Source organism: Rhododendron vialii, chromosome 2a (genome assembly GCF_030253575.1).
Source record: "Rhododendron vialii isolate Sample 1 chromosome 2a, ASM3025357v1".
Taxonomy (NCBI): Eukaryota; Viridiplantae; Streptophyta; class Magnoliopsida; order Ericales; family Ericaceae; genus Rhododendron; species Rhododendron vialii.
Window position 1 is genome coordinate 40,689,230 of NC_080558.1, and position 125,381 is coordinate 40,814,610.

Below are 125,381 nucleotides of genomic sequence, written 5' to 3' on the forward strand. Positions count from 1 at the left end.
AATTTTGTTTGATAGTTCTCGATTAGATCTGTAATACAAAATTTTCAAAATTATGAAAAGCATTATAGATTGGGAGATGTAAGCGTTAAAAAAATGACACGAAAAATGAAAATGGACAATCAAAATGCGACGAAGGGAGTACTAAGTACACAATCATACTTTTGAATTGCATAATTGCATTACGATGATACCTACGATCTAGGTATATGTGATCGTCATTATCAGTGGCGGGGCGGAGCCAGAACTTCGACTCTAAGGGATCGGAATAAAGAGACATATTTTTATTCGGAAAAATCATCTTTATATTACTAGTACTAGTATATCTTTTGTGTTTTCGTACCGTATAGTATAATATACTAGTCGATCATTTTGAGTCCCATGCAGAGATAAATATGCAAATTTATTTATTTTTATTGAATAACTAAAGCATACATGTACTTACTATTCCTTATTTATGAGACTACTTTCAAAATATTTTAGGGGCTGACGTAAAATTAACCTCGATTAACACATAAATTGAGATACATTATTAATTATACTACTGCCAATTATACTAAAAATAATACTATTTTATACTTGTTTATAAACATAGCTCCGCATGGTTGTTTCTTTTTCTTTTGAACAACAAAGAAAATTTATTAACCAGAAGTTAAAAAGTACAAAGCATCATAACGAATAAAATGCATCACACTAGACATCCAATCTGTCCGCTAATCCAATGTTCAATAAACTAATACGGCACAATCAAATGTTAGATTATATGAATCCAATGATTAACTAATCCAATTTCCCCACGTTCTCAAACAAAAGGTGTCCTTAATTAATTTGGAGTTTAGGCTAGGAAACATCCTACAAAACACCAAAAGCAATGTGGGGCACATTTATATTAGCTTTTCTACCGACCTTTAATGTCAAATGTTGGGCGTGTGTTACAAAAGATGCAATTGATTAATGACAAGTCAAAAACCATCATAATATTTGAACAACCTAAGAGCATTAATTGTATTTTAATTAAAATCACCTATCATTTAATCTGTGAATCATCATTCCTCTTTGTATTTGTGACATATATATCTATATCCATCTTTATAAATGATGAAAAATCTACTACCGATTTTTTTGTTTTTTTTAGTAATGCAGGGTGTCACAGGTCAGTTTGCGCAGAACTAAGGTCTCAGGTTTGATTCTCCTTGCCAACAACCCTTGAGACAACCTCGCTCTCACGCGTAAGCGTGTGAAACGGCTATAGAATGAACTATAGGGATTAGACCTACCGACTTTCTCCCTATTTTCCTCAATCAACCAAAACATTATTTTGTACTTTGTTTTCTTTTAATCGGGTAATTTCAAGGCTAGTTTGATTTATCATTGTTGACTTATGTCTTGTCTTATTCGCTTACCAGATTCACTGTTTATCACTTTATTGTGTATTCGAGTCTCTAGCTACATTCACTTCATCGAACAAAATTGGGCCATTAGGTTCGATAATATGCCAGCAGGCCCTCGAGTTCTCGACAAGAACAATCGGAAATTCTTTCTCGTTTAGACCGCTCATGAAGAACTGAATCTGAAGCAAGCATAATGGCAGACTTATTGTCACAAAACAGCTGAAATGATACAAATTTGTCAGAGATTACGCTCGATCCTTCTCTTTTTGTTCGATTCTATACACTACTCCCTTCAAAATCAATACAATCGAATTTCGGTTATGGCGATATTTTCTGTCTTTATCTCTAGAAAAGAAACTTGTGTATAATCCCTCTCAGAGGGAAATTTTTTCAGTGCCACGCAGATATCACGCGGTGCCCGCTCGCACATCCGAGCCGTTCATTTTATTTTTGAACGACTTAGATTTGGAGAGAGAAAAGAAGAGAGAAAGTGTTTGGGTGAGAGGAGAGGAAGAGTTTCAATCCAAGCCGTCCAAAAGTGTATCGGATAGCTCAGATGTTCCGAGCGGATACCACGTGGGACATACCCGCTCGGCACTGAAAAATCTCTCCAGAGCACCTTCCAAAATTGTCGTCCATTTGTAGTGCCGAACCAAATTTTCAAACTCTTTTGGCACATGCCCAAAACCTAATTCCATATTTCCATCCCCTTTGGCTCTCCAAACCAACCTAGGGAAAGCTTGGCCCTTTCCCCACCTTTAGAAATAGTGCAGAAAATGGTCCAACAGTTGCAATCACAAGCTGTTGCATTGCCATTTCCGTTGTACCTTGCTAGACTGAGGGTGGTTAATTTCTCATAAAAAGTTTTAACCTAGCTGGTCTCTCATGAAAAGTCTGTCTATAGCTTAAGGACTTAGAAAAATTGTTTCGGCGAAATGGACTTTTAATTGATGCAATTGAGGAGAATGGAACGACTTGTCTCAAAATCCATATTTTTGTGGGAGTTAGCCTCGTTTATTGTGTTTAGACAACAGGGAAACCCTTCTTGAATTGCTCAATGAACTAAAGTTTCAAATGTGTCTACATTGAACTGTCTAATTTCCGCTACACGTGACGTGATTAAGGGACTGTCCCACAAGCGACATGATCACCTTATTTTCTTCACGTCAACTCTTATTTTTCTTTTTGCACTAACATGACGAACATATAGTTGTGCGCTTACCACGAGCACTATCGTATGATTTGTATCGATATCTAAAAGAAAAATTATTTCATTTCGAAATAATTATAAGGAGAGTCAAAGTCATGAGTTTAAGACTTTAAGTCACGCGAATAAATCGCTTCACATAAAGTGGAGTTAGGTTGTCTACCCACGTCTATCTCTCTATTAGGGCATTTCTTATTGTTGGGAAAGATACTCAAGGGCATTGTATCACACTTTTAGGTTACCAATGATCAAAACACAAAAGATTTTCGAAAATGCAAATTTTTCTTAAGATTTAATTCTGTGCAATTTACGTTTAAATTTTTTTTAAAGGGAAAGGTTTTTTCGGTATTTAATTTTTTATATTTTTGTAATTGATAGGAAAAGGGTTTTTTTTATTTTATTATTATTATTATTTTTTTTTTTACGACTTCGTTGAATTTGTCCCGTGAATAGCACTTAGAGCCCCCACTCCCAATTTTTATCCAATGTGTTCCTTATCTCCATGTCCCCTTGAAATTGGCCCTTTCTCAGGGCCTGGACCACAAAAGCACTTTTGAATAATATCTTTCATGGACCACAAGAACACAACAGTAATATGCCCTCCCATGAGCGTGTCTGTGTGCAGGGACGGAGCCTTTACGAGGCCTCGGCAGCACAGCCCCTCTCTAGTAGGGCTACAAACGAATTGAGTAGTTCGTGAGCTCAATTCATTAACGCTTGGCTCGGCTTATTTAGTAAACGAGCCGAGCTCGAGCTTGAGTAAAAACTCGGCTACTAAACGAGCCGGGCTTGAGTAAAAACTCGGCAGGTTAAGAGAGGCTCGGCTCGATTAAAGAGGCTCGTTTAGTAAGTGACTAAACTCGACTCATTAAGGCTCGAGCCAAGCTCGAGATCAAGTTTCTGGATTGTTTAATGAACGAGCCGAGTTCAAGCTCGACAAGGTTAGGCTCGACTCGTTTGCAGCCCTATAGTCCCTGGGTCCTAACGTTCCACCAAAAACAACGCTGCAATTTGTTTTCCCAACCCTCGCCAATTTTAATCTCTATTTTTCGGCCACCGTTGATGGATGATTAACCTATGAAAACACGCAAATTTTTTTATTTTTTTTATTTTAGTACAACCCTCCACACAACCTAATGTAGGTGACATGATAGATCGGGAAAAGGCAGATCCGGAAGACAGAGAGAGGGATTGAGGGATGGCTTGACGTTCATTGATGATGATGATGTCGCGTTTCATTGCCCCTTCTGCTCCATGAGAAGTCACAACAATTTATTACTTTGGTGTATATCACAGAGACAAAAACAGAGCACATTCCCTGTTGCATGATGTCGATTTTACATGCAATATCCACAATACCGCTTCGAGTGATTATAGGTTCACCGTGCGTTTATTATTTTAATTTAAATAAACTATTGATCTTGTAGAACTCGCCAAGAAGTATATTCACGTTAAAAATCAGTTTGATTCAACATCGATAATTATATCAAAAATTGGAGTTTGGTTATATGAAATGAAAAGCCCGATTCTGTCCAAAATTTGAGTTGTCCATCAAGCAGTCCATTTTATAAAACAAAAATTAAACTTTTGATATCGATCAATTTGTTTTTTCTTGTAGAGTTACTATTCAGCGAGTCCTACATAACGAACAGTTCAGATGACAATAATAAACGCACGGTGGAATCTACAATGGCGGTGGAGGACATTTGTGGAGGACAACACTGCCCGGAATGTCTCTAACGATACCTTTTGTCTTGCAGTCAACGAAGTCTCACATCTTATAAGCAGCCAAGAGCTCAGAGGGTAAATCCCATTTCAAAGATATACATGGAGAACCACAGAGTGAAAACAATAATGCTACGGATATGCCTACCGGTCACTTTCCGACAACTCCTCTCTCTTATATTTATGGGGTCCATTTCACAATTCAATGTATGAGACCGACACATATGTGAGAGATGAGTGGCCGAGGAGTGGTCGGTAGGAATGTACACAGGCTGTAGCATTGTTGGAGTGAAAAATATGAGACAATTACATGTGGACATTCTTTTCTTTTGGAAAATTATGGAGGAACGGGAGCAGTTGGCCGACAATTTAAAAGATACAAAAGAGTGAATGAGCAGTGGAGAATAATTTAAAGTGGGTATGAATCCCAACAAAACTGGTGATATATCCCAATGGTAACACCAAAATAGCAACCGTAGAATAGAATCCTTACAGGCTTTACAAGACAACCTGCATTTCATTATAGTACTTCTTTAGAGCAACCACGCCGGTTGTTAAATTTGGCACAATTTGTTGCATGGATCCGCAAAAGTGTTCGTGTTAAAAGTGGGTATAGCCCCTTTTTATGTTGGAATAGATAAACAAGGTGAAAAAACACCACTTGATCGAGCGGTTTCGAACTCGTTTTTAGATTTGTTCGCCTTATATCTCACGGGGTCTTCGAGTTGGCAAGTTTTGATAGATTTGGCTTTGCTATGTTGTTTAGAGCAAGTTTACCAGGTTCATAGCTAAACATGCCATTGAACAGTGCACAATTCTAGTTTAGCTATTAACTTTTTTTTTCACAACTACACCAATATTATCTACTAGGGGCCGGGCACACGCGATGCGTGTGCAAGTTGGATTTTGAAAATGAATGTTTTTTTTTTTTTTAAGTTGGGAATTCATGCCTTCGTAAAAATATAGGTGTTTCAACTTTCAATGCTTTTTTTTTGGTTTGTGAACAAAAATTGAATTCGGGAATCTGTAATTCTCTACAAAAATAAAACTAAAAGCAGAAGCCAATACAAAATTTGACCTGACCTCACCGCTGCCTTTCCCCTGTACCATTTTATGTGTAGCATAATTGTTCAAACAATTAGGAAAAAAGAAGGTTGAATTAGGTAATGCAAAAAGGAAGAAAGTACTAACAGGTGAGATAAAAGTGACAGGTGAGTCCATTGGTGAGGTAATAGAAACTGATATAGTGTAAATATGGAAACCAACAAAAATTAAAAAAGGAAAGGCCATTATGGTACCTGAGTAGAAGACAAATTCACATAAGTTGCAGGTATGGAAGCCGCGTAAAAGAAAATTTTCTGGCAGAAATCGGGGAGAAGAACAGAGAAAGGTGTGGAGTTGGTGGAGTAAGAGGACATGTAATGGGGTAGCAATTGTTTTCGGCATTTTTTTTGGATTTAAAAAAAGGGAGAAGGAGACACCAAAATGGTACTATTCGATTATATATTAGAATAGATAAAATAGAAGCAGTAAAAAATAAAAAAACACACCCTGGTTAGATTTTTTTTCTTTTGTTTTGCCAATTTTAATCTGTTAATTAAATCCTTCTGTGGCAAAGCTACTCATCCTAGTTATTCAAAGAAACCTACTCATCATCATTGAATTACGATTGTTTTTGTTAAAATCAAGTTACTGGGTATTTTTTTTTTCCCTTCCAACATAAAAGCAATGAATGTACAAATGAAAAAAGGAAAAAAATGAGAAAGGGGACTACCTAGCAGAAGCCAACCGTGTGAAAGCAATGTGTTCTTTTGTCTTCTTGTAAGCAAAAGAGGAAGAATTCATTGTTTAGCACTGTGTTTTTTCTTCTTTTGATTGTGGAAACGAGACAGAGGACGATGACAGAGTTAATAGTGACGGTTGTATTTGTAATCTGACAATTTTAAGGGGAACGTGGGTAGGCAGTTCAGGGAAGGGTAAAATTGTTTAGGGTGGGTTTTTTTTTTTTAAATGTTCAAAATATCATCACAATTAACTGTTTTGTTTTGTGTGTTTTTTTTGCTTAAGAGGGTATTTTTGAAATTGAAAAAGCATGACAAAAAAAAGAGACACCAAAGAGTGCTCTCCCTTTATATATTAAAAAAGATTTTACCTATCATCTATTAAAATATATATATATTTTTTCATTTTTCATTTCTTCTTCCCCATTCCATTTTAGGGTTTGAAGCTAGAAAATCAGAATACACACATATATGTACACATCCGTAATAGCTGTGGATATATACATATACTCCTATACACACACTGTATCTGCCGCCGCCGTCGCAGTGGAGGTAGCCGGGTCGAGCCAGGCAAGATTGAGGTCACCGGACCGGGAGAGATCGAGGTCGTCAGACCTCGCCGTTGATTGACCGTCGTCGTCGATGGTCAGACCTAGCCCTGTTTGAACCCATATCCCAAACCTCCTTCTTCGCCGTTGATCACCGGACCTAGCCCTGTTTGAAGATCCCGTTCAAGATCTCGTTGCAGAGAGAAGAACGAGAAAAGTTGTTTGGTAGGGAAGAAAGAGAAGGAAATAGTATTTTAATTCATACCTCGTGAATAGTCATTCGGCACAAGTAGCGATCTACTGTTCTTAAACGGTAAATAACTTCTTGTTTGCCTAATCTGCTGTAGCCCCATTTTGGAGACTTAAATAGGTAAAATAGCTATATAGGTGGTTTACCAATGCTGGTAAACTTGCTTTTCGTTGAAAAGAAAGGTTTAAAAGATTGCCACGTTAGGCTAAATTAGAAAGTTTTAAAAATAATATTTTAGCCTCGTTAGGTTAATAATAATATAATTAAATGCTGTATCATTTTAAGTTGATCCAGCAGACAGATATCATGACTTTGGTCTCCTGTCGGTTAGGGTTTGTTTGGAAGTTGAATAAAGAAAGAGAAAATGTTTAAGAAGGAAATGTTGGAGAACAGAGCCGCCTCATAACTTTCGGGGCCGGAAGGAAATCTCTTGAATGAGACCCACTCTATATTTTCATACAAAGGTTGGTCAACAATGATTTTCAAAACAAAAAAACTATTACAAAAAATTTGCCATTACAAAAATCGAATTAGGCATATTTTGTGTAGAGAAGACTTAGAGTAAATATTTTTGGGCCTAATATATATATAGGGGTTCTAAGGATTTAGAAGTCTCATTTTTAGCTTTTTTTGGGAGGTCGAAAATTTAGGCTTTATTGGCTTCTCCCATAAGCCGGCCCCGTGACTATGGGAGACAGTTAAAGCGAAAAATCACCTTTTTTGTGTTTCTTCTCTCTTCCCACGACAAACCAAACCATAGAAGGGGAATTCTTTTAATTTTCTCTTCTTTTCTCTTTCTTTCTTCAACTTCCAAACAGATCTTATGCAAAAAAAAAAAGAAAAACTGGACAAAGCGGCCCTTGCAGCCTAATTTGTTACCCCTTTCGAATCCACTTTGAATTCATTTGAAGAGCAGAGCTGCAGAACCGTTTAATTTGTAAAAGAAGTCGAGAATGCCAAACAAGTAAAAAATCGGGGAAAGTCTACAATACACATCCCTTAAAAGGGTGTATCATATGCCCCTATTTTATAGTTCATTCATAACATTTTAGTGTGTTTCGTAACTTTTGTTCTAGAATTCATAATCTTTCAGCAGTATGATTCGTAACATTTTCATTATGATTCATAACATATTGGTGTATCTCGTAACCTTTATACGATTTGTAACTTTTTAGCAATACAATTCGTAACATTTTCTCTACAATTCATAACATTTTGAGGGGTGCATATGATACATACCCAAATAAAAGATGTATATTGTAGTCTTTCCCAAAAAATCGTATTGGAAAATTATCGTTTGTTTTGTTTTCTGAACACATCTATATTGGAAAAAAATATATTCTGATCCAATGTTGGGATATTTTCTTTCAACACAAATGTATTTCGAAATCGTATTATAATCAAACGATATCCATCAACATAATATTTGACGTGGTTGATATTCAAGATAATATCTAAAGTGTGAATATTTGGTTCCGATCATCAAAGTGAACAGGAAAGTAGCCAGCAATTAGGCACTTACAAACGGCAATTTACAACTATACGCTACTTTTCCAGGGTGATCATGCATTAAGTCTACGCCCACCGCTCACTTTTTACCGTTCCCTCCACTGCTCTCATCTCACTGTTCAAAAGTGTATTGGACGGTCCGGAATATAAAAAACTCTTCCGGATCTGAAAGAATTTTTTTAAAATCTAAATTATTGATTACCGAGATGAACGGTGAAATTGAGATAGTGGTGAAACCGTGCGGTGGAATCTCTTCCTCCTAGCCTGCATTTGTGGCTACACCTTCTTGGTTCCTTTTGTTTTGTGAACCGTCTTGGTCTCGTCACGTACGGTGTGGGTCAAATCTTTGAACTGAAAATTACAGGCCGGTCTCCCTTGCCCAGATCAACCCAAGGCCTAACAAAGATTTTACAAATACAAAAAAATCAATTGGGCCCATTAAAAAACCATATCCGTAAGCCCAAAATAATGAGCGTTGATTGTATTTTAATAACCAAGCTCAGTTTTTGAACTTTATATATATAAATCCAACGGCCCAAAATTGCCCTCCATTAATCCTACGGTTGAATTGCACCTTTCAATTTTTTTAGGCATTCGGGACAGTTGGAATTGTATATTGCATTCATGGTGTTTTTTAAAAATGCTTAATCCTTTTAGCTTTTTTAAAGCTTTTTTAGGCATTTAGGAATCGGAATTGTAGGAGTTGTATATTGCATTCAAGATACTTGAAAGAATGCTTAATCCAATATGGACATTGAAATTACTCTCCTTTCTTTGTATTGCTTTTAAATTATTCTGTCTTCGACATAATCTACTGGGTTTGATAAATTGAAAGGCTTTGTAATTGAGAGGCATTGGAACGTGGGTTGGTCTTGCTGGTAATTGAGAGCCTTCGTGGCGTGAGTTGATTTTATTAGATTTATAAACTCTAGGATGGTTCCATGGGATATTGTTCCTCGAGCTCGTCAATTTTCGAAGCTATAGGGGCCTGCTATTTCACAGAGTGGGGGTTACCAGTGCATCAGCTTGGGTTCGATTTTCGATTTAACAATTGAAACATTAACACTTTATGTATTATGTTTCTCCCGTCAGCACCCATGCCAACAACCACTCCAATCTGAGACTTGGACACCCATTATTTGTTGACGCGCGATAATCACGAACAAGTTCGTCTAAAGTTTAGCTCAATCGAATTCGGAGGTGCTACTTTTCAACAAAATTTGTTTTCGGACCAAAGATAAAATTGCGATTCTCTCGCACTGGCAACACTTTTCCGCAATTTTTTTCCCTGCTTATTCTAATACCCAAGGTAGTCTTTCATTTTTTTTTTCCCTTCTGCCTCTTACATCTATCAAAAAGTCTAGCCTTACCGCATGGTTTTATTGTGCATCTGTACATTTGTACCGCACGACTGGTGGGGCCCACTCCGGATCTGATAAAAATATAAAAAATATCCATAAATTTTAAAATAATATTTTATGGGGTTCTGTAAAAAATCAACTTCAACAGATATTGATAAGTTCTTTTTAAATTTGTAAAAAAGAAACTGGTTAACTGGAATGACAAGCGTGTCTTGATATTGGATTTGACTACTGCAGATCTTGGAAATGCTACTTTCGGGAATTTCTTAATGGAGGTAGTAATCTATCAACTTCTATTTTGTGAGCTAGGAATTTTAAATTGATGAAGTCCATTAATAGCTTGAATTTGCCTCGGTCACGAGAGCCAATTGCAATTGATGGAAAAGCAATGAACACATTGAATGATATAGAGTATTGCACATAACCTTGCACTAGGGATACTTTCCAGTAAATATTACCAAGAGAATGAAGAAACTACACTGATGGAATTGTTGAGCTAGAAGAAATATGATTCACGAAATAGAAATCACTTCTTCCCTGTAGCGAGAGTTTGAATGATATAGAGTCAATAAGAACGAGCTAATGAGGTCGCACCATTGATGCTAGAATAGACATCATAAAACACACATCCTCCAAGGCTCTAGCAACTTTCAAATCCACCCAAATATGATTCAGCCCGACATGCAAAAAAGGAAGTGTCCACTCGGGGATGCCAGAAGGTGTATCCCATGTAGGGAGCAGTCATGTTTGTGGATACCAAAATAAAAATAGTAGCAAAACTCAATAATTAGTAACAACGTACGACTTGTCTCACTTGCCACTGTCGTTCCCTCCATTTACTTCACCGTAACTCTCACCATTTACTTCACTGTCACTTCCACCATTTACTTCGCTGACGGCTTCTCCATTCTTTTTAGGGGATAGGGGAGGCGGGGGCGCTAGAGGCAATGTTGGACGCACAGGACGGGTTGGCCCTGCAAGCAAGAGGTCTACCTTTCTATTTATTGCCTTCACCATTGCATGCATTGTAGCCATCTCAATCCTCATTGCTCTAACCGCTTCCATATTCTCTTTGTTGTCAAGTCCCACGAGGGTCCTTGACAACTCTTTTGCACCTTCTTTGAATTTCTTCTTCCATGCCCATATCAAATTCGCTACACCATTGAGAAGAAGATCTCCGAGCAACGTATATCATGATGCTTGAGATGCTTGGACCTGTTAAGTAAAGAGAGGACGAATGCGAAATCAATAAGCAAAAACCAAAACCATACAAAAGAAGTAAATGCAGGTTACGTAAAGTTTGGCTACATGCTATATATTCGGGAAAAAATAGTGCAAATACAAGTTGAATATCTCAAGGATCCCAGGAGATACAAAAAAAGGATGAGGACCATCCTAGACTGAAACCTAACCAGCATAAGTAGTAACCAAAAACACTTCTTGAACCTGACTATATACTAACTAGCCGAGAAGAACCTTAGCCACCAACGTTTCTCATCATTCATATTACGAGTCTTGGGTACCATGCACAAGACTAGACTCTTAATCAAGATTTGTAGAAAAGGGAAGGACAGCTAAGAATGCCAAAAGTAGTAGATCATAGCATACCCATGTATTGCAAGCCTTCCCTGCGTAGCACTAAATGATATTAGTATCTTTTTAAATGAAAGGAAGTAGGTTAAATTCCTATTGACACTATCTGTTGGATTATTGTTAGGGGCCTTCACAAACTCCACCTACAATGTCCTTCATTGTGGGTTAATGCTCCTATATGAAATTTGGAAGTTCTTGGAGTTCCCATGTTTTCAAGAAGGTGTTTATGCAGGTAACAACAGCAATGTTTCCATGTTTTTGTTCTTACTTTATATTATTGTAGACCTATCAAGTATCACCTGAATGGCTAAAGCAAACACGTAACTAGGGATTAGTTAGGCCCTGATAAGCATTGAACATCACGTGCCTCTGGATTATCTCCAACGGTACTTGAAAGCACTTCCTTGCACGACCTTCTTTCCAATTCCCAAAAGGATGACAATGACAAATACATACAGAGACATACAGCCACTGTCTCATTCTCTAGTGCCGTTGAAAAGAGTGAAAGAAGGATGACAATGACAAATACGTACAGAGACATACAACCACTGTCTCATTCTCTAGTGCCGTTGGAATACCCTTGTAGTTCATCTCTTTAAGAGTGAAAGCTCTTTAAGATTGAGAGAACTTAGGGGTGTAAATACAGGCCTTGGTCCAAGACAACTAGAGATGTAATGAACCTTAAACAGTAGGATGAATACCCAACCATATGCCGTCCCGATGTCCATATATGGCTATCTCAGATAATATCTGATAAATTCCAATGATGACAAATAGATGCAGGTGAGTCTTCTGCCCTCAATCAAAGAGTATGTATTATATCTATTGTTTTCAAATCGGGATACGTATCGTGTATCGTTTTACTTGTGTAGTTCGTATTGAGATACGTATCGTGTATCTTGAGATACGTTTGCTGAAAGAGTAGGAGTTTCTATTGTGTGGTTGGACAATATTTTTGGAAGAGGGAGAATACTAAAGACAAGAGTGGGGAACGAGATTATTTTTATTGCACTTGAACTCAAACTTTTTTTTGGCTTGGTACAAAATGGTTAGAACCCATCCCTATTTGTATTACTCTATGGAAGACTCTAGTACAAAGATATTTTCATAGGAGTATAAAATAAATTTTGAGGTAATTCTAGAATTACACATGAGACTAATTCTCACAAAAAAAAAACTCTAGATATTTCACAAGGATATTTTAGAGCTTTTAGAGCTAGATATTTTAGAGTTTCTAAAAACTAGATATTTATATCTTTTTAGATAATATCTATCATATTTGGGTATTGTTAATCGGAGCTTTGTCAAATACTAAATTTAGTTTATGTTTCAATAACGTTAATCATAATTAAAATATAATTAAGGGGATACACCAAATATCACCAACAAACTATGCTATTTTAAAAAAATTAAGATGCAAAATTTCAAGTCTCTTGACTGGGGCCTATTACATTAAGACTTTATGTTCCATTTGTTAAGAAAAGAAAAGTAAGACAAAATACAATCGAAATATGGTTCTTTCTTTTATACAAGACATACATTGAGGTTGAATTTCTATCAAAGGGTTTTGCCATAATTAGATCAAACAGCTTAAATTAATGCATTTGGGATTCTGCTTTTTGAAATAAGGTCCGATTTTTTTGAATAAGTAATCATAGAATATGTACAGAATTAGGATACGCGTATAAATCATAGGATACGCAGTTGTATCGTAGGATTTTTATTCAAAAAGGATACATGATGGGATATGTATCGTTCCCCAAAGGAAACGATACAAATCGTAAAATATGTATTGTGTATACAAATCGTAAGATATGTATCGTGTATCATAGGTTTTTAATAATTATGATTCTATCAACTACGCTGAGCACTGAGCTGAACAAACATCGTTTGGCATACAGCTGTACGAAATAGGGAGTAGGGACCATAGTCGTCAAGTTCAATTGGTTTGGGTATTTTGGAATCAAAGTAACACTTTAGCATCTTGCTGGCATAAGTTATAACAAAGAGTCTGGTCTGAGAAAGGAAGAAACATTAGTAACTCCGGAATTTTTTCAGGAAGCTTTCTGACCTTTGTGAGAGTACTAGGAAGGCTTTTTCTATATAGTAAATGCAGGTTACTGTACCTCAAAAGTCCATCTTCAAAATCTTTGTACGAGCAGCTAAACATGTCCTCCGCTTTTGTTCATATTTTTCACCATAAGCCACTCTCCAAGCTCGCTCCCTCCAAGAGTCCCGAGCTTTCAGAAATAAAAAAATATCAGACAGTAGATATTAGAAAAAGCACAGACCCCTTGGGAAAGCATTCAATTATCTATGGCCTGAAGAGCTACTTTGTCTCTGGTCCTATCTGTAGAAGTTACCATATACAAGCCTTCTATTGACTTTCCTGATTTATAGGGATTAATTGTATTTGTGCTGGTGATGTGAAATTATTCTTAGTCCGGGAGCACTGTCACGTGATGCTACGGACCACTCGACGACCACACATTTTCATGGAGTCCACGACCAAGTGTAACCCCACATAAATACGTGGTTCAAAATGGTTCGGAGCATCACGTGGCAGTTCTTCTGAATTATTGAATAATTAATTACTCGTTGGGTACAGGGCACAAGCAAGTCAAAATATACAACTTTGGATTGCAATGTGTTGTTTAGATCTCACTGTCTGATCTCATTGGCTTCATCTCACTGTATATTTCAACATATATCCAGTAAAGAGTCATCTCTAGTACTGCACTTTTTCTGTTCTTATGGATCTGGTAATGGGTTTCGAATCCAGATTTCGGTTTGAAAACATGTAACAATATTATTCAGATGTTTTTTAACTGCTAAAAACATTTGATAAATAAAATAACTACGCATTGATCATTAGTCGTTTACGGTCCCTACCCGCGCTCTATGATTTTGCAGTCTTCTCCATTAGACATGGCAACATAAAGGCAAGAGAAGAGAGCAGAAGGCCTCCACCAGACCGTGGTTCTATCTCTAAACTCTTCTCACCATCATCATAGACTCGTGTATCCGATTAAGTTACGATTAACGACATGCTTCTAATTGCTTATGAAACAAAGAATCTTCTGCGCAAATGTAAACGTATTACCTTTATAACCCCATTCCAACCAAAAACGCCGGATATTGATGAACACAAAATCAGAACAAACAGCATCGAAAACATAAAATGCACAACAAACAGAACCGTAGCGGAAATAATCGCAGAAAAGCCGACGAAAAATAGATAATCAAGAAACATTTAGACTGTACCTCCATACATGCACCACCTTCAAATATTTTTCACGAGAAGCTGAACATTTCTTTTGCATCTCTGCGGAGCTCTCACCGTACGCAAACTTCCAAGCTTTCTCCCTGGACGACCCCAGGGCTTTTAGAAATATAATTAAAAAAGACAAATATCAGAAAATAGATACTCCATTAAATTAAATTGAAACTAGTCATCTTCACTATCCTCCAAGAACTAATATAGGTCCTAATTAGATCAGTCAAAATCGTTTCGTAACGGTCAGTTTTCGATTCACAGCCTATACTCGTCCGCTACGGCCGCTACTCGTCCGCTAGCGGATGATTTCGGCAGTTTATTTTTCTTTTTCTCAAAAATGATTTCCAAAACTTCACAATCGTGACAACGGATTTCCGTTACGTATCATTCGATGCTCCTGATACCGTTAGACATTGACCGTTGCTCATGTATATATTCTCATAGGCAAGGGCATAAGTACTTGAGGGCTAAGGTGGGCTATAGCCCAGATCACTTTGAGGGGAAAAAAAAAAAAATTATATGTACAAGTTTTGCTCAATTCTTTTTTTTTTTTTTTAAGCCCAACCTATTCCACCAACCTATTTTCTCTCCCTCTTTCCTACGTTCTTTCTTTCTACTTTTTCTCTTGTACTCTCCCTCTCTACTATTGTTAAGGGCTGAGGTTTTTGTTGATTGTTCAGAGCTAAAAACCTAGTTAAATTGACTCAAGGAATTTCATGAAACCTCATGGTGCTCAATCTTTTGATATGGATGCCATAGGAAAAGCCCTAAAAAGTGACTTCAAGCTACCCGTTGGTCAAGATGTCGATCAAAATGGGTTCATTATGCTACCATCTTCCAAATCGGGCGAAGGACTGACATCTAAGATTTATGCTAAACCAAAAAATTGGGCGATCATTCTTCAATCTTAGAGTCCATCACTCTTAATGAAGCTAGAACATTATCCTGGTCTCCAGCAAGGTAAATATGCTACTATTAAAATCCTTGAATCTCTCATTGATGAGGAAAACTAGAATTTCTTTAATCTCTCATCTAGTTTATTTATTTTTACATTTAAGCAGAAATACTATTCAAGTATGTCGAATTGCGAGGCTTTAGATCCGTAAGTATTCCCTTATTATGCAAAGCATTGACTGGTGTGCTTAAATTTACTCTTATATTGTTAAATGCAGAGCACTGGCCGATGTGTTTAGATTTTTACTAATTTAATTGATGCAGTCATGAAAAATACTAGTTTGTGTGCTTAAATTTTAATTTTTGGTTCTTACAATCTTATTTTTTAGGTTTAAATTATAATGTAATAATAACAAAAAAATCTGAAGCATTTTTTGAGATTTGTTGATGTCCAAGAATTTTTATGGAAGTGACTTTTTCATATTGTGCATTTAAAGACACCACTATATTAACTCCTAAGAAATAGATATTCAATGTTCACACTGGTTACAATCTGAACATTCAAAATATGCGAGGTCAATGGTATGATGATACTAGCCATACGCATGGTGCATGGATTGGATTACAAACCTTATTTATAAGAGATTGCATATTATATACACTATTTTGCCTATAGTTGTTAAATACCTACAATACATGATACGTACCTACGATTTGTATTGTCTCATTCGGAGAACGATACGTATCCACCCTGTATCGTTTTTGTATAGAAATTACACTATATGACCGCGTATCCTAATTCGCTACGTATCGTCTGATTTTTTATTTGGAAAAAGTCGGACCTTATTTCAAGAAGCGGAACGTTACCCCGTATACATTAATCTAAGTCATTTGATCTAATTATGGAATCATTCAAACCATTTGATCAACATTTAACTTCAATGTATGGCTTGTATAGAAGAAAGAACCATACTTTGATTGTATTTTGCTAGACTTTTCTTTCCCTAACAAAGGGTACAAAAAACCTTAATGTAATAGATCCCAATTGAGAGACTTGATATTTTGCATCTTAATTTTTTTTAAATGTAAGCATAATTTGCTGGTGGTATTAGGTGTATCTACTTTTTAATTGTCTATTAATTATGATTAACGTTGTTGAAGAATAAACTAAATTTAGTATTTGACACAAGAAAGTTAAGTCCAAACAAGTCCAATCGACAAAACCCAAAGATAGAAGATATTATTGAAGAAGATATAAATGGTATCTAATTTTTAGAAACTCTAAAATATCTAGCTTTAGAAACTCGAGAATATCCTTGTGAAATATCTAGAATTTTTTGTGAGAATTAGTCACATGTGAAATTCTAGAATTACCTCAAAATTTATCGTGTATGAAAATATCTTTGTACTAGAGTTTTTGTAACGCCCCGATTTCTCAAGGGATTTTGGAAGCATTAACCCTAAAATACACTGAATTTTACAAACTATTAGGCCCCTATTTACCCTTATATAAAAATTACAATTTCAAAATAATACAAAAATCTATGTAACAAAAGCAACTCCAGAGCGACTCTAGTTTTGACACGAAATTCCAAGCAATGTTGGCCCAGACTCCGTTTCAGGGGTCCCACCTGTATCAACTGCTCCACTGTGGAATCCTGCACACTCTGGCAAATTGAACGCCGAAGCAAACGATTTGCCAGGATACAAACGTATCCTGAGTGATAATTCACTAAGTAGAAATCCTAAAACCCAATACCACAATATGCAGATCAACAATATAATAATTCATAACACACCGAAGGTACAAAATAATAACACATCGTCTTTTTCTTTACTATCCATCATCTTACATGTAATCTAAGGATTCTCTCCGCGAGATCCTTTCCTCCCACATCCACTAACTACAATCGTCTCATGGGTCCACCCTTCCTCTTGCTTATCCTGCACCAGGGTCCTAGGTGAGCGCATCTAAGTTATGTACCGAGTATGTTCTCACTTAAGACCATAACAGGAGGATTGAGTCATCCCATGACGTATCGTACATTAGGGTCGGACATCCACTACCCCACGCTAACTATAACCGTCTCATGGAACCCATTCTCTTCCTCAAAGAGAAACTTTCCATGACGTATCATACATTAACGTCTCACTAACTATAATCGTCTCATGGGACCCATTCTCTTCCTCGAAGAGAAACTTCCCATGACGTATCATACATTAGCGTCACAACACCGGGCCCCTCAGGTAACCCATTTCAACACAGGGCCCCATAGGTTACCCTTGCCATCACCATGGCTCAAATCACAATCCACACAATCACACTTCCAACACTTTATCAATTTCCATTTACTTAACATCGTCTATATGAGTCACTACTCGTAACCACCCAGGGAACCTATTTGTCCAATCTACAGCCACAACAAAATATCACACGGTTCAACATTTCAACTAAAAGTACTAACAACACATAACCATGCGATAAAATTAATCATGTCATAGAATTTATCATGCGAGTAACAAAATAATATTCAGTCAAACAATTAATTACTACACTTAAAATTAAGTCTATTTCTCTCATTTAGAAATTTTATAAAACATTTCTACTATTTAAACATTTTCTTTAACTTTCATATTATTCATAGATTTTACAAACTAATTATTTTTATTGGAAAATACTTGTTGCTAAATTTAGTATTTACTAACTATATTACATATTTATATGAGATTTTCCTAACAAAAAAATTATGCGAGGCTATTTTAGTCAATATTTATTAGAGTTAAAGATTAACTAATATATAATCTAAAATATTTCTTGTTTACAATCTAAATAAAGTTTTACTTATAAAATATTCTTGTTAATGTTTCATAAATATTTATCTACTCCAATAATTTATTAACCACGTAAACGTCCATTCAAATACAAATTAACAATGCAACATCAATAATAATTTCACAATCAAACATTTGTTAAACGATCATAAATTTTCACAGGGTATAACACTAATCATTCCAGCACAACCAGACTAAATTTTAATATAAACAGGACTAAAAATAAATTAACAATTTAACAGCAGATCATCGTCTTCAATAAACTTTAAATCTAAGTAACTCCATTAAAATGCAGATAAAGGTTTTGGGTTTCCGGAAAACTACCTCAAACGCGATTCTAAGTTCGGATAAGTGTTGTACGGTGTCCGTAGATCGCCATGGTGGTTTTGAAATCTCGGGGCAGCGTCCGGCGGCATTCCAACAGGGCCCGCAGCAGCGGTGTGCACACACCTACGGCCACAACTCTCTCTCTCTCTCTCTCTATTCTAGACTCAACAATATAATTGAGAGTAAAATAATATACTGGTGTTCAATATTCGGATTTATGTGGGTATGTATAATGAGAGAGAATAAGGTAGTGAGAAGGTGAGAGGATAAGTGTAGAAGTGGTGGAATGAGGAAAGAGAGTGATACTGATAATGATAAAAAGATGGGGGACAAGTGCCTCATTTGGGGGGAGTTTTCAATTCTAATGTATGTGGACGCATGTATGTACATGGTGAGAATGTATCTGGACGCTTTTATGTATAGGATGAGAGATAGAGAAGTGAAGAGTTAGTTTGAATAGAGTTCTACTTAGGGTTTAGATAGGAAAGATAGGAGATGAATATGAATCACTGATTTCTTGTATATCTAAAGTTTAAATACATATCTTATACAATAATGCAAATAATATCAATTGCACACATAATAATATATTTTAATTATTCAATCTAATTAATTATTGAATTAGGAATTTAAAAATATAAATTTGTATTAAAAAAAATTTGGGTCAAAAATCCGGGTCGTTACAATCTATCCTCCTTAAAATAATTTCGTCCTCGAAATTGTGTGTTTAGGAATTTCAAACTAAAACAATAAAAAAAAAAATTTATAACTCATTTACGTTGGTAAAAGATATTTTCAAATTTTTTTTTTTTTAAGTTTTTGAAAAAGAATCCATTTTAAGAATCCCTGAAAGATATATTTAGATTCCAAAAAGATATTTGTTCAAAGAGATTAAGAATGATGAGTAACTGTATGTTAAATAAAAAATTTTAATGAAAATTAATTTTGATAACAACCATGAAATTATAATTTTCAAATTATTATTTTTTGATCTTAAAACCATTAAAGTCAAACGACAACACTACACTCAACAAAAAAAAAAAAAAAATTTTAACGTATCACGTAAAAGTCAAGCAAGTAAGACCTATGTTTTCTCACAGTACGCTCTCGAAGTCTAAGTTGAACAACGGCTAAATAATACTTATAGTTTAGATTTAAAATAAGTAATAACCACAACTAGTAACTCAGGTTTACGCTCTCGGAAAGTGATCTACCCAATCTACCCAAGGCCGAGAGTTGAACCTATGCTCTGATACCATTCTGTAACGCCCCGATTTCTCAAGGGATTTTGGAAGCATTAACCCTAAAATACACTGAATTTTACAAACTATTAGGCCCCTATTTACCTTTATATAAAAATTACAATTTCAAAATAATACAAAAATCTATGTAACAAAAGCAACTCCAGAGCGACTCTAGTTTTGACACGAAATTCCAAGCAATGTTGGCCCAGACTCCGTTTCAGGGGTCCCACCTGTATCAACTGCTCCACTGTGGAATCCTGCACACTCTGGCAAATTGAACGCCGAAGCAAACGATTTGCCAGGATACAAACGTATCCTGAGTGATAATTCACTAAGTAGAAATCCTAAAACCCAATACCACAATATGCAGATCAACAATATAATAATTCATAACACACCGAAGGTACAAAATAATAACACATCGTCTTTTTCTTTACTATCCATCATCTTACATGTAATCTAAGGATTCTCTCCGCGAGATCCTTTCCTCCCACATCCACTAACTACAATCGTCTCATGGGTCCACCCTTCCTCTTGCTTATCCTGCACCAGGGTCCTAGGTGAGCGCATCTAAGTTATGTACCGAGTATGTTCTCACTTAAGACCATAACAGGAGGATTGAGTCATCCCATGACGTATCGTACATTAGGGTCGGACATCCACTACCCCACGCTAACTATAACCGTCTCATGGAACCCATTCTCTTCCTCAAAGAGAAACTTTCCATGACGTATCATACATTAACGTCTCACTAACTATAATCGTCTCATGGGACCCATTCTCTTCCTCGAAGAGAAACTTCCCATGACGTATCATACATTAGCGTCACAACACCGGGCCCCTCAGGTAACCCATTTCAACACAGGGCCCCATAGGTTACCCTTGCCATCACCATGGCTCAAATCACAATCCACACAATCACACTTCCAACACTTTATCAATTTCCATTTACTTAACATCGTCTACATGAGTCACTACTCGTAACCACCCAGGGAACCTATTTGTCCAATCTACAGCCACAACAAAATATCACACGGTTCAACATTTCAACTAAAAGTACTAACAACACATAACCATGCGATAAAATTAATCATGTCATAGAATTTATCATGCGAGTAACAAAATAATATTCAGTCAAACAATTAATTACTACACTTAAAATTAAGTCTATTTCTCTCATTTAGAAATTTTATAAAACATTTCTACTATTTAAACATTTTCTTTAACTTTCATATTATTCATAGATTTTACAAACTAATTATTTTTATTGGAAAATACTTGTTGCTAAATTTAGTATTTACTAACTATATTACATATTTATATGAGATTTTCCTAACAAAAAAATTATGCGAGGCTATTTTAGTCAATATTTATTAGAGTTAAAGATTAACTAATATATAATCTAAAATATTTCTTGTTTACAATCTAAATAAAGTTTTACTTATAAAATATTCTTGTTAATGTTTCATAAATATTTATCTACTCCAATAATTTATTAACCACGTAAACGTCCATTCAAATACAAATTAACAATGCAACATCAATAATAATTTCACAATCAAACATTTGTTAAACGATCATAAATTTTCACAGGGTATAACACTAATCATTCCAGCACAACCAGACTAAATTTTAATATAAACAGGACTAAAAATAAATTAACAATTTAACAGCAGATCATCGTCTTCAATAAACTTTAAATCTAAGTAACTCCATTAAAATGCAGATAAAGGTTTTGGGTTTCCGGAAAACTACCTCAAACGCGATTCTAAGTTCGGATAAGTGTTGTACGGTGTCCGTAGATCGCCATGGTGGTTTTGAAATCTCGGGGCAGCGTCCGGCGGCATTCCAACAGGGCCCGCAGCAGCGGTGTGCACACACCTACGGCCACAACTCTCTCTCTCTCTCTCTCTCTATTCTAGACTCAACAATATAATTGAGAGTAAAATAATATACTGGTGTTCAATATTCGGATTTATGTGGGTATGTATAATGAGAGAGAATAAGGTAGTGAGAAGGTGAGAGGATAAGTGTAGAAGTGGTGGAATGAGGAAAGAGAGTGATACTGATAATGATAAAAAGATGGGGGACAAGTGCCTCATTTGGGGGGAGTTTTCAATTCTAATGTATGTGGACGCATGTATGTACATGGTGAGAATGTATCTGGACGCTTTTATGTATAGGATGAGAGATAGAGAAGTGAAGAGTTAGTTTGAATAGAGTTCTACTTAGGGTTTAGATAGGAAAGATAGGAGATGAATATGAATCACTGATTTCTTGTATATCTAAAGTTTAAATACATATCTTATACAATAATGCAAATAATATCAATTGCACACATAATAATATATTTTAATTATTCAATCTAATTAATTATTGAATTAGGAATTTAAAAATATAAATTTGTATTAAAAAAAATTTGGGTCAAAAATCCGGGTCGTTACAGTTTTACATAGAGTAGTATAAATAGGGATGAGTTTTAGCTATTTTGTATCAACCAAAAAAAAAAAAGTTGAGTTCAAGTGTCTAATTCCCCACTCATGTCTTTAGTATTCTCTCTTTTCCAAAAATTTGAAATTTCTACTTTTCCAACAAACATATATCTTAAGATATGTGATGTGTATCCCGATACGATCTATATAATTGAAAACACTGATTTTGGGTCAACCCGGGTTAGAATCAATTCTTGATTCCGCCCTTGCTCACAAGTCTTCTTGATCAGCATAATCTTCTGAGCTGTTGCCTAGTGGGCCTGGTACATGTCAAAGACCAGTAAAAGTAGTAGGCGGCCAGACCCCTCTTGGACGCCCAAAACTTTATCCATGCTTTTATTTCTGAATCCAAATAATCATTGAGTCCAATGCACTAAACACACGCTACCAGTCAACACTCCCCTTATCATCCCCCTATATATCTCTATTGTATAAAACAACAGAATGGTGTGGGGACAAGTTGTTGAAATGACTACGACTTGTTTGATCCAAGGGCTGAGAGACATTCTTCCAATTCTATTGAATTGCCCATCATTTCCGCCTAAATTACAAAGCTGCCATTAAATTTCTTTCGCCCTAGCCGGCCACCACATCCCAAAACATATTCTGCTTTCAAATTTTGAAACCCCCTACGCCAAAATTTCTCTCTCTGCCTCTCTCCCCATATTCCACCACCACAACGTTGCTCTCTACCTGGGGAATGAGAGAGAAAGAGGTTTTGTGTCAGTGGTTTTATATAGGGAGGCGGAGAGGTGGGGTCGGAACTGGGGATGGATGGCTTGGGGCAGAAGGGACGGGTGGATTTTGGTGGCAATTAGAGGATGGAAGCAGTGACGATTGGAGAAGGGAAATTCGACACGTAAACCAACACATCCTCCACCTTACCAAGCAATGCAACCAGATAAAATACTATTCCGAACATTTACTCTTTACGAAAGAGGCAGGTGGGGGCAAGGGAAAAACGTAAGGGTTGGACTCCGGCGGCATGGTGGTGGCTGATAGGTGTGGTTGTTGATGGTGGTCACAAACATTTATTTGCCAGTAACGTGTTTTACAAAATGCCAACAAGGGATAGAGAGTTATATGTGTCAATTTTTAGTGAAATATTTGTGTCCAACATTGCTTATATCATGTTCGAGTCATGTTGTTTGACGGAATCCAAAAGACTACAGTGAGCAATATATTTCTCGCCTATTAAGTCAGTTTGGTTGGCATGGTATTACCAGTGGTGCACCTCTGCTGTGTCGTCTTGTCTAACTATTGCCACAAATGTATGGGGAGTGTTAAGAGTTAGATTGGATCTTGCAATTAAATTAGGTACGTAGCTATAAGCAAAAATAAGAGACATTAAAGGCATGACAGTTTCAAATACGGAGCTACATGAGTGCTACAAAAGATTTTTTTTTTTTTGGTCAACTGTTCTGATAGTATTTTTGTGAGAGTTATCCATGGTGGTTTGATTTGGTGGTGAACAAATGCTAGGAATGACTTGCTATTATTATTACGCTTTGTTCGGTTTGGTTGATCAGTGTGGTAGTATTACAGAAAAATAACATGACTTGATTGCTTTTTTTGCTCCAATACAGAAACTCTGGGTTTGCCATAGGTATTTGATTTGATCAATCAAATGAACTCTCAAAAATAATTTAGAAAAAAAATATTTGGGGAGTGCTGTGGGCACGAGTAATTCACTAGATATGAAGATAGATAGATACAATAACACGAGGCTTATATATTGTCAAGCCCTCAAAATGAAATTGTGGAGTCATCCAAGTGGATGAATTGTTCTATTTCAATGTCGTTTCTTCAATTTTTTTTTCAAGCCCTCAAAATGAAATTGTAAACTTACACACTGATGCTTCATGAAGATCACATGAATCATTTTGTAATGCCACAAAGAGATGTTAAGCTAGCTTAAAAGGGTAGTCTGGTAGGGTGATGCCTTTTTGCAATATGTCAGGTCTTCATGTTTGTTGGAGATAAGATGCATTCAAGTGAAGAGTAAGCCAAACTATTTCTTTTACTTTGTCAGTTTGTGGTTGAGCGATTGGCATTTTACTATAAGAGTTGGGCATCAAAATTTGAAAAACTTTCTTTTTTTCTTTTGTTTTCCAGGTTGTGACCTCTATGGTTCTGCGTATTTGGACACCGTAATGAAAACTATACAGTAATGAATCGATTTTCCACAATCGGGGTGGGTTATCATATGCTCTTTTTCTTTTGTATGTAGATTTTTTTCCTGATTTCACTGTACTTCCTTTTCATTTGTTGGGTGTTGGGAGAACCATAATAGTATAATCTGAACATGTGCGGTGATAAGCAAGTGACTTTATGATGCTGTGATATTGAAGAAGGGCATTTTTTATTAAGAGCATTCTGTTATTACATTTGTAATATTCATTTGTACAAGTTTTTCATCAAAATGGGTGACCTTTTATTCATAGAATGTTCTCGGTTTTTTCCTCCATTCCTTTAAAAAGTTTCTCTAACATGTGTCTTTGGCTCTTTGCCCTTATTTTTTTGTAACAGGGAAAACTTTGCACTTTCTATGGTAGATTGTTAGCTTCAAGAATACAAGTGGTGTCGGATTGTTAACTTGGTCTCATTTTCTGTTTTTAACCTGGAGATGAGTAAATTCTTTGTTGGAGTTTGATTATGTAGTTGTGTTTAGTGCCAGGTTAGCTTTGTAGCAATTAGTGTAGTAGTATGTAGGGGAAAGTGATGAATTGGGAAGGTTTTGTACTTTGTTATTACCTTTTTTACGGAAATTGAAAACAATGGTTTTGATGGCTCCGAGTTTTTTGTACCGGGTTAACTTATTACTTGGTATTTACTTGGGTTCCACAAGAAATTCATACTCCATAAGTAATAGGAGTATGTAGGTACCTAAAAATTATCGTTGGGGTAGTTCTCTCAAGTAATTTTTTTTCATGCCACCAAGAAGTGGATCACATACGCACACTAATTCTCTTTCGTGTCACCAAGAAAAAATAATTCCAATCGGGGTGGGTAGTGCCGTAGGCAAAAGCAAACTCTAGTATATATACGCAGCACCACACAACACAACACAAAAACAACATCCACAGGTGAAGTGAAAATCTACATAGTCATAGATTAACCAATATCCTCATCTCATCGAGCCGCGCTCAGTCATTTCACTAAATGAGCCTCTTTAATCGAGTTGAGCCTCCTTTAACGAGTCAAACTTTTGTCGAACGAGCCGAGTGGATACTAAACGAGCAAAAAACTCGAGCTCGGGTCAATTACTAAATGAGTCAAGCCGAGTCGAGCGTTAACGAGCCGAGCCGAGTTTGCGAGCTGCTCGGCTTATTTACAACCCTAGCGCTTAGTCTCACAATTCTTTCTCTTGTGCATTTTATTTGGTTGTGATGCGTTTCAAAGACTATCACGCTTGTGCTTACACATTCGCTCGTGCACTTGAGTGGAACCTTCCCCATGGAATTTCTTGCGCATATATATGTGCCATCAAACGGCTATACATATCTATAATGACAAACATTTTTTTCTAAATAGTTAATTTCATTGTCTAATTATTTATTCTAATATGTAGTGCTATTGAGTTAAAGAAAAATGATTTCTATACTCCCTTTTTTATTAATAGCACTCCTTTTTTGTTTTTGTTTTTTGAAATTTTTGTGTATGTTTATTCACTAAAAGACAAAAAAAGAAAAGAAAAAGTGTCATCCAAAAGAATTATTCATCCAAAACACTCCTTAATGTCACCATTAGAGGTTTCTATTAGATGATATTTCGACCTTAGATACACGAGCCCCATATGTAATTTGGGGACGCAAATCCCATTTAATTTTATGATTGTCATTTGGATTTATTAATAAATAATAGAGATTTTTTCAAAAATTAGAACTTCCATCCTCTAGATCCATCAACGATTGGGGCAGGTTTAAATTATTATTATTATTATTATTTTATGAATATGGGCGTGTTATCTATTTTTTTTCAACACAAGCACTAATTATTATATATATTTACAAAAATCAAATATAAGAGCCTCTCTAGACCCAAGTCTCTGAAATATGTTTTAGTGAGATACAATTACATATTTTTTTTTAACAGAGATACAATTACATAGTTATGAAATAAAAAATTGTTCACTAGAATTGCAAACAGAAGTTCAGTTATCAATTCAAAATTTTCATTGGTTGATCTCTTGTCTTTCTTATAGCCTCTTGGGGCCCGAATGGTATATTTGCCGTGCTCTTGCAATCTATGCATCCTTAACATTTAATTAATAAAATCTTTTTTGCTTTTTTAAAAAAAAAGAAAGAATCATTGTCAATTCGTTCACTAGCTTCCAAATAAAAAATAAGTCCTGGCTCCACGTGGGTGATAATTAAACTAAATATCCTTGCATGAAAGTGGGTCCCAGGTTATATATAGCTGCATGGTGTGTGAGGAAAGCCTTTTTTTTAACGTCACTCTCCTGCAAGTGTATTTTTGCATAAAAAATACACTTGTAGGGGAGTGATACAAAAATACACTTACAGAAGAGTGGCGTTAACAAAAAATAAAGTGACAAAATTAATAGCCTTTAAATTCTACTCCATAAAGAAAAGGGAAATGCAAAAAGAGGTCCACCAAATCAATCTAGGGACCCCTCACAGCAGTTGACAATTGAAGTGCTTCACATCACAAGATTCATTTACCTTTTGAACTTACCGGTAAAATTAGACATTTGGTGGTAGGCGTAATTATTCATAAGCCGGTGGCGGTGGTGGCGGTGGCGGTGCCGGTGCCGGTGCCGGTGCCCCATGATCATTCTCCAACATATATTGTGGTAAAGTTTATGTACTTTGTTACGGGCACAGCTACAATGCATGTGTGTTGGAGAACGAGGGATATGTAATAATTTAATTTTTGGTTTCTAGCTAGGGAGTATATAGCTAGATTTTGACTTTTATGAAAAATTACTTTGTTTTTATCTTTGTTGTGCAAATTAATTATGAAACGCCAATGGAGGTTAATTATAAAGAGTTCATCATGGAATATTACGTCTTAAGCCTCTATGAATTTCTTGACATGACGAAGATGAAGAATGATTTTCTTTTTTCAACTTATTAAAGTGGATCAGGGTGTAAAAACACTTAGGCCCAAATCAAAGGTGATGTTTTGTGTGAGAGTATGATCTGTCTCGTAAAACGAAAAATAAATATAAAAAAATATGAATCTTAACTGGATAGGATGGAACCTTATTGTGCTTCTCGCAAATAGTTTCTATTTGAGTTTCTCCCTTTTCTTAGTACTCCAGTCCAAATGCACAATAATTTTTGTAATCTTTCTTTTCCAGCAGAACACATTGCCCATCATTTTGAAGGAAACCATGAGTACTGCATCAGACAATTATAATTTTTTTATTTTTTCAATTCATCTTGACGAGACGAATTAATAATTTACAAAAATTATGCAAAGAACAAACAAACACGAAAAAAATTTGAATAAAAACAACAAAAAAAACTCAAAAATCTTGGCGGAACTCAGTTATATATATATATTTGTACAAAGCTGGATCGTTTTTAAGTCCCAATCTAGAATCCAACTCCATTGCCATGGGGCTATTTAGAACTCGCCAATTAATAAGTATTCTCTGATGTAACATCTTGTCATTGATTGGAACATATAAATGTTGACTAATCAGGCTAGCGTAGAACTTGGGAAAAAGGAGATGGTTGAATAATTTGAAAAATGTAGTACTAAATTATTCACGAATTCCCATTGAAAGCTGAGCCTACACATTGTATTTGCGATAAGGACTCGACGATACAAGAAAATCCGCGATGAGAATGAGAATAGAAAATCCGTGATGAGAATGAGAATAAGGATAAGAATAGTATACGATATCCAGAATTAGGGGTGTGCACGAGTCGGACGGGTCGGGTTTGATTCCGACCCGACCCGACATGTCGGGTAACAAATATTTTAGGCCCGCAAATCGAACCGAACAGGTGCAAGAACCGTCCGCGAGCCCAATTCTTTACGTTGGGAAAACCGAATTAATCTTCATGAATTGGTCGGGTCGGATAAGAAACGTACCAATCCGAATCCCGAACCAAAATCTGATTTTTAACAGAAATTGAACCCACACCTGTCCGAACCACATGTTCAACCCCGCCCGAGACCCTTTGGGTCGGGTCGGGTCCGTGGGTGTACGGGTTTTTTTGCACATGCCTGTCCAGATTCATAAAGATCTACAAAATGTTTTTGGATTGTTTGTGACGAAATGAAAGAAAAGATACGGTAGAAGCAGGGACAGCTATCGTATGAGGTCTACCGTCTACTCAATAATCAAACCAAGCCTTACGTCCTAATCACTTGAGATCGGTTACATGAATCCGTTTACTCTATTGAGCTCTGTCAAGGGTCACTTAGACAGGAAGAATCGAAGCCAGCTTGACTAACCAGTTGAAGTTCTGTTGAAGACTACTTCAGGATAAAACATGTTTGCTAACTTTGCTCTGCTCTGGTAGCCAGGAAACTGCACTTCCTGCACTTGGATATCTCTAATCAATCCAACAATGTAGTCTCATATACCTCATGTCATGCAACCTGTTTGCTTTGCTCTGAGTTTCGCTCTACGATCCCGACAATGGTTCGATTTCCGTAAACAAAAACCAGCTACATCATAAGCAGCATTCATTTGAAAAGATTGCTGACAGTTGGTTCCATGCTCAGTGAACTTTGTATGTAACCCCTCTCAGAACTCTGCAACTCAAGCATATCAGCGGTAGACTGTCACGAAAATACTAGAACTTCATTTATCTTCCGCTAAGGATTCTTAAAAAATAAATATTTGTTTGCAATTTTCAAGCTTAAAAATAATGAACTTGTTGAAATAATTTTTTTGTACAATACGAATCTTGTTTGATAGATTTTGATGAGATCTTTTGAACGATTCAAAAAAATGAAAAATAATTTTCATAAATATATTAATTTTAAATTTAAAAATTACAAATAAGTACTTATTTTTTTAAAATTCTTAGTGGAATAGAGCAGTGTAACCAAAGACTTTTTATAAATCGTGACAAAGCATTTCCATATCTTTATTTTGCATAATCAAACCTCAATTTGAGGAAATTAAGTATGTCCAATCCAATTACATCTGGAGTCTCTGTTTTGGAGACTCGATTCTCATTCTTCATGTACATTGACTCTCCCACCAAATGAGAAGACCCATTTCCATTTCTCCTAATTTCAAAATTACCGAATTACACATTTTACCTTGTTATTTCAAATTATACTTCGTACGTTTTGTTAAATATTTGTAAAATTCATCCAACTCTAATTTTGTAGATCCAATTCTTATAAAATTGGTACCATTGAGAAGATATCGACAATACCTTTAAAATGAGTCTAATATTGAATAAATACAGCTAAACTATAATACTTAAAGAGTTGGAAGAAAATTTTGGATAGAAGTTTTAGAGATGAAAATAGAGAATGCGAAAAGGAGTTGGTATTAATAATTGTGCATTTTCTAAACTTACTTTTTTCAATATAATATATTATTATGAGTATCCAAAATAGAGATTTTGAGTCTCAAATTTTAATCCGAACAATTAACGATTTAGATTTGTAGGAGCTCAGATTAAAATCTGAGATGTTCGTGTTGAAATAGACAACGAGATCGGCCGCCTACAAGCCAGACTTGGTCGTGGAATTGTTCAAGAACCATGGGTTCACCCAAACCCAGATCTCAAGCCTTATTAGAAAGTTCCCTCGGGTACTTGTAAGGGATGCCCGGAAAAAACCTCTTGCCCAAACTCGAATTTCTCAAATCTAATGGCGTTTCAAGCACGGATGTTGCCAGAATAGTATCTACCTGCCCCTTCTTTTTGAATAGCGGAAAATAACCCCATCATTGCATTTCTTTACTAATTTGTTTCATTCCAAAGAGAAAGCTTTAGCTGTTATCCAACGCAACAGAAATCTTTCGTTGGATCAGCTAACTCTGGTGAACCCCAATATTCAAACCCTGCGAGAAATCGATCGGTGTGTCGGAATCGAATATCAAGTTTTTCTCGGCACATGAAGCTGGAGCATTCATGATGAGCTACGGCAGGTTTAGACGGGTTGTTGAGGAGGTACAGAAAATGGGTTTTAGTCCTTCAAAAGCGAATTTTGTCATGGCAATAAAAGTGTTGTGGTCGTTGAGTAAATCTACATGGAACAAGAAGGTTGATGTTTATCGGAAATGGGGTTTGACAGAGGATGAGATTTTTGTAGCTTTTAAGATGAGAAACAACCATCGTTTATGACGACATCCGAGGATAAGATCAATCGGGTGATGGATTTTTTCGTCAACAAAATGGGTTGGGAGCCTTTGTTTATTACTACTAGAAATCCTGAAATTGTGTTAATGAGCTTGGAGAAGAGGATTGTTCCAAGGAGTGCAGTTTATGAAGCTTTGGTGTTGCAAGGTTTAATCAAGGCTAGTGATCTTAGCTTGACCACATGGGTGAGATATTCTGAAAAGCGGTTCCTAGAGAAGGTTTGGAGCTGTATAAGAAGGAAAGAAGCTCTCGAGCTATTGAAGTTGTACAAGGAAAAGCCGGATCACGGAAACTAAATTAGGATGTGGTACAACAAGATTGGACTGGCTAAAGAGGTAGCCTTTACTACCAGTACTTGACATAAATTGCAATATCTTTTTGGTTCTCTTAATTTAATTCTTGGGTGTTTTCAAAAAAATTTAATTCTTGGGAAACAATTGCACTTATTTTTTGAAGACTTTTGAAAATTGAGTTTGAAACTTGACATTGTGGTCCACTGAATTCCCATCCTGTCTTTTTTTGGCCACACGATAGGATGTTAGTACGTTAGTAGAGTTAGATTACTACGGCGGGCCAACGTCGTTGCAGCGACTTGAACCTGAAACCTCACGCACTAGCGCTAAAGTGCCCTGTCACGACTTCTTGAGCTAAAACTCAGGGTCAACCCCCATCCTATCTTGGTGGTTGCCTTCCTGCAATGTTCCATCTCCTGTTCATATGATAATTTTCTCACCCTGTTGTCTCACTTTTTCATTGTTAAAGATTTCTATTTGTTTTTTGTTTTTTGTTTTTGGGTTGATCTTCATTGTCTAAAAAGAATTCCAATTAGTCCTGTTGCTAATACTGCATTTTTTTTTATTTTACCGTGGTGTTTACACTCGTTTTTGGCACCAAATCTTGGACTAGCACTAGAGGGCCATTTAATTAACATTTAATTAAATTGGGCCATTTTTTATGAGTTGCTCGAGCTAAAAGATGAGAGAGAAGTGCTAGCCGTACCGACCAATTTCAAACCGAAATCGTACCGACGGCCGCTCCGGGCTGTCTCCGGCCACCGGACGGCCGATCCGAGCCGTTCAAAAATTCTAAAAAAAAAAACCGAGGGGCCCTACGCGAGAATAAACGGCATCCGATATGTGTAGGGTGGTTAGATCGAGTACCCTAGTTTTCGCGTATACATATATACACGAGTATACACGAAAAATAGGGTACTCAATCTAACCACTCTACATACATCGGATGCCGTTTATTCCCGCGGAAGGCCACTCGGTTTTTTTTTTTAGAATTTTTGAACGGCTCGGATCGGCCGTCCGGTGGCCGGAGACAGCCCGAAGCGGCCGTCGGTACGGTTTCGGTTTGAAATTGGTCGGTACGGCTAGGATTTCTGCTAAAAGATTAATGGGCCACATTAATTTTGTGATTTAGAGTAAGAGCAAATTAACTTTTGTCCAAATGAAGCAAGATGAACCGAATAATTTTCCTACTTGGATTATTATCAAGCCAAAAACACATGGAAGTCAGATTCCTATGAAAATGGAGCACGCCTAGATTAATTTGTGGGAAGCAGTTGAGTATAGGAAATGGATAATGTGGACACTTGGCATATTGATGTTGCTTTGGAAGTTTTTCTCAACTGCCCATGATCTACCAAGTGCCAGGAAATAGGAAGTAGAGGGAAAGCCCACTGTTTTCTATTATTTCCTCCAAGTTGCCCAAGATTAAGGAAAAACATGTGGGTAATTCTGATAACCTCCCATTAGCCCATGGTGTGCGTGGATGAAGAAGTTACATGGGACACTTGGCATCACCAGGTGAAGCTGAAATTCCTCTTGCATGCAAAGCCGTCGCGTATAAATAGAAGAACTCAAGAAGGAAAACGGGTTTCCACACCAATCAAGCCCAACGCTTAAACCAAAGTCTTCACAGCGAAGCAATTATCTCATCTCTCTCTCATTTCTCTCTCTCTTGTACCCCCAACTTTATTATTACGACATAATAAAGTTATTCCGTCTCTCTTGTACCCCTAACTTTATTATTACGACATAATAAAGTTATTCTACGTTTGTTCTTCTTTTTCTCACACGGTTGTGAAATTTTAAATCCACTATCGTTGTGGCAAACCACGAATCTCATTGTGGCCTCACCCTTTGGGTCACACGCAATCGCACTACATACGAAGTCAGATCGAGGCGCCCACGCCTTTCATACGTTGGACGACGACAAGTCCTGACACGCCCGCGCTCACACCGCACACGCCATTGGATTTTCCGCTCACGCCTACCCGGCGGAAAAGTGGGAAACACATGGTGACAAGGCTCTAGTTGAATAGTGAATGTAAATGTCAAACACACTCCATACTACAACTGTTTCTACGCCTATTTAATCTTCATTGATACAACAGAATCAAATATCAACCATTCTACCACCACATCCATTCACACACTCAATCACGCACCCACACTCACAATAAGGGTGGCGTCCGCACACACTACACACCCAATATGTGTGGGCCCTACCCTTATTGTGAATGTGGGTGTATGAATGAATGTGTAAATGGGTGTGGTGTTAGAATTTTCCATCAAATATATCCATTCCATCATAAGGGCTCGTTTTGATTCGTCATTTTTGTTTGCTTTTTTGGTTTAAAATAAAATCATTTGACAAGTTCCCCATTGTAAATGTTTAGGAAGCGGCTTATCTGCATTTGGACTGCGGAGAACCCCTGCAGTTGCGTCGTAGCCGTTCATCTTTCTATTCAATGGTCCAGATTTTACAAATTGAACAAAATCAGATGAATAAGTAAGGTAATAATAAGGGCAAAGTCCACTTACACCCTCTATGGTTTGAGCCATGTGCAGATATATCCCCTATAGTTCAAAAGTGTGCACATAACCTCCTATGGTTTTAAAAATGTGAGGATAGACCCCTTGTCATCATGTTTTTCATCCAAATTAACGGAAGTGTATATTACACACCTCTAGAATCTAATCTGAACCATTCATAATATATTAAATAAATAATATAGTATCGCTGTAAAAAAAAATCATCTAGATCAGGTTTCAATAACCCAGTAATCTAATTTTTGGTAAATTCAAATTTGAAGTTTTAATTTCATAATAAATTCGATTCGACCATGAGATTTTCATTTTTTGATCGACTTGAATTTTGGCATGGATGTAGTACTAGTCAAACTCTACAATATCAACGGTTCGGATTCAAATTTTGGTATAAAGGATGGATTGGTTAGATTTAAGGAAGAAGAAGAATCAAGAGAGAAGATGAGGGCATATCGGTCTTTTAATGTCTTGTCCGTTAATATGGATAAAAAAATATGACGGCAGGGGGTCTATCTGCACATTTTTAAAATCATAAGGAGTTATGTGCACATTTTTGAACCATAGAGGGTGTATTTGCACATAATGCAAACCATAGGGGGTCAAAGTGGACTTTGCCCTAATAATAACATAGTCAAGTTATTTGCATTTCAACTACAAATCTGAAAAGTAAATATAAATAAGTTAGCTAAAGTAGTCATGAATCCCACAACTCTCCATTCTAATTCTCACGAAGCCTTATTTATGGGGTAGTGGTGCAAATTAGCACCCGGGTCGAGTTTCAAGGTGTTTGAGCTCGATACATTCAAATACAGTGAGCTTGAGCTCTGAATCAATCCCCAGTATTAAAACTCAAACTTGATTAATATTTCAGAGCTCGAGCTTGGTTTAAGTACTAAACAAGTGTCTATAAACCAACTGCACTTATTTATACAAGCCAAGTGACAACTAACTCGAGCTTGGCTCGTTTCTAAATAAGCCAAATTTCTGTTCAAACTTGGCTCCTTTACAAACACGAAACATGCTGAGTTAAGCCTCGAGCTGCTGGATTCCTATTTACATGCACTTGGTTAAATTTATCACAAACGACCCTCTTCTTGTGATCCGGAGTCATCTCACTTTGAAAACCCTTTTTCTTTTCCTGGATGCAGAAAACCTTCGTATCCGAGTCATCTTTCAGATGGTCACACCATAGTGGGTTTATAGGGTTCTTGAAAGAAGATGATTTTGGGGAAAATATTCCAATTACTTGTGAAGATCTCCTTCGGCTAACAGGTAACTTCCTGTACTTTGATCTGCTGAAAAATTTCCTCCAGAAATTTCTTTTGTTCGCGTGAAAAATTCTCCATAGAATTCTTCCACTATATTCAACTCTCTATCCAACCTGCCCCAGATGCCTTAAGGGTGAGTTGAATTTCATTCACTTCGCTTTTGAGTGCTCTTTCTCGTAGGCAGTGTGGAGGGAAATCTCATATTTACCTCAACCCACTGCTGCGTTTGATCAGTCGTAGATGCAGTCCTGGATTGGTTTTTTTGGAATGGATGTTGGCAGCGCCGGATGATTCCCATATCTCCGCGGGTATTGCTATGTTATGGGGCCTTTGGATTGAAGGCACAATTTGAAGGAGAAGCCTGCTCAGTAAATGCAACCATGGTGATTATTCAGCAAAGCAATACCATCCAACTCAGATAGCCTCTCAAAGAATGGGAACAGAAGAAGTGGATGGGACTGTCGGTCCCCAAGGCCGTACGTCTCCAGCTTGTGTATCAATGATGGGTAAGGCCGTCAAGCTACCTGTGCCTATCTGGTCGGCGTAACAATAATGACATTTGTCGATATGCCACCGCCTGTTTACCTTTATTCGATGATGTTTTATTTATGTATTGATGATAGGATGTGTAATGTTATTTATTAGTAAGGTTCATTGCTCAGGTGTGCTGGCTCATTTTATTGCTTCTAGGTATCGGGATGACCCTGATACAATTTTGTAATCTTATAATCTCGGCTATTATTAATTTATTATTGAGATGATATATTTGCAGTGTTTGCGTCTCAAAATAATAGTAATAATATTGCATTCATAAACCAAGTACAACTGTTGGTAAAAATAAAACACAATTAAAGCCCAAAAAAAACCCAGCACCTGTTATGTAGTTAAAAAATCAACGAGTCCACTCAAGACTGGATTCTGTGTAGGTGGAATTACAAGAAGTTAAAATACCAGTTCCATCGTTGTCCATGACGCCGCTACCGTTGTCTCTGCGCCACTACCGAACTTGACTACCTTCGCCTTCTACAGAAACGGATTGAGGCCATCCACCACAGATTGGTGGTGAGCTATCAAACAAATCTCGAACAAACTACTATTTGGCTTGATCTCGACTTATAATGTTATTAAAAAATTCAAGTTATTCCTGATCGGCTCGTTTAAATCTGTTCATCCCATATATAAATCAAGCTTGAACACATTTTGAAAGCTCGTTTCCGCTAAGACTTTTGGGCAACAACTTATGCCAGTTTACCATCTTGTTCATACTAATCAACAAGTTTTGAAATTTTAACATCTTTTTTTTGGGTAAATTGAAAATTTTGTAAGCACAAACAAATTATAGATCAAAGGATCTAGTCCTTACAAGCCAGGAGAAAAAAGCAAACACATAGCAACTAACAGCTGCAACTATTACCCCAAAACACTTCGGGGAAAAAAACATTTTTGGGAATTCTCCAAGATGTCAGAATTGACAAATTCTGGGCAGAAGCACGAATCCCTCTCCAGGAGCTGAGACAAGCACGAACATCCTCAATTATAGATAGTTGCAAAAGAGAGAAATCCACATCTTTTCGCTGAAACACCCGCAAATTACGTTCTCTCCACAACCACTAAACTGTGGCTGCTAAAGACAATTTGCATATAGGAAGAGCCATAGAACTATCACTGCTATGTTGCTGCATCCAAGACAAAGCCCCAGGCAAATCTATTGGACCATTACTAACTCCATTTTGTGCCAAGATGTAGGACCAAACCTACTGAGCATAATGACATGAAAAAAAAAGATGGGAGTGGGATTCAGGTTCACAAAGACAAAGGCTGCATGTAGGATCAACTTGCATACCCCACAAGATAAGGCGATCTTTGGTAGATAATCGTCCCAACACCGATAACCACAGAATAAAGGCCCATCTTGGAGTGTGACGTTTAAACCAAATCACGTTATGCCAAGGAAAAGGTGGATTAGACTCCCTAAAGGCTTGCCAAGCCGAACGAGCTGTATGTACACCCCCAGGAGAGAGGTTCCAAAAGACAGAATCAGCAGAGTTGGGGTTAGGAACAAAATGAGCAGGTGTAGCACTCGTTATTTCCATAATGATAGGATTTCGCTGCCTAGGCCAACACTAGCTATCCCTTTGAATAATAGAACAAACTTTTAAAGAGAGAAATCTCCCAAAATTACGCACTAACAACTTATTCCTACTAATCAATAACTTTGTTATTGGATAGTGGAAAACAACTAACAACTAACAACTTGTCAACAACATCTTCTCCTTAACTTATTCCTTATCAGAAACACCCCTAAGTTTCAACAATATATGTTCAGCTTATTTGATTCATGTACAAGTCTAGGGATGGCAATTTGCCTTGCCCTTATCAAATTTTCGGGTATCGGAGTGGGTTGGGGGTGAAATTAAAAAAACCCGAACGGGTTCGAGTTGATATTATCCCGCTCTGAACCCACCCTAAAATATATTTATATATAAAATTATACTTTCACCCAAATCTATCGTTATACTTTAGATTTTATACTTTTACCCTAATATTACTGTACTTTTAAATGTCTTACGGGGTGGGAACGGGTACCCAAAAAATTTCCAGTAGGGGTCGGGTCAGTGTGATAATTTTTGGGTCGGGTCGGGTCGGGTTTTCGTGGATGTAGAAAACTTTCGTTCAAGTTCTCTTTCAGATGGTCACACCAAAGAAGTGTTTATAGGGTTCTTGAAAGAAGAGGTTTGGGAAAAGAGAATAAATTATCTCCACCTGAGGAGGAGAAGTGCCATTTTCCTCCAAACCAATCCCCCGGCGACACATCATCCACAGTGCCAAACCAAATGAAAATCACGTGTGGTGTCTACATGGGTTAACTTTTCTACTCATTTGGTAAATATTTAACCCTTGAAGGTCTCAAAAATTACCCATATGCCACAAGGCCCACAACACCCCATTAGAGCATCCGCAATGGGAATAATCAAAATCGATAACCAAAATGTGCCACGTCAGCATTTGATTATCCATTTAGTTCATAATCAAACCTAACAAACTTGATCTCCACATTGGTTATTTTTGTATCCCTATAAAAAAAAAACCCCACAATACGCAATGCATCTATGTCCAATTGCAAACGAGTTCCAATCACGCACCCGACCACACCAAATTATTCGTCTCGATGAGACGATTCTAATGTGAGGTGTTTTTTAATTTTTTAGTTTTGAATTTAGTTATTGGGTTTGGTTATTGGTAAAAGTTGTTAAGTTTGGTTATTCAAAGGTCAAAATTTAATGAGTTGCTAAGAGGTTGCTAAGTTTGGTTATTACAATGTGAGCACTTTTTTGAGCAAACATTGCTAACTTTAGCAACCTTTTAGTTTTGATTATTACATTGTGGATGCTCTTATCTGTTTATTTTACAGTGGGATGGAAAGTGGAAAATTGGTTCTCGCGCGCAAAAGGGGAAAGTGCTGCAGTAGGGACCTGGAGACCTTGCCAAGTAGGGGTGTTTGGCAGAGGGTGCCGAGCACATCTCGGGCGTCCAAAAGTATTTTTGGACGACCTAGATGTAAATGTACCAAACGGATTTTAAAAAAAAAAAAAGGAAAAGGAAAAGATATTTTGATCTGGGCCGTGGATTCCAAGATGAACGGCTGGATTGGCTGCTCGGCACCCACTTGGTAGGGGTGCCGCTCAGCAGGGTCCCCGGGTCCCTGCAGTAGACCAGAATCCGTAAATTTTTGCATACAATTTAAGTTTTAAATTGACTTTATTTGTTGCCTATCTCGTATTGCTGATTAACCGGCAGTGAAATTTTGTCTAATGGCCTTAACCATTTCATTTCAATTTTTGGAGTTTTGGGTTGGTCTAAGAGTGGAACATGTTAACCTAAAGTTATTGAATCAACTCTAATACCAAAAAAAAAAATCATTAGTTTTACGAGCTACTAACATACCACTGAAAAATAGTGGGGCTCACTTCGGGGTTCTACACAAATGATTTGAGTTGAAGACCAAAAAAAAAGTATGAATTGTAAAAAAGAGTGTGAAAATCAATTTCCAATCTCTTAATAGTTATCCAATCAAAAAGTTATCTTAACATTAATAAACAGAATACTCAATTTTTAAAGATAACACTGCCAAATTTGTATAGTATTAAAATTAAATCATTTATATGGGATTCAAAAGTGGGCCCCACAAAAATCTGTGCACAAATATGTGCGGTATTGTACTTTCTTCGCTCCCAAATAAATTTCTTTACCGCAAACCTAGGCATTTAAAAAGATGCATTTGTTTCTCTAAATAATTCAATTTTTTTCATAAATCAATAGATATTAATGAATTCTTTCAAATTGTAAAAAAAAAATTTAATTTTAAAAAAATCGCATGTTTTAAAAGGTTTAATTTTGTGGGCCGGATATTTATTTATAAATGAAGGAAGTATTTGTTTAGTAGCATGTTCCACTTTTTAATCAGTGAGATATAATGGGGTGTTGTGGCATGTGGGTTTTTTGAAACCTTCAAGGGTTAAATTTTTTCCGGAGGAGTTGAAGAGTTAACCCATGTTTGGACAGCACACCTGATTTTCATTTGGTCTGGCACTGTTGATGACGTGGCGCCCGAGGATTGGTTTGGAGGAAAATGGCACTTCTCCTCCTCAGGCGGAGATAATTTATTCTCTTGGGAAAAATCTTCAAACTTGTCATCATCTCCACCGGATAACAGGTAAATTCCTGCACCTTCGCTGAAAGTTTCTTCAAATGTTCAACTTCATAAGCAAATCTACTGTTAAAGCTTCGCCATGCCGCATTCTCTATTTCCACCAGGCCCACCCCTTTTCATCATCTCTTAAATCCGTCCAAAATTCACCAAATCAACGCTCGTTCACTGTCAATTACCTCATAAACTCATTTGGGTTCTCTCCAGAAAAAGCTCTCTCCGCATCGAAGAATGTGAAATTTGAAAATCCCCACAAGCCAGACTTGGTCGTGGAATTCTTCAAGAACCATGGTTTCACCCAAACCCAGATCTCAAGCGTTGTTAGAAAGTTCCCTCCCGTACTTATGCGTGATACACAGAAAATCCTCTTGCCCAAGCTCGAATTTCTCAAATCTAGAGGCGTTTCAAGCGCAGATGTTGCCAGGATAGTATCTACAAATCCCTTTTTTTTGAAGAGCAGCTTGGATAATACAATCATCCCAGCATTTGATTTCCTTAGTAATCTGTGTCAATCCCAAGCGAAAGCTATAGCTGTTATCCAACGGTACCGCCGTCTTTCGTTGGATCAGCTAACTCGGATGAGCCCCAATATTGAAACCCTGCGCGAAACTGGTGTGTCGGATTCCAGTATTACGTATTTGTTGATATATGAACCTGGAGCATTCATGGTGAGCTACGATAGGTTTAGACGGGTTGTTGAGAAGGTAGAGAAAATAGGTTTTAGTCCTTCAAAAGTGCACTTTGTCGTAGCGATTAAAGTATTATGTATGATGACTAAATCTACATGGAACAAGAAGGTTGAGGTTTATCGGAAATGGGGTTTGACCGAGGATGAGATTTTTGTAACTTTTAAGAGACAACCATGGTTTATGACAAAATCCGAGGATAAAGATCAATGGCGTGATGGATTTTCTTGTTAATAAAATGGGTTGGGAGTCTTCATTGGTTGCAAGAACTCCAATAATTATTTCACTGAGCTTGGAGAAGAGGATTGTTCCAAGGTGTGCAGTTTATCAAGCCTTATTGTTGAAAGGTTTAATTAAGACCAACAAAATTAGCTTGTCAACATTTCTAGGTATGAGCGAAACGAAGTTGGTAAAAAAGATTTTGAGCTATGACAAGCAAGAAGGTCCTGAGCTATTGAATTTGTACAAGGAAAAGATGGATCTTGCAAAGTAATTTGGATATGGGAATGATGATAAGGGTGGACAGGTTAATGATGTTCCCCTTGGATACAAATGTGACATTCGGCAACGCAATTGACTTTTTGTTTTTCTTTTTTTTTCCTGTTCGGGAAAAATTTATGAATTTAGTGAAGTTTGTTAACACAGGGTGCCCACACGGTTCCAAATGAAGTTTGTTAATTGTTATGAGGAAGAAGCTCCTGATCTATTCAAGTCGTTTACAGAGAAGCTAGAACTTGCAAAGTAGTTAAGAGTCTTAAGGCATGGGTATGAGGATATTGATTAGTTAAGGATGTCTCTCTTTGATACAAACTTTACACACAATTCACCTTTTGTTTTGCATCTCCTCATTTAACTCTTGGTTATATGTATCTCCTATTTCAAACTGGAGCGAAATGGATACAAATGTTATCTTTAGGTAGCATACTCGAGTCCTTCTTTTTCACTCTGAAAAATTGTAGGTTGAAGCTGAACATTGTGGTGCATCAAATTCTCTGTCATCTTGTAATGGTGGTGTCTCATTATATTGCATCATCTACTGTTTGTTTAGTAGTTAGGTAAAATACATTTTTTCACTCTTTGGTATCAAATCTATATCATTACAAATACTTCTAGTTAACATAGTTCAATATGTTAATTAGTCAGCTTTTTAGTAGTTTGCTTTTTTTTTTATCTCATCGCTGCAACACAAGCATGGTTTAGCTGTGTAAACGTACCTTTCCGGAAACTTCTAAAAAGCTGACTTTCTGCTGTAAACTGTAATATTTAGTTCACTCCACACTGTTGAATTATCTCAAATTTGTAATACAGCGTTGTCTCATTTGAAATGCCTCTCTTTTCTAGATCAGAAAATCTTCGTATACAAGTTCAGCGTTTTCCGCCCTCTCCTAGAGCCAATGTAGCATGATTGCTTTGTTTTTGATCTGTTGTGTTTTGTTCTCATTAGCTCTGGCCTGTGAGTTTGGTAGTGCCCTCTGTTTTGTGGTAATTTTCGAAAACAATCTTTTAAAAGACTCTCTAGAGTCTAGACCATTCCACGGGCTTGATTTCAGGCTACAATATTGTATAACTGATTTGATGGATCAAAGAAGTTGCCCAGATGCAGGGGTGGGGTGAGGCGCCCCAAGGGCAAACAAAATTTCTATCCTCGGAAAGTTTTATCATATCGGTTGCCCTGCTTCGAAGCCACAGAAAACCCCCTTACCTTTCTTCCTTGCCCCTTAACCTCCTTGACGAAAGGCCAAATATACCCGGGAATTGTTTATGAGATTACAAACATACCCGTTCTTGTTTCATTTGTGTGAGTTGCATCTGTCTTGTCTAGGCATTGAAGATAAGGAAGATATTGAGCATGCTATTTTCATCCGAGTTCATTACTGTTAAGATTATCTTTTTTATTTAATTGTTTTGGTTTTGTGTGCAGGCTTATAAACAAGTTCAATCAGTTCCAGTACTCGAATTTGGTGTGTAAAACATGAAGACCCTGTAGTTATTCATGAGTTGATATTAGAGATTAAGACTACCTTGATCTTAGTAGTAATTTTTTTTTCAAGATAGTGTTTAAATTTAAACAAACAAACTGAGTTTCTTCTATTTATAACTGTATCAAAATTTTGAACTGAATTAATGTGGCGTAAGCCGTGTAACAATGTTGTTTGTTTGCTGAATCGTGAATTAGCAACATATTGGATACGTCGTCCTTGCATCTTATGAAGGATAAAACTCATCAAAATTTTGAAATACAACCTATGTTGTATAAATTCATTTGTAGTATAATTGCCTCATGCAACAGGCATTCATATTTATCAGTACTCCCCAATCTTTTAACAAACTTCAAGAGACTGAGTATGCGATTACATGCAGCATACAGTCTCAACACTTTAGGACCCAAATAGGCATGGATCCGACACCACGCCTTTCTCCTTTGCAATGAAAGCTTATACCAGGGTGCAAACGAGAAGAGTAGAGCCGATCTGTAGGGATATTCCAGCTCAAACACATTAGTATTTGAGAGTTTGAGCTTGAATACAAGACTACCCTCTATAAACCAACCGACTTCATACATGATATATACTAGCCAAGATACAGTTAACTCTGGCTCCAATAGTTTACTAAACGAGCCAAAAATTCTGCTCAAGCTCGCCTTGTTCACTAAACAAACCCAGTGTACGGCTTGGTTCCTGGGGATAAACTGTTCCATATTTTAAATTTCAATAAATTTGTTATACAGCGTCGTCCCACTTTGTAATGCCTTTTTCTTTTCTAGATGCAAGAAACCTTCGTTTTCAGGTTCTCTTTCCGATGTGGGTCACGCGAAAGAAGAGTTTATAGGGTTCTTGAAAGAAAATGTTTGGGGAAAATCTTAAGCTTACCGGCATTGTAAAAATATCGGGCGCAGCCTACTTTAACACAAACAAACCAAAGAAGCATAAGGAACTGATTAGGCTTCTACAGAAGCACCAAGGGACAAGTTGTAGCAATTCAAGGCGTAGGTCAAGTTGTAGCAACATCGGGTGAAATGCATAATTTCCATCGAAAACTGCAGAAATTCATGTTCACATCAATTGTCCATGCCAGTAGAACTATCTTAACCGGGTATCACAAGTCGATCAAAACAAATGCACGACTGTGCTTGAAAGAGCTTCATCTATACCCTAAACCGATCCAGGCCTTTCTCTTATATAGTTGCTCTCTCAGAATCCTCAAAATAAAAGCATTTCGTACAGTTAGCAACACAGCGCATCCAAAAGCCAACCCCCATGGCCCAGATTGAGATATAGAGAACATGAAAACTTCCTTCAGGATGCAACCAATCCCCATCCGGATGTTTGGCCTGGACTAAAGTACAGAGAGCTTGAAAAACCACGTCCGGACAAACGACTTCCATCAGGATGCTCAAGGTCTTTTTGGGCCAAGTAGTCACTCCAACCTCCCGACCTTCAAGACTTCATTGTTTAGCTCCAAATTCACCACAATCAATCCGCAAGTCCTGAAACGTGAATAACAAGCATCAAACTCCGAATAACATAATAAATAGCACACGCAACTTAGGGGGAGTAAATGTCACCATTCACGAACCTATCAGACCCCGCAACTTACACTTTGCAAGTCCTCGAGGAAAACACTAATTAAAATAAAAACAACCAACTCCTAGCCATGCCCACTTTTGCAGAACTCACAATCACTTAGCAAGTAGCAACCTTTTAAACCTCCGGAAGGCCCCGGCAAGATGAGTGAAGTCTCGTGAGGGTTATCAGTGATACCCACAAACACCGTGAATTCCTTCTCCATCATACAACCACTCAAACAAGTATCAAGCATAAATCAAAGATTCTCCACGACGATATAAAAGGCATCCAAAGTTCGGAATGCTAGCAACTCATACCTAACCGGAGTGTGAAATTTAGCCAGCATGAACATAACCTCAATATCAAAGTAAAGAACCACTCAAGTCTCTATCAGAACCAAGTTTTGACTTCAAAACTCACAGGGCATGCACTCAACAAATGAAACTCTTAGAAACAGGTGCATATATGTACTCAAAACATGTGCATGCAGCAGAAATAATCAGTCAAATCAAAATATCCGCACACCAAGACCATGAAAGACGCTCAACCAAAGAAGATTCGTAGTCTCATGAATAGAATGCCAAATACCGGTAAGAATAGGATCACCACACCACCACCTCAAATGTAAAGCGTGAATCACATTATCCCTTAGATCAAATAGGACTTCATATCGGTTATAACGTTGGGTATGGGAAAATATATCAGGGCTAGGTCAATGGAAACTCATGTCTGAGAACAGGCAATTGAATCAATTCAACACATGGGCTTAAAGTTCAATAATAACCACCCTCTTTTATATACCCAACCTCTTTAGTTCTCCCCCTTCAATCACATTCCCTTCAATTCAATTCAAATTCAACTTTTTTACACCTTCGCTAGCATTTGACCAAATAAAACTTCGAACATTTCTCTTATTTTTTTCACTGATTTTTTCCCCATACATGCTCCAAAAATATCCCTCCAAAATAAATTAGCCTCATAGTCAAAGCAGAAGCCTAAATTCTCAAGACATTTTGGCTATGGAGTTCAACAAAAAACAGGTTTATCATGTGAAAAGGCTCAAATTGGCGAACTAGGGATAAATGTATCAACAAAAGAGACGAACGGGCTCAAACAACGAAGACGGCCTAAAATCCTCTCCTAAGTACAACATGATTCTCCACAAAGTCCTCATTCAAATGGTGATAGTGTGGCACAAACTACACACTCCCGGCATTCAACCAAAAACAAAAAATAATGAGACTGGCCAACGACCGACATGCGCTTTCAATAATCATGCAAGAGTTGGTGTATGTATACCCAAGGACGGACGGACATGGGGGCACGCAGGGGCACGTGCCCCCACTCGAACGCGTGCCCCCACTCGAAATAAAAATATTTTTTTAAGAATATTTATGTATAAATTAGGATAATTATGAAAGTATGCTAATTTATAAACATACACACTTGTATATATCCCGAAAATGCACATATAGAATTAGTTTTATGCATTAATTTCATCATATGATGCATTTATACTTGTTACTTTACGAGCTGTTTGTCTATTTGGAGCTATTCTTTCTTGATTCTCTTTGTTTTTAACCGTCTCGGAAAAATATTTTAAAATAAAGACATTAACAAAACTAACTCGATCATTCTAAAATTTGTTAATGTTCATTTAAAACATACTTTAAAAATTTTGTCTGAGATTTTGTGCTCATTTTTACCTAATTTAACTTAAAGTACACTTTATAAACTTTTGTAATTAGTACTGCATGCTATAATTTTGAACGATCATACTATGGTTGATTAAAAAAATAAACTTTCGTCATTATAATTAACAAGTGCCCCCACTAGGATACATTCCTGAATCCGTCCCTGTGTATACCCCTCCAAACAAAGAATGGCCCTAAACTCGCAAAAGGATAAGTCTCCACAACTATCCATCAAGATTCTCAAATAGTCCCCACTCATCAATCAAGATCAAGAACATGCAAGCTAGGTGTGAAGTGCAGCGATCTGAGTATAGACGCCATGAACTGCTTTATCGAGAGCTAGCATAAAGAACTATGACGCCAACTGCATATCAAAGCACAGAAGATCCACAACTCATGCTCAACTTTGCAAAGGGACCAAGACAAAGAAGGAATCCAACCATTTTTTTTATTTTTTTATTTTGAAAGAGCATAAAAGACACCAAATGACACTACTCTCCAACATGCTATTCCAACCCCAACTTACATTAGGCAATGCCCTCATTGACAGCATACTCACCAAAAAGATAGGGTATAAACCGTAAAAGAGAAGGAAAGATATCACCTTAGATATCAGGCTGACATAACAGATGCACAGAATATAAGTTTGATACACCCAAAACTTGAAGTATTGCAGCCTGTAAACTGTTAGGCCAACACACAAAATACAAGCTAACAAAAGACAAAATAAAGAAAGACCCAAACAATACTAACTATCCAGACAAGCAAAAGACGCAAGACGCTATATACAAATGCACAAGTGACAAACCATGTCAAGTGTCATCATCGGAAGGGGGGGCCTGAGCACCGGGAAAAGGAGGATAAGACGGAGGCTGGTAAGGCGGAAGCGGAGGCTGGCCGGTCAATGCATGGAAAAAACCCCGAAACTCATACGCATTTCGATGGATCTCGGCTCGAAGGGCATCCACAGAAGCCTGACAATAATTCTGGCGCTGAATCAGATTCTGATACTGTGCATAGGAAATAGTCGATGGCGCCTGTGGTAGCATCGCAGTCGTAGGAGGTGGCTGTAATGCAGGAGACCCATCGTCTGCCTCCATCTCAACATCAGCATCATCACCACCCTCCTCGTCAGTGCGAACCTCGGCGGCATGTACAGCCCGAGATTTCCGCAATGATCGCAAACTTTTCCTCCAAGTGGTCTGGTCCTTGGTGCGAGCAGTACAATCCTTCTCCTCATCATGTGGGGGCTCAAAGGGCCCAGGAGGTCCACCTTGGACCGCCTCACGAGAAGCAGGATGAGTCAAGATATCAGTGACCAACGTAGCAAAGGGCATTAAAGTGCGAGGGCTGCTATTTTCATGAAATTTCTTCATCTCGCCCAGTACAAGCCCCGGGATGTCAAGAGGAACGCCCAAATGAATAGAGTAAAGAGCTCGAAGGTAATCAAGACGCCGCTCGTCTTTGTGACTCGTGGGGAATATGTTCTTAAAGACTGAGTCCACAAACCATAAACGGGCGGGGAGGTCAACTCGACGTAAATAGGTCAAACCCGTGGGAACCCCCTCACTAAAAGCAGCAACAATCTCATGTGGTTGAAGGCGCCGCACAAACTCATGAAAAATGGGCTCATCGGGACATGTGGGACAATTAAGGATACGTGACAAGACAAGCCGAGAAATTTTAAACTGGAACCCATCCACTACAGTGTAAAGAGCAGCTATTCCGTCTTGCTTGTACATGTTTTGCCAAAACAAACGGACGAGACGGGGGAATATAGGACGAAAGGGGCCAAAGAAATATTGGGCATTAAGACGCTCAAGCTCAGCAATACCCCAATGGGCATCAGGGGCGTGGCGTAGAAATTCCTCAATAGGAAAGGTCACAGGGATCACATAACCCCGACTGACCCACTGGGCTTGGAGCTTTCCATCATCGGCCTCCTCCTCATCACTGTCCACAACTTGGGTCTTTTTACGCAGACGACGGGGGTGTGAATTTGCCTCCTCGACACGGGCATTTTGGCCAGCCACATCAATTTCACTGGGGCCATCCCTCGCTTGAGGCTTACTGCGGGTTACTTGCTCACTCCTGATTGGAAGGGCAACCACAGAAGCCCGACAAGTATTCTGGCGCTGAACTAGATCCTGACACTGCGCATAGGACGTATTCTCTGGCGCCTGGGGTGGCATTGCAGCCAGGGGAGGTGGCTGGAATGGAGGCGGCAAATCGTGAGGTCCCGCCTCCATCTCAACATCTGCATCATCACCACTTTCCTCATCAGCGCGAACCCCAGCGGCATGTACAGCCCGAGATTTCCGCAGTGATCGCAAACTTCTCCTCCAAGTGGTCTGGTCCATGGTGCGAGGGGTGCGATCCTCCTCCTCATCATATTGCGGCTCAAAGGGCCCAGGAGGTCCACCTTGGACCGCCACAAGAGAAGCCGAATGAGTCAAGATATCAGTGACCAAGGCAGCAAAGGGCATTGAAGACTTCAAAGTGCGAGGGCTGGTATTTTCATGAAATTTCTTCATCTCGGCCAGTACAAGCCCCGGGATGTCAAGAGGGACGCCCAAGTGAACCGAGTAAAGGGCTCGAAGGAAATCAACACGCCGCTCGTCCTTGTGACTCGTGGGGAATATGTTCCTAAAGACCGAGTCCACAAGCCATAAACGGGCGGGGAGGTCAACTCGACGCAAGTATCCCAAACCAGTGGGACGTCCCTCACTAAAAACAGCAACAATCTCATGCGGCAGAAGGTGCCGCACGGACTCATGAAAAATGGGCTCGTCGGGATGCGTGGGACAGTTAAGGATGCGCGACAAGACGGCCCGGGAGATTTTGAAATGGAACCCGTCCACTACAGTGTAAAGGGCAGCTAACCCGTCCTGCTTGTACATGTTTTGCCAAAACAAACGGACGAGGCGCGGGAGTATAGGACGGAAGGGGCCAAAGAAATATTGGGCATTGCGCCGCTCGAGCTCGGCCACGCCCCACCGGGCATCGCGGTCGTGGCGCAGGAACTCGTCGATGGGGAAGGTTGTTGGGATCACATAACCCCGATTGACCCACGGAGGTTGGAGCACTCCCTCGTCCGCCTCCTCCTCCTCACTGTCCACAACTTGGGTCTTTTTACGGAGGCGGCGGGGTTGCGCGCGTGCCTCCTCGGCGCGGGCAACCGGGCCGGCGGCGTCAACTTCGCCGGGGCCGCCTGCAGCTTTACGTTTAGTGCGGATTACTTGCTCACCCATATTACGACTAGGCCAATGGAAAGTAGGGTTTACCAACGAAAACTAGGGTTTTACCAGTAAATTCACCGTGGACTAGGGTTTGGAGAGAGGTTAGGAGAACTCACCGGAAGTTATGTTGCAGGAGAAACTCACCAGACGAAGCGTTTGCGTCGGGACGTTATTCGGACGATTTTAGGGCGCGGTGGAGGGGGAGAGACGACGGGGGTGGGCTATGGACAGAGAGAGAGAGAGAGAGAGGGGGAGGGGGGGGGCGGGGAGGTTGGCTGTGAGGATGAGAGAGAGAAAGGTTAGGGCAAAAGAAAGGGGTCAAAACAGCAGCCCTAGCTTAAACTGATGAAACCGGGTCCCAGCTTTTCTGGGCCAACGGGATTTCGGTCCGGACGATGTTTTTCGGGTTTTTTTAATATGGGTTTTTGGAAAGGTTAAAATAGAATTTGTGTTTCCTAGGCCTATTTTGGATAAAAAAAAAATTTAAATGGATTACAAAGTTGTACCGGTATAACTATGTTATCCCAATGATTACAAAGTTGTAACTGCAGAATCAGGTTGATACTCAGCAAATATTGTGCAATATCAAACAAATCATTAACAATTTATTCAATGCGATATCCTACATAGTTATTAGTTTCCTACTATTACATTTCTCTCAGCATTGAGGTACAAGAGAATCACAAAGTAGCCTTTTAGTCGTTATTGCCTTGCAAGCATATCTCAGCTCCAGGAATGTCTGCAGGTGATTGTGGCAATGGCGGCAGTAGCGGCGGCTGCGAGTGTGGCTGTTGTTGTATCCACAATGGAGCTAAGATGGAGGACATACAGCCACACCCAGTGATGGAACAGCTCCCAGGGGTCCAATATTGCATCAATAGTCCACCTCCATGGCGTTCGTCTCTCTCTCTCTCTCTCTTCAACATTTTTTTTCCCCCTTGTCCATTGGAAAGTCAAGATGTAAATTATTACTGACCAATTACAATTTTTAGTGATGAATAGTTTTTTCCCTCCCTAATGCAGTGGAAGTCGTAGTTCTTGCGTTCCAGCATTATCTGATGACCCTAGGTACAACTGTCTTGATTCCAAGTGTGTTTGTAAACCAAATGGGAGGCAGTAATGTAAGCAATACATTCTTCTTTTTGTTCATCATCTCTCTTTGATTTCGTCTAGTGACTCGATCTAATGGAGTCTTTTCATTGTTACAGGTTGAGAAGGCTAAGGTGATACAGACCTTACTATTTGTTTCAGGACTAAACACACTAATGCAGTCCTTATTTGGCACCCGACTTCCCTCAGTAATTGGTGGTTCATACGCATTTGTTATTCCCATGACTTCCATTCTACATGCCAAAAGATATCACTTGTCATCTCCGGAGCCCAATGGAGATTACCGCACATATCATGTTAGTCTTTGTATTTCTCTTTAAATTGTTAGTTCCCTGTCGTAGCAATTCTTTGTTTTTCTGACTTTGGGCTTTTCGGTGATTTTCAGAAGTTTGAAAGGACAATGAGAGGTATGCAGGGTGCTCTCATTGTTGCCTCTTGTTTCCAGATGCTTATCGGCTTCCTAGGAGTGCAGAGAAATGTTGTAAGGTCATTATTGTAACTTGCAGCATTTTTTGCGTTGCTTAGTTACAACTAAACTGTTTGCTTATTCAGATCATTTTTTTGACAGATTTTTGATTTTGGATCTATTTCTCATTTGTTTCAGGTTTCTTACCCCTCTTTCTGTGGTTCCTCTTATGACTTTTACTGAACTTGGGCTATACCATCTTGGTTTTCAAATGGTAAGATTCGTTGATCCTTCTACACATGTTTTGTCTCTAATCCTGGCTTTTCTAGTTTAGACCTGATAGCAACTTCATTTTTGCTCCCTTATTCAATCTTTAGTGCTGAAAAATAAAGTAAAAGGCCCTTCCGAAGGGAATAAAATTCTAAGATCCAACTTATTTGTAAAGATTTATCATTCCCCTCCTACCCCACCTCCAAAATTTAGCATTTTTCACTATGAATTCATGACGTGAGTTGAATAAAGTTCGTTTAGTGTTGCTCGGGTACATAGTTACTATGGAAATGAAATATGGTTTGCCTCCTGTTACACTGAGGAATTGGTAGCATCTGATATTTCTTTATATTTCCAAAAGACAAATTTTGCTATAGAACTGTTTTTCCTTCTCTCTTTTTTTCCCTTGTAACTGGCAAAGTGTGTCGAAATTGGGATCCCCGAGCTAAGTCTAATGGTTATCGTCTCACAGGCAAGTAATTGTGGTTTGTCAACTGCTCAATGATGCATTTGAGAAAGTTTCTTGGTTTTTCGTGTAAATGCATCACTCTGAAGCAAAGTAACTGTACTAACTGACTTTCCATATGCAACGGAAATTTGTGTGATGATTTTGCAGTATCTTCCCCATTATGCAAAAGCAAATACAAAGAGACGTGTGTGTGATCGATTTGCACTTCTGTTCTCTGTTGCATTTGTATGGGGCTATGCGCAAATTCTCACTTCAAGTGGTGCATATCATAACGCTTCTGTAGCCACTCAAGCTAGTTGTCGCACTGATTGCGCTGGCCTCATTACTGGAGCTCCTTGGTAATATCTAATCATTTTTCCCACCTATTTTTTTATATTTATGTCAAAGAACTAGATTGGAATCCCATAAGCTTTGTTTGTTTGGTCCTAATGCATCTGAAAAGTTTGCATTCTTCTTAATAACATGAGCCAAACTATGAAAGGACTCATTATTGGAGCTTCTTGATAAGGAGAGGTTATTGAGTGCTCCAAAATCCTGGAGGGACTCTCCCTGCTTCACAATAGTGTGGGTTCCTGCGAGGTGGAGAGAGCCCCTGTAGCATTGCTCCATCCAGGAGCGCTGAAATTTTTTCCTTTGAAAATATCTTGTTTTCTTTCACATTTTCTGAAGCCGAAAAATTCTTATTTGAGCTTTGAGAGATCATAGCTAGATTCCTTGATGTTTCAATTCAAATCATTACTTCGAAATTGTACGCTTATAAACTGCAGGGTTACAACTTAGAATTTGATATCTGAGTTCTCCTATTGTTTTACTACTCGTAACAGTCAAGACGTATTCGTCAACTTCTTATAGAGAACACTTTTGTTAACCATTCAGATTTATATTCCTTATCCAGGTAGGTTATATATTCCTTATCCATTTCAATGGGGGAGACCTACTTTTCAAGCTGGTGAAGCTTTTGCGATGATGGCTGCTTCTCTTGAGGTTGGCTCATAACCGACAATTTTTTTAGGACTCCTGTGTAATTTTATGGATTTGGTTAGACATAATCTTGTTCTTTTTATTTGCAGTCTACTGGCACATTCCTTGCAACAGCAAGATATGGGAGTGCTACACCTGTTCCAGCTTCTGTAATCAGTCGCGGTGTTGGTTGGCTGGTAATGACTTTCTATAGCACTTTTTTTATTTTGACAATCAGTGTTAGATAAATTGCTTTTGAGAATACTCGCGTGTATGTATAGTTTATTGAGTTTAACTAGTTTCTGGAGCTTCACACGTGCAATCGGTTTGTTTCAGAGATTTGGGACTTTGCTGTCTGGTATATTTGGTACCTTGACTGGTTGTACAGCATCAGTGTAATAAACTCTAACCTCATGTTATGTTTGGATCCCGTTATTTTTTATGCAGTGAATGTATATAAGTTGGGTTTATGCATCTTCTCATTGTATCTGAGCCTATCTGCTGTATTCTGAGTTGTTCATGACGTGTTATGTGAACAGTGAAAATGTTGGTTTATTGGCAATGACAAGAGTAGGAAGTCGAAGAGTCATTCAAGTATCAGCTGGGTTTATGATATTCTTCTCTTTATCAGGTTTGCTCATTTCTTTCCATTTCCTACAAGTACATCAATAGTTTGGCCTATTATCTGCAAAAAAAAAAAAAAAAATGGTAATCTCTACGTTACAAAATCAGCAGAAGGCAGTGAGGTAGTTGCTATTAGCAGTTGTGTTAAACTTAGATCCTAGAGTTTATTGGCATCAAAAGAAAGGATTTTAGATGTTGTGAAATAATTTCTCATGTACAAGTACTTGATACATGGCGAAACAGGAAAATTTGGGGCATTTTTCGCTTCGATACCTCTGCCAATTACAGCAGCTTTATACTGTTTCTTCTTCGGCTATGTAGGTAAGTATCTTCTTCCCTTCAGCCAAAACTTTTATTGACCAACTGCTTACCTACCGAAAAATAGACATGTATTTTTGTTTCATGCAGCTTCCGCGGGCCTTGGCCTTCTCCAATATTGCAATTTGAATAGCTTCAGAACTAAATTCATATTAGGCTTCTCTTTCTTCCTCGGACTCTCTGTACCACAATACTTCCGGCTTCAGAACTAAATTCATATTAGGCTTCTCTTTCTTCCTTGGACTCTCTGTACCACAATACTTCCGGGAATATCAACTTAGTTCAGGAGCCAGTCCCGTTCACACGCATTTGAGATGGGTAAATTTCTCTTGGGGAAAGAAAACTGATCAAATCCCATTCTCATTATTTGCTAGCATTTCAAACTCTGATTATTGGTCAATATGAAACTGCAGTTTAATGACATGGTAACGGTCATCTTCACATCCCATGCCACGGTGGCTGTTTTAGTTGCGGTGATATTGGATTGCACTCTTGCTCGCGAGGACGACGAGGGTGGAAAAGATAGCGGATCGCATTGGTGGGAGAAGTTCATGTTTTATACTAGAGATGTGAGAAATGATGAATTTTATAAACTCCCTTGTAAACTCAACAATCTTTTCCCTCCTGTGTAAATTCAACAAGCTTTTTGTCCTTCAGCACACTTAGTTAATTGGTTGCTATTTATTCTTTCTTGTAATTTGTGCTTTTGTTCCAAGTTGAAGGGAAGTTGAGAGAGATCATAAACTTGAAAAATTCCTGGTTTTGCTCAACAAGCTGGAGTTATGCAGTTTTTTCAAAACTACATAAGATGGATCTTACATCTTTATTGCTCATCGTACATCTTTATTGCTCATCGTTCAGGAATTCCAAGTTGTGCCTATTATGAGGAAATTACTTTTCCAAATTGTCCCCTTATGAAGTTCAGGAATTCCACATTGGGATTGACTTATTTACGGAGGGGCCGTGATTCCCTTATTCATGGAGCAGCGCGATCTCGGCCGCCCGTTTCGGCAACGGACGCACGTGATTCACCTTGTAAACAACTATTCACAGAAGCTCCATTAAAAAGATATTCTCTTCCAAGTTATGCCTATAATTAGAGTTCTCAGGTGCTATCAACTCTGTTGGGACCAATCTATATGGAGCTTTGCTCCGACTTTAGTTGGGCTCCTTGAAAGTGGGCAGTGGGATTGGGCTCCTAGGATTAGTCAAGGCATGTGTAAGCTAGCCTGGACACTTGAGTTATAAAAAAATAAAAGGAAAATGTTATGATACATGAAAAGGGTCCATGAAAGGAAAATCAATGGCCCAGATTTACTTAGTATCCTATCCTATCATGAAAAGGGTTAGAAGATTTCCCCCATTCCCCCCCCCCCCCCCCCCCCCCCAATATGCTTGTAAAAATCCATATACTGATCTTTAGAGGTGAAACGACACTAAACTACTGACCGGTAAATGTACAATATAAGATTGGAACTGAAACAAAATTAGAAATTCATAGATCGGTAAATGTACATACTTTATGCTCGAAGTTGCTTTACAGTACAAAGATGCATTTTTCTCTTCTACAAGAACAAAGACCCCCCTCTACAAAATGTTGCCCATCTGAGGTACTCCGTACAATGGAGCAAGAGAAAGGCCTTAATTGCCAGCTATCTTAAGCTCTTTTTTTGAAGTTACTAATGTCTCCACAGGAACCAAGTATCCAACCGCAAAAATGTATTTATCCCAAGATTTGTGATATTGTTCATTCGCACGCAGTTGGTTGAGTGGTGCCAGAATGCAGATGCTTCCTTTAGTTCACTGGCACTGAAGGTGAAAACCAAATTCGATGAATATTGGAAGAACTGCAGCTTGGCTTTGGCGGTTGCCGCCATCTTGGATCCTCGGTTTGAGATGAAGTCGGTCAAATATTCCTATTCACAGATTTATGACAACAGTTCAACAGATTGCATTGACATTTGTTTCTAATTACTATATGAATGCACTTTACAATGGTCAATGGCCATGCCATCTGCTCCCTGTTGGATTCTCGCGTGGTGGTTGCAGTGGTGGGATTGAATCCAGGGATAGGTAACGGGTGCTGACCAATTCCTCCACGAAACTTGACAGAGCCAAAACACTACGTCTAGTTTGGGTAAGTATCAGGAGGAGCCTCTTTTTCCTCGGAATATGGACTTCAACATTTTAAGTTGGTTGAAAGTTCACACGTCCAGGTATCCCATCCTGTCTATGATGGTGCGCAACATCTTGGGAATTCACACGTCGAAACTTCCAATAGAGTCGGCCTTCAGCGCTGGAGATAGAATGCTTGATCAATGTCAGAATTCACTTAGACCGGATACTGCGCAAGCCCTTGTGTGCGCACAAGACTGGATCTGGAATGATTCTGAAGGTTAGTTATTCGTCACTGCAATTCATTCGTTTGTGTAATTTATATGTTGTGTGCTATTAGTTCTGTACCAGACTCCAAACCAACCTGCAGCCACTCTATTTTGCCTTTACTGATGCTATGATGGGAATTAGCAGGATGGTTAGCATGGTCTTTGTGGTTCTACACCAACATCTTAGAATGTACCCTGAGTCAGGGACCTTGTTTTGTTTAATTTGTGCTCTTTTCTATTCTAGTTTCTGTTATCGCGACTTTTAAATGTTAATGTCTCATCTCCTGGCACACAAAAAAAGGGTTTAGATTATGGCTCACACAGAAGCCTCTCAAAACCATTACTGATGCAACACCCAATCAAGAAAACCTTGCCTTTATTAAGAACATTTTCTCCTCCTGGCATTCCAAACATTGTCAGAGGCTCTTTCTTGAGTTTTTCAGCTAGTTTTTAACTAGGAAAATGTGGAAGCCAAAACTAAAGATAAATAGTTCTTCTATGTATATATAGTCTTAATATTCTTGAAGAAGGCTATCTGCCTTTATTTATGGGAGGATGCCATGACCTATCCTCCTTGAATATTAAACAGCAGTTGATTGTAAGTCTAGTCCTAAGGACAAAACTCTATGACAACAGCCGGTAGAATGGGTACGTCTTGATTCATTCATCTTCAACTGGTATGTCTTGAGGAGTTAAGAAAGGCTTAGGAGGCATTCCAAGAGCTTCAATATCTCCTTCAAGCATCTCTACAACATTGCTCATCGAAGGACGATCGCTAGGTCTCATTTGGATGCACCATAGTGCCGTTATAACCATCTTCCTCACCATCTCCCTTTCCTGCTCCGTGGCTTCTCCCATTTCTATCTCCTTTCCTTCTTTGAATTGGTCATAAATCCACAAAGGGAAGTAAATTTGGCTCGTGTGATCAGCGAATGCATTCAAGTTCCTCCTCCTGCCTGCCATTTCCATCAACAACATTCCGTAACTATAGACATCAGCTTTGTAGGAAATGTGTCCAATGTTTTTGTAGAACAACTCTGGAGCCATGTAACCCATTGTTCCCCTTGCTGCAGTAAGAGACACCATGCTATTATCTGTCGGATACAATTTCGCAAGCCCAAAGTCTGAAACTTTTGGATTGAAATTTTCATCTAAAAGAATGTTGTGAGGCTTGATGTCAAAATGCAAGATTTGCATGTCACATCCACGATGTAAATATTCAATACCACGCGCCACTCCACGAGAAATGTCATACATTTGCTTGCAACTCAATGGGATAATTCCTTGAGAAAATAAGTACTTCTCAAGAGAGCCATTAGGCATGAATTCATAAACAAGAGCTCGTTTAGATCTCGTAGCACAAAATCCGATTAGTCGGACCACATTGACATGATGAATCCTTCCAATGGTAGCAACTTCATTGATGAATTCTTGGCCATTGGCTTTGGACTTGCCTAATACTTTTATCGCTGCGGCATAACCGCTTCGGAGCATTCCTTTGTATACACAACCATAGCCCCCTTCTCCCAACTTTTCCTTGAAGCCTCTGGTCATCTTCTGTATTTCGGAGTAAGAGTACCTAATCGGCATCAGGTTGTTCTGACCTTGTAGGAAACCTTCAATGTTATCAAACATTGACAAATGCCTTCTCCTGAACTTATAGATCAACAAGGCAAATAGGCCTAGAAACCCAGATAATGTTCTTGCACTAAGAAACAGTCCTGCTCAGGGAAAAAACTAAATATGACCAAACACGAAACCAAAAACGAAAGGAAAAAAAGAAAAGAAAAGAAAAAAAGAACTTCCTAGTCTTTCCCTTTACCATCATTTTCCTAGAATTATGGTTCAATTTATTCTTAGACATATTCTAAGATTATATCTGGCCATTTTTGTTTTTTTTCAATTGCATCAAAGGAGATTGGACATCTTTGGAACAGTGCTGCACATTCCCACATTGGTGTGAGATGCCAAATAATCAACGGGATCATAAAAAATTTAATTGATTCCAAAATTTCCCACTTATGTCCCAGCAAAGTAATCCCACAAACAAATCTGGCCTAAACATTTCCATATTTTCCTTCTACCATTTGTAAGTGATTTTATCAAGTTTATACGCAGTAAAGAGCGAACGGTGATAGATCTTACCTGTGATTTTGAGCCAAGTAGCATTCTCTGCAATAAACATGTTCCATGGTTCAGTCAACCGACCAAGGTAGTTTGATAGAACTAATGAAATTATAACTCAATCTAAGACACATTTACCAATCTTACCAGAAATACGGACGATTTAACGAGCTAGAAGATAGATAGAGCCATTAGAATTGCAACGAGACCAAACTTGCAGCCAAGAGGAAATCGGTCCCTTTGTTATGTTGGAAAACTTGTAAATGAGGGAGGTTTTGAGCTTCATTAAGATAAAAGGAACTGGGTACATCTAGTAACAATTCAAATTTAAATGGAGATAATTTGGAGGTCAAACTACCACTCCGAAAAAAGTTTATTTTTCATGTTAAGTGCGTGCAAGAGAAGGAGATGACAAAATATTTTTACATACTATCATTTAAGCACATTTTTTTTGATCTCATAGAGTAAATTTTGTTGTTTAAAAAGCTCTTTCGCTTGAATCTGACTAACAATAGTTAGGTAGTACTACCGTTATACAACGGTAAAAGAAAATTAGGCCTATACGTATAAGGAGAAAGAAAACTATACGCATCGATTACAATGACTATATATCTTTGACAAAATTCACAATCCCAAGGGATTGGCTTAGTGGTCAAAGTTTTTGAGTTACGGATTTCCTTCTTCCAAATTTTTCCGTTTTGAAATCTCTTTGGTGCTATCAACTTTTATGGGGCGAGTCCATATGGAACTTTGCTTCCATTTTAATCGGCCCTCGCTAATGGATGGTGGAATTTGTCTCAAACAATTAATCGAAGTCCACATAAGCTAGTCTAGACATCTAAGCTGTCAAAAAACAAACAAACAAACAAAATTTACCTGGGTCTGACCCTTATAGTTGCAGGGATGCTTGTGGCTACCAAATTACAGCACCATTTCAATAACATACCGTGCACTAGTAAAAGGGTAGAAAACAGATGTGACAGAGAAAACTTACCATGGTAAAAAATCTCCAAGCGACCTGCAGTTTTGAAGGGAATGAATTAGGTTCGAAAACAGAGAGCATCTAGACATTCATTATAGTACAAAGTAGTTTTGTTTTTGCTAATCGTCATATGTAAACTTAACAGATCCCGGATCGGAACGACGGAACCCAATACAATAGGTGAAGGACTGTTTGACCCCAAAATATTCCTGTTTATCCAAATAACATTCAGCGGTTAGATGCCTAATGCTTTAAAATGCAGAGTCTTAAGGCATGCTACTGAAATCGCAATGAAAACGGCAACAGAAACATTTGGAGACAGACGATTCCAGCCATGCTACGCGCACAACTTTAAATACAACTCCGGACACAAACTGTAAGAGTTTTTGAATTATTTTAGAGGTTAGTAACTAGTAGGAGTACTACTAATGTGGCATACCCGAGTTCACAAGGTATCGAATACTGAAATATTTGTTATCGAGTGGCTGAGAGATAGGTCGAGATTTGGGGAGTAGTAGCGATAGGAGAGTCTTGTGCATTTTTTGAGGCTCTCTCAATGCTTATCTTTTCTTATTGTACCAATTTTATTTATTTTTATCCTTGTGATTGAATGAAAATTTTCTTCGCCGTTCAAAACATATTTTAAGGTATCGAGTAGGAAATCTTACGCACATAGAAAGGACCTGTCTTCCAAGGACTTATCGCAGTATTTGAGGCAAGCGAAAGTGCTGTAACTGTAAGTACTCCCAACATGGCAACGGCCTCGTCCTCGGCATTTTTCACACAGAATGGACAGCCAGGAAAGCTCAAACCCGTACTCCAATCTACTGAGGAAATCCGGGAAGGAAATGTGTGTTTGGATATTATAATAAGCTGGCGGCGACCCGAACGTTGTCATAACTATCTCATCTATTCTGCACTGATCCGCCACAACCGAAGCGGGCAAATTATACCCGAACAAAAAGTAAGAATATTGCCTCTTTTCTGTTGACGAGAGTGAAGAAGAAGTAGAAGTTTCTTTCTGAATACAACTGGAAGCACTAGTTGTGCCATCCGTGTAGAGTGGGAATTCTTCTACTGGCCTTTCGCAATCAACCCATAGTGCTATGGCTACATCCCGTGCGTATGGATAATTTAAATCTCGGTAAAACGTATAAGAATATGAAATAGGATCAGTGAATTTGAGAATCGATAGAGGGAGGGAGGAGCAATTCCCCTGCTGCAAGCCGACATCGACTAGCCGGATAGTATAGAGGTCGTAGGCGATTGATTGCACATAGTATTTTCCGGAGGCGAACATTTTGAGGACGAAACGATTGTTGTCGCAGTCCAGCTCGTAGTTCTTGTTTCCGCAGTTTTCTGGATCTCCTTTCACTCGAAAAGGGTGTCTGATGGGGATTTTATTATTACTCCCACAAGAGGAGGGTGGTCGGTCACAATTGGGACTGGTTTTGGCATGACTATTGCCCAGAAACAAGGCGACAACAAGAAGAAAATTATGGATTTTGTAGACATCAGAGAAAAGCCTTCTGCTAGACATAGGAAGGAGAGGGAGGGAGGGGGGGATTTTTAAAACACGGCTTCCTCGTACCATTTTAAAACACGGTTTAGGGCATTTTTTTGGCTAAATAAGTTAATTGGCATATTTTTTTTATTTAAAAAAATTTATATTTATTAATTTTATGTTCAATTTTTGTGAATTATTGGTTCAATTCGATGAGAGGAATCAGAAAAGTTAAAAAAAAATATGGTCCAAACCTTTTTTTTTGGACAAAGACGAATTTTCCATTCAATTTTTGTGAATTATTGGTTCAACTCGACGAGAAGAATCAAAAAAGTTAAAAAATTATGGTCCAAACCTATTTTTTTTAGATAGACAAAAAAATTGTTTTAGTCTATAGACAAAAAAATTACGATCGAAACTTAATTTTTTTTAAATAAAGACAAAAAAAAAAAAGCCAAAATGGTTACCCGTATTGATTCAGTGCACTGGTAAATGTAACGGATAGACACAAGATATTAAATACCGTACTGGTTAAATGTAACAATTCCATTGTAATGATACATTTATCGGATGTATAGAATGATTTAGTACTTGACAATAATCGGATAGAGGTTACGAAATTAATTAATTTTTTTTTTTTTTGTATTTCAACAAAATAAAAATTAAATTAAAGTGCCAAAAATCACTTGCAACGATCAAGTATTGGCCATAACAGCCATTAGGCCCCGTTCTGCTAAGATTCTTATTTTTAAGTATTTATTTTTTATTTTAAGAAATATGCCATTCTCTCATAATATATCACATTTAAATGTTACAATTTATAATATTTTTCATAATTTTAAAAATTTTATATTATAAATCTAATTGAGAATTATCAAACAAGATACATATGGTATATTTTTAGAGATTCATATTAAAAATATAATATGAAAACTGATACAAACATTAAAAAAGGATAAACAAAATAGTACGGAGTGGGATTCTTGGCCATCTAGGAGCTCAAAGGTTCCGATCAAGGAAATTAAAACCATCTGTGATTCTGTGAATGGATTGATCAAACTTGCGGCCGGAGCAAATTAACAATGGATGATTTGAGAGGAGGAAATTTCATAAGCCCGTTGGGGATTGCCGTTCACATTCTTCGTATGAAGAATGGGAGCAAAAAGCGGTTGAGCAAGTTGTGTGGGGACTGGGGAAAGTTCGATAACGGAGGAGCGGAGAAGATGGCGGTGCATGGTGCCGTTGGAACTTGGGACGGAGGATATGGTGGCGCGTGAAGTCAATTTTAGGAAGGCGAGCGAGGAACCTCAGGAATCATCAGAGAGCATAGAGAGGTGCGAGGTTTGTCGCCTATGGCCACCGAAGGGTGGTGGCCCGTTTTTGCACCGACGGAAACACGGGGCCACCGATAGGGAAGTTATTGAAGCAGACAAAAGTCATAATAGGAGGGCGTGGAATACGAGAAATTTTTTTGGTGCAAATCAGGTACCGTTCACGTGGCACCTCGCAGCACAATCGAATCATCCAAATATGCAATCAATGGCTTGGATTGAAAAGTACCGAACAGATTTAAAAAAATAAAAGAAAGAGTGTTTTAATCCGAACTATAAATTACATTATTTAAACAGTTCGAAGGTGCTGCACGAATATCACAGGATACCCAATTGCCACCAAAAATTTCTCATGGAATAGAGTTGGTAGCCATTCAAATTTTCAAAACAAAGAATTCAAGTGGTGCATTTATTAGGAGAGTGAGTCAAAAGTGGTGGGCATATGAGTTCTCCAAAACTTAAAAAAATTTTGTTTTGTTTTTATTTAAATTTTTTTTTATGTTAATTTTGCATCCAACATTTATATATTATTGATTCGTGTCAATGAGTGAGAGTAATCGAAAAAGTAATTTTTTTTATTGTACACCTAAAAAGACAGGAGCTGAAAATTGTACTACTAGTTATAGTACAATTATACATAGACAAAGGAGAAAAACTTTTTTACGGAGGTTCCGTAAAGAACGTTTTTACGGAGGTGAACAATCTCACTTGTTTAAAAGTGTTTTGGACGGTTCGAATTTTAAATAAACTATTTGCGTGAATAATTTATTTAAAATCCAGACCGTCAATTATCGTGACGAACGGTGAGATGAGGCTACGTAGAAACCTCTTCTACGAAACCTCCGTGAAAAAGGCAACCGCAAGACAAATTATCACTTCTTTTTTTTTGGTCACACAGACTAGAGGTCCATGTAGTTAAATAACATAAAGATATGAAAGACCTCCCATGATCAATGTATAATCAACACCGAACAAAATGGCGATCTTCCTGATCTTGCTCTTATTCTTCTTGTTGCCCGCAGGGATCGGAGCCGGAGCACGCGAACGAGATCGCGATCGCGACGATGAGTGCATGCCGAAGAGGTGCGGAGTTGAGGGCCCGGAGATCCGGTTCCCGTTCTGGCTAAAGGATCATCAACCGGAACGTTGTGGCTACGGGCCTGGCTTTGCCCTAACCTGCTCTCACAATAAGAAAACAATGGTTGATGTCGCTTTTTCTGCCAGGGCAGTGGTCGAACTTATAGATTACTACCAGCAGTACATATCATACGAGTTCTCCGGTTGTGTTCCGCCACATGAAAAAAACCAGAGCTCAATAACAAACACCTCTCCCTTTACCCAAACCAGCAGCGGGGATGGGTACCACGTATTCAGTTGTCCCAACCAACTAGCGGTACCAATTTCCTCCATCCTACTGGAGGATTATTATTATTATTATCAACAAAGCTATGTTCCACTCCCATGCGTTAGCCGTCCAGGTCACAATCTCTACTTGCTGTATTCGGATTTTAGGATCAGTCAAACACTGCTGAATTGCACAAAGATGTATGGCCTTCAATCAGATCCAATGCCGTACAGGACATCCTGGTCCCAGCCACACTGTTGGATCTGTGAAGTAAGAGGCAAGTATTGCAGATTGATCAGTAGTAGCAATAACAGCAACAAGCATGAAACTGAGTGCTTTGACATCCCGAAGCAGCCACCTAGAGGTACTTACTTCTCATCATCTCATCCTTGAGAAGAAAAGGAAGAATGTTTAGCTAGTTCACTTTTGCTCTCTCGATCGCTTTCATTTTATTTGCCTGCTGGGTTTTAGATCGATGCTTGTTAAACGCTGCTAGTATATTATTTATTAATTCCTACAACGACAAATTTAATTAACCACCTTCTTCAAGCGAAAAGAAGTGGGCTGTACGTATGTGAGTATCAGCCTCTATTGACCTGAGAGATCGAGCTTGGGTCTTGGCAACTTGCTGGAAAAATAATGAAGTTGTTTTGATTTTGTGTATTCCCATGTACGGTAAAATTGACTAGTGTTTTCTATATGATCTTTATATATACAGGTGAAGCACCAAAAAAAGAAACGAAAAACCCACTTGCTAAAGGTGAATTGTCTGAGATTGGATAAGTTATTCTCTTTCCCTATATTCCCTTTGTACTACGAGTAATTTGGTTGTTTATACTTGCAGGTCTGATCCCACCTGGCCTTTTTCTTCTTGGTGTACTTGTCATAGCTACATACTTCATCCGCAGATCAAAAAATAGGAGTATCAAGAAAGAGGATCAAGTAAAGGTTGAAAGATTCTTAGAAAACTACAGGGTTCTCAAGCCTACAAGATACACATATGCTGAGATTAAGAAAATTACTCGTAATTTCAAGGACAAATTAGGCCAAGGAGGTTATGGAACGGTTTACAAGGGGGAGTTTTCCGATGGTGTTCCCATTGCAGCCAAGATCCTCAACAACTTCACAGGAAATGGCGACGACTTCATCAACGAAGTGGGAACGATCGGTACGATCCACCACATCAATGTGGTTCGATTGGTCGGATATTGTGCTGATGGGTATGAAAAAGCTCTTGTTTACGAGTACTTGCCGAATGATTCTCTCGAGAAGTACATATCATCTCATCGTTACAGATGTTTACTTGGTTGGGAGAAGCTTCAAGATATTGCTATTGGAATAGCCAAAGGAATTGAATATCTTCACCAGGGGTGTGATCAAACAATCCTCCACTTTGATATTAAGCCTCATAACATCTTGTTGGACAAAAAATTAATTCCAAAAATCTCTGATTTTGGGCTAGCCAAGTTATGCTCAAAAGAACAAAGCTTTGTGTCCATGACAGCTACTAGGGGGACCGTGGGTTATATTGCTCCAGAAGTGTTCTCCAGGAATTTCGGCCGTGTGTCTCACAAATCAGATGTCTACAGCTTTGGAATGTTGTTGCTTGAAATAGTGGGAGGTAGGAACAAGAATGTCGATGATCATACAGAAGAAAATAGCGATGAAGCTTACTTTCCTGAATGGATTTACAAACGTTTAAATCACGAAGCAGCAAAGGACAATGGAGTTGAGGTTGGAAGAGATGCCAAGATTATTAAGAAGCTGACAATTGTAGGACTTTGGTGCATTCAATGGTGCCCAGGGGGCAGGCCCTCAATGGAAGCTGTAGTTCAAATGCTTGAAGGTAATGGAAAGGCTTTGGCCATGCCCCCTAATCCCTTTTCCACCACCAATCCATCAGTTACAAGGGGGAGCGTCGATGGAAGGCCTTTCAGTAGCGTGTTAGATATCATTTCTGAATCTGAATCCGATTGAGAGAAACAAAATCGGGTGTTGCTTAAATTGTATGGAGTTTTTAGGAGAGTCACCAACCCAATAAGTTTCATCATAAAATAGAAGTTTGTTGTCATCTATATATATTATTACAGCCTTGTAACTATGCTATTTACGAGAGCGATTGAATAAACTAGGAGTTGCTTGTTTGAGTTTCTAGGAGAGTCTAACCATTCTCAATGGTGTATGTATAGCTTCGCTCTGTTGTTTATTTGTGCATCGCTTTGTTTTGTTTTTGCAAGTTACTTAATAAAGTGTACGTCATAGGACGAACCTGCAATTTACAGCTCTCTAAATAAAGCAATTGCAAATAAAGCGCCTCAACCATGATTAGTGTTCCAGTACTTAAACTTTTTCTACACTGTTATGGTTTTGTTTTTATTTAAATTTTTTTCGCGTTTATGAATTATGTGCTAAACTTTTGTGACTTATTGATTCGTCTTAACCAGACGAATCGGAAAAGTAAATTTTTTTTTTTACTTTGACTCAAATATTTTAAAAAATAACCACTTTTAAGTAAAAAAAAAAGAGGTCAAAAAAGTTAAAATTCTTTTGCTAGAAAGTGGTTATTTTTCAAAATATTTGGCCAAAAGTATTTTTTTTAAAACTTTTCCGATTCGTTTTCTCAAGACGAGTTAATAAGTCACAAAAGTTTAGCGCAAAACTAACAAATGCGAAAAAAATTCAAATAAGGACAAAACCAAAAAAAATGAAAAAAATTGTTGGAATATATACTCGATTAGAATACACTTGTAAATTTAATTACCGAAAATTGAATGTACAAACGAAATCTAAAAAATGTACAGCTCAGTATTTTTTTTGATGATAAGTAATGTACAGCTCAGTATATGCATTAGTAAAACAAACTTACACCTGAATGACATCCGGTTTGCATAAAATTATTGCAACCTAGCCGAAAAGATTTGGCCATGGCACAAACCTTCCTAGACAACTTCATAGCAACAATTTAGCTTTGTTTTGGATTAAAAAAAAAAGTCAACTTTTTTATTTGTCTTTATTCAAATTTTTTTCCGCATTTGCTAGTTTTGCGTCAAATTTTTGGGGCTTATCAAAAAAGTAAGAAAAATTTGAGCGAAACTCATAATTTTTTTATAAAGACAAAAATTTGATCAATTTTTATTTTATTTTTTCGATTCTTCTCGTCAAGACTAATCAATAAGTCACAAAAATTTTAATGCAAAACTAACAAATACAAAATTTTTTTGATTAAAGACAATCAAAAAATCATTTTGACTTTTTTTTTTATCCAAAATAAGCCTTAGCAAAGGCGGCGGGAGGGGGGCTTTCCTTTCTTCTCCTCTCCTCTTGGGCTTTCTCTCTATCGGATTGATTGGAGATCTATCTCCTCCTTTCATTGTCCTCCACCCTCGCCCTACCCTTAGGCCTCCGTCCGCCTAGACCCTCTCGTCTTCTCCACCGTCATCTCCATCACATAGTCGTCGGTGTTCGCCACTAAGGTGTGTCTCCGGTTCATGAATTAGCTTGCAGATGTGGTTGCTAAAGAAGTTCTGAAAACCCTAGTCAGATATCAAGAGAAGAGAGAGAGAGAAGAGAAATGTTATTTCTGAAATCTGTTTTTCTTCACTAATTACAACGCTGGTCCACGACCACTTTTATATCAAGTCAATACATCACAAAGACAGCTCAGCATTTACTAAACAAAATGAATAACAAACTAACCACTTAACTAAACAGCCCACTAATGACCTTTCTGTACAGCCCCTGCAAACTCATGGGTGTGTCAACAACCATGAGTTTGTCTTTTAGAAAAAGAAAACGAGCTACAGACAAAGGTTTAGTAAAGATGTCAGCAACTTGATCCATGGAACCAACATGATGAACCACAATCTGTTTGGACAAAACCTTCTCTCTGATAAAATGATAGTCAATCTCTACATGCTTTGTGCGGGCATGGAAAACAGGATTAGAAGCTAAAGCTATTGCGGAAAGATTGTCACACCAGATAGTGGAGGGCAAAGCAGAAGAAACAAAAAGTTCCAAAAGCAGCTGTTGAACCCAGGTTACATCTGCAGCTATTTGAGCTAAAGATCGATACTCAGCTTCTGTAGAGGATCTAGCCACGGTATGTTGCTTCTTGGCACACTAAGAGACCAAGTTGGAACCAAGAAACAAACAAAAACCAGATGTTGATCTTCTTTCTAGAGAATTCCCTGCCCAATCAGCATCTGAGTATGCAGTTAATTGCAATGAACTGGGGGTGAAAATCAGACCTTGATGTAGAGTACCACGTATGTACCTGAGGATACGTTTAACAGCCACAAAATGGCTATGTTTTGGATTATGCATATGCTGACAAGCAAGGTTTACGGCAAAAGCAATTTCTGGTTTGGTAAGAGTGAGATATTGAAGTGAACCCACCACTGTTCTGAACCAATGTGGATCAGAAAATTCAGGATCAGGATCAAAAAGGGCAAGCTTAGAAGAGATAGGAGATGGACTGGGTTTGCACTCAAGCATCCCTGCTTTTATTAGAAGATCATGGGCATACTTGGTTTATGAAAGAATAATGGAGGATCCATGGTATAAGACTTCAATCCCAAGAAAGTAACTTAGACAACCAAGGTCTTTCATCACAAATTTTGAACTCAGCACAGAAATTAACTCAGAAATATAGGCAGTATTTCCCCCAATAATCAAAATATCGTCCACATACACTAATACCAAAGTAATGTCAGAATCTGATTTCTTAAGAAACAGAGAAGAATCAGCTTTGCTTTGCATGAAACCTTGTTGGAGAAGAAAGCCAGAGAAAACTGCAAACCAAGCCCTAGGAGCTTATTTTAATCCATAAAGAGCCTTGGTTAATTTGCATACAAAGTTGGGATGAGCAGGATCCTTATAACCAATAGGTTATTTCATGAAAACTTCTTCATCAATAACACCATGCAGAAAAGCATTGGACACATCCAATTGCTTAATTGGCCATGCATTATGAACAGCAAGACTCAGCACTACCCTTACAGTGGGTTGTTTGATCATAGGACTAAATGTCTCAGCAAAATCAAGACCTTCAGTTTGTTGATTACCATTAGCAACCAAACGAGCCTTGTATCTTGCCACACTACCATCAGAATGACGTTTGATTTTGTATATCCATTGGCAACCTATTATGTTGGCCCCTAAAGGAGGAGGGACTAAAGTCTAGGTACCTTGTTTGACCAAAGCTTGATATTCCTCATGCATGGCTTGTTGCCAAACAGGATGTTTAACTGCCTCAGAAAAATGAGTAGGTTCTTTTGTTAGCAAAGGAAGATCAGTTCCAATAGTATTCAGATTAAAGGAAATTTTAGGTTTAACAATACCATGTTTAGACCTTGTAGTCATGGGATGAAGATTAGTACTTGTAGGGACTAACTGAATAGAATTGTCTGAAGCAGAAGGAACAGGAGAGGAAGGAACAAAAAGTACATGTGAAAAGGACTCATTGGGTAGATGAGGAGAACTAGAAGAAGAAGGTGGCACAGAAGAATTTGAAAAAGATGGAGACTGATTAGGAGTACATAAAGGATTTAACCTAGACAAAAAAGAGGAAGAAGTAAAAGGAGCAGAAGTTAGAGTAGTATTATCTGAAACAGAAGAAGTAGGACATGGAACTTGAATAAGAATGTCCTCAAATGTGGTCAAAGGAACATTAAAAGAGACAGGTGAGGTAGAAGAAGAATTAACATCAATGTGAACAAGTTCAGGATAAGGAAATTATGTTTCTACAAATTTAACATGTCTAGAAACATAGACCTTATTTGCCTTTGGGTCATAACACTTGTAACCCTTAGTATGAGGGCAATAACCTAGAAAAATACGAGTAGAGTTAGGAGAAAGTTTATTGGAAACATAAGGTTTTAACCATGGAAAGCAACAACATCCAAAAGGTTTGAGAAACATATAATCTGGAGGATTATGAAACAATATGGTATATGGAACTTGAAACTGAAGACTACTATGAGGCATCCTATTAACAAGATACATTGCTGTAGTTAGAGCCTCACGCCAAAAGGAAGTAGGTAAATGGGACTACAAAATAAGAGTTATTGTGGTCTCTATTAGGTGTCTATGCTTTCTTTCAGCAAGACCATTCTGTTATGGAGTATGAGGATAGGAAGTCTGATGAATTATGCCACTAGAGAGAAAAAGATGTAAAAGAAAGTGATTTATGAACTCACCTCCATTATCACTCCTAAAAGTTTGAACAGTTGTATGAAATTGAGTTGAAACATAAGCTTGAAATTGAGCAATGACTTGTTTAACCTCAGATTTATAGTGAAGAGGAAATAACCAAGTAAATCTAGTGAAATCATCAACAAGTAACAAATAAAATCTGAAACCCTTATGAGAAGGAATGGGAGATGGTCCCCATACATCCATATGAATCAATTGAAAAGGTGAGCTAGTAGTAGAAATAGAAACAGGAAATTGAAGTTTATGACTTTTAGCCATATTACAACATCTGCAGTTTACCAAATGAGGTTTAGAAATAGGTAAACTATGTTGCTTTGTTATGGCTTGAAACATAGAAAGACTACGGTGACCAAGCTTCTGGTGCCAAAGCATAGCAGAAGGAGAAGGGGTGCTTACAAAAGCTGTTGAAGAGGGACAAGAAGAATGCTCAGAGAAGGTCAGAAGAGGATATAGACCCTTGTGACAGGGTCCCTTGTACAGAGTTTGGTGAGAAATCTTGTCCTGAATTTCAAGACCAGAAGAATCAAAGATTAGTGAGCAATGATTATCCCTAGCAAATTGATAGACAGAAATTAAGTTGTGAGTAATATGAAGAGAATGAAGCACATGAGACAAATGAAGAGGACCTGAAGGTGTTGGAAGCAGTCCTTTGCCAGTGTGTAAAACTTGAAGCTGTGAGCCATTACCCACCATAATGCCTTCCTGAGGATTGGCAGGTTGAGGAAGAGTCAAGTTCTGAAGGTTGTTAGTAATGTGATTGGTAGCTCCACTGTCAAAGTACCAGGGGTTACCACCAGAAGTAGAGGAACCAGCAACTGAAGCATGAGATAAAGGAGAAGCAGCAGCAAAAAACTGATTTCCATTAAAATGTTGGCCTGTGTGGTATCTAGAAAAAGGAGGCAAACTGGAAACAGAACATGTCTCAGTAAATCCAGCAAATGATTGTGATGGGGCAACAGATGGAGAAGAAGATGTAGCATGATGTCCATGTTGCTGTTGGATTTGCATAGGAGGAGGTTGAAACATAGGAATTCCATTGGGATAATTGGTCATCCATGGTGCAGAGTTATACATCCAGGAAGTTGGTGACATCCAGGAAGTTATACATCCAGGTGATCTCCACTTATAAGAAGGAGGAAAAGAAGGATACTAAGATCGGTAGTGGCAGTAATTGGTAGAATGATTGGTACGGCCACAAATCTCACAAGGCATTCGTGGACCTCTTCCTCTATAAAATCCTCTCAACTGATTTGGAAAAACTTGAAAAGGCTGCTGTGACACAGTCTGTACTGGCAGAAAAGAAGTAGTAGGTGGACTAAATTGTGGAGAAGGTCCATATGAAGAAGAGCCTACATTGGATTGACCATGTCCAGTGACAGAACCACTATGTTGAAGACCATACTATAAAGGAGGGACAAACTGTGAAGTAAAACCAAGCTGTCCACCAAGTGAATTCAAACTAGATGAAGTCATAGAGGAACCAGGAACAGATGTGGCCTCAACAGGCAACTTTCCATGTCCTGATTGATGAGTATGAGTAGCAACAAGAACAGAACTAGTGTCTACTCTTGTATGAGAATCCTGAAGAAGTTGAATATCTTCTCCTTTGAGCATATTGACCACGTCATTAAACGTAATATTCTATCCACTGGTTTGTAAAGCTTGTACAGTAGTCTTCAGTCCATTGAAAACACCAGGTAAACCTCTAAGAGTATGGAAGATAAGGTCATCATCATCAACACAACTGCCTGCCGCAACAAGTTTTTGGGCATACTCTTTGATGGTATCAACATAACACTCAATAGTAGAGGTCTTGGTGAGATTGTACAACTTATTCTTGAGATCTTGTACATTACTTTTAGACAGCGAATTGTATCTACTGGACAGAGAGTCCCATACTTCATGTGTATGATGTAACCCTAGAATATAGGGTAAAGTCGTAGGAGAAAGAGAAGTAGTTAAATAGGAAAATAACTGAGTATCTATGAGTGTCCATAGAGCATACGCAGAATTAGGAACCATATTTCCCTCATCATTGCGAGTTTGAGAAGCCGGACACACAGCCGATCCATCAAGATACGCATAGAATCCATTAGCACGCACAATATTCTCAACTTGAATACGCCACAACAAGTAATTTGTACTGTCGAGTTTAATTGTGACGAAATTATGAAAATTTGTCATGAGAAACATGAGTGCAGGAGGAATTGTTACCATCTCTGTCGATGCCATTACGAGCAATTGAAAGAACACCAAGATCTTGAAGACGACAGTTTGAATTTGACAAAGGAAATCACTGGAATCACCAGAATCTCAGGATCGAAGATCGACTTCCGTCAAAAAGGCTCTGATACCATAAAGAAGTTCTGAAAACCCTAGTCAGATATCAAAAGAAGAGAGAGAGAGAGAAGAGAAATGTTATTTCTGAAATCTGTTTTTCTTCACTAATTACAACGCTGGTCCACGACCACTTTTATATCAAGTCAATACATCACAAAGACAGCTCCGCATTTACTAAACAAAATGAATAACAAACTAACCACTTAACTAAACAACCCACGAATGACCTTTTTGTACAGTTGCCAGAGTCCATTCTTGTGCGCGCTTGGTTTGCCGGAGTAGGAGTGCCTGATTGGTTGGGTGTTGTTTGTGAGGTTTTATTTCTTTTACTTTTCGATTTGTTTTTGTGTTTTTTTCTACGGTTTCTTGCTGTGAGTCTTTCTCCCAGTTCGGTGTTTTGTTGGGGTTTTATTCGTTGGCTTTGGGATCCGGTTGTCAGAAGCTAGCTGATGATCAAGGGATCGTCATGTTGGTTTGTGAGGTTCTGGAGTTATAAGCTTGCGCATCTAGGCCTCTTTGTTATTATCTTTGTTTGGGATAGTTAACGTCCTTTGATTGTATATTTATCTCGTATCAATAAAATCTCCTCCCATTTTAGAAAAAAGAAAAAATAGCACGCCAGTCTTGACCATTTTCGAATAGAATTCTAGACCACGACTCTTGCCATGGCAGTCACGCCACGTTCACTCCAGTCTAACTTATTTGCTCCAAAAAAAAGTACTACTATGTAGAAAAATCAAAGAAATAGGGGAAAGTCTTCAATACACACCCCTTTAAGGTGTGTACCATATGCACCTATTGTGTGGTTCATATTGTGCCACCTCATAAAAAATTACTTGTAGGACCGGTCATTCATAACATTTTATTTCGTATCGTAACTTTTATACTAAAAATTCGTAACTTTTCAACAATGTGATTCGTAACTTTTTAGCAATAGATTCGTAACATTTTGAGATTCATAACATTTTGGTGTATTTTAATAAGGGTGCATATGATACACACCCAAATAAAGGGTGTGTATTGTAGCACTTCCCTACGTCGGCGGTGGACATTAATTTCTTGATAGGACCGGGGGTGCTGTAGTGCCGAGATGAACGGTTAGATTGGCCACACTACAGCCCCTTCCATTCCTTCTTGATAAATGCGGTGGACATTTCGATCATGTTCATTTTGAAATTTGAATTTGGGATTCTCTTTTCGCACATAGTCTTCAATAAATTTTTTTCTAATTATTATTCTCATTTCTCTATCTGTCCCTATTTATTCATTACCCAAAATCTCAAATCGAACATTGTTTTCAAGCCTGCAGTCGTTTAAGATAGGGAATTTTGTGTGCTGTTTCCAACCAATATACAGGTTGGCTTCAATTAAAAAAGCCACATCCTCTCTCCCCTTTTCTTTTGAATGTTTATTAGGTTTGTATTTAATTTTATAAACTAAATTTATAAACAAAAATTGATAATAAAAAAGGGCAAAAAAGTCATAGCCGTACTGTAGCAAAGTAGCAAGCCAGTCTTATCCATTTTGATAACTATCAGTAGTGTAGATTGTTTACCACCAAGTCATCTAAAAAATTTGAGCTGTTAGAAAAATGAGTAATTTTTTATTATTTATGTTCTCAACAGCTATCCTCGAGAAGAGAGTTAAATACGTGTAAATTTCAATAATTAGGTACGCAATAATGTTCAAACACATGATCTATTGCCTAAGTTAACACCGTATTAGATTGATTGTTTATCATCTAAAAACTTAAGCGGTTTGAAAGAAGGATAATTTTACTAATGCAAACCATAAATTGAATTCATTATAGTACTCCGTCTGTCCCAATTTGCTTGTCCCACTTTTATTCTAATTGGATAAAAAAACTAGTTATATCTTTAAATTGGTAATAAATTTTATATTCAATATGGATCTTGTTTGATAGATCTCGATTTGTTCTATAATACAATGTTTTCAAAATCACCTAAAACATTATAAATTACAAGATATAATCATTTGAAAAGTGACACAAACTCCCAAAAGTGACAAGTAAATTGAGACGGAGGTAGTATGATTTATTTATATTCTCACCAATAACAGTCTATAAAAAAATTAGGTCATGTCCATGATATGATCTACTCATATGTCCGTGTTCGTTCAGGTAGACTTGTAACGTGGGGGCCTTGACTTCTATGGAAAAATCAGGTCATGCCCTTGATATGATCTACTCATATGTTTGTGTCCGTTCCGATAGACTTGTAATGTCGGGGCCTTGCTTCTATAGAAAAATCAGGTCATGTTCATGATCTACTCATATGTCCGTGTCGGTAGACTTGTATTGTGGGGGTCTTGTCCATTTTCGAGTAGAATTCTAGACCACGACTCTTGCCATTGCCGTCACGCCACGTTCACTGCAGTCTAACTTATTTCTCCCAAAAAAGTACTATGTAGAAAAATCAAAGAAAGAGACGTCAGGGGTGGACATTTCTTAATAGTACTCCCTCCGTCCCAAAATATTTGATATTTTTCGATATTCGCGCCGTTTTTTAAACTTTTATATCTCCCAATTTATGATATTTTTTATAATTTTGAAAACTTTGTATTATAGATCTAATCGAGAACTATCAAACAAGATCCATATTGCATATTGTTGGAGATTCATATTGGAAGATACAAACGATTGAAAACTGACACAAATATCGAAAAAGTCCAAATAATATGGGACGGAGGGAGTAAATTGCTTTTCCCACCCTTGACACCACACCCCTCCCGGTCCCACACCTTTTTTCCGCTTTTACCCTCCCTCGGTCCTTTTAATTACCTCCCTCCGCCATTTTAATTGGCCCTGGGCTGCACACAGTGGCCCCTAAACGGCAACGTTTGGGTTAAAAAAAATCCTCACCATCAATTTGCAATCCTATGGAGCAGAAACATAAATATGAGAGCCCTAAAGACAAAATTTGATTATGTCTCTTTAGAATAATATGATCAAAATAAAAAGATCTTCACACCCGTTCAAACGCATTAAAAATTGAATTACTTAATTTTTTAACCATATTTTTTAATATATAAACGGTCTAAAAAAATTAAGTGCTCAAATTTTCACTCCGTTTGAATCGGTGCAAAGATATTGTTATTCTGATTATATTGACAAGATCTTTGCACTGATTCAAACGGAGTGAAAATTTAAGCACTTAATTTTTTGAGACCGTTTATATATATTAAAAAATATGGTTAAAAAATTAAGTGTTTTAATTTTTAATGCGTTTGAACAGGTGTGAAGATTTTTTTATTCTGATCATGTCATTTTAATTTATTTCTTTATTTAATTACTCATATCTTTTTAAGGTCTTTCAACAAAACACCCTAAGACTTATTATTTAGTTCCAAGACTCTCTTAGGATGTCTATTGAAAGGTCTTGGAGCCAAAAATTTATTACGACCATTTAAGATGAAATGATCAGAAAAATAACAACTTTGCACCGGTTCAAACGGATTGAAAATTGGAACACTTATTTTTGTAACTATATTTTTTAATCTATAAAGGAAGAAAAAAAGGAGAAAAAAAATAGTTGGATAAACATGATCAATTGAAACACTTTTTTTTTTCTCTCAATTACTTTACAAAATTTAGAATTAGACTTGAACCTATTGTGTAAGAAAGAAAGAACAAATTTTTTAAATGTAAAAAATAACAGTTTGATTCGTAACATGGATTGAAAAATGAAACACTTATTTTTTACATGGTTCATATATTAAAAAATAGTTAAAAAATAGTGTATTAAAAAATTTACTACGACGATTTAGGATGAAATGTTTGAAAAAATAACATTTTTGTACCGGTTCAAACGGATTGAAAATTGAAACATTTATTTTTTAAACTATATTTTTTAATATATATATACATATATATAAGAAAAAAAAGGAAAAAAAACAATCGGAAGGAAAGAACGGGAGGGGGTAATCGAGAAAAAAAAAAGGAAAGAAAAAAAGAAGAATAAAAATTGGAAAGAAGAAGTTGGGGGGGGGGGGGTTGTGTGTGTGTGTGTGTGTCTCAGAGGGGGGAGGGATGTGTCTCAGAGGGGGGAGGGAAAAGCAGGGAAAAGCAGCTCTCTTCTTAGTAGGACCGCGGGTGTTGTAATGCCGAGAAGGATAGTCAGATTGGCCACACTACAGTCTGGGACAGAGCTAGAAATTTCATCACACAAGGGTGACCGTACATATATGCGAGAAAAAAATATAAATACACATGCATAATAACGTAAATACATTAAAACTCAAAATAACGTAAATACATAAATCGGTTTAACTAATGTGATCGATCTTGATGTATGTGTCTTGTTTTTCTTTATTGTTCATCTTTTTTTTTCATTCATCACAACTAGACGAATTCGGTACATGGGCTTTCATGTTACTTGATTTTACCAGTCAAAAAATAAAGAATTAAAAGTCTAGAACAACAATTGGAGATCCGAAAAACATACCTACAACTTAGATTTCACCAAAATTACTTAGAGTTTCCAAAATCTTTTCTTCTCCGTTACTATTTTCTTGAAATTGCCTTTGAAGTCTTAACAATTGGAGATGTTTGTGCCAAGAGATAGAGAGAAAGAGGGGGTTTGGTATGCCATTGAGATTTTAGGATAAAAAGAAATAAAAACTGTAAATCACTAAACTCATCTAAGGTGGAAGTTTATTATTTGAATATTCACAATATTAACCCTTTAGTTTTATGTTTTGTTATTTTTTAGCCATTAGCATTTAATAATTAATGTTGGTATTCTCGTATTTCAAATGTTACTATTATAATTTTTTTTCAAAATTCTACACAGGGGCGAACCCATATACTTTCATAGGAATTATTATTTTTTACATATAATATAGTTTTTTATTTCTTCTTGCAGGGGCGACCGTCCCTACTGGCTCTTCCCTGGCTCCATCCCCAACTACAGTCCCTTCCATTCCTTCTTGATAAATGCGGTGGACATTTCGATCATGTTCATTCTGAAATTTGGATTTGGGATTCTTTTTTCGCACATAGTCTTCAATAATTTTTTTTAATTATTATTCTCATTTCTCTATCTCTATATATTCACACATTATCCAAAATCTCAAATTGAACATTGTTTTCAAGCCTGCTGTCGTTTATGATAGGAAATTTTGTGTGCTGTTTCCAACCAATATACTGGTTGGCTTCAATTAAAAAAGCCACATCCTCTCTCCCCTTTTTCTTTTGAATTTTTATTAGGTTTGTATTTAAATTTATAAACAAAATTTGATAATAAAAAAGGGCTAAAAAAGTCATAGCTGTACTGTAGCAAAGTAGCGCGCCAGTTTATCCATTTTGATAACTATCAGTAGTAGATTGTTTACCTCCAAGTCATTTAAAAAATAAAATTTGAGCTATTAGAAAAATAAGCAACTTTATTATTTATGTTGTCAACATCTATCCTCGAGAAGAGAGTTAAATACGTGTAAATTTCAATAATTAGATAGGCGGTGATGTTCAAACACATGATCTATTGCATAAGCTAATACCGTATTAGATTGATTGTTTATCATCTAAAAACTTAAGCGATTTGAAAAAGGGATAACTTTACTAATGCAAACCATAAATTGAATTCATTATAGTATGATTTATTCATATTCACCAATAACAGTCTTTAAAAAAATCAGGTCATGTCTATGATATGATCTATTTATATGTCCGTGTCCGTTCCGGTAGACTTGTAATGTGGGGGCCTTGACTTCTATAGAAAAATCAGGTCATGTTCATGATATGATCTACTCATATGTCCGTGTCCGTTTCGGTAGACTTGTAATGTGAATGCCTTGACTTCTATGGAAAAATCAGGTCATGTCCATAATATGATCTACTCATATGTCCGTGTCCGTTCCGGTAGACTTGTAACGTGGGGGCCTTGACTTCTATGGAAAAATCAGGTCATGCTCTTATTGTTAGTCCATAAAGCAACAAAAACTTGTGGAAGAAGACTCTTTCCTCGTCTTCCCGTCTCCGGTCTTTCTGCATAACTATGTGGGCCAGACTTGATCCTTCAAAAAAACTCTTGCCGGCCATGTTTCTAGGATGAGCCTTGCTATGGATACACTCTTTCGTGTACACCGCTTATGGGTTTCATTTAGAGATTCCACGCAAATGGTCGGATCTATTCAATTTTCTTAAAACATTGCTTTAAGTATTTCTGTAAAAAATCAGTTCTATTAAATATCGGTAAAAGCTTGATCGATTCTACGCCCAATTTTCTTTCAGTAAATCGAGCGTAGAATCGATCATACATTTACCAATATCCGAAAGAGCGGATTTTTTAAAGAGATGCATAAAAAATATTTTTAAAAAATTGAGTGGCTCCGATCATTCATGTGAGATCCCTAAGTGAGTCCCATCGTAGGCGGTGTATATTTACTATACACCAAATGGTGTACTCATAGTTTTATTGTTCTACGACTCTATACTCCATAAAGCAACAAATTAAGACTTAGCAAACTCATGTGTCATTGTATCATAATCACATACACTCAATGACTCATATCATAATCACATAGACTCGATCAGCAAAGTCAGTTATTAACGTGGAACTTGAGTCATTAAAATGAGAGTTATTATAGGTATTGGATTGAGCTGCGTTTTTTAGAGAGCATTTGAAAAAATATTTTACATTTAATAAACGGCTTAGATCGTTTTGTATGAGACCTATAATGGGTCCCACATCATAATTTGTGCACAGTCTCTATGCAGTTAAGCTCTTTCACAAGTAGAAGTAGAAAGCCCAACTACATAGATATTGTGTACATATTTTGTGAAGAGATCATGTTGTGAGGCTCACTACAGATATCACAGAAAGGATCCGAGTCATTCATTAAATTTTAAAAAAACTTAAAGGGCCTTTACAAAAAATCAGCTCAATCTAGTACCTATTGGTGATCAATCTAATCATTTAACTTTTTATTCAGATTTCAAGATCCTATAATCAGAATATGATTGGATCTAGCACCTATGGGTATTGGATTGAATTGAGTTTTCACGAGAGCCCTTAAAAAAATATTTACATTTAATGAACGATTTAGATCGTTTCTGTGGGCCTTGCATCATAATCTGTGCACAGTATCTGTGTACTTGTGTGGGCAAATCTTGGTAGTCTCATCACTGACCCCAAACAATTCTGCTATAGGTACTGACGGTCACGCGGAGCCCACTACGGGTTCCGCAAGCGAAATCCAAGCTGTTCAATAATTTTAAAACAAAAAACCGAGTGGACTTTGCAAAAAATCAACTCAATCCAATATGTATAGGTGCTCGATCCAATTTTTCCATTTTTTTTGATTTTTCAAAAATGGGGAAGATTGAATTGAGCATCTACACATATCAGATTGAACTGATTTTTCGCGATGCATGTCCACTCGATTTTTATTTTAAAATTATTGAATGGCTCAAATTTTCCTTGCGGGACCCGTAACGGATCCCGTGTGACCGTCGGTCCCTTTAGCTTTTCTAGAATTTGTCACTGCTCACCTCAATCGACTTCGAAGTTCGAACAGTGAACTCATCACTGCTTACCCCAATCGACTTTTAACAGTAGGAAAAGAATTCATTACACATTCCCTTTGGATTTCAATGTGTGCTCGTGGATTTGAGTATTTATTTCGTTTGGATTAGTATGCAATTAATCTCTTCGTGAATTCCGCTGCGTCATCTTAGGAGGAACCTGTTTACCCTAACCTTATCCGAGCAGTATTGTACAAAGCTACAAAAAATGTGGTGGGCATGGCTCGGCGTAGCGACCCGGGTGATGGCCGCGTCACGTTGACGACTAGTGTTCATGCCTCTACCGGACCTGTCTCGCCGGGCCAAGATTGCTCACCAGCCGAGGAACCATGGACCTGGATACGGGTTAGTTGGTTATATCTTTTTGTTCGGCGGCATCCCGCCGGACCAATTGGTAACTTTGCAGAAGCCCGAACACCGAACACGGTCGGGCTATATCGATCGATAGTATCGTCAACTGCCGAGCCACCCCTGCTCCCTGACTTGGAGAGGAAGTCAGTTGGAGACAGGTAGGTGTGGCAGGTGGCGTGGCACCGTATCCCATATTGCACGAACAGATCGCAGAGATCGTGACAAGCCTTAGATTGCGGGCCTAATTTAGCGCCACAATTGACGAACCAATCACCAAGCGCGTGGTGCATACGCGTGGGTTGGTCTCCAAGGCCTAAAAAAGGAGCAATCGACCTTCAGAAGAAGGTAATTCTGACTCTCTCTCCGAAACCCTAGATACGACCTAAAAAGGTTCTCTTCCCTCCTTCTAACTTGACCGTCGGAGTACCAATCCCGGACCCCCTATGATCCCGGTTTGAACACTAACACGGGTGCTAAGTGTGCAGGTCTCAATCATGCTCAAGATACACCAACCTAGCCACCATTCAAGAGGGTTCAACCGGAGAAAGCTAAGCACCACAAAAAACTCCAACGAACTGTTACGCATTCGAAACTACTCGGAAGCTCGCTCACAAGGAAGAATACCACTGCATTTCGATTACGAGGCATTCTATTAGTATCAGAGGCTCGAGTTCCCGTTCAAAGAGCTTTGCCAATGGTTTTTATCGTATAACCGGTAGCTCCGACGGAGCGTTGTGTACTCACTGACTATCAGTTCGCTTATACTAATTTGACTCCCAAATCCATTAGCATAGATCACGCTGCAGTGGTGGAACCACGATTCTTACCTAGGGTGCTCACTGCCCAAATCGAGAGATATAAATTTCTACCTTTGTTGTTACTGGTATACGGCTAGAGATTTTACTACCCAATTTTTGGTTCAACTGTAACAGAAACAATTGCATGCACTGTTAAAATTTCCAGATAAGTAAACCTAATGTATATCGAAACACACAAATACGAACAACATCGAGGTATTTTTTTTGTTATTTCCATCGTATGCCAAAATCATTCACAAAGCCCCAAAAACCGGCTGTTGGCCAAACGATGCGCTACCCAGCTACCCATCAAAACTTTATTCTTCAAAAAGTTTTGAATAAAGTGATCGGGCTAGGCTATTTGCAGTTACTTGAACAATTCAAAATTTTACCTGTAGAACCACACAAAACTTTATTCAATCGTTTCGGGATATCCATTTGGCTTACTATTTTTTTGTCTTTATGTTCAAAATTTTTTTCATATTTGTTAGTTTTTCGTCAATTTTTTGAGGATTATTGCATCGTCGTAACAAGTGGAATCTAAAAAGTAAAAAATTATGATCGAAACCCAATTTTTTTAAATGAAGACAAAAATAAGCCAATTTTTTTTTTTTTGTCTTTATTAAAAAAAATTAGGTTTCAATCTTAATTTTTTACTTTTTAGATTCCTTTTTTCACGACGAAGCAATAGTTCTCAAAAAAATGACGAAAAATTAACAAATGGAAAAAAATTTCAATAAGGACAAAAAAATAAGCCAAAAAACTTATTAAGGCGAACAAGCCCTTATTGCATGACTTTCATATTTTTTAGTACAGTGGGATCACCAACGTTCGAATACTTCCATCCTCAACTTTTATATCAGTCCAAGTTGCCTAGGTTTTACTGGTGGTTTCACTTCTGCATCAGGCTGCTGACAAAGGGTACTTAAAATTTAAAAGTTTCATAAGGGATTGACAAGAGTAGAATCTTGGTATTTTCCAGATAGTACTACAATACGTGTGGGCGGATTTGGGCGGGTTCAAAAATGTGGACGGATTTGGGTGCAGGTTCGAAAATGTAGTAGTACTACTACATGTGCCTTTCAACTGGAACTGTACCAGCATTAGCCAGCTGACCAATACACACATCCAGAAATCTCACCTTCATATAGCATGACAGCTCCATCGCTACCAACACAATAAGCAATGTGAACAGGTATTTCCATTGGCCCCTCCTCAGTGGGAATTGTACAACGACTACATGACCGCTTGTGCGAAAGTCGCCATTAAGTAAAAGCCAGAAGGGTTTGCCAATTCCCAAATCAATGACGACATAAATTGGCGAGTCATTCGGTAATATAGAACCTTCTGTATCGGGGAGATATGGCGAGGAATATTATGAATTCGATAACATATGCGTAGTTTACACTCCCAGAAGATTAGGGTGATAGTTCGTCTTCAGAAGATCAACTTTCTCAATAATGAAGGGAACAATGAAGAAAAAGGAAGCCACACAAAAGTAGTTATGCCTTCTCCAAGATACCTGAAGCCTATTAAGCTTGAAGTGAATGTCCTTGTTAACCAAGATAATACACCACCCCAATGAACAAACTACCCATGAAAGATTCTCAAAAGAGGTTTTTTAAAAGGAGATGACTGGCCGGGGATTTCTTCTTTCTTATTTGATATCCGAACGGCATCACGGTTGGTTCGTGAATACTCTTACAGCCCCTTTGGATATGGAGGGGTTTCGTGAGAAAAGAAAAGAAAGGGTTATGATTTCTTGTGAAATTTCTCATTTGGATTGAACATTTTGGTGATAAATGGAGATAAAAGTACAAAGAAGAAATGTTTTGATTGGCCATTTCCTTTTCTCACCCAATCTCACCAAAAATTGGTGAGATTTGGTGAGAAAGAACTCCCTTTTCTTATATCTCAATTTTTCACCATCCAAACGAGCTTTTAAAAGGGTCTATGAAAATCCACAAATTCGGAATTAGTCTTGAGGAAATAGGAGTTCAAAAATATAGTTCACAGTCCGGATCCCATAAGGGATCCCTTACGGTGCGGAACTCCCCTTTCCCGATTGAATTGCGACGATCCGAGCCGCTCAAAATGTGCAGAATGTGATTTTAAAGGTACTCGCGAGAAATCAGCAAAAAAAATGATCGGAAAGGGCTTGATTCGAGCAGTTTTTTACTGAACCGTTCAATAAAAAACTGTTCGGATCAAGCCCTTCCCGATCATTTTTTTTTTCTGATTTCTCGTGGGTGCCCTTAAAATCATGTTATGATCACTTTGAGCGGCTCGGATTGTCGCAATTCGATCGGGAAAGGGGAGTCCCGCATGGTAGCACCGTGCGGGATCCCTCAAGGTCCAGTAGTAGCTCTTGATAACAGTTCTCGTAATAGAACTTCAATAACGGACAATTACACACCTACTCAAACACATAACTATCTCCTTTCTGTACGAATGACTAGTTTAAACAACCAGCATGACTCCGTGGGACACATGAACAAGAGAGATCCATCAAGACAGCTGAACACATTGAATGGCAAACAGGACATAATTATAAACGTAAAGTATCACCGGTTCACAAAGGAATGAACAGCCATTAAACTTGCATCCTGGTTATGAACAAGCATTAGCCTTAGCTCAATTGCATACGACTGATTGATGACTCAGCCGCGTGCCTAGCTAAATAAGCTGCCAATGTAACTGTATGATTGATTAATCATTTTTACAAATAATTTTTTGTTTCCTATTAATTTCTGTTTAAACAAATTGGAAACTCACTGAAACCATTGATCAATATACCCAACTGACAAAACATGGAAATTTTAGCAACATCCAAAAACCAAGTACTTGCTTATAGGGAGATAAAATACAAAGGAATCGTTGATTTTATGAAAATAGAGTAAAAGAATATAGGATGGAGTTACAATGTCTGACAACTATCATAAAACTAATCTACACACATTTGAACATCATGAACGATACCTACAAATCATCATCTAACTGGCCTATACACGTCGTGCTTGTAATGATCTAGCATCGCGAAGCCTCTTTTCCTTGGAGAGTATTTTTGCCAACCTACACAGATCACAAAAACATGTATCAAATAAGCGCATACACCATGAAGGATGGGATTTCACAAGAACTGTTAACTTTATACCTTATGAGGGCCTCTTCGTTAGTGCCCTAGTTAGAAGGTTCATATATACCGGTCTCTAAGTTCACCCTCGAAACTGGCTTCTTCGATAATCCCTCTCCAACTTTCACAAGATCCCTTAAGTTCTTTGTAGTTACAATATCAACTAAAGATACTTGACCACTTAGCGTGTCATCCTACAAGTTTTTGCATATATATAGCCCAATGAATCAATACAACTAAGTTGCAAGGAAAGCCAAAGAAAATAGTACATAGAAAAGAACTACTAAACATTTTTCTTGCATATTGTCCCATGATATTTGTACTTTGTGTATGAGCGTATGTCTGAATCCGAAGGTAATTATTTTCCGAGTGAAGGGCTTGAAAAACTGTGAAAGGTGAATATCAATCATATCACCACTAGCTCTCATGAATGTATCCACTAAAGGCGATGAACCACCATTAACAAGCCATCCCAAACTTCCCCATTTAGCCACCTTTTTCGCATCATATTTCTCTTCTATTTTTTTGCAGAACCAATACCTATGGATAAGACAATAAAGCAATCATATTCCGTCGGCTTTACTGGAAAAACGTCACTACTCCCGCTGTATCTCCTTTGTAACTTCACCAATTGCTACTAAAGTTTGGAAAAAGTAAAAGAAAGAAATAATTAGGAGATAACTCTTAGCAAGAAACAAAAAATGTTTAAGTTTTAGTTCAAGAAAGCATATATGTACCGGATTATTAGCAGCTACTCTACCGTCAATGGGATTGAATTCCCTTGATCTCCCCAAGTAGTCTTTGGTTTCAAAATAATGTGTCGGGAGATATGTTGGTGCGGAAGAGGTTGCGAGCATATATCTGATAGTAAGGCACTAAGGCATCATCTAGGCCTAGGTTTTTCTCCACCTAAAATAACCAAAATATGGTAAGCTAAATGCATAGAATTCAAGAGTGCATATAGTACTATTAGTTTAAACATCAAAGGCATAGATAGAAACCTCGTAGCTAGAGAAGATGGTCGTCTGGAGTCACTTGATGTCAAAAGTTGGCACCACAATCTTAGTCAATGTATGGTGCAACCATATGTTTTCCAACTTTTCCTTAACAATTCGATGGAGATACTTGCCATCGTATTTCGGTCCTGAGAGAGCTCTCAGGACATTTGTAACATATGCAAATAGAGATTAGTTGTTCAAAAGAAGCCAGCACATCATCACATTACAGGGATTATAGACAAATTAATTTAATCACCGGATTTATGAGGTATTGAATATTGTGTACATCAAACTAATCACCTTTTTTGAGGGAATATTTTAGGGCAGTGATCAAGATAGAAGACCTTGATATCTTTAGTAGCAAACAAATTAAGGCCGGTTCATTTCATTAGGGGCAGTCAACATGGCAGTCACGAGACCACCTGTGCTCGTCCCCGCAACCATGTCGAAATGATCTACAATTCTTGCATCCTTGCCATCTAGTTTCTGCATGAGGGAAAGCACAACTTCAATAAGAACTTATTAAATACTAGCAATTAAGCACAAAACAGAGCATATTTTCTGAGGCTTAATTTGAAAAGTGGACTGAAAATATGATACAGAAAGAGAACATTGTACAACGGTACAACGAATCCTTGAATGCCCCAAAATACAGGTTTCATAAGCTGACCTACGAGTGCACCAAAACACAGTTTGCTCCAGCCTCCAAACAGACCCCCACATTAATGTCTAACGGTACAATAAGCCATCTACATATAGATAGATAGATACATACATGCATACATACATAGTTCATTCAGTCGATTCCTGTCAAGTTTTACAAAATAAAATTGAATAAATTGATCAAGCTCTTATCGATATCCAAATTAGTTTTTTTTTTTTTTACGAAAATCTTTAAAACCATGTTTTGAACAAATTGAACGGCTCCTATTATTAATGTGAGGCTCTAATTTATTGGGTGTCATTTTAGATATCGAAAAAGGTGTGAGTGGAACTGGTTATATATATATATATATATATATATATATATATATATATATATATATATATATATATATGTCTATCAGTGTGTGTGTGTGTTTCGGTTTGATTTCCTATTTCCAGTAGACATATTTACACTCTGCTCAACACTACCTGTGTTTCGGTTTAATTAAAAAAACGTTTTTAATTCGAAAAAAACGTTTGTCTTCCCATTTCCGGCGATAAGTGGCTGTCGGCGAGGTAATAATGGTGTGTTGGGGTTAGGGTTAGATGGGTTAGGTTTTTTTTCCTGTTTCTTTTCTGTTTTTCTTCTTCTGCCGGTTTGTCTGGCTTACCGGCTAGATCCTCCAGTCGGGGTCTGTATCGGTCTCGTTTCCCTAGAACCGATGGGTGTTGGTGGTGGGAAAATAAGTCTCCATGGTTTGGAGTTTGGTTCGTTGGGTTTCTCGGTTGTGGTTCTCAATTGCTGTGGTTGCTTCGGCTGTCGTGGTGCTGGTCCACGGCCGTGATGCCGTCCAGATTCCATTTGCACCTCATCGGGTTTGAGCTGGGGTCTGTTGGAATTCTCTACTACCTTGACCTAGATTGGTTCCTAATCTAGGCGTTTCGTCGGTCTTGCGCTTTTGCAAGGGGTGCTTGTGTCGAAGTCTTGGTAGTTTTGGTTCATTCTTGTATCTTTAATGGAGTCTGTATTGCCTTCGGGCTTGTTATGAAATGAATTTGACATTTTAAAAAAAGAATCAGGGTTCAGAGTCTCTCCCAAACACCCCACTCAATTATCAAAAAAAAAAAAAACCGATCATAATTCAAATAAAAATTCAAAACTTTGGTATGACGGACGGCGACTAGAATTTGGAGTAATTGATTTTGTATTCGGAAAAATCATTGGATTCGCAGAAGAGACGGCGGGGGAGGGTGGACTGAATTTGGGCCTTTTTCTCATTCATAGATAGAATGGGCTTGAGCGGCCCATGGTTTTGAATAATGGGCTAAATAAATTTGGGCCCGTACTCTTTCTACTACACTTTTTTGGAAAATTATTAGTTCGAAAAAAAAAATTGAATAAAGACAACCAAAAAAAAGTCGTACGTACTAATCTAGTTTATTCAAAACCCACCCTAAACTAGTCTATTGCACAACAAATTTTCACTTAAATGTAAATCTGAAACTAAAACCAAAACGAATTTCCATTTGACCAAAAAAAAGAAACTAAAACCAAAACAAAAACAATACTAAAGAAGAGGAGAACTTGAAGATTGATAAGTATAAAAGTGAATTCATAAATACATTTATTTAGCTATACCTGAAGTTGAGCTTCAAGAAAGTTGAGAATGACGCTTGGAATGATTCCTCTAACACCGCCACCGTCAATCGAGAGGATTGAGATTAGCTCCCCGTGAGCCGAAGGCGTTATTTGCAACAAGTTGTTAGATTTCTTCATGCAAAATAGTATCAGCTCTTGTAAAATCTCACTTCAAAACAACACTCAAGAAAATGTAATGTGACTGATCCACACAACTTCGATCCATTCCTATTTATAGCCCCTTCAACTTACAAATATTAGGAAAGTTTATTATCTTAGCGGATAAAATTTGCATAAAGCCTGGCATTAGGTTTTTAGAAAGTTTCTTAATTCTCTGTACAATTAGATTTAGCAACTCAGTTCCCAAAAAAAAAAAGGGTTTAGCAATTAATTTAAAGAAACTGATTTTCGCGCTCCACTTTTTATTGATGACGCTCCAATTTTAACTTCATGAACAAAGTGGAGCGCCATCAGTAAAAAGTGAAGCACGGATATCAATTTCCTTAATTTAACTGCCAACATGTACCTACACTATCTGGAAACAAAGTAATTAGATTTAGCAAATTTCTAATTTTAACTTTGTAGGGGGGATACTTGTAAATCACACAATCACTTTTAGAAACTAAATTTCCAAGCACACAGCTGGAGTAATTAGTCACAGGTAATTAATGTTATAGCTGGACCAAAAAGTTAAATTTAGAAGATCGTTTGGTTGCATGCATGGAAACGTGGAGTGCAAGTTTGCCCGTTGATGTGTTTCCAATTCCATACTATGGATTCAACGCGAAGATATTTTTTTTAACTATGTACGTACGTTCTATATTACATACAAATTAACCAAACCAACTCCAATAATTAGAGTCGGCTGCACGAATCTTTTTTGATCATTCCTACGTACTCTGTCAAAAGCTACTTGTTCTCCTCGGCATGGAATACCCTCAGAACTCGTCAACCAGAGGTGCCTTGGTTCAATTTGGTTTGGTATCCTAAGTACATTCCCAGGTAGGCTATTATATATCCAATGGCTGGCTTTTAAAGGGAGGTTAGCAACAAAAGACAGATTAATTACTAGGGGTGTAATCTCTTCAAACCAATGTATTCTCTGTATATAACTCAGGTGGGGAATCACATTTACACTTGTTTTTTTGAGTGTCTTGTTTCTTGCTGGATCTGGATGAATCTTTTGGCTAAATGGGGTTTTAGAAGACGACCAAGGGGTTTGGATTAAGAGAGAGCATGGGCTGTAGATCATGTGAAGGGGACGGCTAGAGCAGAGTTTTTATATATTACAATGGCTGCCTCAATCTACCATATATGGAGGGCCAGAAATTTCAAAATTTTCCAGAATGTCTCTCAGTCCAAGGAAGCGTTTGTTGAGCAGAATTATACAAGAGGTTAGGTACTGTATTGCCTCTTGGAGAAGATTTCCGAAGACTGCTGTGAATCAGAAAATCGTCCATCGCTGAGTGGGGCTGTTCCGAGCTCATCTTTGCGCCATGAAAATTGTGGATGTTGTTAAGCTAGGGAAGCTTGGTTTATTTGTTCTTTGTATATAGTTTTTTTTGTTCTCTTTTCATGGGTAGTCTGTTTTGCTTTGAGGCTGTTGTCTTTCCTTGTCGTATTTGTGGATTCTCAAGGTTATACCCTTGATCCTTTGTTTTGGTTTGGGTTTCTTTGAATCTACCCTTTACAAAAAAAAAAGAAAAAAAAGAAGCTATTTGTTTGCGCAAATGATATGGAATATTTGTATACATAGATGGAGGTACGTACCAAGGGGCTTGCGGGGGCCCACGAAAACTAAGTTCATATCATTTACATTTTTGTCACACCGACTAACATACTCAGACAAAAGTACATCCTTTTGCACAAAATATTATATATATATATAGGGAATTGATTTTTTAGTGTTGAAAGTGTGTTTTTTTTTCTAAAAGACAAAAAAAGAAAAGAAAAAAGAGTGTGGATATAAAAAAATTGAATGTGAAAATCAATTCCCTATATATATATACGAAGGCCCCCAAAATTTTTGTCGTATTCCTTAAAGAGGACTACAAAATTGAATTAAGTCCATTAAATAGGAGGGCCCAATCGGATGAAAATCCAGATGATAAAAGTAAATTGGATTAAGATCCAAAAGAGCTAGTGACTTTTAAGTGACATTTTTAAATTCTTGTAGTTTATGAGTAATTTGCAATTTTACCTTATTGAAAGCTAGTAACATTCCTTTCCAAAAAAAAAAAAAAAAGAAAGAAAGAAAGAAAGAAAGAACGCTATTAACATTTCTTACTGGGATTGATTTAATTATTCTATTTTGTTAGTTAAAATGCATTAACAAAAAAAAAAACCATCTTTAAAGTTCACTTGTCAGTGTCACACACTTTCAAAAATAATAAGTTCGCTGTGTCTCATAAAGAAAAAAATAACTAGGATTCACTTTACGGTATGAGAAACTGAACAAATACCGGTAGTCTTTGTATGTAGTTATGTATGGAATTGTATTTTAGAATTGTGTTTCTATCATTGCTCCTTTCAATACTACCTCAATCCAACTCATTAGTTTCTTTTCGACAGTCGTCGTGCCTTCCATTTTTTATTGTTTCTCGGAAATTCATCTTGCCTTTTAACCTGGATCAAAGAACCTAGGTAGGAAGTAAAATTCAAAATTTTTCACCAAGGAAAAGAGCTTAATTACTTCTTGTAGGCAAAGTTTTCACGATCAATATATATCTACGAAGAAACCTTAGGACGTTTCAAATAGGGAGTTGGATCGTTAAAATTGGGACGAAAAGAGTATTATGATTCTCAAATAGTGAATGAATTGGTGTGCATGCCTTTTCATTTTCTGCGCGTGTAATTTATTTCATACTACTAATTGGAAAGGTATTAGGAATTAATTAGCATCGATCTCACACTCGCACCTGCATGAACGTAAGAAACCCTCACTCAATTTTTACAATGTTGAAAAATTGCTGGAGAACTACAAGAACTGAGAGCAGAGAGAACGAAAGTCGTATATGGTGGGCGCGTGCTGGCAGGAAAATGAGTTTTTGTGGGTTAAGGGTCTTCAGATGCGTACACATACTTACGGCCGGGAGGGACGGAACATCCAGGAAACACTCGCTAGTTGCTGCTAATGTGTCTCATTGGTGGAGATGTGTCGAGATAAGGCAGGAGCTACTTGAAGAGGTACCCATTCGCGAGTGGGTGATGGCACTTCTACTAAATTCTGACCATAAGTAACACCTGCTTATTGAGGAGGCAATGATGCAAGGGATCGAGAAAGCTATTAATTAAGGGGGTACTGGAGTAAGTATGATGCCTGGAATAGGTCTGGCCTTCAACCTTTCCTCCTCCTCCCCAAGTCCCTGCCACCCTTGACCACCATCGGGTGAAAATGTTGACGGCCAAGTCTGGGCTCCTTGCTCCCATGGGCATTAATTCACGGTGCACTCTCCTTATAAAATATTGGAGAGAACACACAATGGATGTGAGTACGCAAAGTCAGTGGTGAAGATTGTGGAAGGCGAAGGGCATTTGTCAAGGTTTATTTTGATTCCTAACTAGAGCCCCTTGAAGTTCTATAGAAGACTAGTGAGGATGCAACTTGTTTGCTTTGCCCTATTGGTCCGGAAACTACACTTCATTTTTTACTCACTGATCGTAGTTTATCTAAAAAGAATTGGAAGTAGTTCATATAGCTTCTCTTCGAACCACATTAACAATGGAGAAGGAAGAAAATCCAACTAGAGAGTTTAACTCTTTTAAAAGTCATGAGGAGGTATTTGAAAGTATGTTTGTCAAATCTACTCCTAAACACAGCTGCCAATGACTGAAAGTATAATTTGATTTCATTGAAATGGTGTAAAAGAATACAGGGTTGAGTTATTATGGCCTGTCACATCTATGACTGAATCAAACTATCATCTAACTAGTCTACGAACATTTGAACACCATTAGAAAATAGAATTCATGAATTTGAAACAATTCATCTGTATGAGGATCTAGCAACACAAAGCCTCTTTTGCTGGGAGAGAATTCTTGCCAACCTATACTGAGATTACGAAAACATGGATTAGAATATGCTTATTGATTAAGATGCGATCTTAAACTCGACTAGACTAAATTTCACAAGAATAGTTAGCTGTATACAGGACCGATTCTGAGTTTTTGGAGGCGATAATAAAGATGATGCCTTTTACAAATTTCAAGACAAGCATAAATAAATAAATCACTTTTTCCAAAACAAAAGAGCACTGATCAATAAAAAAAAAATCTCAACTGCAAATGGAACAAGTGATCTATCACTTGGTGTATTGGCACCATTCATACACAGATTTTTAATGGCTTTCAAGTTCAAAACTCTAGTGCTACGAAAATGAAAAATTAGATTTCTTATGTTAAGCACTCCTACTACACGTTTGCACCTAAAAAAGTAAGAGAATTAGATTCCAATGAAGCGAGAATTCATGAATTTGAAACAATTCGTCTGTATGAGGATCTAGCAACACGAAGCCTCTTTTGCTGGGAGAGAATTCTTGCCAACCTATACTGAGATTACGAAAACATAGATTAGAATATGCTTATTGATTAAGATGCAATCTTAAAACTCGACTAGACTAAATTTCACAAGAATAGTTAGCTGTATACAGGACCGACTCCGAGTTTTTTAAGGCGATAATAAAGATGATGCCTTTTACAAATTTCACGACAAGCATAAATAAATAAATAACTTTTTCCAAAGCAAAAGAGCACTGATCAGTAAGAAAAAAATCTCAACTGCAAATGGAACAAGTGATCTATCATTTGGTGTATTGGCACCATTCATACACAGATTTTTAATGGCTTTCAAGTTCAAAACTCTAGTGCTACGAAAATGAAAAATTAGATTTCTTATGTTAAGCACTCCTACTACACGTTTGCACCTAAAAAAGGAAGAGAATTAGATTCCAATGAAGCGAGATTAAGGTGTTTGGTTGGGGCAACAACTTAAACAAATCCTCTTTCTCTACACCCTTCTCTCTATATGTATGAATATATTCTTTCCGAACCAAGTTAATCAAGTCAGTGAAGAAGCCGTGTCACCAATCACTCTAGGCGGGTATGGTTGATGTGTTGTTTTGGAAAATGTGGCACGAGCATGGCAAGGGCACGAAAAAAGCACGGGCACGAAAAAAGCACGAGCACGGAACGATATGAGTAAATATAATAGAACAAGCTATTATATTTATTTTCTAATATTTTGTGTAAATTACTTTGAACGATTAATAATTTTATTTTGCCGAGCAAAACAAAAACCTCATTGGTCAATGGTCTTTATTGTGGAAAACCTGATTCTAATTAGTAAGATGACTTTTATTAAAAAAAAAAAAAATAGACCCTTTAGTTCTCCAATTTAGTACAATTATGCCACGAGTATTTTTGGGCCTTGCTTTGATTGGATACATGTCAAGTCTTTATTTTATCTTTGGATGGGCCTTTTTTTTTTTTTTTTGGTATATACTACATAGGACTACTACATATTTTGGGACCCTAAAATAAGCCATTTTGGGGCCTAAAGCTATGACACCTTGGGTTTTAGCCCAAAGCTTGCCCTGACTATATACCTATATACCTATGAGGGCCTCTTCGTTAGTGCCTTTGTTAGAAGGTTCATATATACTGGTCTCTAAGTTCACCCTCAAAACTAGCTTCTTCAACCATCTCTCACCAACTTTGACAAGATTCCCTAAGCTCTTTGTAGTTGCAATATCGACAGAAGATACTTAACTACTTAGCATGTCATCCTGCATGTTTTTAACACATCAATCAATACAACTAAGTTGCAAGGCAAGCCAGAGAGATAAAAAAGAAAAAAAAAAAGAAAAGAATCATTGAGAACTATGTCATCATTTTTATTGAGTATTTTCCCATAGTATTTAAGAATTGTGTAAGGTTGTATACCTGAATTCAAAGGTAATTGTTTTCAGAGCGATAGGCTTGAAGTGCTGTAGAAAGGTGAATATCAACCATATCACCGCTAGCTCGAGTAAACGTATCCACTAATGGACTTGAAACACCATTAATTAGCCATCCCAAAATTCCCCATTTAGAAGCTTTTTTAGCATTATATTTCTCTCCCGTTTTGCAGAACCAGTTCCTATTGATAAAACCAGAAAACGACCATGGCTTTACTGGGAAAAAGTCACTATTCCCATGGTATATCTCCTTTGTAACTTCTCCGATGGAAACTAAAGTCTAGAACCAATAAAAGCAAAGGAAGAATTAGAAGAGAATTTTTAGGAAGAAATCAAAACTACTAAAGTTTTACTAAACGAAGGATATAAGTACCGGATTATTGGCGGCTACTCCACCATCAATAAGGTTGAATTTGCTTGATTTCTAAGTCAGCGCCATAATCTTAGTCAATATCTGGAGCAACCGTACGTTTCCCAGCTTTACCTTAACCATTTGATGGAGATTCTTGTCATTGTATTTTGGTCCTATAGAGCTGTTAGGACTTTTGTAACATATGCAAATAAAGATTCGTTGTTCATATCAGGGAGTATATAAAATTAAATTAATGGGATGTCTTAGAGATGGTATACTATACAATTCAAACTAATCACCTTTTCTGAGGGAAGATTTTAGGGCTGTGATCAAGATAGAAGGCTTTGATATCTTTAGCAGCAAACAAAGGCCGGTTCTTTTCACTAGAGGCGGTTAGCATGACAGTTACAAGACCACCTATGCTCGTCCCCTCAACAACGTCGAAATAGTCTGCAATTCTTGCATCCTCGCCGTCTATATAGTTTTTGTACACACACATGTATGTATACTTACAAGTTCTTCAACCAATTGAAGATCAGTGTTGTGGGTTATAGCTAATTTGAATATGCAATATGTGATTTGGGTGTAGGTTTCGGTTTAATTTCCTAATCACCCTACTTACCAATTTTTTGATGAAAAGACAATTATTAGTCTAATAAAAATTCAAAACCTGGGTATGATGACGGCGACTTGAAAGATGAAATGGAAGCATGAAAAAATTACTCGTTTGTCAATATGAGAGATTTTGGGTTTGGAGGAGAACGAAATATTTAAGACAAGAATGGAGAAGCAACTAAACCTTTTGGCTTAATACAAAATGGTTACAACTCTTCCTATTTTTGCTACCCAATGGAAGGCACTAGTCTAAAGATATTTAGTAATCTTTAAATAGATTCTAGATTTATACTTGTGACTTTTTCTCACAAAAAATATCAAGATATATATCCTAGAGTTTCTAGAAACTAGTAATTAATATTAATACATATTTAATATAATGGAGCTTGTAATATAATTGAGATAAGGACAAGAGTGCAATTATAATTCTGTAGTGGGGTGAATTATAATTAGTGAAATAAGAAAGGCTTGTTTACTTATTTGGTCCTTATAAAATAGTCTCAGTTTCAATTTCATCCTTGCATACTTTTTGGTTTCAATTTTACTATACCCTTGTAATTTATGACCCACTTCAATGTTACCATTTCCGTCAACAAGTGGATGGAAATATGCTACATGTCTAACGGAAGGCTGATGTGGAACATTTTTTGACAAGATGGCACCAATACAAGACACTTACAACAATCCCACTATGCCACATCACCACCTCCTCCACAAATCTCACCCAACCCAATTTCAGGGTTTTTTTTTATCGAACACAACTGCCCAAAGGCCTACAAAACAAATGACATTATATCAAAACAAAGCAAGCTAACTACACAAAAAAGGGGGATTAGACATTTAGTTTTGAGCAAGCTTTCCTTTTCCTGCCAAAGAAGCCACATGGTGGGCTACCTTGTTAGGCGATCTTTCTGACCCATTACGAACCACCCAAGTTCTTCACATGATTTTGGTGAGGGAATATGATTGGAGCTCGTCTTTGGTTCGTTTTTCATCAGATTCAAGAACAAGTTTGGATCAAAGCTTTATTAAGAGGTGTTATAAAAAAAAAAAAAGAGCTTGATTTGAGAGGAACAAGTCTAATGGAGGTTTTGTTTTCGTTTCATTAAGCTTGAACCCACTCAATAATACCAGATCCGGAGGTTTGAAACTTTTTGATGGGGGTGTGGTAGCGGGGCAGCTTAGGGCCAAGTTGAGGTGGTTTTGGTGGAGATCGAAAAAGGGCCAGATTTTGGTGGTTTCGGTGGTGATTTTGATGGGGTCAAGGTACGGTGGCGTGGATGCAGTGTGGCGGTTGATAAAAGGTTTTCGCATGTTCGGATATGGGTTCAGTTTTGGGGAAGTATCTTGGGTGGTAATAGGGATAGGGGGTTATTTGGAGTTTTAAATTTGGGTGTTGTTTTTTAGAGTTACCAGGAATTCATTTTGGGTTTCCACTAGTACTCTGTCGCCGCAAAGGTTGATTTGGGGGTTTTGATATGGGGCTTGATTTTGGGGCCGGGTGACTATTGAGGTTAACAGGTTTTGATCGGTTCCTGGAGATTTTGAAGAGGAAGACGAGAAGATGGTGTTGGGTGATCAGTGGTTAGATGCAGGAAGGGTTGGACTTGTTTTTATATTTTTCGTAATAAGAGTTGGACCCACTAGCTGACTTGGCGTAGTGGGATTGTCATAACTATCCTATATTGGTGCCACCTTGTCAAAAAAGATTCCACATCAGCCTTCCGTTAGCCACATTAACTATTTCCGTCCACTTGATGACAGAAAGGGTAACATTGAAGTGGGTCATAAACTACAAGGGTAAAATGGAAACCAAAAATTTTGCATGGACGAAATTGAAACGGAGAATATTTTGTAAGGACCAAATAAGTAGATAAGCCAATAAGAATCATGGTGGGATTAGAGTTTCTTATTTACACTGGGAGTCCGAACTTATTACTCCTTAGATCCTTATAGTAGCCCTATATATACACGTTACACTCTCTAGGTCAGATATACATTTTCTATTATTCACGAAATAGAGGCAGGCTTAGAGAGAGCAAACAGATCACGAAAGAGTCAACACTCGGTTCGTGTTCTAGATGTGTTGGGAATACAATATACATGGAATACAATATACATGGCTTATAGCAAGACATGTTATAACAAGTTCAACCAGCATTCGTGTCGAAGGGAGTTGAAGTGAAACCTTAATTCTGCCTTATAGGATGTTACGGTTTTCTTGTTGTCTAATCTGTACGTATCATTACTGAGATTTTGGAATCATTTTCCAACAACAATATCTTTCAACGTTGGGCTTGCCAACTGAGCTTGGCTTGGGCTTTAATTTTTTCTGGGCCAAAAAAGCAAATCAAGTTTATACTCCAATTGCATTATATTAGACAATAAGGCATTTTGGCTTGGGTTTTCTTCACGTAAACTAATCAAATACAACATAAGCAAAATGCACAAAATCCAACGTTGGTTTGTAGAGTTTTACTTCTGATATCAAAAACATATACTCAAACCTTGTAGCTAGAGAAGATGGTTGGCTAGAGTTGCTTGATGTCAAATGTCGGCACCACAATCTTAGTCAATGTTTGGTGCAACCGTATGCTTCCTACCTTTTTCATAATTATTTGATGGAAATACTTACCATCATATTTTGGTCTTGTAAATAAAAGCTTACTAGGTGCAGGGCCATGTCGAATACATAACCTTATCTTGAAAAAGATTTTTAAAATTTTTGTGTGTCTGTTATCTTCAATTCCATGGCTTGATCAAATAGTTTCATTGCCTGTGGGATTTTTAATAGAGGCATGATTGGTGGCCTTCTTTCTTGGAAGTCCATGTAGTCAATGTAAGGCATTCAGCTAAACCACTACTCTATTGTAAATTCGTATGCAATCGGGCAAATGCTCATACTTCTTCATAGCTAGGATGCAAGTGCTTTTGATTCCTATTTGAACCTTTGCAAGTCGACGCTTATTATTACGTCTTATTTGCCATTAAATGTGTTAGATGACTCAGATGTCTTTAAGGATCTCTGTTGTTCATGTGTAACATACAAGCATGTTGGTCATTGTTGTTTTTGGCCAAATGATGGAGTCAACGGGAACAAGTGGCTGCGGTTACCTCTATAACGATTTTAAAAAATGCTATGATATATAAAATTAAAAAATTATTTTCAAATTATATAGGCTCGTCACTACTAGATTTTTTTCATTACTCCTTTTATGTAGAAAGTCATTAGTTTTCTAAGTTTTGCTTTAATAAAGGAGGACAAAAAGAAATAGTTCAAGGCCCAATTTGATGGGCCAAGTGAAATTTTTTGAAATATGAAGACTGAAGTCTAAAAATGCAAATAAACAAACATTAAACTTTGCCTTTTATGCAAACTTTATTGGTATTAAGATGTTAGATGAACTTTTCAAAAAGATGTTAGATCAACACAAAAGGGAAGAAACCTAACACCAAATTAGGGCCGTAAACGAACCGAATCGAGCCGAACCCTGTTAAGTTCGACGCGGGTTCATTGAGGTACTAGTCTGACTTGAGTTCGATTAGAGCCTAAACAACTTGGCTCGAGTTCGGTTCGTTAAAATTTTTCAAGGCTCGGGTTCGGCTCGGTTGAGTTCATTAAGGTACTAGTCTGGCTCGAGTTCAATTTGAACCTAAACATCTTGGCCGAGCTGAATCTAAGCTCGAATTGAGCTCGTCAATACTCGGATTTGGTTCGGCTCGGCTTATTAAACTCAAGCGAACCCAAACTCTCTCATTGATCGTATAGAATTTGGGAGAAAAATAAGAGATCGGATCCTCTGTCTGACTCCCCCTGTTCGACCCGCCTGTCCCACCCCTCTCGGTCGTTGATCTCGCAAATCAATAACTGAGATGGGCCGAACACTTTTTTTCTCAAAACGATGTCGTTTTGGAGCAAAACATGCTCAACCCATCTCAATCGTTGATTTGCGAGATCAACGGCCGAGAGGAGTGGGACAGGCGGGTTGGACGGGGGATCTCAGTCGGAAAAATAAGTATTGAATTATATATACAACCTTAAATTTTTTTATATTTACAAATAGACCCTTACTGAATTATTAATTAAATTTAAGTATAGGTTCGCGAGCCTAACCGAGCCGAATACCGTTAGGCTCAGGTTCGGCTCATTTACGGAACGAGCCTAGAATTGAAGTTCAGGTTCAGTTCGTTTAGCAGACGAATCGAATTCGAACGAACTCTTGCCGAACCGAGCCTCGAACAGTTCACAAACGGCTTAGTTCATTTACAGCCTTACACCAAACCAAAGAAAGAAAAAGTGTTTTGACTGCGAGTTGTTATAGATTGTATTTGTCTATACTTCGTTTGCCAATTTCCATAATTTATGCTAATGTTACACAAGTTTATGATCTTATACGATCCATAACAATTCTCAGTCAAACACCTCTTTGCATAGGAAATTGAGTACTAGCGTTGTGCTCGTTTGATTCATCGTACACTGGTCAAAAAAATATTATATTGATATTTTTTTTTAGCCCCGTGTATCAAATGGTCACAACAGTACTAGTTAAAAAAAATTAGTTTTTCCACGGCCCCATACTTGATGCGCGTTAGCGGTTTCCATTCTAGGAATTTAAGATTGGAGAATTGGAGGCCTCTAGCACATTAAAATTAGGTTGTGTTCTTATAAACTTGTAAGTCTAAAACTTCTTTTGTTATTTTTTACTTATCATTTTTTTTATAAGATTTTTTACTTATCATAACTTTTTGTTTTTACTTTTCATGGTAATATTTTAGGTTAATCTTTCATTTCGACGAGAAGAACTGGAAAAGTATAAAAATATGAACCGATGTTGAAAAAATTCAAATAAGACGACACTTTAGACAAATAAAACAGCTATTTGATACTTTTTTCGTCTTTTTTTTTTTGTCATTCATTACTCTTAATCTACTCTATCTCAAGGGACTTCGGGAGAGGATGTGTGCAAGATGTGTGCAAATGTAGTTGAGTGCAGTTAGTGCCTCCTTTATACTCTCATGCACATGGACATGGTACTTTTTTCGTCTTTAGTGATTTTTTTTTTTGCTTTTGGTCATAATTTTATACTTTTTAAACTCCCCTAGTCGAGGCGGATGATTAATCCCAAAAAAATCACTCCAATCTAATAACTTTTTTAAAAAGATGAACAAAACACGTAAAACGAAGAAAATAATTAAATTTACAAGAATGAAGCCTTAAGTACTTAGTATTTTTTAAATTAAAGAAGTATTATGAGAGAATAACATGTCTCGTAAAAATGAGAAATAAGTACTTAAAAAATAAAAACAAATTGAGCATTTAGCACATACTCCTTTCGTCTCATTTTAAATTCTCCCTGCGTAAAATCGTGTCATTTTGACTTTAAAAAAACTTGTAGTTTTTTATAATTTTCTTGGAACTTTTTTGTACCGTTTTAAAGTACTCATCAAAAACTTTTAAATGCACAATAAAGTTAAAAATTAATTATTTTTTGAGACTAAAGTTACACTTGCGGAAAACATTTAAATTGGGAGGAGGGGTCTCATTTTAAATTCTCTCTGCGTAAAATCATGTCATTTTGACTTTAAAAAAACTTGTAGTTTTTTATAATTTTTTTGGAACTTTTTTGTACCGTTTTAAAGTACTCATCAAAAACTTTTAAATGCACAATAAAGTTAAAAATTAATTATTTTTTGAGACTAAAGTTACACCGTCGCTTGCGGAAAACATTTAAATTGGGAGGAGGGAGGAGTAATTCGTTGATATTGGTGGGATGATCCATTAGCTCTTCTCTGCTTTTCCTTACCAAAGTGGGAGCCCTCTCGCGTAGGCGAGAACTCGCTCGAAAATCCAAACTGACGAACAGTAAACGTACACACACAAAGCTGTGAGAGAGAGAGAGAGAGAGAGAGAGAGGGAGCAGTGGCGTTAATCAGAGAGAGAGAGAGAGAGAGAGAGAGAGAGAGACCATGTCAATAGATTGTCTCCACACTCTCAATCTCTCCGATCCAAACCTTCTCCAGTCCTCTTCTCACCATCCTCTCCTCCTCCGCCTCCGACAAGCCCTAATCTCATGCTCCTCCGTAAGCCACTTCTCTCTCTCTCTCTCTCTCTCTCTCTCTCTCTCTCTCTCTATTTATATCTATAGATATGTGTGTGTGTGTTGTAAGCTAGGGTTTATAACCTTTCGTGGTGAAAGCAACTCACATTACGACTACCCTTGCAGTCAATCGAATCGGGAGATTTCCAGCGATCAGACAAATCAATTGGCGAGCTCGTCGACTTCCTCAATTCAGTCAGCGACGCCGTCGTTTCCGAACCAGACGAGGACTCTCCTGAGCACGACGCGTTCCGAGTTGTTTCGGAGATTGATCGATACGTTGCTTCGCCTTCGTTGGACCAGGTAGAGGTTTCATAACCAAGGCTACGTTTTGAATAGTTGTTTATTTGAAATGAACGAAATTGACATTATTCTTTTGGGTCAAAGAATATATCAAATTCAGTTTTGATAGTTTAGGTAATGGATTGGGACTTGGGAGGTTTGCCCCGGTACTATTAACTCTTACTGGGCCAGATATTAATTGGGCCCACTCTAGTGGACGGTGGGATTGGTTCTCTAGGGATTAGTCGAGGTGCTCGTAAGTTGGCCTGGATACTTAAGATATGAGAAAAATTGAGTTTTGGTACGGCTTTTATTATTGTGATGGATTTTAAATCAGTAGTTTTTTTAGGGTCGTGTTAAGCTCAAATTCAAGTTCAATAGTTGATGAGGTGGATTTCAAGACTGAGTTTGGTAGAGTTTCCTTGTGATGGTTTTGAAATCAGTATTTCATGGAGGTGGTTTGAAACAATTACATGTAAGGAATTGAGTGACAAGGGTTGCTGCTATGCCGTAGATTGTAGAAAGTGTGGAAAAGTATCTGATCAAAGTACTTAGTAGCTAGAACTCCTCAGTCCTATCCTATGGGCCTTGATGCTGAGATTAATTGGAAAGTGCAAAATTGGCCAAACCAACACACACACAACACTTTGATTCTTGTGGGGAAAAAAGGAAAAAACACACCACGCGTGAAGAAATATCAAGAAAAGCAACAGAGAGAACGCAAGAAACAGAGTTTTTTACATGGTTCCCTAGAGTTTTATAACCTAGGGTTTGCATCATCAATTACCGTAACCCTTGCCCTCCGAGATCCCGGCGTGGGCACATGCCATGGACCCGTGCGACCTGACTGGGCAGGTTGAACCTGAATAGTCAGCGAAGCGCCAACCAAACTGATCAGGCTTCACAAAACCCAACAAAAACAAAGCCTGCAAAGCATTTTGTAATGTGGTCTATAAGCTTTAATCAGCTGCAGCCATTTATTTTCTTTGGGGGGAGCGGAACAAACGTAATTTGTAATATGGCTATGGATCCCAACCACCTGGTTTGCCGCATTGTGAGGGACATTAGAGCTAAGCTTTCCTAGGTGTTTAATCTGGAGAAGACTACGTATTAATGACGAGTTTTCAAGCATGAGGTATTCCTCTTTTGTGCTTAGTGTTGGTTTGTAGCTTATACTTTTAGTGACTTGTTTGGTTTTCCCCCTAGGTGTGGGGTGCTGGTTGTTTTTCTCGATGTTTTGTGTTCTTTGTCTTGTTTCTGGTGTATGTCCCTGTGCCTTTGTAGTGTTTGTGTTGTTCTATTACCCAAAAAAATGTATCTCCATGTTTTAATCTAGGCTACCTATTGCTTAGTCGCCTTTTTTCTTGTTAAGTGAGTGTTCCTTCAATTGAACCATATCTATCTAAATGGAGCATGAGTCTTGTCATCTGATATCTCATGTTCATTAATATCTGCATTTGAATTTGATTTTGGATTGTTTGTTGGGGGCTGAAGGCGGTCATCGATGCCCTCTCTTTTGAGTTGCCTAAGGCAGTTGCAAGATTTGCATGCGTGTCTCGGAGATGCTTGGAGATTGCTGAAAGGGTCATTGATCGGTTTATTGAGATTTGCAGTCCCCGTGACATGATTTCGATCCTCTGTGAGGTATACTACTCTTTTTGTGTTGGCCAATTGGATTAGAGAAATGTTAGGGATATTGCATTTGAATACTGCATAGTGTAGCCCGACTAGCAAGTGGAAAATTACTGAATCTTTCCTTAGAAGAAGAGTTAGCTCTCTCTTTTTAACTGTAAGATTTACTGGGTTCCCTAGAATTTACAGTAAATTAGTCTGTTATATCTCAGGCTCATATGCTTGTAAGTATTTCCTTCTTACAGTTGGTAAAAAAAATTGTGGCAGAATAATTAATCTTGGTACTTATTTTCCTAAGATTCTTTAGCAGCGTGACTCTTTTGTTCCAATTCGACATGTATATGTTTCATGTGCTTAGATTCTATGCTGATAATTTTAATCTACCTTTATAACAAGCCATAACATCCATCAGTAAGTGGACTTTCATTTGCTTGACAAACATCCCTTTACTCATCAACGTGATTGCATTACCTTGTATGATCTGAGTCTTTCCAGTAATCTTGTGCATGTTGTTTTTCACCCCAAGTTTTCCACTGGTGGCTTCTTGTTACCAATTTATAAGCTTGGTTTCATGGATAAGTGCTTCATAGACATCTGTCTGCAATTTTACCAGGCATTGGATTCTCCAAGCACGATGTTCAAGGTTCCTGGTTATTTTGTTCCTCTTCTGAGTGGGTTGTCAAAAGGTAGCATAAATACGGTTGGATAAACAACATAGAAGAATAACTATATCAACTAACTAATTGTCATTGCTGTTTTAAATACCTTCTGAATGTTCATGTACTTTGTGGGAAACACTAAGTTTGATTAACTGCTGACTTTTTGGGCGGAAAAAAAAAATTAACTGCTGGGATTTTGTCACATAACTAAAATCGTCACTCTTCGTATTTAGGTCTTAAGGTATTTTCTTTCTCCACATGTTTTAATGCACATCTTGTCCGTCGCAGCTTTGTTTTGTTCCCAAGCTAAAATTACCAAACGAAACCAAACCAAGCTTTGTACCCCAATCAATTGGGGTTGGTTATTCAAATCCTTTTTCCATCACTCGGCTTTATCATTTGCTCTAAACTTTGTTCCAACACAAATTTTCTGAAAATTTGGTGATTACACGTTTTTGCCTTTGCCTACAGCATCATTACATCGACAAATTTGAAGATATCTTGAAATGTGATGTTTTTCTTGATTTATGTGTTGAGAATAAACGTTGTTGGTAGTAATCTTTGTAAGCATTACTTTTGAAGCTAGTCTTATCAGAGAGAAAAAAAATTGGTATGCCATGTACATGATCGCAGTGCCTTTTCTGGCCGTTTTCTTCATTTGTCTGCTCACCTATCAGCCCCATAAAGATGCTAATTTCTAGATTTTTTATTTTCTTAGGTTAGTGTACGTTACAACAATCTTTCTTTTTGCCTTTTAAGGCTTACCTTTATCTGTGCCAAGCCAAAAAAAATTTGGTGTTTGCACAATGTTAATGTCATCATCATTGTAGCTTGAAGCATATCATCATTGTGCAAACACCAAATTTTTGTAGCTTAAAGCATATCATCATTGTAGGTTAGACCTATTAACCTTAAGCAAACTCTAATACAACTAAAACACCACGCTGCCCTTGCACTAACCAATAAAAGACAATAAGTACTAAATAGTGCTATCACAGTTGTGCGCCTTTTTTCCATTAGAGCATCCCCAATGGGGATGTAAAACCAGGTGCTATAGTTATAACAGCACCCAGATGTAAAAAAAATTGCTACAATGGGGATGTAAAATAGAAATTTCAGGGATGTAAAATAGCACAAATGGAAAGGGAGATGTATATTTGCATCCCCTTTTGGCTGCAGCTATAAATGGACATGTCATCACCAACTGATTGTACCAGATTTTTAGAGAGCCGGAGTTACCTAATCTCGTCGGAAAGTCAGTCGGAATTTGCAAGAACACGCCGGAAGCTCGAAAACTGATTCCAGGTCTTGAGATCACCGTCTCCGACCCCGATTCTTGACGATCCATGGACGATGCAGGTCCGGAGATCACCATCTCCGCCTGCTGTGCTCCTTCGGAAACCCTCGTCGATTTCCCCAGCCAAGATTACCCCAATCTTTGGAGAGAGAGAGAACCAATCTTCGGAGAGAGAGAGAGAGAGAGAGAGAGAGAGAGAGAGAGGTAGGTCGTCTGGTTCAGGAGGGGCGGGGGTGGGTCTGGTTGTGTTCGTAGAAGGAGAGAGAGAGAATAGATGAAAGGTAAAGTTGAGTTGGGTTTATCCCAGCCATTTCATCCGACCGTTGGTTTTTTTTTTTTTTTTTGTTATTAGGATCCGACCGTTGTTTTGATGAAAAAAATTTGCAACAGTAATTTTTTTGTTCATGCCTATAAATGTGTGTTTCAAATAGGATTTTACACAAAAAAAAAAATCGGAATAAATGGATGGGAGTAAATGAATGAAGTAAATGGTGTAATTGAAGTGGATGAGAAGTTAAAAAAAAAAATATTTGGGATGGAAGTAATTTTTTTTTTCGGAATAATTTTTTTATAAGGTCCTCGATTAAGCGGATACCAAAATTATTTTTCAACGAAAGTAGTACTTGAATTAGGGATAAGAAAGTTGAGGAAAATTAAGGAGAAGAGAAAATTAGTTAATTATCCATCCTTTTTTTACATCTCACCATTGGATAGGGGAAAGTTCTATTTTACATCCAACTAACTTTTAACCACTTTTTACATCTAAAATAACTATCCATCCCCTTCTAAAATACATCCCCATTGGGGATGCTCTTATGTTTTCATCATAGAGAGCAACATTTTGATGAAAGCAACTTGAAATGATAAATGGCTGAGACTGGATCTTTTTATACTGGTTCGAGCACAGAGGACTGTAAATGCTGAGAATTTCTATAAAAAGCTTTCGAACAAAGGAGATTCGTTTCATACTAATTTTGTATCCTAAGAAAGTCAAGCTTAAATTTTATCATTTTCTTTTTGAGGATATGTTTTGGCATGGAACAAGATTCAGGAATTTCACAACTTTTTGTTTGCGGACACCTGAGAAAGTTGCAGGAATTCACATTTTCTGGTTTTGCAGTTTTCGTGTCCATTCAAAGACGCCAATTTGAGCAAGTTAAAGCAGCTGTTCCTGTTATCGTCAATGTTTTGAAGGCTGTATCTTCAGAGTTGGACGATGGAGATACAGATTATGAGGATTTGTTAACCAGATCAATAGACATTGCCAAGTCAGTACAAGCAGTTTGTTTAAAGTTGGTCTGTGACACGACACAAACTTTTTCTTCTATGTTGGGTTTGAGGACTTTCTTTCAAATCCTTCTAACCTGATTTCACTCTGTGCAACAGGAAGACGAAGGAAAGGAAAAACTTCAGGCTCTTCTTGGTCTATATGTCTTGGAAATCATGGTTGGCACTCATCGCTGACCTGGAGTTTTATTTGCTTGATTAATTTTCCTTCAATCTAGCTGCTTACCTTCTATTTTTGATTGTTGGTATGATTTTATGTTGATTTGATATTTTATTTTGTTTGTGTGCCTTGTGTCATTTTTGAAGTTATTCCTTCTTTATTTTTCTTAGTACCGATATTCTTGTTGTGCAGGCGTTTGTTTCAATTGGCCTCGGATATAAAGTTTCAAGCTGTCTTAGTTTGATGTCACAGCTGGCTTACTCCCTCCGATTTTGTAATTTGTCATATCTCGGGTTAATAACAGGCTGTGATGTTGACATAATTATTGCCCGTTGTTGGAGGTAAATTCACACTGGTTCCCAATTTTGGAATGCTGTCTGTTGCTTCATATAATTCATTTATAATGTATTGTAAACACAATAGGCAATTTGCTAGTTTTTTTATTTAAATTTATTTTTTGTATCTTTGTTCTGATAAGTGCCTTTCTAGTCTCTTATGTTACTTCCTTGAAAGAACATATTAACGATAGGAACGATAATAGCCATGTGGTATACGATGGACAGTTATTGCCTTGGGGTTATTTATAGTGGCTGAACGAGCTGTTCCAGCTTGGGGTTAGATGGTCTGAGAAAAAATTTTAATCAACATTTTTTGTTTAGTTCACCTTTTTTCTAGTTTAAAAACTAGGGAAATTACTGTTACTGGTATAGAAAGAGCATTGGCTTAAGCTGTTAAAAATGGTGATTTTGCTACTTGAAATTCCTTATCTGGGCTTTTGGTAGGACGTTGCGTCTTCTTCAATCACCCCATCAAGGGATAGACAGCAATGAGCAATCCATCTCAGCTTTGTTTAGTTGCACACTTGAACTTATGATTTCATGGCAACAGTAACCGTGAAAGTTGGTCAAAGACTTTCATCACAGACAATGTATCCTTACAAAGTTGATTCAAAAGTGTTGCACAGCTAATACCTAGAAATTCTGTTTTGATGTGAATAATTTTTAGAGCTTCATTAATAGCACCATTAAAGGGCAAATGAAAAACTTGAACACAAATTTTTACAAGAAAACTCACTGATTTTGAGAAAAACTTGTAGCCTTGATTCATAACCACGGCCAGTTATACAAAAATTATTGCAAGTTAGAATCAAAATGCAAAGTATCGTTCATTTTTCTGCATGCGAAGGTTGAGCTAACCTGAATGTTTGTGCAATTTGTTGATGATTCATTCCCAAAAGGACAGAGGATGGAGATGATCATGTGGGTTGTTTTGCTCATGTCAAGCATGGAGCATGTCTTGCAGGTTTGTAGTTTACAGTCTTTCTTCCTGTTGTTCCATGTTTTACTTGCTTTGCATTCCCTGGTATTGTTGATTGCCTCATATATATTTGTTCCCTTACGCAGAGCTTTTCTGTTTGATGTAGTAATTTGGGGTTTCATATCGAATGAGGTTGCTCAGGCTGCTGATGAGGATCTGGCTGCTGTCAAGGCTAAACTTTCCAGTGACCAGACTAAAAGGTGGCAAGCAATAGGCATGTTACGGAACATATTTTCATGTGTGAATTTGCCATGGGAATTGAAGAAGCAGGCCATCAATTTCCTTCTTAGCATTGTCGATGGAAACGTCTCGCGTCAATATGACAACGAACATATGGAATGCTCGTTTGATATGCCTAGCATTTTTGCAACTTTGCAGGTAGTTCTCATGCCATTTATTTGCATGTTCCACTTCCATGTTTAATTGTTCTCTTAACAGTTGAGAAAAATAGTTCAGGCTATTCAGATGGTCATTATCTATGCACCAGAAGCAGAGATAAGGAGGAATGCTTTTCATGCATTGAAAAAGGTATGTTTGTAAGTCTGCGTGGTGAAATTGTGTATAGTTTCCTGCATCCTAGCTGTTAGGCGGCTTTCATGAAGTAAAGCACTGTGTAAAATGATAGATCAGCAATTCAGCATATTGCTGTTCAATTCTTTATGGCATCTTTTTGCCTAGCCCTATGTGGATTTGAAAAGGTTGGCTGTTTGGCAGAATTTTTGATGATGTTTTTGTTCTAGAGAAGATTGATAGATGTTACCTATATTCATCCACGTGACCTTTCTAAACTGTTTTTGGATTTGGTTTACGGTTTCTTTTGGTGGCCCTTTGATGTCTTCCTTTCTGCTGAATTCATTAAGTTGTTATCAACAATATGCGATGAAAGATTCTTTCTGATGTTGCGCTAGAACTGTGTAGACTGATGGAAGATGTGTTATACTGTAAGTTTTCATCTGTTGTGACTCGTTCATTGCTCTGGTTGTGTACTTGGGTAGATTGGTTCAAGGTGCTGCTTATAAATTATCACATACACGTCACAAGTTGAAAGTTTGAAGGCTGCAGCATATTGTTTCACTGGCATTCAAATTTAAGCTTGAATTTTTTATGAGGAAGTATTTTGAAAGAACTAACTGAAAAGTAGCCCATAGTGTGTGGATTTTATTTACTTTGTTTGGGGTTCAACCACATGACTACTCTTTTACTGGAGATCAAGTCTACCAACCTCGTCCTTTATTCCTAAATCTGGCCATTTGGTTTTCGTCAGACGGAAAAATTCAAGCTACCTTAAAAGGCAGGCTTTTCTCCATAACATGTGCCAAAAGAGGAAGTGGGAAGTAACAAAAAGAACAAACTTTGTTTATTTCAGCTTGAATTTTCTGGAGTGTGTGGCCACATGGCCTAATGCAGTGACAATCAATTTTGTTGTTAACTCTTCAAGGATGTGAGTGGTAGACTTGTCCCACATCGTTCATCTAAGTCACCTAAGCTTGGTTAATATATTCTAGAGGTTACTCCACCTATTGCCAATTGGTTTTAGGTTGGAAACCTCCAAGAAATCTAACAATGAGAAGTGTGACTCTTGACACTGTTTTATTAACGTCAATAATCATTATCCTAACCGCACCGGGTGGATCAGCTGGTCAACACCTAAGGTAGTGGAGGTCCTGTGTTCAACACCTCTCAGCCCTATCGATAACCATGGTTCTTATTGGTCTTGGCTTTGCCCTGTCTATGTGTGTGGTGGAGCATAAATGGACCCAGGATTTCTGTGCAAGGGTCCTCGTCATAAAGAAGAAGAAAACAATATGATCTCAATCCTAGATCACCTACTACTAACTGTTTGAGTTTAGCCTGTTCTAGTATTTTCATTTATGGAGTTCTTTGTAGGCTTTTGGGCCTAAGGTATTGACATTTCCGTTCTTTGTTTTCCCTCATAACCAGGTTCTTGCTGATATTCCAACTTCTATGAGATTTGACACTTTAACTGCTCTGATTAAAAATACTGATTCATCTTCCATGGTAAGCCATTATGGTCACTTAACATGGTGAATGAGCAGGAGGGTTGAGGTTATCTGATTACGATTACGCCTTTTGAGTGTTGTTTATATCTTGTACAGATGGCAATACTCATTGATTGTGTGAGGGAGGAGATGCGCATGGAAAATTGCCAAAGGATTTCAAGAGGAAATCAAGTCATCCAGGCACAGAATAACTCATGTCACAGTACAGCATTTTGGAATGATGGTCCGCTGGAATTGGTGGGGCTGGTATTGAGGCCTCCCCAGGGAGGACCTCCGTCCCTCCCTGAGTATGGTGATGCGGTAATTCTCTCTTTGTAGTTGATTTGATTTGATGAGAGTTCGGAACATATTCTTTATTTTGTCTCCACTCTGATTGATGATGCACATCCAAATCTAAGTATTTTATTGAATCTGAAAATATCAGTAATCCTGAAAATCTGAACCCTTGTCTCAACTGAGATAATTATGGGACTGGATTACGATGCTGATGAGATATTTGCTTGATTATGAACTTAGCTTATCATGTGTAAAACTCTAGGTTGCTTACTTTTTCTAGTACTTCAATCCCTTAATTCAAATTATTTGAAGTTTTGAAGCTTCCAATTCCAATCACGTTTCTAGATGATTAACCCGTGTTGGTTATGAAGTAATTGTTGTTGGTTCTTATGTTTTTCCTGGAGTTTTTGAGATAGCTGTAGTTGGTATGAGCTCATTGGGAATAAAGCTGCAGGTTAATTCATCTTGCTCTCATTCAATCAGTGCCACAGCAATTTGATTAATATTGCTTAAAATTTATTCCTCACTGAGTGATTCTAGCTAAGGTTTTGAATACCATACCCATAATGGTAATGTTTTTCTTATTGGTACGGTACGTACCGGTATCGGTGTAATTTCGGGTACCATTTCAGATTTTGCGTTGTAAATATATTGATATGTATGCTTTATATATGTATGCTTAAAAAGCTCAAAGCATTCAACCAACATGAAAATATGAGCTAGAAAATAGTAATAATAACGATTATGAGGCTCATATTAAGACATAAAGAAAACTGAGAATCTTTTAGTACAAAAGAATTAATATGGATTTATCTACACAAAAACAAAAATATATAGCATGCCGGTATTTCTCGGTAGGGCCTGTAACGACCAGTATTTGAATCGGAACGAAACTAGAGGGGTAAGGTGCCGGTTTTATGAAAAAATGCTACGTACCTGCTGGTCCTAGCCAGTACGAAATGATATTCACATCCTTGGATGCTAGTATTCCGCATGTTACTTGCGAGTGTCATCTGCGTAACAAAAAAAGGAGGTTGTCTCAGGATAGACTTTGCCTTTGTAGATGAAATTTGGAATCTTTATTTTTTTGAAAAGCAAATTCAGAAAGTGTTTTAATTTGAAAAAGGAGGCAAACCAAATATCAGAACTGACCGATGCTTTCCTTAAAGCTGGTTGTCACGTAGATGATGTAATTGCTGGGTAAAATATCCAATTACATTGAATTCTCCTGTATACGGGCATGTTGTAGCAGCATTCTCCATTCTTGGCTTGTTGCTAAGTACAATCAATGGAGGACCTAGCTATGGTGTGGCTTAGGTCGTTTTGTAACGGCTATTTTAGCTTGTTCTTTGACAGTGAGCCTGAATGAAACCGATTTATTCTAGCTTGAAACTGGAGCATGAATGACACTTATTTATTTGCTCATATCAATATCGTTTACAGGACTTTTTAATAGATGTAAATCCTTGTCAGGGAGTACGTAAATATTATACCTCATAATGATTAATGACTAATGTTTTATGTAATGCTTGTTTTCTTGGATGACATGTACGTGATCAAATTCTGCAGGTTCTCTCTGCCCTGAACTTGTACAGATTTGTATTGATAACAGAGTCAACAGGTATGGGAACTTCATTTAGAACGTTTTTTAGTTAGTCAAGAAAGGGTTATAACCATGCGATTCTTGTTCATAGATGTGCTTATTTATTGGATGGCATGTGTGTGCCTGTCTATGGTATGGTTCTCTGATTCTCTCCACCGTAGGTACTGTAATCGGATCTTTATGGATGAGTACATATAAATGCTTATGCGAGTACTTTCAGCAGATTTGTCATAATTTGGTAGATGTAATTTCAAAGCCCTGAGTATGAACAAAACTGACCAAGACATCAGGAATCGTAGCCCCGTTTGTTTGTCCGGATTAAAGCATCTGTTGGATTGGACTATGAATCCAAGGGGACAAGATGTCTTGCGTTTGATGGGAACTTGTCATCCGTAAATGTCATCTGATATACTGCAAAAAACACAAGATATGCAATACTACTAGGGTAGTCCTAAGAGATTATGTATCCCTTCTCTATTAGTCTGGTGACTGTGGGCAAACAAACACGGTCCTAAAGAATTACTTCTGTAGTTTTTGTAGCCTGACCCAAACTAACTTTTATTTAAAACGGTTTTGAAAGAATCTATTTAGTGCCAGAATTATTTCTGAGCATTGGTCAAAATAACGCAGGGAATACCAACTACACCGGGGTGCTGTCTGAGAAAAACTTACAGAAGGCCTACAATGAATGGCTCCTACCTCTCCGAACTCTGGTGACAGGTATTGTGGCAGCAAACCAAGAGGATTACGACCAACTTGCATTGGAAACTCTATGTGCCTTAAACCCCCTTGAGTTAGTTTTGTACCGCTGTATTGAGCTTGTCGAAGAAAAACTGAAACATGTTGCGTAAGTTTGTCATGTTTTTGCCTCAATGGGGGAATCCCATATACGTATAAGTTTCAAGTGTAAGATGTAAATTCACTTTGAGAACTTGTTCATCCATGTTTTTTGCCTATGATTTTGGCTTGCGGTGATTCATGTGTTTTCAATGATCTACTCTTCAAAGAATCCAGATGAAGTTTTCCATAGACAAACTTTCACAAGTTGGATTGTCATATAATCATATATGAAGGCAATTTTTATTCGCCTCGGGTTGTTTTATCAATGTGACTGTATGCATGAATGTATAACCGTTTCTATGTAAGCTTGACCTAATGCAAGTTTTGATGGTTTTGAATAGGACTCGTAGTATTTGTCAAATGTTTAATCCACATGAAACAAGAAGTTTATTGCATCTTGTTCATGTCATTGGAAACTGGTGGATTCATTTGTTTGCTATCGGAAACTGGTGATTACGTAATGTATAAACCGGAGTTGGCCCTTTTATTTGGTATTGAAGTTTGTGTTCTGGGAATGGTATTTGTAGTTTTAACCCTTGTCTTTGAGTGATGGGTTCAAGACAGGATTCATTCTACAGGTTTTGGTCGAATGGCTAGTCCCATGTGTTATCTGACTATTGTATTTACAAGTAACGAAATTCCAGATGTAAATAATCTCGGAAATACTGGGATCTATAACTGGTTACATCTCCAGAGCAGAAACCTCTCTCTCTCTCTCTCTCTCTCTCTCTCTCTCTCTCTCTCTCTCTCTCTCTCTCTCTCACATACACACACACACACACACTCAAATACACAATTGATAACTACTTGTGACTATCTTCCACACAAAAAAACTTTTTGTGACTAAATCAATTGGTTAAGACTCTTGTATCTTATTAAGAGGTCAAGAGTTGGAATCTCTTCTTACATGTGGGAGTTCTTCCCGTTATAATTGTTGGGATTATTTCCTCTCCTAACGGGGGTTAGTAGTTGGGTAGGACTTATATTGGTTGTAGAATTGTTTGGAATTATTTCTTTTCCTAATGGAGCTAACAATCGTGAGATCTACCGCGTCCTCTTCCATCTTGGATTTTCGCTTCATGATCCTTAATTTCACAAGAATACAAGCATATACGAATTACATGAAACTTGGAAACAATGCCCGGCAATAACTTTGACCCTTACTTCCTAACTGATTCCCCTAGGAACATACATCTATTATAGTCTGGCTACGAGGGTTGGTTAGTGGGGAAAAACGGGTCTGGATTCAAAAGAAATGGGCATTAGAAAGGGAAAATTATAGTTATCCCCCTCCAACTAACCCTCGCGTACACTTACCTCCCTCTAACTTTTTTTTTTGGCACTTAACCCCCTCAAACTAACTGAAATTCAAACGGTCGTAACTTCAAACGGTCATAACTTCTTCGTCCAAAATCGAAAATATGCAAATTATATATCGATTTCGAGGTCTTGAAGTCAGCTTTCTAGTGACACCAAAATCACATCATGATTCAAAGCACACAGAAAGTTATGATCAAAAGAGTACGAGCTGGTAGACAGAAAGACCGTTTTGATCATAACTTTCTGTGTGCTTTGAATCGTGATGTGATTTTGGTGTCATTAGAAAGCTGACTTCAAGACCTCAAAATCGATATATAATTTGCATATTTTCGATTTTGGACGAAGAAGTTATGACCGTTTGAATTTCAGTTAGTTTGAGGGGATTAAGTGCCAAAAAAAAAGTTAGAAGGGAGTAAGTGTACGCGAGGGTTAGTTAGAGGGGGTAACTATAATTTGCCCTAGAAAATACACATTTGATTTTGAACCCAGGCCTTCACAACATAGGCATCAAAATTATTATACTTGGAGCACTGTCGAGTCACGTGATGATCCAAGATCTTCCACCATTACACATTCATGTGGGGTTCAGGCAAAGTGTATAGACTCAATTTGAATTTGTGGTGGTAAAGACTCTGAAGTATCACCTGGCGGTACTCTAGGAGCACCAAATAATCACTTCCTTGTGTATTAGTTGCCCCCTTTTCTTTTCTTTTCTTTTTTTTTTTTGGGGGGGGGGGAGGGAAATTGATAATGTCAGAACTCTTTTTGTTTCTGTCAAAAATTTTTTTTGTTCCTACCAAAACTCAAAGTGTATCTGTTATTGCATCTCTTAATTGTCCTCCACTACGTCAATTACTTTACGGAAATGCCCCTTGATGACACGCAGGTCAGGGGAAAGAAACTTGATCGATAAAGCTATAAAAAGAAACCGGGCAAAGATATGGGTCTTCGAATCTGAGCTCCCAAATGCTCTCTCTTTCTACACCTTTTTGAGGCAAACGAAATGGCCGCCGATATCTGGCACTTCATCAAGGTATTTTTGGTTTATTTTATTCCTTTTCCCCCCTTTTGATCTTAATTAATGAATAATATGCCATGCGTATAATCAAATGTGAAGTATTTCGGCGACTTATTATTTTGATTTCCTTTTCGCTGTTACTTTTGACTGGTTTTTTATATCGTGCGTGTGATTTCTGATATGGATTCAGAATATAATCGAGCAATTTTCGCCTAAACTGTTCGATATCAGCAAACCCATATTCTTTTTAGTTATTATATGATTTCGTGTTTTCGCCCTTTGCTCTGGATTCGATTTCACATGTTTCAGCATATGAACACTTATTTCTTGTCTGTAATCGTAATGTTCATTGTTTTTTCCCCATTTTGTAGCTTTATTGCAGATGGGTATGTGAGTGACGACATTTAGGGCCACCGCCATCAGAGCAACTAGAGAGGCACTGGTGTTTGAAACCGCCATTGGGAATGAGAGAGGTGGAGAGAGAGAGAGAGAGAGGGAATTGCATCAGAGAGAGAGAGAGAGAGAGAGAGAGAGAGAGATAATGAATACGCATAATGGAGTGAACTATTAGTACCCAACAGAAAAGGGATTTCGTGATTTCTCCGTGCCTCCGGCGAACCTCCAACGGGTCTTGGGGTTTTGTTGGAGATGAGAACAGCCATATGAAGGAAAAGGAATTTCGAGGGGCATCTTTGTAAAGCAAGTGGTGTAAGAGAGGGCAATTAAGTCATGTAATGAAATGAACACTTTGGCAAGAACGTTTTGGCATTATCAGAAAACTTCATATGGTAAAAACGCATTTGTCTGTGGTCGTTTTGGGTCTCTAGATGCAAGCCCTCTTTGGCACCGTCCCCAATAAGTTCTCTTCCACAATCAGAATTCACATGCTTATTTGACAGAATTCACCCCCTATTTAATAGAATTCACACCCAATTCATGCCATATTTAATAGTATTCACATGCTCTATTTTGACAAAATTCACACCCGGTCAAAACAGAATTCACATGCTCTATATGACAGAATTCACACCCCTAAAAACATAATTCTATCCCCTATTTCACAGAATTCATATGCTCTAAAAACAAAATTCACATGCCCTATTTGATAGAATTGACACTCCTTAATCACACCCAGACTTCAAACTTAGACTTGAGATGGCGTTTTGTGAGATCCACCAGGACTTCGAACTTGAGATCCATGAGCACTTCCAACTTCCAACCGAGAGATCCACCAAGTGATCCACCAGAACTTCCAACTTGATCCACTAGGACTTCCAACATGAGATACAACACCATCGTCAACAGAGATTGAGCAACTGTAATGATTTGAATCACAACTCGATGAGTATAATTTGCTCACAATTGCTTACAACTGTAAAATGTTTTGTTGGATCACTGTTTCAATTGCCGTTGATTAACCCCTCTCGCTATAATCCTCGCCGCAATCATAAATGAAGTGATGTAGTACTTGTTAGCCATTAACAAGTGATGGAGCGGAAGAAAAATATTAAAACGAGGGCAGAATTGTAAAAGCACCTTTAAAAAGGGGCCGAACGGGATAGGGTTACAAAACAGGATCCGCATGGAACGACAACAAGAAAATAGGACCGGCCAGTAATTTTATGAAAACTCAAATAAAAAAAGCTCTCACTAGAATCTACGTGAATGGAGCCCACTCACTTAAAATGGTGGACCCAATGAAACAAACAAAATGCTTATCAGCTTTGATGAACGGTGGGTGGAGTTTAATTGCACTCCTGAAATCTAGATATGGGTTTTGCACTAGTTGTTCAGTGGCTAAAATCCAAAGAACTATTAACAAATCACTTAAGAGAGTTGAGATGGTTCTTTGATTTTTTGCCCTGCTTTCCTGTACTTGGTGTTTTCGGACAAGACTTGCAAGCAAAAGTGATGATACTGGTGTTTACGGTTAACCTTTAAGCCGGGAATTGATATTCACACTCTTTTTTTTGTTTTTGTTATCTACACCTTTTTTGTTTTTCAGTGTAGAAAGTGTGCGTAATTTTTTTGCTAAAAGACCAAAAAAAAAAGAGTGAACATCAATTCCCTTTAAAATCCTCTTAGAAGTCATTTGTTTGACTGGATATGAACATCAGAGTGGACTACATTTTTAAATCAACCAAATATCTTGTGTTCGGTTGAAATATTTGCTACCACCCAAATTAAACACGACTTGAATATATAATGCCACAAAATATGTGATATGCAATATACCATGGGAGGTTGTGGTACTATGAATTCGATCACTATTAACCCGACGGGATTGTATATCCCTTCACTATTAGTCTTGTCCAACGAACTCTTAATGCACTTATCCTTTTAATTCCCCTTGAACCCGTCCGAATGTGTTCTTAACTCTTAAGTAATGGAATATTAGTTGATAAAAGGTTGATTACTAGGATTCAAGGAAGATTTAAAAGACTTGCAATGAGGCATGGAGTCACACAGATTCTGAACCATTTGAAAGCCTTCCTAAATTAGGGCTTAGATGTTTTTTAGGTCAACCTAAACCTTCAATCCATTTAAAAATACCAAAACCTAGAGTTATTCCAAAATCAACAAAAACTAGAAAGCCTAATGCAGCCAACTTACAATTGGAAACGACCGGAGAAAATATAGAGGCCAAAAAACAATCTGTAAGCATGGGTTTGGCAAAATAGAACAGGCACAACAGAGAGATTTCAAATAAGATGATCTATGTATTTTGAATCTGATCATTTCATCTTCGCAAGACTAACCCTACTTACTCCGGATTGTCCAGGTAAGTGAAAACAAACAAAACTTGCGAAAATCAAGATTTTATGATGTACAAAAAGGTACTAACGTTGAACAATATATGTTAGCACGAACAACAAAAAGACACTTTTATGTCTTCGATATATTCCCGGAATGAAGTAATGAGCACTTACCCCGAAAGAATTTTCAAGAACAAAGAAACCATCAAAATTTTCTACATTGTCTAACTTGCTAGGGTCTTTCTACACTACCCTGAAATTTCTCCAACCCTTCCCAGCTTCTTTTGCCTCTCAAGAATTGGCAATTGGAGCATTTTATCTGCAGCTTGCTTACAGGAGAAGAAAAGATTTACTCTTACTAGGAGTTCCTATATGCATATTCAGGAATCGAGAAGCCTTTGTGAATCACAGCTACTTGCTTCAGAGTGTGGCGAAAGAAGGCATTGTGTTTTTCATCAGCTCAATCCGTAAATAGTTTCACAGCCAGAATCCTCTTCGGATGGCATCATATTTAGATCAGGTAAAACGAAACATCTTGCTGTGGTCTCGACTTCCTTTTCTGCTTTACATGAATCCATAGGTGGAAAATCTTGATGCATTATTGTCGGCGAGACTGGAACTTGATGAGCAAAAGTACAAGCTTCTGAGAAAGTTGGTTGGCCGGAATTTGCAGCCATTTTCATTGCTGAATCTAAGTGTGGATCAAGCTGCAAAAATAATGTTTACATCACGATTTTGCATTTTCTGGCATCCTAATTGTCATTATACAAGAAAATAACTGATAAAGCAAATGTAGAAAGCGTAAAAGTAAGAGAAAACAACAGGTACTATACTTGAAGCCAGAAGTAGAAAAAGGATAAAATAGATGGAAAGATTTGATCACTGGAACCGCTTCTTTACTTATAGGACACCAACATTAACATTGTGGAGGATACTCAACAAAAATATCTTTGTAGGCTAAAAGAAAAGGGAAAATGATGGCCAAGGACGTGTTTTTGATAATTAATACCCGTCAAGAACATTTTCAGCATTAATAAATGTTCTCAGCACGTTCTTGACGGGTATTAATTATCAAAACACGTCCTGGGCCGTCATTTTCCCAAAAGAAAACTGTGAATGCCATCTTCGTTTACACAAACGTAGTATGGCTTACCAAAGAAAAAGGCAGGGAGGAGTCGGAATCTATTACCTCTTCTTCCTTAGGTTTGAATCTCTCCCCCTCTCTCCCTCTCTTCTTTCTCTCAAGGGAGTTGAGTTTGTTCACCCTCCACTTAAGAGGGTGAACATTACCCTCCTTCCCATTGGTTGAAATGGTGTGAATCTCACCACAAAGTAATGTCATGCTTACCAAAAAGTGTATTGCACGGGTAGGACCTACACCATTTCAACCACCAATAAGAAGGAAGGTAATGTTCACCCTCTTTTAAGGAAGGTGAACAAAATTGTACTCCTCTCAAGGGGATTCACACTAAACTATCACAGGTAGTTACAATTAAATAAGTGAGAGATTTCGTGTGGATTACAGATCTAATTTTACCAATTCTTATATATTCATCTGGACACACCATACCAACTTGGCATTAGTTCGTGAAAAACAAGTTTTCGGCTGAAGACTGTATTAGAACACATTCCATTCCCTAAATGAGGAATACCAGCAGCAAATGCAACAGATTCAGATCAGGACATAGATTAGAGGGGAAAAGAGTAACTTGGTTACCTTGATTTTCTTAAAATTCTCGCTTCTGGCTTTCTGTTCGTTAAGTGTGACACGTACAGTTGATATCTCCTGTGAGACAAATATAAGTAAAACCAAAAAAATTAGGATCAACCCCATCAAACACATATAAACTTGAGTTCTAGAAGATGCTTTATGTTGCTTACTTTCTTCAAATGTATCCTTTCCTTCAGCAGCAAATTCTCTTCCTCTCTAAGTTCAGCAAACGTCTAACATGAAAAATCAAGAAAAGAACGTCAAATCACACAAAGCAATAGTTAGAGAATTATGAACTTAGGTTTACAGTGCAGTTGGTAGGATGGGTTCCAGATTACAATGGGGAATAAAAATTAGAATATTGCAAACGTCGCAAATGAAGACCAGTGAATTACAAACTTAGGATATTGCATATGTTGCATTTCGATGTGATGAAAGCAAGAAAAATTAGGAAGGAGATCTCCGTCCAAAGAACTATAAAAGATACCTTTTTCTTTCTTGATCGCTTGTTGATGGCGGTAGAGCCTATGGTGTCATTATTAAAATCACCCTGAAAGCAGAAACGGATCGAATTACAAACAGGGAATAACAACTGAGGAAAGAAAGATCTCAGAAAAAGGTCATGCACTTCATTATTATTCAAAAATCTAATCTCAATTGTGAAGTGGCTTGATAAGATAACTGTTAACAGGGTATGGAAAGCGATAGATGAGATGGAATAAATTTGGCTACACACATACATCATCACCTCATTATTGTCAACCCTAAATTTTTTTCAGAGAGAGAGAAGAGATCCACTCTAAATGGATAAGCTCAAGCCCACCCAAAACGACATCAAACCAGCTCTTGGGCCATTAACCCAGAAAAACAAGAAATATCAGAGTGGGGCAATTCTAAAAACTACATGAGTCACCCTCCAACAGATGATCTAATCAGCCAGCAAGGAAGCAACAGAGCAAAATTTACGGCGTTATATGAAAATTAAAAATAAAAATAAGCCAAAAAATAAAAATCCATTCCAGGAACAGAAAGAAAAACCCTAGTAAGGTTTCTTCAAGGGAAGAGCTCCTAAACTGCTACACAGAAGTCCACTGATAGGAAAATCGTCGGGGGGCCGCGGGGCCACCTCGCTTTCTCCTTGGCCATTTCTACCATTCATTGGCTCGACAATTCAACTCATATACTGTTGAAAAAGAACGTGATCACATAGTGTAATCACCCACATATCCAATCAAACTACTAAAATTTCCAAGAATAATCACTTCACCAATTACTAGTATCATCCAACATCAACTGAGGTCCCATCTAGAGTGGACCCATCCCGTCAGTTCGGCATTAAAGTTCTAATCTTTGCACTGGAGCCTGATAACTTTTTCTTCGCATAAAGTAAATATAACTTCTGGAATAAATAAAGGGGACCCAAGATAAACGAACCAGAGAGACTCGCATTCAATCTCTCTCAAATTTTGGTCAAGATCACTCTCTCTCTCTCTCTCTCCGAAAAAGTTGTCGGCTCCGCATTTACACACACAGTGACGCGGAATCGTTTCTCGGTACCGTGACTTCAAAACTTGTCAAGATCCGATACCTATCAACGCCTCCCCTTCTCATATGCGCCGTTAATTCCACTGCACTTTTTGACTCATCTTAATCCAACGGCACACAATCATCCCATATAGGAGTATTTTTTTTTTTTTTTAATCATCATCATCCCATATACTCCATTTCAACATTAAAGGGGCCCACATTACCACCAACCAAATTTAAAAATAAAAATAAAAAATCGCAAGGTCAGAGGATCGACCCACCCGCTGATTGCGTGGTCGCGCCCACATCTGATGCCATCTATCTTTAATTCCTTCCCATAAACGCCTTAAATACAAACAAAAGCATCCACCACTAAAACCACTACCCCGAATTACAACCCCTAAACAAGCAACAAAATAAATTAATTAATTAATTTTACTCCAGACTTTTTCTTTTATTCAAATATCCTTTTATCTCATTTTACTTTTATTCATGTAAAAGTACAAAAAGAGAATAAATTCACAATTTCACTTTGAGTAAGATAACAGAAGGACAATTACATGAAGAAAAAGAGCGAAAAAATCAATTCCGAATAAAAACAGAATGGGAAACACGAGAGGCTGAGGCCCCAAGTGCAGAAACCCCACGAGAGTGGGGGTCCACGGCGACTAACTCCCAAGTTATCATAATGACCAAAAAGCCCTTGCTCAGGCTCCTAATTTTGACCCCACTGTCAAAGGGCACTTTTTTGTCAAAAACCAAAAAGGGGTCTCCCTCCAAGTGGAGGGGATTTTGGGGAAGCTTCGTCGTTGTCAACTCCTCAACACCCCCCCCCCCCCCCCCAAACTCAGGTAGCTGAGAAGTGGGATGGGGATGCTGCCAAACAGCTTCTCGCCGAGCAACTAATCCAGACATTCATCTCGAAACAGATAGCTCAGATCGAATTTGAACCGTCCGTGTCAAGATGAATGACCTGATCAGCTGCCTCCCGGGCCCTGGGAAGTTACAAGCTAAAACAGTAATCTCTTCATTTCACAAAATACATGTCCCTCCCCCCACCCCCGATAAGAATGCCAAACACAAAATAAAATGGACAGGTTAACGAAAAAGAGGCGAAAGAGAATAAAAACTCCCAACTCCGATTAAAAACAAACAAACAAATTAATTAAATTAAATTAAAAATCCCAAACAACTTTCCGTTTCGACTGGCCTCACGTGACGCGAAAATACATTTCCACACCACAATGACCAAGGGCAATTTCGTCCAACAACAAGAGAGAGAAGATGGGATAGAGATGACACCGTATCTAAGCAGTAGATCGAAGATCGAGCGTGCTGTTCCCCTGACTCCGCTGGATCTGTCCAATTACGAAAATGCCCTTCCCCATCGACGTACCAGGAGAATCATATGGACCATTTTACCGACGTAATAAAGACTGAAGAATAGACAAACGAGGACCTGACAACGACGCAGCCACCGCTCTCTCACAGTTCACACGTCGTGAACGAGAAAAAGAATCGACTGCCGAGGGCATAATCGTCATTTAACCAGAGAAAAAGCCATTCGATGACAAGAAAGAAACTCCTCGTCGTTGTCGTCGATTGAAAAATTCTTCAACGATGGGGCTCGTGGCGGTAATTTTACTCATCTTCCGGGGGTAGTCCGGTCAACGTAAAAACTCGACAGCATGACAGATCAATTGGCCGGGAAATGATCATCATCGAAGAAGATGAGGAAGACGTGAATAACAGGAGAAACAGAGGGCAAGATTGTAAAAGTGACTCAACACAGCAATTTGCATAAATAAAACGCCACGACGAATAGAGACTCTGAAACCGTTGCGGAAACCGAGAAACAGAGAGAGAGAGAGAGAGTCTGAGGCGTAATTAGCTCACCGGCCAGTGGTATTTCACGTAATTTTTTTTGGGTATTTCACGTAGCTCAGTCGCCAGTGGTATTTCAGTCATTCGACAGAAGAAGAAAAAATCTGACACCATCGCCGCCGTAGACGGCGGAAGAGAAGGTCAGAGAGTCAGAGACATAAGATGATCCAGAGGTGAAGAACGTGAGAAATAGAGGGTAAACTTGTCATAACAAACCCAACACAGCGATTTGCAGCGGTTAAAAAAAAAACACCACAACGAATAGAGTTGAAAACCATTATGGAAAAAGTTTCGGAAAAAACCAGCGAGTCACTAAGACGTAATTAGCTCACTCGCCAGAGAGAGAGAGAGAGAGAGAGAGAGAGAGAGAGAGAGAGAGAGAGATACAAGATATGAACCTTATCAGATCTGCTGGCGGAGGAACGATCGGAGGGACGGGACGACTCGTCAGATCCGTCGACGGCGGGGGAGAAGTCGGCGCTGCCGCCGCCGTAGCTCCAGGAGAGGGGTGTGGTGGGGCTGCATCTGCTAGGCTCCTTCTTTGAGGCGTTGGCGGCGGCTGGGGGTGGTTTGGAGCGCGGCTGGCGGTGGCCCCACCTCAGCGGCGGCGGCGGCGATGATGATGATGATGGTGACGACGACTGCTTGAGGCGGAACAAGAGCTCGACCACTACGGCGTCGTCGGTTAAGGCGGCCGTTACCCACTCGTCCGTTGTGGTCATCTAGCACAGCAAAGGGGAGAGAGAGAGAGAGAGAGAGAGAGAGAGAGGATGTGGGGATGTGGAAATGTGGGGTGGCGGAGAGAGAGAAAACGTGTATATATATATAGTATGGATATATATTAGTATTATATAATTCGGAAATTAAAAGGAAAATGGGCAAGTGAACGCATTCATCTACGTACGGTACGTATGGAGTGGAGGAGTATATTTTTCGGGGGTTTTGTTTGTCTGCGGTCTAGTTTTTAGATTTTACTGTGTACCCGATGGGGTGTGGGCCCAATGTGAATCTCCAATTCGATTATCTAAAGCACAGATTTTGTAGTAGTACAACTCTTCAATAAGATGGAGTACTTCATTAACGTCGATAAGTTTGAGAATTTATTTTTTGGCTTTTTATTTTTTATTTTTTAATTTTTTAGCTTTTTGGGTTATGTCAAAATGTATTTTTAAATTTAGTAGAGTATTTGGATGATAAGTTCATAATGTATTTTGAAACATGATTAGTGTTTAGAAGATACGTGCAGAATGTATTCTATAGGTCTTTTTGTTAACCAAAATGAAAAAAAGTAAAAAATGAGAAGTGAAAAAGCTCCTCTCCTCCCACTTTTTACTTATCTTCTTTAAACCAAAGAACCGATAACTCATTTTTCTGAAAATGCATTCTCCCGACAGCCAGCCAAACATGCAAATGCTGAAAATGGAAATGTGAGAAGTGGAAAAATTGGGCGGCCAAATAGGCACTTAGCCTTTTAGAGCATGTACACAAAAGTAGCCAAATGAACACTTTTAGGTATTTTACCTAATTTAGGACACGAAAACAGGTTGCACTAGCTTCGGCAAACTGGTAGCCATTTTTCCTTCACAAAAAATGCTCGGTGTATATAACGAGCCACTGTTCACAATGTATCTATTATAATATTACTTGTTTCTCTCGCCTCCCTCCCACTCTCTTATTCACACTGGTGTCCTTTCTCTATTATAATATTATAATATTATTTGTATCTATTATAATATTTTTTGCCGGTTTGGGATGGAGTAAAATAGAAAGGCTGTTGTAAGTGGGATGGAATTTTCGATAAGAATGGGTAGGTAAAATGTACTATTCATAGTCATTTTTTCTCACAACTGATGTACATGCTCTTAGGGACAGATTATTCATCAGTGTCAAGCCTCTTTCCATCAAACATTACGCTAGAGTCCACATATTTAATCTCGGGTCTCGCAAAATTTTGAGTGTGGTTGAGGAGAATTCTGAGGCACCACGTGACGGTGCCCCATAAGCAATGAATAACTTTTCGGTTTTAGGGGAGTGATTTCCACACCCTTTTTTACTAACCACGCCATTTTTTTTTTTTTTTTGTGTCTTTTTAGTATGTGTAGTTACCAAAACACTTTCACTTTTTCGTTGTTATCCAATTGAAATAATTTTTCTACAAAGTTTTAAAACATTTTAATACACGAAAAACATAAATGGGAATACGATTAGTAAAAAGGAGAGTGTGAAAATCATCCCCTTAGTTTTGATCTTTTTACAATGTAGGAGCAGTGTATGATCATGTGATGTGCATGCATTATGGGACCCACTTTCACAAAAAAAAAAAAAATTGAACAACAAAAAATCGATCATATTATTAATAAACCAAAACAAAGAGTTATAGAGTAACGTACAACGATGATAGACTATAGTGTACGTCATCACAACGAAAAATTAGCATTCCAAGAGACTAGACCCACTTCAAATTCCGTTATTTGTTTTGAACCGTCTATTTTGTTTGTATTGTCAAGTAGGTAGTTCATATGAAAATTAAGATTGATCGGACATCGAAATCTATACTTCCAAAAAGGCATCTTTTTAAAAAAAAGAAAAAGCCATAGATAATCGAACACAACAAAAGTGTTTTCCGGGAAAAAAAAAAAGTGATTAGACCATATGCCTTCCTGTACGCGATTAGTTTGAATTTTTTTTAGAACAGTGATTTTTGCATATATATTTGCACTATTTAAGTCCTTTTTTGTACTTTAATCTGTTTTTTTTTAAAATACATTGGGAGTATTATTATAAATGCACATAATTTATGATGAAAAAAGTGGAAATGGACAAAAAAAAATTGCAAAAACTCAATTGCAATGATTTTAACATTCCTTTTTTTAATGGATTTTCACACTCTCTTTTTTCTAGAAATGCACTTTCTTTTTTTGGCCCTTGCAATGTGAATTTATAAAGTTGTCCTCTCAAATGCGGTAGATTATACAAATGAAAGGTTAATCTTATAAATTAACATACAAATGAACCAAAAAAAAGTGTGGTTATAAAAACGGAGAGGGTAAAAATCATTACTTTTTTTTTTTTTTTTTTATAAATGGATTTCTTTTGTGTTGTTTCAGATTAGAAATGTGACATGAAAGTGTATCTGTATTTTTGTCTCGACTACTTTTTAAGGAACTTATTTTATACCACCTTTTTATGTTGTGTTTGTGAAGCCTAACTCGGTTCGGCTTGTATTTCGCTAACCCTTTGGAGTTCGACGTGTCCTATCAAGTCACAAGGTCCAGGGTTATACTGTAAATAATTGATATACGCCACTTCCGAGTTCCAATGGAATATGTAATTGAACTGTGTTATTCGAACAGATAATTGCACACAGATCGCGCACAGATTTTTGTGTGGGTCAACTTTGGGTCCCACACAAATAATTCGAGTTCTTCATTAAATGTAAAATATTTTTTTCAAGGGTCTCCGCTAAAAATTAGCTCAATCCGATACCTATAGGTGCTCGATCCAATCATCTAATTTTTAATTTTTCATTCGGATTTTAGGATAATGAAAAGTTAGATGATTGGATTAAGCACCGATAGGTATTGGATTGAGCTGATTTTTCGCGAAAGGCCTTTGAAAAAATGCTGTACATTTAATGAACGGTTCGAATTGTTGTGTGGGACCCAAAATGGGCCCCATACAAAAGTCTGCGCGTTATCTGTGTGCAATAAGTCAGTGTCAACAGACTTATTGCATGTAATTTTCTGTTTTCTTTCACCCTATACGTAGGGAAGACTGGTATGCGCTATGGATGTAGTCGTAGGAATACACAAAGCATAACTATTACAAAGAGAGATAGTAATAAAGACTACAATGCATGTGGGCTTACACCCAAGCCCATTCTATTTAACTGTTGGGGAGTAAAAAGTTTAGGGCAGTACACAAATTCACCAGCGCCAATCCAAGCCCCGCACACAGACCACGGCCCTAGTCATGGTCCAGGCAGTGATGCGTGCGTGCGCGTGTGGTAAATGGGTCGAAACCCATTTTATCCATACTCTCTCTCCCTATAAAACCGAGGTGTGCCCCAAAGGCCCTAGATTTTATGTCTAATTTGAGTTAAATATACCCACCAGAGTTTGAAACTTCGAGCAACGTGAGATTAAATACAAATGATGACTTTTCAGTTTTCACTAACGGTGTCAAATGGGCGGGTTTGGACTAAATTGGATAAATTGTAAGTGGTTTGGATCTTTAATGGGTCATTGACTCATTTAGACCCATTAATTATGAGTTCAACTACACATACATAACCTGACCCATTTATTTAAAATCAAATCCGCCCCGCCCATTAACCCAATTACAGTTTTACTTCTTTTTTTTTTGTTCTTCTTCTTCTTTTATTTTTTTAGTCTTAGATAAAAATGTAAAATTCAGATATACCATTAATAATTTTATAAAACACATGAAAAAATTGAGTGACTTATTTTTTGTCCTTATTCTTTTTTCTTTTTTTTTGCATTTGTTTGTTTTGCGTTAAACTTTTGTGACTTATTGATTCGTCTCAACTAGAGG

The 125,381-nt window shown here is 37.8% G+C and overlaps 7 protein-coding genes, 1 long non-coding RNA gene and 2 pseudogenes across 9 annotated transcripts; 5 read left to right on the forward strand and 5 right to left on the reverse strand.

The window, feature by feature from the left end:
* Positions 1-39,435: 39,435 nt before the first annotated feature.
* Positions 39,436-40,467, forward strand: LOC131317536 (transcription termination factor MTERF5, chloroplastic-like). Its single transcript, XM_058347083.1, has 2 exons — positions 39,436-39,553; positions 39,755-40,467. The coding sequence occupies exons 1-2, from the start codon at positions 39,436-39,438 to the stop codon at positions 40,465-40,467; spliced, it is 831 nt and encodes a 276-aa protein (XP_058203066.1).
* Positions 40,468-43,229: 2,762 nt separating this feature from the next.
* On the reverse strand, positions 43,230-48,870 carry LOC131317757 (uncharacterized). Its single transcript, XM_058347369.1, has 2 exons — positions 46,302-48,870; positions 43,230-43,720 (listed from the first exon to the last, which is right to left on the reverse strand). Exon 1 carries the CDS (start codon positions 48,742-48,744, stop codon positions 46,306-46,308), a length of 2,439 nt encoding a protein of 812 aa, XP_058203352.1. The 5' UTR covers positions 48,745-48,870; the 3' UTR covers positions 43,230-43,720; positions 46,302-46,305.
* A 391-nt stretch (positions 48,871-49,261) lies between these two features.
* On the forward strand, positions 49,262-53,586 carry LOC131317761 (putative nucleobase-ascorbate transporter 10). The gene is made up of 13 exons (XM_058347375.1): positions 49,262-49,627; positions 49,756-49,853; positions 49,941-50,138; positions 50,228-50,328; positions 50,447-50,522; positions 51,135-51,325; positions 51,887-51,971; positions 52,058-52,144; positions 52,284-52,342; positions 52,487-52,578; positions 52,815-52,892; positions 53,113-53,207; positions 53,303-53,586. The coding sequence occupies exons 1-13, from the start codon at positions 49,468-49,470 to the stop codon at positions 53,519-53,521; spliced, it is 1,539 nt and encodes a 512-aa protein (XP_058203358.1). The 5' UTR covers positions 49,262-49,467; the 3' UTR covers positions 53,522-53,586.
* A 2,165-nt stretch (positions 53,587-55,751) lies between these two features.
* Positions 55,752-59,941, reverse strand: LOC131317758 (rust resistance kinase Lr10-like). 2 transcript variants are annotated; one of them, XM_058347370.1, is made up of 4 exons: positions 59,052-59,941; positions 58,392-58,415; positions 57,419-57,445; positions 55,752-56,994 (listed from the first exon to the last, which is right to left on the reverse strand). In XM_058347370.1, exons 1-4 carry the CDS (start codon positions 59,917-59,919, stop codon positions 55,934-55,936), a joined length of 1,980 nt encoding a protein of 659 aa, XP_058203353.1. In that variant the 5' UTR covers positions 59,920-59,941; the 3' UTR covers positions 55,752-55,933. The 2 variants fall into 2 exon arrangements, with proteins under 2 accessions (XP_058203353.1, XP_058203354.1); XM_058347371.1 differs by having other exon boundaries at positions 59,048-59,282.
* A 2,152-nt stretch (positions 59,942-62,093) lies between these two features.
* LOC131317759 (rust resistance kinase Lr10-like) lies at positions 62,094-64,709 on the forward strand. The gene is made up of 3 exons (XM_058347373.1): positions 62,094-62,923; positions 63,278-63,319; positions 63,404-64,709. The coding sequence occupies exons 1-3, from the start codon at positions 62,191-62,193 to the stop codon at positions 64,534-64,536; spliced, it is 1,908 nt and encodes a 635-aa protein (XP_058203356.1). The 5' UTR covers positions 62,094-62,190; the 3' UTR covers positions 64,537-64,709.
* A 13,544-nt stretch (positions 64,710-78,253) lies between these two features.
* LOC131317537 (patatin-like protein 2) lies at positions 78,254-87,678 on the reverse strand (annotated as a pseudogene).
* Positions 87,679-90,682: 3,004 nt separating this feature from the next.
* LOC131317539 (patatin-like protein 2) lies at positions 90,683-93,023 on the reverse strand (annotated as a pseudogene).
* Positions 93,024-98,908: 5,885 nt separating this feature from the next.
* On the forward strand, positions 98,909-110,860 carry LOC131317760 (aberrant root formation protein 4). The gene is made up of 14 exons (XM_058347374.1): positions 98,909-99,220; positions 99,364-99,540; positions 101,014-101,163; positions 101,765-101,837; positions 104,228-104,403; positions 104,494-104,553; positions 104,747-104,895; positions 105,792-105,856; positions 105,978-106,249; positions 106,328-106,399; positions 107,813-107,890; positions 107,989-108,192; positions 109,738-109,789; positions 110,402-110,860. Exons 1-14 carry the CDS (start codon positions 99,107-99,109, stop codon positions 110,620-110,622), a joined length of 1,863 nt encoding a protein of 620 aa, XP_058203357.1. The 5' UTR covers positions 98,909-99,106; the 3' UTR covers positions 110,623-110,860.
* A 1,965-nt stretch (positions 110,861-112,825) lies between these two features.
* LOC131317763 (uncharacterized) lies at positions 112,826-113,748 on the forward strand. The gene is made up of 2 exons (XR_009197404.1): positions 112,826-112,964; positions 113,321-113,748. It is a non-coding gene; the product is annotated as an uncharacterized LOC131317763 (long non-coding RNA).
* A 2,004-nt stretch (positions 113,749-115,752) lies between these two features.
* On the reverse strand, positions 115,753-121,636 carry LOC131317762 (uncharacterized). Its single transcript, XM_058347376.1, has 5 exons — positions 121,226-121,636; positions 117,904-117,966; positions 117,587-117,649; positions 117,423-117,491; positions 115,753-116,412 (listed from the first exon to the last, which is right to left on the reverse strand). Exons 1-5 carry the CDS (start codon positions 121,547-121,549, stop codon positions 116,161-116,163), a joined length of 771 nt encoding a protein of 256 aa, XP_058203359.1. The 5' UTR covers positions 121,550-121,636; the 3' UTR covers positions 115,753-116,160.
* Positions 121,637-125,381: the final 3,745 nt, after the last annotated feature.

What these genes read in the sequence shown, in the direction of transcription:
- LOC131317536 (XM_058347083.1), top strand. Translation starts at nt 39,436, where the DNA reads ATGACGTGGCGCCCGAGGATTGGTTTGGAGGAAAATGGCACTTCTCCT. An exon ending in TCATCTCCACCGGATAACAG is followed by an intron (nt 39,554 to 39,754) that starts GTAAATTCCTGC and finishes GGTTCTCTCCAG; the next exon opens with AAAAAGCTCTCTCCGCATCG.
- LOC131317757 (XM_058347369.1), bottom strand. Translation starts at nt 48,744, where the DNA reads ATGGGTGAGCAAGTAATCCGCACTAAACGTAAAGCTGCAGGCGGCCCC.
- LOC131317761 (XM_058347375.1), top strand. Translation starts at nt 49,468, where the DNA reads ATGTCTGCAGGTGATTGTGGCAATGGCGGCAGTAGCGGCGGCTGCGAG. An exon ending in CTCATTACTGGAGCTCCTTG is followed by an intron (nt 51,326 to 51,886) that starts GTAATATCTAAT and finishes TTATCCAGGTAG; the next exon opens with GTTATATATTCCTTATCCAT. An exon ending in GTCGCGGTGTTGGTTGGCTG is followed by an intron (nt 52,145 to 52,283) that starts GTAATGACTTTC and finishes GGTTTGTTTCAG; the next exon opens with AGATTTGGGACTTTGCTGTC.
- LOC131317758 (XM_058347370.1), bottom strand. Translation starts at nt 59,919, where the DNA reads ATGTCTAGCAGAAGGCTTTTCTCTGATGTCTACAAAATCCATAATTTT. An exon ending in CTTGGAGATTTTTTACCATG is followed by an intron (nt 57,446 to 58,391) that starts GTAAGTTTTCTC and finishes TGTTTATTGCAG; the next exon opens with AGAATGCTACTTGGCTCAAA. An exon ending in TACTTGGCTCAAAATCACAG is followed by an intron (nt 56,995 to 57,418) that starts GTAAGATCTATC and finishes TTCCCTGAGCAG; the next exon opens with GACTGTTTCTTAGTGCAAGA.
- LOC131317759 (XM_058347373.1), top strand. Translation starts at nt 62,191, where the DNA reads ATGGCGATCTTCCTGATCTTGCTCTTATTCTTCTTGTTGCCCGCAGGG. An exon ending in CCCGAAGCAGCCACCTAGAG is followed by an intron (nt 62,924 to 63,277) that starts GTACTTACTTCT and finishes TTATATATACAG; the next exon opens with GTGAAGCACCAAAAAAAGAA. An exon ending in GAAAAACCCACTTGCTAAAG is followed by an intron (nt 63,320 to 63,403) that starts GTGAATTGTCTG and finishes TTATACTTGCAG; the next exon opens with GTCTGATCCCACCTGGCCTT.
- LOC131317760 (XM_058347374.1), top strand. Translation starts at nt 99,107, where the DNA reads ATGTCAATAGATTGTCTCCACACTCTCAATCTCTCCGATCCAAACCTT. An exon ending in ATTATTGCCCGTTGTTGGAG is followed by an intron (nt 104,896 to 105,791) that starts GTAAATTCACAC and finishes CATTCCCAAAAG; the next exon opens with GACAGAGGATGGAGATGATC. An exon ending in TCCCTGAGTATGGTGATGCG is followed by an intron (nt 108,193 to 109,737) that starts GTAATTCTCTCT and finishes CAAATTCTGCAG; the next exon opens with GTTCTCTCTGCCCTGAACTT.
- LOC131317762 (XM_058347376.1), bottom strand. Translation starts at nt 121,549, where the DNA reads ATGACCACAACGGACGAGTGGGTAACGGCCGCCTTAACCGACGACGCC. An exon ending in AAAGGATACATTTGAAGAAA is followed by an intron (nt 117,492 to 117,586) that starts GTAAGCAACATA and finishes TTTGTCTCACAG; the next exon opens with GAGATATCAACTGTACGTGT. An exon ending in AGAATTTTAAGAAAATCAAG is followed by an intron (nt 116,413 to 117,422) that starts GTAACCAAGTTA and finishes TTATTTTTGCAG; the next exon opens with CTTGATCCACACTTAGATTC.